Below are 121,896 nucleotides of genomic sequence, written 5' to 3'. Positions count from 1 at the left end.
CCGTTCGAAAGAGCCATATATATCTGATGTATTATAATTATAATTCTTGTCTCCATGAATAAATCCAACGAAATGGGTAACTGGCATAGAACAAACGCTGTGCAGCCACCTCGAAATTAAGCCAGTGCTGTCATGCGACTTGCGCATGCGCACTGCTCGCCGTAGCGTCGTTGTGTTTTTAAGCTTCGTCTTTGACTAACGACATTTTAAGCTACTCTGTCTAACACTGCCGTTTTCTTTGTCCAATTTTCTTTCAGTACCGTAAGTACGGACGCCTTTTTACGGAAAAAAAAGTGCAGTGCATCTTCCTGATGCTAAAGCGACTTGAGAGTACCTATGTCACTGAACGCCTGGACATTATACAATTGTTTTTACAATCCCCCCCCCCCCCTTACTCCCTCTCCATGTAATGCTCTTCGAGGCCCTTACAGAGTTCAAAACAAATAAACGATATCAAAATAAATGTAATGAGCTCACGCTAAAGATTACCGAGTATCGCACTTACGCCATTAGTTAAGTAAATGGCCGGTTCAATTACGTAAAGCGCCGTTAACTGGCTTATTTAGGCTGTTGTTTATTCCCGCCCGACAGTATTGTTGCAGCACCAAAAGCAACCCGACTGTTCTTGCTTCACTGCGGCAGTGTCATGAGTGCTATATGTCTGCAGAATCGTCTCGATAACTAATCACCACTCGGCCTGTATTTGACTCGCCAAGGAACCTGAGCGAATTTTCCGTCGTAACTTGGCAGCATAATGGCAGGCACCCAAGGTGTGTTTTTGGCGCATACGCTGGAAAGGTTTATTTGAGAGAAAGATAGAGAGGTCGACCTGAAGGGCCATCATCTGACCCTCTACCCTGAACTTAGAGTGGGAAAGAGAAGAAGAAAGGTGGTTATGTTTGGTTACGATGTGGTAGAAGAGGGATGGAAATACGTATTCAACCACGCCAGGAGAGCGGCTAATCACAGCCGCGATTCGAGGCCCTTGCTGCGCAAGAAACGATGGAAGCGCCCGCGTTGCCTGGACAACTTACCACCGCATGCACCGGCCAGGCTTTCACTGCAAGAGTTGCAGTTTAGGCTTATTGTTCTTGTTGCGTGGCTGGAGGCAGCAACGCGAAAAAACCAGGTCGTCTTGTTAGCTCCTGTGTTCGTCCTCGTCTTTTCGCTCTGCTCCCTCTATCTCAGTACAAGGTCATCCGAGAGTGACCTGCTCTCGAAACGCGCCAAGGAAACGCCGGTCTTTCGCGCGCATATACAGGGCGCTTACAGCAAGAACATGCTCCGCATTCTTAATGGCGCTACGAGAACATCATCATCATCATGAGCAGCAGCAGCCTGACAACGCCCACTGCAGGGCAGAGGCCTCTCCCATATCTCTTCAACTGATCCTGTCCTTTGCTAGCTGCTACCACCGTGTCCCTGCATACCTCTTAATCTCATCCACCCACCTAATTTTCTGCCGCCCCATGCTACGCTTGCCTTCTCTTGGAATCCACTCCGTTACCCTTAAGGACCAGCGACCAGGGAAGCTGGTCCTTAAAGGGCCACTGCCCAGGGTCCGGACATTTTTGAAAAAGAAGCCCACTGCATAGATGAGGCATCGAAGATAACCTCTGCAAAATACTAGAGCCATGCGCGCCCCGAAAAGCTGCGAAAATTCAAATCAAAGCCCGCTCGTTCTGTCCTTCCTTCAAAAACGGCCCGCCCCACTACTCTGAACCCCGTTGACGTCATGGGGGGTTACTTTCGCTAAAGGCACTCCATTGGTGCATCGTTCTGACTGACGGGAGAAGGTTGGGCGTAGCCTTGGCGTCGCGTCGTCTGCACAACGCTTTCCGCAGCGCCTTCTGTTCTGGCTCATGCCTAAAAACCCGCATGAAGGAACAAAAAAAAAAAAAAAACTGCGGAGGGAGCGTGCGGCGACAGCCTTGAACCCTAGTCATAAAAAGTAAAAAATAGTAAAACTGAGGGAGTTGGTTCGCGGGGTGGCGCTTGGCGCATCCTTTGCGCGTACGAAACCAACGAAATATCCCGCCCCCTGCTGGCGCAGCTACACCCAACGGGTGTCGTCAACGCGCGAGTACATGGCCCTGTGCGCCTTCACCTACTGCCTGCCCGTGGCCGCCCTCGGAGCCACAGTGATCATCATATACGTGTTCATCGGTGAGCCTTCATCGCCCACTGCCCAGTTATTCAAGCACGGTGCTGCAGGACGCGGAGCGCATTCTCTATGCAGCCATAAATGGGCAGCCCTATTATGAACATTTACCGTAGCATGATCCGCGTTCGCGGGGGAATCACTGCTCATGCGCAGGTCGTCCTGAGGACGCCAGATGGCGCTAGGTGCTGGAACCACTTACAGTTCCTGTATATGCTACCATTGGTAGCATATACAGTAACTCCAGAACCACTCAGAGTCTGCAGTGAAGCTCCGCCCACATTCAGCCTCCGCGCACAGGATTCCTCCACGACAAAGAAGTAGTCCGTTGCTTAAACGTTTCTTCTTGCGTAAACAAGAAGCTTAGCACAAGAAAAAAATTATGAACTCTAGAATTCTGATACGTCGATTGTTTGATATAGTGAAACATTTAAAAACTGGTTTCGTTTACAGTTGTGATTGGCCAGCAGAGTAATACAAGACTCCGCGGACCGCGGCCCAGTGTTAGCAACTGCTGTTTTTATAAGTTGTATCCTACTATAAATCTATTACCAGCGCACGGACCGCGTACGGACATTGAGGCTTGAGGTCGTAACATGATTAGCTCAGCTACTTATTTTGATTTCTCGGAATGTATCTGTTCGCTTCACCCACATTTTTTTACATCGAATTCGCGTTCACTGCTAATCGCTTCCTATCATCTAAATGTTCGACCGCGCCCTTGTCACTTTGACAAAGACAGCCAAGGCTTGAATTTACCTCTGCACGCATGGCAGTATGATACGACGCCCAAATCCTCATCCTATTTAAAGCTATTATAGTATACTAAAATTTGAATGCTTTACTTGTTTAGTGCAGCTGGACAATGCGGCCAGTAGTATATTGTTCGCTGTTTTGTCCCGCCGAAAGAGCCATTTTTAACGAACAAGCTGGCCACTGCGCAAACGAATTCACATTGACTTCCTGAGTGGTGGAACTCTTGACATCAGGCGTCATGTCACGAAACCGCATGCCAAGACTGGGCCGTCCACGCTTAACATCGTTATGTAGTTCATTAGGACTATATATATGACTCCTACAGCCATAAGACACAAATATTGTTGTTATTTAATAGAAACAATTCACGAGAGGTTTAGGAAAAAGTTGCTCGTCCTAAGTCGTCATTCGCACCGGGGAAAAATATTTGGTGGGGTACTTGACGTTTACGATATTTTCTTACTTAAAAAGCCCCTTTTTCTTGTTAGCTCTACATATTAGAAATTCCCAATAGGCACTATGCTTGCTTTACACAGAGGTCTGTTCCATTAATTCAAATAAAAAGAACGTATTTGACCACGTCGCCTAAATACACAAACTTCATAATCAACGTGAAGCGGTCTATTTTAGTAGTAGTTTAATTCGCGGTCTATTATCGATTGCAATTCTTTAACGTCAGCGTTGCATCACTAATGACTTATCAGCATATTCGCAGTTATCACTTTCTTTCGCTTCAAATTGTGACGCGCCCCGCCGTGGTGGCTCAGTGGTTACGGCGCTCGGCTGCTGATCCGAAAGACGCGGGTTCGGTCCCGACCGCGGCGGCCGAATTTCGATGGAGGCGAAATTCTAGAGGCCCGTGTACTGTGCGATGTCAGTGCACGTTAAAGTACCCCAGGTGATCGAAATTTCCGGAGTCCTTCACTACGGCGTCCCTCATAGCCTGAGTTGCTTCGGGACGATAAACCCCAATAAACCAAACCTAAACCATCAAATTGTGACGCCTTCCATGTATGTGTCTTAAATAACGCTGTGTGAAATAGTGAATAAAAGAAGGCATTTTAATTACTTTCTTTTTCATTTACAAGCTTAACTAGCTCAGTATTAAAACGTTAACCGCTGTATCCACTTCGTTGCAGAGGAGACACACCTCTTCACGCCTTTCAGGGACCGTAAGTGCATGCGCTTCACGCAGTTTGCGGACGTGGCGCTAACCGCGGACTTCTCAGACGTTGACCCCTTTCCGCTGTGCGTTTCAGGCAAAACGGCAACGGGTGAGTATATATTCCTTTCCTCACCTCAACGCTTCTTTCATCCCTTTCCTCTCGCGTCCGACCACTCAAAGCTTCCCTGCTTACTATATCATCTACTGCTACTAGTCACTGTTTGCAAAAGGGCAGAAAACTGAGCTAGTTGGTTAATGTTCATTATGAAAAATCCAGGCGCTAACAAACAACGACACACAGGGGACACAGCGCTTACTGGCAACTACAAGAATTTTTATTCAGAAGTTTCTATATATGCAACAAAAACCAAAACAAACCCAGAGTAGTCGCACGCCAAATGCCAGTTGGCTTGTCTAGCAGAGAGATAAGTTTTTTGAAAGAGCGATTGAGAACCGCGTGTTAATCTTTTCCTGCACATCGGTCGGCATGCGGCGTGCCATTACTCTGGGTTGTTTTGGTTTTTGTTGTATATATAGAAGCTTCTGAATAATAATTCTTGTAGTTGCGAGTAAGCGCTGTGTCCCCTAGCTCTGTGTCGTTGTTTGCTAGCGCCTGGATTTTCATAATGACTGTTTGCAAAGCCTGTCTCTCCAAACTCAGTGAACCTTTCTTTATCTTCTTGCTTTGTAGTGCTTTTTTTCGTTTTCACTCAAGAATGCTGCCATATAACACGCTCTGTTTCCGAGTCGGATATTACTTGCCTTGCAGATCAGTGTCCTTGATGGGCACGTATGCCAGTTATGTGCATAGAAGTGGTCAATTCGACGAGCTCAAGCTGTCCTGTCCTTTTTGCCGGTTGACAGTTACGCATGCTTGTACTCCCCAGGAACCTCTGATAAACTGAAAATGATGACAATACGACGAGGATTTAAAATAAAAACGTGTCGACCAGCTGTAAGGACAGAACTAAATAAAGGTGTTGTAGAGGGCACTCAGCTTTTGCCATACATTCTGCCACAAATGGCACCTGTTCCCTTCCGGCGTTCTCTTTCGGCGCAACACGTATGGGATCCAGTCTCTTAAAGGTATACACTGAAGACAAGGCTATAAATTTTATTTCTGCCAGTAAAATCCGATAGTTCGGCATTTCGTGGCTTTGTTAATTGCGGCTTGTCCCGCAGCGAAAGGTGCATTTATTGCTAAGAGATTTGGATTCGAAGTTGAAAAACTTTTTCCCGCCGCTACGATACGAACTCGGGTCTCTCTGATGATGAAATACCAGAAGAGTGACGGAAAGCGGCGGAAACGGAAACGAGGACTCCGTGATTGCTGGCAGGGAGCACTGCGCTCCCGCCTATAGCAGCAGCCGAGATGAAACTATACCGCCGGCCAGACGTTGAAGGCCTCTATCAGCCGACGTCGCTTCGTTTACGTTTGCACCAACGTTACGATCGATCCCGTTCCCGATTCCGACAAAGAAGTTCTCGCATAGAACTGCGGCCTACATTCAGCGACCTCAGCCCCACACTGCGTGCGATGCTTTTGAGGGCTGAGGTGGCGGGTCTGGGAAGTAAGTCCTAGCGCCAAGCAGCGGCACGATGTCACTGCCGAACCACCATCACGACTGATATGTAGCGACTGATAATTGCGGGCATATTCAAATTATGTAATAACAGTCCTCGTTGGGCTGGTTATGCAGCCCAGCGTCTTGGAACGTTGACGAAGCGAACACGCCGAGCGGTGAGTTTAGCTAACGTGGAGGCGCGTTGAACAGCTTTTTTTCCTTGTCGCAGTTGCGTGTCGTTGCACGAACTTCGTCCGAAGAGCACTTAAAGAGGCACTTGGAGGTCCTCTGCTGTTCTGCACTTGTAAATCGAGGCGCACAATCGAAACCATGCAGGCACGCAGAACGCATAGCGAAGCACCCGGAAACATATCGAAACTCAGCTGGCCGCCTGTTGCGCCGCCAATCGCAGGTTTTCTTTGACTTCCAACACTCAGGTTGCCTTTTTTTCCGTCTTCCTCGTGTGATAAAAGTGCATTGATGGTTTCAAAACAAAACTTATATACTTCAATATCCAACAAAGGCGAAACCTTCATGCACATTTGTCAGCCTCAGAGACTTGTGCTTCCTTTTCTCCTATTTCATCAACATGCTTTTATCGGCGAGATTGGCCTTTGGAGGCGGTACCTGTATTTTAGTTCTTTAGTTCTTATCAGTCCTTCATTTTATCTCTCTTTTTCAGTCCAGATAGCCACGGAAGGTAAGCACTAGGTTATCCGACTTTAGTTGTTTTTAGTTCGTGACATATCCTTGTTCAGATTTTGGTGACGCGCCTACTTGGAGACAGGTCTCGAAGGTGTACAGCCCCCTCACGACGGTCTCTTCCAGTTCCGCTGTCGAGACTTTGTGATACCACCGGGACGCGCCGGTATTGGTAGCGAGGTGCTGGAAGTGCTAAGGAAATAGGTCTATTTAGGGCAGGTAGTGGCCGCTGATCTGGATCATGAGAGAGAAATAACTAGAAGAATAAGAATGGGGTGCAGCGCATATTGCAGGTGCTCTTAGATCATGAATAGCAGTTTGCCAATATCGCTCAAGAGAAAAGTCTACAGCAGCTCTATCTTACCTGTACTTACCTATGGGGCAGAAACATGGAGGCTAAAGAAGAGAGATCAGTTCAAGTTAAGGACAACGCAGCAAGCTATAGAAAGAGAAATGATAGGTGTAACGTTAAGAGACCGGAAGCGATCTGAGAGGATGAGGGAACAAACGCTTTTTAATGACATCCTAGTTGGAATCAAGAGGAAGAAGTGGGCTGGGGCAGGGCATGCAGTGCGAAGGCAAAATAACCGCTGGTCCTTTAGAGTAACGGAGTGGATTCCAATAGCAGGTAAGCGTCGAAAGGAGCGGCAGAAAGTTAGGTGGGCGGATTAGACTAAGAAGTTTGCGGGGACATGGTGAGCGCAGCTGACAACGGATGGGGTTAATTGGAAAGACATGGGAAAGGCCTTTGCCCTGCTCTGGGCGTAGTCAGGTTGATGATGATGAAACCAGCCATAACCAACCACAGCTATAACCAGCGATTATGGTTACGATTATTACGATTAGCATTGGGCGTTCCACGGAGGTCGTGGCGTCTTTGTCGGTCGTACCAGTGCAGATGCAGAAGTGGGCTTGGGCAGTGCATGTAATGGGAAGGCAAGATAACCGATATAAGGGCAACGGACTGGATTCCAGGAGGAGACAAGCGTAGCAGGGGGCGTCAGAAAGTTAGGTGAGAGGATGAGATTAAGAAGTTTTCGGGGATAAGGTGGCCGCAGCTGGCTCAAGGTAGGGTCAATTGGAGAGACATGGGAGAGGCCTTTGCCCTGCAGTGGGCGTAGTCAGGCTTGTGATGACGATGACGACTTAAGAATGGAATTAGGGGCTTGTAGTCTTTCTCCCTTCGCGCTGCTTTGCTGCTCCGTTAAAGAGAGAAGTAATTTCGGTTACATCCCAAGTTCCCAACTATGCACTCTAAACACGAAATGGGTAAAGAGGGAGTAAGCTGCCCTCCAGAGCACTCCTTTTAAAGGGCAGGCATGGTGCCCAAGCACTGGGATAGATTTCCATCACTAGAAATACGGAATACTTACGTTTGGCAACGGAAACAAATTCTCTCCTCAAATTCATGTGATATGTTCTATCAGTTACGAAGCTTTCAACCGAGGTTTCAGTCTCCTCTACTTGGTAACCTCAAGACCTCCGGTACGGCTTCTAAATGCGTCCTTCCATTGCTAACTGCCATCAAGTTAGTCTGATTTGCAGTGGCTTTGTACCTCCGTTGCCAAGGGTAAGCATTCCTTATATTTAGTGATCGAAATCTAGTGAGGACCTTGGTAAGCTACCCTGCCCTAGAAAGAAGTGAGTTAGAGGACACCTTTCTTTTTACTCCCGTATAGGTGTATTTGTGTTACCTGTTAGCTAGTACGTTTAGGCAAACTGGCAGGTACTTGGACGACGAGTTACAGGTGAAAGCCGTGTCAGTGAGTCATATATTCCATCACTGTCGACAAGGAAATGGCAACGCCATCTTAAGACACGTGCATCTTAAGCAGATCTAAACTCGCAAGTGCTTTGTTAGAAGCGGTTTTCGCGAACTGCGACGCAACCTTTAATACATGTGCACCTTTGCTTGAGATGAACTCGCAAGGGCTCTGTTAGAAGTGGTTTTCGCGGCAATCGTGACACGGGCGCTCCGTCAGCGGTAATATCACACGAAGAAAGTATATAAAAAATGAATGTTGAGGCAGCCAATGTCTAAATCGTTTGGGTAGCTTTGTTATTTATTGACGCAACGCACGGCTGTTTACGCAGAAACTGAAACCATGTCGAAAAAATCGAACACGCTAGAGGAAAATAAAAATACAGCTGGGGCAGTGCTTTAATAAAGTATTACTGACAGGAATGTACGTGCGGATTGTCTTGTCCTCATCCTGGACGACAGCAATGCAGCCGCTTATACATCAGTTGTGAGGCAGTCGCGTTTGCGCGGACTTGGAATTTAAATCTCCGAATTCACACCGACGGTTTATCTACCGGTGTCCGTGCCGCAGCGTCCCCGTGCCTGGAGCAGCCCCTGTGGGCGCCGTGCCTTTCCTCCGTGGCGCCCTCGGTCCCTCACAGCCCCTTCTACTTCGACCGGCAGCGGCAGTCGTGCTCACCCCGGGAGTCGCTGCCCATCCCGTGCCTACACCAGACAGCCGCCTTGTTCGCCACACACGCAGACTGCTTCGGCGAATGCGGCAGATTCCCCACTAATCCCAATTGTGCGTATATGCTTGGCAGCGGGTGGGATGGCCATCTGATTTTAACGCAACTTGGCCGAACAATGCAATGGCTGAAATGTTCGGTCTGCTTAAGGTGGGGTCAGTTGCCGATTTTTACGAGCATTCCCAACTAGAGAAGCAAAGCACAAGCCGGGGGAATGCTCGTACCCACCTGAGCACCAACGCGTACCCAGCGGCACTGAGGTCGAACCCAGCAGCTTCCCCGTACGAGGCGGACGCTCAAGCTGCTGGGCCACCGCTGCGGTAATGTAATGTGTGTAAGCATTCAAGGCAAAGGCCTCTCTCATGTCTCTCCAATTAACCCTGTCCTTTGCCAGTTGCGGCCACTGTATCCCCGCAAACTTCTTAATCTCGTCCGCCCACCTAACTTTCTGTCTTCCCCTGCTACGCGTGCTTTCTCTTGGAATCCACTCCGTTACCCTTAAGGACAAGCGGTTATCTTGCCTTTGCATTATATGCCCTGACCAAACCCTGACTAGCATGTCATTTACCCGCGTTTGTCCCCTCACCCATTCTGCCCGCGGTCTCTTAACGTTACACCTATCATTTTTCTTTCATAACTCACTGCGTTGTCCTTAACTTAGTTGTGAACCCTCTTTGTTAGCCTCCACGTTTCTGCCCCATAGGTGAGTACGGTAAGATAGAGCTATTGTATACTTTTCTCCTGAGAGGTATTGGTAAACTGCCATTCGTGGTCTGAGAGAACCTGCTGCTATATGCGTTGCACCCCATTTTTATGCTCCTAGTTAATCCCATCTTATGATTCGGATCAGCGGTCACTATTGCCTTAAAAACAGGTATTCCCTTACCACTTAAATCACCTCGCTACCAATTGTGAACTGCTGTTCCCTTGCGAGTCCTCAACGTGGAGCCAGTTTTCCCGACAACATTTGTGCCAAAATTGTGACGGTGGTGTCATAAGGTTACTTGTTGCATATAGCTTACAGGTGCTCAATTTGGAGGCCAGCTTGCGACAGGGATTTGAACCCTCGACATACACCTCCAATTGTATGTCTTCACAGACTCTCTACCTCTTCCCTTAAGGCGCGGTTAAGGTGCCCATCGAGATGTGAGACAGTTACTGCCCCTTTTCGTTTCCTCGAAAACCAAATTTCTTACCAAAATTTTAATTTAACTGTTGTTCGTCGTACAGCGTTCCAAGTAGTGTCATACGCGCGCGCGTGTCTGTATGGTCTGTGTGGGTGGGTGTCATTGCACCCATGGACAGCAATGCTTTCGCACTCCCACACGTAAGCAGTGTTGTCTCTTCCGAATTGTTTCTACTGGCAACATTTAATATAACCATCAAGACTGGTGGGTCCCGGGCCACCCCCTAAATCGACCCCCCCCCCCCCCCTCCAAATTCCCTAGCAATGCTCTTGGTGGGCTTTCTTCCCCCCCCCCCCCCCTTTTTTTTTCGATAAGAAATTATCTAGGTTTCTCCGGAAAAAATCCTGGCTGTGAGCCTGCTACTATAATGATTAGATCGAGTGTCTGCAGCTGGCACACGACACGTCTAATTGGAGATAGTTGGGAGCGCACTTTCTCACACTGCGACGTAGGTCTGATGGCGGTAACGATGATTTGTGCGCACCAAAGCTACGGCTTGGCTGGCAGTATACGCCGTAGTGGTAGCAGCAGGAGTATTTTGTCAGTAGCTGGTTCCTTGGCGTATGCCAAAACATCGGGGCAGAGGATCGTTCGGTTCGCCTCCATCCAAATGTAGACACCGCTGCCGGGAAACGAATCCGCGATCTCGTGCCAATCACCCTAGCCGCCGAGACACGTCGCGGGAGGTGGAGGAAAGAACTAAGCGAGAACGTGTTCTGCCGCCCCCTCTCTATATACGGTAACTCTTCTTTCACTGCCTGGCTTCATCTGGCGTAGAAATATTAATAATCTGAGTTTACGTAACGAACCACGTCGTTACACGACTGCCCTAAATCGACGCGAGTCCAAGTATATCGTTATGGGGACAGCAGTGCGAAATAAGGAGAGGGAAGAGGAAACTACGCGGGCGCTTACTGGCATGAAAAGCGTTGCAACGCTCAGAACGAATACATGCCGTAGAAAACAAAGAAAATTTTATAATGTTTTTTCTTTCTCGATATGTTTTGAGCGTCGCAAAAAAAGAATAAATACCAAACGTTAGCAGGTACCATCCAGAAAGCAGACGCCTTCCTCCGAAAGCATGGATCCTTGGCTTACACAGTTGGCTTCTGACTTGAAGTATATTGACTCTATTGACTTGAATGTGTTACTAGGGTCCCTAGTGTTACAGTCCTCCGCTGTCTCACGAACACTCTAGTCACAGAAGGTATAGACGACAGAAGTATCGTCTAATAATACTTTGCACCTGTTATCTCTCACGCGGTGCGAGATTACACCGATAGTTCGCATGTGTAAGGGGCCCTCGAAACTTTCTCCTCTTCCTGCTTTTGGGTCCGCGATGGAAGTGAAATGCTCCTCGCACTCTTACAGAGTGGCGGCTGCGTGGTGCAGGGATCCTGCCGGAGGGATGCCGCAAGCTCCGACTGGCCCCGTGCACCGTCAACGACACCGTGGCCACGTACGTGCCGCTGGATCCGACTCGGTGCGGCGAGACGCGCGAGTGCAGGGGACCCCACCACGTGTTCCAGACGCTGGCGGATTGCGAGCTAGCATGCGTCAGTAAGTGCGCCCTCGCTCTCACCGAGGCGTAGTCCTCTCCTGGACTGCCAAAGACGGAAGCGCGCTTTACGGCTTCACCAGAGTTCATCAATATATTTTGATGCGACAGCGTTAGAACCTGCACGTTGGCAAGAGCGTCCTTTGATGTGATCCGTCTGAAGCCTCGGACGAGAGGAATCGGTGGGAGGAGTCACGTGGAGAGGAGTAGGCGTGGCGGCCAATCGAAGAAGGGGATGAGGTGGTATAGATGGGAGATGCTGGAGAGGGCAAAGGGGAAAAGCGCAGTCTTAGCGCGGCGGCCAATAAGGGGACGAGGAGAGGGTGTGGTGAAGAGAGGTGAAAAGCACAGTCGGAGCGCGGTGGCCTTCAGTTCTCGTTCACTCTTTGTAGCGGTCGAATAAGTACAGAGCATTCTGACACATTCTGCAGTCTAAATTTTTGCGTTAATCGAGCCGTATGTGTTGAGGCTATTGCAAGTAATTGCATGCTACTGCAAGTTTGATGGCTGCGCTTTTCAGTGCCCAAGAGCAGTTGTAGCCTCCACGCCAAGCGGCTGTTTCGGTCACTGGCTCTGTGTTCTGCGATGTCTCGAAGTCAGTGAGCGTGCACGTGTGCACGACTTCCGCTCTTCACCTTACCCGCACATGTGTGTGCCCTCAGTCGAAGGATGGTGCAGCGTATACTTTCGTTACTGGCATAGATGCCAATAAGCCACGCGGGAAGCACGGCTCCTGCACTTCGTCGCAGTATATAGTTGTTGATGTTGTTGAACCAGTTTTCCAGCTCGTTGACGAATGAATGCATGTATCTGATTACAGAAATGCAATGCGGATATATTTTCTTTGTGTTTCGCTAGCCATGGGCATACGATATCAGTTCCTGCGCGTATAGCGTCTTATGCATATTCATTTCATCGTGGTCATTCGAATCTGCAGAGGTTGAGTCTTGTGTCATACATGTGGCAAATAACTTGAGGCTCGGTTTTACTCCTGTGACGTTCTTCTTCATACAGGTTTTCTGTCGGCAACTTTTTGCTGCACGTTTTCCGCAACTGAAAAATTGACCGGCTTTGTCTCTACAGTCATTGCATCTACTATCGCGCCTGTTTGTCTTGCAACATTCTGATTGCTGAAGCAATGACGAAGCAATACGACTCCGCCGGTGCTACTAAAAACTTATCCACTCAGCTGGCCCCCAGTGTGCGCTGTGCACCGTGATGCGTTCATCTGCTGTCAACCGGAAACCGCGCTAAGGTCGCCTCCGGCGTGTTGCAGGTCATACTGAGCGCCGCGACTCTATATATGTTGTACGGAAGAGACGGAAGTGGAAATGAAGCCAATCTAATTATAAAAAAGACCACAGGAGTCTACCACGCGAAATTTACAATAGACGGCAGTACTGAAGGCAGAGCTCTCTCGCTGAGAAATGGCAGTTTAAGGCGAATAGCTACGTTCTAAGCACGAATTAGCCTATATTTGAGTAAAAAGGGCGCAACATGTACTCTAACACACTCCCTTTCAGGGACAAAGTGTGCTGTAAGTACCGGAGCAGATTTTGATCCCTAAATACTACGGACTGCTTACGATTGGCAACGCAGGTATATTCCCACCGCAAAACAGAGTAACTTGATGCAATTAGCAATGGAAGGAGGCTTTTCAATGCGGCATCTTAGACCTTGCTGTTAACAAATAGAGGCGATTGAAAACGTCGATTAAAATCTTCGTAACTGCTAGAACTTAGCATGTTTTGACGAGGGAATTTGTTTCCGTTGCCGACCATGCATATTCCACTAGAGGACAGCTTACTACCTATTTTACTCCCATATGGGCTAATTCGTCTTCACAGTGTACAGCTCGCTGTTGATGGAAATATCTGTGCTGTAGGAGGCTACAGTGGTCAGCCAGCTCCGGCCACGTTACACCTACGGGCCGACAGTATACGGTCATAGAACAAGAGGCGGTGCCTGATCCTATCGTGTTTCAATCGTGAACTGATACGTACGCATATGAACACTCACAAAACGATGACGGAAGCCTTCGCCGCTCAGTTAATCAGGTTTACGTTAACGAGGTTAACGTCCCAAAGCGACTCAGGCTACGAGGGACGCCGTAGTCGATGGCTCCAAAAATTTCGAACACCTGGGATTCTTGCACTGACATATCACAGTTCACGGGCCTCTAGCATTTCGTTTCCATCTAATTGGGACTGCCGCGGCAGGGATAGAGCTCGCGTATTTAGGGTCAGCAGCCGAGCGCCGTAACCACTGGGCCACCGCGGTGGCTTCTTAGTTAATTAGGCACCACACTCAACATTCGGACTTCACTGGTGTTGCTGGTCTTTCATGTGTTGATGCATGATTGCAGTTAGAGTGGAAGGACAAACACGGACAAGAAAGGAAACACCACAAAGCACTACTTGTCCGTGTTTGTCTTTGCCCTGTGTGATTGTAAGCATGATTTACCAACACGCCCAGCAAGTGGCGTTGATGCATGACCTGTGTCTACTCCGGCGGCTTGCCGGGCTGTGCTCGACCGTCCCCGTCGATTGACGGAATGACTTTTGCGTCGCATGCAGTGAACTACGCGCAGAACCAGTGCGTCCCACCTCCGGTGTCGGCGTCCTGCGGCAACCTGTCTCGCGCAGTGCGCTGGTTCTTCAACGCGTTTACCCGGATGTGCGAGCACTTCGAGAAGATGTGCCTGGCCGGCCGAAACCGGTTCGACACGTACGACGACTGCGCCAGAGCCTGCCTGGTCGCCTGACGCGACTGCAGGCTCGCTTGTCGACCTTGAGGGGCCTCCGTGTACGGTGTCGGTTGCTGGCCGTGGTGGATGACGCAACGCATATTTCTTCTTGGCGAGAAGTTGGTCGGAACTTGCTTCGGACACACCCTGGCGACGTGGACGGATAGTTATTGAAACCTTGTACTCAGCTTTTTGCATGATAAGTAAATATTTTGTATGGTATTATTTTTATAGTAAATGTTTTTCTTGTAAGTTTTGGCGGTGATTACTTTTGTGTGTGTTTTCTTGCTTCGCATGGGTATAGATATGGATGTATATAGTAGCATGGCTATACTATCATTATTTCAGCAGAAAATGATATAGTATGCATTAATCTTCCTGCTCTGGCGCGAAATGCTCTCGTAACTTCAGATTCTTGCGTTCCGTTTTGCAAGGCTGTCCGCGTGACCACCGGGTGAGGCAGAATACTCGATGGCGGGAATGAATGTGCCTGGAATGGTAGAACGCACCTACGATTCAATGGCCACCAAATGCGCCTGTCGCCGGCGAGGCCTTGCGCGTAAAAGTCCAAGCCGAAAGTTCTTGCTCAGAAGGATCCTGCGCCAAATAGTTTAAGGAACGTAACAAATCTGGGTTCCTCTTTCTCTGAGAGCGCACATATGCGAGGTGCTGTCTTCACGGCGGGAGGTCGAAGAGGGAACGAAGAATGAGGCGCCGGTAAGGACGCAGTGCCGTGCAAATCGCATTGCACTTTATTAGAACACAAAGTGCGAGGCAGACAGTGAAAAGACGCCAAGTGTCAATGCAACGAGGCACGTACAATGAATTTGCGAAAAAAACGCACTTGTAGACGTACTGATAGTGCAAAAGTGAGAACATGTGGAACCTGTTCCTTCATAGAATCGACACCACAGCATCTACCTCATCTCCGTTTCAGAGAAGAAATGTGTGCCCACATTCAGTGGATGAAGATCGTTCTAGCGGCAATGTGTGCGGCCCTGTTGCTGCGTAATCACTCCCTGGCTATGTTTCCTGCCTCTGGGACAATTTAGCAATTCCCTCGTCTAATACATTATTCCGTTCTCGACTACCAATCCTTTCAGACCGCCGTCGTTATCCGTACAGACTACCGCTCGGATGAATGAACGAGTGTTTATTTCAGGTTTTGTCGTATACGGCTTCCGCTGCATGACACTCACAGCATGACAATCAAATATATGGTGTCCTGTGTGAACGTTCATCATAAATGACAAAATTTCTGCCTAATTTGCAGAGCCAGCTTCAGCGACATCGTGAACGAACACTCAGAAGAAATTGGAAACAATGTTTTCAGTAACTCATTTAATCAACACCATGAGCACCTGTGCAGATCCTAGAGGAGAGCCCAGAGACTTTCGAAGGCCGTCGCTCTATGTAATTCCTGCAAAATGTTTGTGCTCGCTGTTTTGGCAATATTGGACCACAGCGGCCGGGTTCCTTCCATACCCGCGCTGGCGCGGGGAAAGGGACTGCGGTACTCTGAGAATGTTCCAGGGGCTTGCTGTCTCCGTGAGGCTGGAGGGCTCTGCACTGCAGCGAAGGAGCGTCACGTGAAGACGCCATCGGGTGCGGCACCGGGCCTTTGTCAGTGTGCCGAGGTGCAGAACAGAGCAGGACCGGGACAGGGACTACGCCAGCGACCGGTTGATGGTGGAGAGCAGCACCTTCCAGGCGGCCGCGTTGAAGGGGCACTTGCCGCCACGGTTGAAGGCGTCGCAGTCGCCGCCAGCCTCGCCCACCTGGCGGGCACTGCGCAGGCCACGGCTCAGCAGCACTTCATCCATTAAGGTCAGGCTGCGATTGGAAGGAGCCACATGGTCAACACAACTATACTATAACAACTCTCTGAATGCAGCAAGTCTAGGGCAGCTCTGAGTAGCACGAAAGTGTCCTCGCAGCGTCGGACGCAGCTGGTCAAACGGTTTCAGAGGATGCATATCTCCTGGCGGCTTTTTAAAGCTTCCTACAAAGGAAATGTGCTATATATATAGCACATGCTTTGCCGCTCGCAAAAGGCGCTCGTGTACTGTGCGATGTCAGTGCACGTTAAAGATAAGCAGTTGGTCTCAATACGTATTTTGGAAGCCCTCTACTCAGCTTTTTTTCTTCCTTCCTCTCCAGGTGTAGTTGAGGTGTCCATCAAGAAGTCTAGACAGTTACTGCGCCATTTCCTTTCCTCAGTGGCCAGCCTAAGAACCTTCAAGAGCGTTACGTAGTAACATTTGCCCCCAAAAGAGTACAGAACTGAACAGTCGACGTTTAAGGACAGCTGATGACAAATGCGGCTTCGTCGATCCCGCGCCATCACCTGAGCATGGAGTCGAGGAACTCGACGGGCCCCGCCTGGCGGCGCTGCTTGCCCTGCTGTCCTGCGGCGGGGGCATCTGCGGTGGCCCCCAGGCGCCCCACCGAACACATGGCCACCTTGAGGCAGGCGTCCGGGTCGACGTTGTATCGCCGCAGGACGGACTCGAAGCGCGCCGCCACGCTGTCTTCGCTGCGGTTGCCCGCCCAGCCTGCTGAGGGAGAGAGGGAAACAACGCACGCATGCAACCCTACTCAGCATTCACGAAGCAGCGGGGTGGAAAGGTATTGGTCCAATATGAAAGGGAACAGTAACTGCAATTTCTGGACTGTAACTTCTGTATTGTAATCAGCTTTTAAATATGTTTGACTATACCAAATAATCCGTGTATTAAAATTATTGAGCTCATAATTTTTTCCTTGCGATAAGCTGCTTGTTTAGGTAACAAGAAACGTTTAAGCAGGCGGACTACTTTTTCGTCGTGGAGGAATTCTGTGCGCGGAGGTTGAATGTGGGCGGTAAGTTGTATCCGACTATAGTGGGCATTATCTTTCGAGAGAAAAAATATTTCGAACAAAAGAAAGCTTGCTTTTTGTTGATACATAAGGAGTGATCATTAGAGAGTTTTAGAATAGGGTGACCTTATTGGTTAGGAAGATAGGGTGAACATGCGATGAACGCTAACCCAAAGGGTGTTAGCTTTCTGCGCCTGCGCACTTGTGCCCCGCTGTTACCTATTCCCTTAACCGACAAGGTCATCATCATCGTCTTCATCATCATCAGCCTGACTGCGCCCACTGCAGGACAAAGGCCTCGGTCGTATTCCTCCGATTAACCCTGTCCTTTGCCAGTTGCAGCCACCGTATCCCCGCAAACTTCTTAATCTCATCCGCCCACCTAACTTTCTGCCGCCCCCTGCTCCGTTTATCTTCTCTTGGGATCCACTCCGTTACCTTTGACGACCATCGGTAACCCTACTTTCACTCAAGTCGGAGCTAAAGACAAAAATGACACAAGCTAAACACTTTTACTTCAACACAACACTGCCAACATTCATGAAAGAGAACCCATCGAAATTTTGGAAAACAATATTACCCTCTTCCCATGACTCTGTATCTTTCATTATCAACGAGCAGCCTTGCACTGATCCCGTAACCATTTCTGAAGCCTTCAATAGCTACTTTCACTCTGTCTTTCATCTTGATGATGGTACCAATCCTCCCTTCATTCATAGCTCGCAACACCAGTTACCCAACCTCGAAGTAAGTTACCCTGGGGTTCACAATCTGTTAGTAAAAATTGACACAACTAAAAGTGCGGGACCAGACGCCATACCTAACATGTTTTTAAAGAGGTACTCGGAATGGAGTGCCCGTTACCTTACAGTGATTTTCAACAAATTACTGGACACATCCTCCGTTCCCCGGGCTTGAAAAATTGTCAATGTCATCCCGGTGTTTAAATCTGGCGATAAACAACGAATTAGTAATTACCGACCGATCTCCCTAATTTCCACTTGCTGCAAGCTTCTTGAGCACATTATTCACAAGCACCTTGTTCAGTTCTTAACTTGTCATAATCTACTGTCACACTGTCAGCACGGTTTTCGATCTGGTTTTTCCACTGTCACTCAGCTCATTGAATTTACTCACGACATCGCTTCCGCTTTAAATAACCGTGATCAAATCGATGCAATATTTATAGATTACTCCAAAGCATTTGACATGGTCTGCCATAATAAGCTTCTTCGTAAACTACGCACAATGTTTAACGGCAATAAGTTACTGGACTGGATAACCGACTACTTATACTTAAGATCCCAGTTCGTCACTTTTAACCATGCACAGTCATCGTCAGTCACTGTAACTTCAGGTGTGCCCCAAGGGTCGGTGCTTGGGCCTCTACTCTTTATAATTTTTATTAATGATGTAGCTAATGTTACTAACGACACCGCAGTGAAGTTACGCCTATATGCCGATGACTGTGTGCTTTACCGCAACGTTGCTAACGCCGATGATCAACAGGAACTAAACAAAGTGTTTTCATTGTTCTGTGAATGGAGTAATGCATGGCAAATGAAAATTAATTTCACTAAAACAGTTGCAATGACCTTTGGTAACAAAAAGAATCCGCTGCATTTCTCTTACAGTAACAACGGTAACTGCTTGACCCACGTCAGCGAGTTCAGATACCTGGGCGTTATATTTTCGCATAACTTAAAATGGAATGCTCACATAAATAACATGTCTGGGAAAGCACTTCGCAAACTTGGTTATCTCAAACGAACTTTAAAAAATGCCACAAAGGAATGTAAATTAACTGCTTACAAATCACTAATTCGACCCATCCTGGAGTACGCCTCAATTGTCTGGTCCCCTCATTACGCGCGCGACATTGACCGTTTAGAATCAGTTCAAAAAAAAAAAGCAATAAGATTCATCTTCAGCCGGTATGATCGCAAGTTTTCACCTTCTTCCCATATGCACAGTTTATCTTTACAAACTTTAGAACATAGGCGCACACGTGAACGCATCATTATGCTGCACACGATCGTTCACACATCATCTGGCATTCAGGCACCCTTCACATTTGTGTCATCAAGCGCACGTGCAACCCGACGGAACCACCCATTAAACATTGTTCCCTTCAAACCACATATAGATTGTTTTAAATTTTCTTTTTTCCCTCTAACCGTTGAAATTTGGAATGGATTGGACGGCTCACTTCGTTCATCATTGCCAATTGAAGAGTTTGTTGTTCAGTTGCCTGACAATTTGACCCGTTGATCTGTTTTTAATACTTCTGTGTTATCTATTTCTATGCTACCCATGTTATTTGTTTTTACTCATGTATTCACCCACTCCTGCTATGTCTCTCCTCAGAGACAGCAGTATTTATAAATAAATAAAATAAAAGCTGAAATTTGGGCGAGTTATTATGCATTCATTGCAGGGGAACAGCGCCATCCTGTTTTTAATATCTGATTGTTGGCTTTCGCTGCAGGCACGTAGCCAAAATTTTTTATCGGGAGGGGCCTGAGGCACTTGTATCAAGCGAAGCCGGGGTGAGGGGCACATGCCTAACAAGAGCTCTGCTAAAAACCTGGGGGCCAAAAAACTGTACTGCCTTGAATACGTGCCTGATACCTCTAGCTCCGTACTTTAACAAATTCAGCAAGCAGCGCTTGTCTCGTCTATGTCGCGCCGTTGTTGCGCTGTTCCCCTACAGTGTTCGCATTACATGCCCTGCCCAAGCCCATTTCTTCCTTTTGATTTCAACTAGGATGTCATTAACCCGTTTTTGTTCCCTCACCCACTCTTCCCGCTTCCAGCCTCTTAACGTTACTCCTATCATTGTTCTTTCCATAGCTCGCTGCGTGTTCCTCAATTTAAGTTGAACCCTTCTCATTAGCCTCCAGGTTTCTGCCCCATAGGTGAGTACTGGTAAGATGCAGCTGTTGTAGACTGATACCTTACTTTATAACCCCCTATTGGTCAAGCACGGACGGTGTGCTCCACTTCACATTGAAGCTATAGTTGTACGAAGCCTTGCCCAAGAAAGGATATATGTCAGACATGCCGCTGCTCGTACTTAATACCTTCAGCGCCAATTTGACAGGGCTACCTTCTGTATAGTTCACCTCTTTAGCGCTTTCATTGGTACCGACGTGCGTAAGTACACGTATATGCAGCTTTGCTGACTGAGAGGCATAGGCGGACGCAGTAGGAATTAAGAAGCGCGAAAAGGTGACGCATATAGCACAAACTTATGGTCCCCATCTTTACCGCTGGCCTCACCATGACTATCATCTAAACTCGCCGACCATCACAACACGTTATCGCGACGCTGCTCATGCACACAGCGGAACCGGCGTCTCCTTTTCGATTTCTCTCACGTCGCGGCCTTCGAGGAACAAGATATTTATGCGGCTGTGCCTTACCGAGGGACCTCCTAGTCACGTTCGTAACCTTCTATCGTAGCCACGGGAGCAAGAAAAAGTCCAATTCAGCGTGATGCACTTCAGAATTTTTCGTCATGCTTTCGTTTCTTTTATTAATGCGTTGCGATCGTACTCGTAGAAGCCCCATCGTGAAGAAAAGTCCCAGTCCGGCGCATATGTGCGTGGGCGGGTGTGTAGTGCTGAGACCCTGATTTTAATCTGTCAGCGAATGTGTTAGCGTTACAAGCTCCTTCGTGGAGAAAAGTCGGTGTCCTGGGTAGGTAGGTGGGTGGGTCTGTAGGTCTGACTCTAAAAATAGAATCAGAATAATAATAGAATAGTGGCTGATTGTGTAGAACTAGAATAGAATAAGAATTAGAATGCAATCAGAATTAGACGGGAATCTGAACAAGAATAGAATAGCTCGTGGAATAGGATCAGAATTACACCGAAATCCGAATAATGATACCGCATTGTCATAACTTGATATGTCATAACTTGGGGATAATTAAGCGATCTTCAAATTTTTGAACTAATCACAATCTCAACGAGCAGCAGTGCGGCGGTGAGATGGGAACTGCGTCAAAGACGCTGGAGAGCGTGTCTGACCGTGTCGGCGCGTGGCGGCCGAGGTATCGAGAAGCGGCGTTTCGGCGGGGGTTTCTTCCATGGCGACGACGGCCGGGGGCGAGGTCAGGAGGCTGACGTTGACCGCCAGTCGCACGTACGGCAGCGGCCGGAACGAACTACTCAGCATCACCGCCGGCCACACGACGCCCGCTACACAGGCAGAGACAAGGGGATTACGCTGTGAGGGGCGGGATTACGCTGTGAGGGGCGGGATGCACCGGACTAGTGATCATTAACGCTATACTGCAGCCATTCGTACGCAGCGGATAAGGATGTGGATAGCCACGCCTACCGCGTCGTTCACAGCGCGCATAGTCGCATCGAAGACTTGTCCTACTTTCGTTCTACGAGTCACCGTCACCGCAAACACGTACACTGCAGTACACAGGCACCTTGCACTAATAATGCTGTCCTGTGTCAGAAGGGGACACTGTATCCCCGCAAACTTCTTAATCTCATCCGCCCACCTAACTTTATGCCGCCCTCTGCTATGCTTGCCTTCTCTAATTATCCTGTCCGAAGGTTTATACAAGCGGACCGGATCTCGGACGATCCGCGCGGCCGCCTACCACGTGACTCAAACGTCACTCCTCTGAGTGACCGTGAGCGTACTGCGCACATCCGATTGCATTCGGCGCCACACGATCAATGTCACTCAGAGCAGTGACGTTTCGGATCGTCCGCGATCCGGTCCGCTCGGTCATCTGAACCCACCTTCAACGACCATCCACCATGCCCCGATCAATCCCATGTCTGCTTGGTTTCTACTAAAGAATGTCATTCTGCGAGTAGCAGGTTACAAGCAAGAGTAAGAAAATGCTTAGTGCAGCAACAGCTTACATTTGCAATCGGCCCGGATCGTTTTGCGGCGCTATTCCACATCTTGTGCATGCTTTCAGTGAAAACAAAATATAATGTTCAAAGCATCTTTACGGTGTGTACTGTGCGATGTCAGTGCACGTGAAAGAACCCCAGGTGGTCGAAATTTCCGGAGCCCTCCACTACGGCGTCTCTCATAGCCTTAGTCGCTTTGGGACGTTAAACCCCATAAACCAAACCAAACCATCAAAGCATCTTTAAAGCAAAAGCGAACTATTCATTCGTGAGGCAAAGTGCAAAACAAGGAAGGAAAGTCAACCTCTCGTTTGAATCTCAGAAACTGATCGACCAAAGCCGCGTCCTTGCATATCCTATACTGTACAGTTTCAGGATCGCCCTTGTCAGAAATTATCAGCGTAAGATTGTTGCAGCAAACGGACTGTGTACATCGTGGTCTGTTACCGCGCAGGAAGAACATTAAATACTTTTAGCATAGCGCGTACCACTACCTCCACCGCTTACCGACCGTGCCCCGTCAATGCGTACCCGCTGATTGGTCCCGACGTGGCACGTGGCGCCATCTGACGCCCTCAAGGCAATCTGCGCATGCTCACTGGCAGGGCGCGGTAAGCCTTAGCAGTAGCGGTACGCGCTATGCTACAAGTACGACGAGGGGTTCCCAGCGCAACGTTCTCGAACCTTTGAGGACATCACTCGCTTTTGCGCGTAGAGCTCAATGGAAGACGGCGGTAGCAGGGCCCAACCAGCAGAGTGGACAAACAAATTTAGTGTCCAAGGCTACGCTTTATTTTTGACGGCCTATTAATCCTGGGCGCACAGAGCACTGACTGTCGCAAGTACGCGTGACACGCTTCTATAAAGCTGGTTATGCGGTGACTCTTGTACCTCTACCTAATTGCTTCTGATACGGAAGTCTATCATGGCGGACGAGCCATACTTTCAACTGTGTATCGGGCAGAAAGGGGAAGCGGATAGAGGAGGATACTGAGAAAGGATTCATAAAGGCTGACAGCCAAGAGCCCATGGGAGAGGAAGATGAAGAAGCACGTAGGTAGATATGGGTGTGTGGAGTTTAACATTCTGTAAGATGCACGTGGACTACAAAGGACACAGGAGTTGAGGCCTAAGATTCATTGCGGCCACCTGGGGTTCTTTAACTTGCACTGACATCGCGCAGCACGAGAATGCCTTTGTATTTATTCTCCATTTAAATGCGACTGCATAGGCCGGGTTTCGATCCCGTCATCTCGGGCTGTGGAGCCGAACGCCGTAGCCAAGAACTGAACCACCGCGGGTCTTGGAGAAAGCACATTCAACAGAACTGAGCAAATGTCGGGGATTTTTGGTGTGTCCTGAAGCAGCATTGCAGACCACATACGACGAAGATAGTAAACATAAAATTGGTAGGGTTTTAACGCAGTTAAACCGGGTAGAAATGCGAAAGCATGTGCTTATCCTAGGTGGCTCATAGTTTTGCTCTGATGGCTCGTCGCCACGCGTGACGATGACATCAGACTCAGAATGACCTCTGATCGAGGTCGCTATTCTGATCTGTTCGCGCGTCAGATGGAAGTTAATTAAGACGACGCCGTGCAATGCACAGCGCGAGAGTATGTTGCAGTTTAACACTGCGAAGTTGATTTGTTGGCACCGCCACGGTTTCGACTCCCAGTCGTGGATGTATTTATCTAATTTCTTTTTACTTAACATGGCGGCGCTGTTGCTAGGGATCGGCACAAAAAAGATCGAGACAGGATTAATGGTCGGTGTTGGTGAGCGTATGAGCGCTTTCGCACTATAAACGGGCTTGATGCCCGCGCTTTCGCTGTCACCAGCGGACCAGCGCTGAAATTTTGTACGATGTTGATTGAGCATCCTGCGTTCCGAAACTGCACTGCACTTCGACAGGCGTCCTTGTAACCGCTGTTGATCATGCTCACTGCCTGACCGTATTCCAGAGATACCTACACCTGTTGCGGTCAGTCTGTGCGGTATCATAAGTGCCCCATGGAGAGCCGAGGCAAGTGTTTCACGCATAAATATCGCCGCCATGCCTCCATTGGCGGAGCGTCGGCCGTCCGAACCATGAGGTTCTCTCGCTCGACTGTACACAGTACAGCGCTGCGCGCACAAGAGGTTGAGGTATGCGCGTACCTGGCGTGAATCCCACGTAGCTGAGCGTGCCCGGGAACCAGAAGACGAGCGCTGCCACGCTGCTGAACAGCACAGCCAGGGCGCCCACCGTGTTGTAGCTGAGGTGCTTCCGCAGCAGAGCCAGCGCCGACTGCAGCGCCGGCCGAAGCATGCGGCCGAACACCGGCAGCGCCTGGCGGACCTGCGCGGACAAGAACTTGCTCAGGGCTCCATTCAGGGTGAGGACACTAACGTGTTTTTGCTGGACAGACGCGGCTGAACACCACACTGTGGAACGCAGCATTTATACCACCGTGGGCAGGACTCCGTGTATTCCCTCGCCAGACAGTGAATTTCCATTCCATGTTGGTGCACATAAACCTTGCGTCCGAACTGCGCAGTCTGCATTTGTGGTCGAAAATGGCGTCTCCCGAACAAACACTGAATGAACTCAAATGGATCCGTCGGCATCGAGGCACCCTATAATTATGATGCTCGGCGAAGTTGCAGAGTAATTAACGCAACACAACCGTTCCTTATAAAACTTATCGGTAACTACCTTCCCGCACAGTGTCATCTTTTCAGTAGTTCGAAAAATTTGCGCCCCTTTTACAAAATATATTGCGGGTGGGGCAAGGGCAATAGACACAATGCATCTGACTAGCCTCCCTCAATTTTTGTGCAGTCGCTTACGGTCCTTACTGAAGTGTAGTTAAGCGCTTTACATTAGCATATGTTAGACCCCAATGCTGTTTTCTATTACAGGGATAATCAAGCCTCTCCTTCAATTCATTCTGGAGTGGAATGCGACTACAGCGAAGGTGTATGCTCGCACTGTAGACGTCACTGTGCCATTGCCAAGGGGGCTGTATAAACGAGCAGTTGTAAACAATGACTCTTAAGATGCTTGGTGCAATAGCGTGCAACTTGGAAAATCGGCCTGTGCAGTATGTCAGCATGTGAGCATGGGTTTGAAAGCAGCTGAGAGAGGTTATGGGTCTACGCAAGCGATATTGAAAAACACGGAGAGAAACGAGACCGGCTCTACGCTCTACGAAATAGCCGGCCGATTCTACAAAAATGCTAGCTCTGTACAAAACAACACAAGCCTAATCAAAGGACCCCTTCCACAACTCCCGCTCGAGTTCTGGTGTTCCACCTGTATAAAAACGTGCATGTATACACTACCCGTCAATAAAGAATGATTTACTCAACAAGGATAGCTTCGCACACATGTACACCGGGAACCACACCTGAGCGCTTGGGCCGAGGGCTCTAGGGCTTCCATTTGGGTGCACGCTGACGGAGGTATCTAGCAAGAATACATACCAGGAACATTCGCCCTGTTGCAAAGAGATCGTCGCGCACCTGCCCCGAAAGCAGAGAAATACCAAAAATCGTTAAGCCCGCCAAGGCCCATCAGAACGACTGTCAGCACAAATGCCTTGGATGGCTCGCAGCTGGCGGCGAGGGGCGGCTTGCAGCTTTCTATACCCATACCCAGAGAACACTCACAGTTACGACAACTTGATGAGCTGCTCCGCGACTTCGGTAATAGCGGTCGTTACCGACTACGCCACGACCCTCCCGCATTTTTTTCTTTTATATGTACCATTAACAATAGTGGACATGTGATTAGGGCAGACGTGAGGCCTCGGACGCCAGCAACATCATTTATAAGCAGAAGTCATTCTACAGCTGTGATTGACCAGCTTCTTGCAGGCGTGGGAGAATGCTGTGCCAATGCGACTAGGACCTTGCGGGTGCATCAGAATGTCGAAAATACAGACGAAGAGCCGCCTTCTGTGGCGCGCATGGGTTCGAGCTAGTCGGCTTCCAGGAGTGGCAAAGGCCAGATGTCTGGTCTCGTCCCTCTCTGTGTTCTTCAGTAAGCGGCTCTATGACGATAATTATCTCAGTGGCGTTTGGCCTCAGCTATACACACACCATTGTCGACACAAATATGCAACTATACCTCAGCGGTGGTCTAGTGGTCCGAGCATTCGCCTCGCATGCGGGAGGTTTGGGGTTCGATCCCAAGTGGAGCCGGGTATACCCAACGGTAATTCAATGGGCAACAAGCTTTCCCCCGGCCTGGTGCTCGGCTTATTCAGGGTGAAATGCTTGGGTAATGGGTGTTTGACCCCGCTTTGAGTAGACAAAAATACCTTGTGCCATGGCGCTCTTTCGCTCCAGATGCCCTTGCGTGCACCGTACAAATTCATCATCAATGTCACCCTAATACATATTGATAGACAGATTTATTTGACCGTGCCCCAACAGCCAGTTTGCCTAAACGAGCGCACACTAAGTCGAATACAAACACCATTATATGAACACTGTACATTATAAAGACAATTTGAAAACATTAATTTAAAATGAACTATGAAAAATAGCAATTTAGGCAAATGTGTCCATACTAACAAATGTCAAATTATATGTGAAGAGTCATAGGGCAAATGCCATGCACCTCAGGATAAAATGTAACAAAACATTTGGCGGCTTTTGCATCAGGCACACGAAATCTCAGTGACATCAATAATTGTTCGCAGTCAATGGAGCCATGCACAACTTTTTGCAGAAACTGCATGTCATGTATGAGCCGCCTGACATACTAAGGTCTGCTAAGCGAGAATTATAGTCGCAGAAACGACGGCGACCAATATATATCTGCCATAAAGGATGCGTATGAGCTTACACTGCACATTTTCGGTTTCCTTGCAATAGCGAACAGGGACGCTATTACAGGCTACTGATGCGAACTCAAGACGTGGTCTCACGAGAGCACAGTAACATGGGCGTCCGGAGGGGGGGGCAAGGGGGGGGCGGCTGCACCCCCCTGGAAAATCACTCACTCGAACCGTGAGTGATGGCCGCACGTCAGGGGCGGCGGTGCGCTCAGTCAAAAGGGTAAAAGCAGCCCCGCATGGTCACATCTGCGAAATGCCGCGTCCGGGCGTGCGTCGTTCCGCCGTTTTCAAACCACGCCATCGTTAGCTCTACTGAAGGGCGACCTGTTCCAGACATACAGCGGCACCGGCGAGCATGTGTTTCGAGCCGCCTTGAGATGGGTGTCTGTTTCTTTGATCTCTAGAGAGATAGCGACACGGAGGCAGACAGTGCACGCGGCATCTTGTTTTCGCCTATCGTTACGCCGGTCACCGATGAATTCTTAAGGAGGGAAGGTAAAATCAGCCGTGTCCACCCCCGCTTTGTCGGGCTGCTCAGGGGCAAGCGGGCGATGAGTTGGCGCCGCCGCCGCTCGCTGTCTCCTCCGATCCACGGGTAGCGCAGTTCGGTAGAAGCACCGCTTTCAGAATCTCCGGCAAAGGGGATTAGCTGCTTTTGTTCACGGCGACGCAGTCTCCCGAGGCGCCCCCACACCAGCGTTCTTTGCGTCTTCTGCGAAAACCAGCGCCTTTGGTCAACGCAGCCCGATGGCGCCTGCCTGGCTCGCCTGTCACCTCTGGCTGGGCCTCAAATCACAACAGCGCCCATGTACTGTGCGTGTCAGTGCATGGTAAAGAGACCCAGGTGGTCGACATTACCCGGAACTCTGTACTACTCCATCCCTCATAGCCTGAGTCGTTTTGGGGCTCTGAACCCCATAAAAACACAAAAACAAATTTTCCGACTGGAGTGGCGAGTGTCCCTTCCCCTCGGAAGTTGCGCGGCGTTCCTTTCACCCCCAAAGTGCGCATTCGGGGATACTGCGGCAAGTAAGCCCTTGCACGTGTGCGCGCCTCTGTGTTTGTGCTTGGGTGTTTTTAGTGGCCGGTTGTCAGCGAAGCTGAGAACAACCAAGACAGCGGACGAGAAAACGACGAGCGGAGAGCAGTGTGTGTGCGGTTGCTCGACTGTGCGGATGCGCAAGCAAGATGGAGCGAGGTGTATGAAGCTGCGAGCGTGCATTTATCTTGTAAATAAGTTTTCGTTGTATATATAGTCATCTTTTGTTTTCAACGTACGCGTTCAACAGTTTTTCCAATCAATGTGTATGATGAGTGTGCACCGAGAGCGTGTAATGAAGCACAGAAGTGAATTTATCACACGTGTAATTACGCAATTCGCCCAGAAAAATCCGAGGCGCCTACAGTTGCTGTTCAAGGAAGACTGACTGAGTGACTGTAGTTGCGTGTTTGTGAACATATTGTGCTGTGTGCTGGTCATCAATCCGGGTGAGTCGAGAACCCGTATGCAGCAAGACTGAGCACTCTTCTCCACGAAGTGATATAGCATCTTTTTGCATTTTTATCAATTTTAGTTGTTTCTTCGTTGATAAACTCCAATGTACCTCTCCTAGCCGCGCTTTAATTTGCTGTTTGTAATTTTTCTTTCATGTGTGCATTTTGTTTAATTTTTATTTATATATAAATAAATAAATTTACTCCGCAAATAGCGCCTTTCTGCTACGAACATACCCCCCCCCCCCCCCCCCCCCGGGGCACCAACGGGGCCCCCCCCTGCAAAAAATTCTGCGGACGCCCTTGCACAGTAAGGAATGCGTAAACAGTCTTATCGACGAAATTTTCTTATTAATCTAGAAATAAGACCAAAATGTCTCAATGCGCGCAAGACAATTGAAGATACATGCAAACGGAAATCAAGCCTGGAGTCAACAGTAACACCAAGGTTTCGTACATGGGCAGCACGAGACACTTGTCCGGCAAGAAGTGTATATAATCAAACATAACTGTCGCGTTTTCTAGCCAGAGACAAAACGGAAGCTTTCTGAATATTCAATTTAAGGTGATTCAACCAGCGTCATTTTTCGATGTTGGCAATATGTTGTCATTATGCGATTAAAAATGTTCCGCTTCTGCCCTTTCATCCCAAAAGCCCCTTCACATCCCACCCTTCCATTTTAACGCGCGAGCACTCACCTCGTTCATTACGTCCTGTGCGGCAAGGTCGCTGGAAGAAGCACTCTCCTTGGCGGCGTCAGCGGCTGGGAGCGCTAGCGCGGCGCACAGCAGGCAGCAGCAGGCCAGTGTCCAACGCATGGCGCGGCAGTGTCTGGACGTCGGCAGCTGTGCAGTGTATTTCGGCAGTAGGGCAGAGGCTGTGGGGAAAGCGGCTGGGCAAGGATCTGTGAGCAGTGGAGATTAGCACACCAGAGATCTTCCGGCGTAAGAGTAGGCACAAAGCAGATATGGTAGAGCAAACGAAGAAGCCCCTCCATTTTAGATGCAAGCAGATGGAATGACTAGAAACCAAAAGCAATAAAACAGTAAGCTCGAGATCCAACTGCTTTTGCACAGTTCCTTTACATTGCAATCTTGATGCGTCAGGTTTCATTAAAATTCCTCGCAATCCAACAGAAATGCGACGATCTTCAAATGCTGCTTCACCTACCTATTACTCGTACGCTACCTAAAATACCGTAATCTCCCGAATGGCTATACACACAGCAGGAACGCTGGCCTAATGATTCACGTATCATATTATCTGCGGCAGCTGTTTCACGCCTTCCACTCGCTCTGCGCAACTTATAGCTGGACTGAACTGACGAGACGCACTTCATCTGATCACATGCAGGAGTCCTCATTGCCTGAGTCGCATTGACACGCAAGTATCCAGCAGCTGTCGTTTCAGACCACTATTTGCTACGCACAAATCGAGCAGGCTCTCATCCCCCCCCCCCCCCTTTTTTTCCCCGCAAGTATGCCGACAAGGTATGCGAAGCTCAGAAAGAGCGCAACAGTCCATGGGAATCACTAACGCCATCTAATGTCACGCACACTATTCGAACGTCCCGCTATCCTAACCGATCAAAATTAAGAACAAATTTTCATCGCCATTCCAGAAAGAGACACATGAACTCACCTTGGTTGAAAATCCAAAAATCAGAAGCACGTGGTGGGTTCGTTTCCGAGCTGCTCTCAACGACCTGTTATGGGGAAGCGTACCGACACTCTCTGCACGCCCGGGACACGGATGGAGGTCGCAAAGGGCAGCACAAATCCAGTAAAAGGCGCTGAAACCGAGTGCGACACCTTCGCACCTCCGTGTGAAAAGGAAAGCGATAGGCCACGTGACCAACGACGAGCTGTCTTCTATTGGTCACTCGGTAAATAACTCACTGTCGTGGGTGGTGCAGCGAATGAAAAACAAACACGGCGCCAAGTTCAGAGTTCCTTCGCATCCGTCTAAGTGACCCCCACACTGTGCGTGTACCAAAGGGCTGACGTCGGTGAAGTCGTCCATCTATCCAACGTCGTTCCCCTATCGCCCAACCAGCAGGAGTTCTGCCCAAATCGTCTCGTGTGAAGTCTATCTTCTTTACTTCCCAAAGACACCCCGGTGAGACACTTCCATCGCTATATCGAAGAAAGGAGGCCGGAGACCGCACCGACACCGTGTCGCCAAATGTCCGTCATGTGGGAAGATAACTGTCTCCAAGCCTGTCACGGCGGGCACCTGCGACCAATCTGTCACCGAGTGTTCAAAGAAGGCTTTCAGCAGACGGTCCTTCAGGCCCAGAGCAAGCGCCCAGTCCTTCAGGAGCCAGCCGTCCCAGTGGGGAAGACCTCCCGCGAGACAATTTCCATCAATCGGGCAGCTAAAGAACCCCAGTAGAAGATCCACGCGCCAGACAGCGCGCTGCGGGCAAGACGCGCTCTGACTCATCGAACACGCACAAAGGGAAGAAAGGAACGGCGGCACGAGCGCGAAAAACAGTTACGCGAGACGGGCAACCCCTCTGCGTGAAAAGACGCCATTGTTCGGCACTGACTCGTTGAAAGAGCCAGCGAGAGCCCGCTGCGGTGGGCGGAGAAGGGCGGAGGATACCCCGTGGTTCGCTTTCCGGGAACGCGAGGGCGGGATACGTGTTGACTGGAAAGAAGGGAACGTGAAGATGGCGCCCCGTTGTGTGGGAGGCTGCAGGGGGATGCTCTGCGGGGCGGCTTCTTGCACTCTGGTCATTTTTTTTGCTCTTTTTATATTTTTTTTGCGCGAACAGGTAAAAAGCAATGCTTTTTGAGATCACCATAGAGACACTTCCCAAGCCGCAAGCAGGAGGAGGTTCCTGTTGACACTTGAAACGGGAATGAAAGTTGAACCCAATCTTTTGCTATGACTATTTCTTCCCTAAAGGTCTTGCTGTTCATGCTTTCTTCAACACAATGGCGTCGCCGGCACGGCGCCTCCCCCCCCCCCCCTCTTGCTTTCCAGTGTCTCATATCCTCTTGTTCTGCACGAACGCGGAGTTTGTTTAGTGCCATACGACGGATAATGCAGGAAAACATCGCATCTAAAAGCTACTTAGGTCATACATTATTTCCACGTTAATTTCTGCGACAAAAAACAATGACACGATTTTGTTTTTCACAAAGAAACGAGATTATACAAATACAAAAAAAACCTTTCGTGACAAGGATCAACGTCTAGATTGGCAGTATGAAAATTAACAGGATGAATGAACTGCAAAGAAGTACAAATATTAATCACATATAAAAACGACTATAGTTAGGGTCAAAGAGGTTTATTTATTTCACATTTCATTTTTACATACTGCAGCCTCGGTGAAGCTATTGGAGGAGTGAGGTAAGGGAAAAGAAAAACAGTAAATCTTAAACAGAATAAGAGCACGGAAAACATAAAATGGCTTCTAGAAACTATAGTGTATGAGTGATGAGTGGATGCTTCCGTGAAGCGAAGTAAATCCAAAGTTCAATGACCAAAGGAAAGAAGCTGCATTCATGCATGTAAGTGCGACAATAAAAAAGGCGTAAGGTTAAGGCTCTGCGAACTTCTAGAGATGGAAAGCCCGTTAAATTTCAAGTGTCTATTTAGGGGTGCAAAGTTTCAGAATGAATCAGCGTGCGTAGCCATTTCAAGTGTTCTGACGGTAGGATAGTATTGTAAGACCTAAACATCTACAGTAAGGGGGAAATTCTTCTTTATTGTTGTGGAAGATGAAGCGCAGTGATATCTTCTAAACTGTTCCTAACTCTTTGATATTCGATTTCTTATTAGCGTTCCACATAACACAGTCGTAATTAATAATGGGGGTGACAAGCGTTTTGCACGTTAACGGCTGAGTTTCCTTTGGGGCCTCAAGCAATGGCCAATGCAAGTATCCTAGATGTTTAAAAACTTTCTGACATGTCATCGATTGTTTCGACCACGACATATCATGAGAAAAGTGGGGACCGCGATATTAATATTCAGATACTCTTTGTGTCTGCGAAATGAGTACGTGAAAAAGGAGGGAGATGCACGCTTAAAAAGGACTTGGGAGTAGTTTTAGAGAAGTTAATCCTCATTTGCCATTACTTCTACTATCTACAAAATTCAGAGAGTTACTCGTTAAGCAGTTCATGGTCCAGTGGTGAGCTAACAGAGTGATGCGAGACAATCATCAACATAAAGACGAATTTTGATGGATACAGAGCGCGGCAGGTCATTGGCATGTAACATGAAAAGAAGAAAAACTTTATTCTAAAAGGCTTCTCTGTGCAAGCAGTGTTGGATTTCGTTATTCAAATCCGGAGCCTCCACGGAGACAGCCGCCGCAGAGGCTTTGTCTGTAAAGGCGAAGTGGTCCTCAAGGACTGTGCTGTTCAACGCCGCTTCCCACTGCTGCAATCTAAGAGGCGGGTTTAGAACGGCCGTGTGGAACGCCGGATGAAGCACCGATAGCAGAGTAAATAGATGAATAAAATATACAAACTGGGAGCGCTGGGTTAGGATGCCGGATATCTAATTAACGAGGGAAGCGTTATTTTTGAACAGAGTTAAGCTTTGTTGAAGAAGTTAGCGCAAAAAACGGAGAAGGGACAGAAGAAGGAACACAAAAAAAAAAACATTCACGAGCGCTACTACCAACTGTTTATTCATGCTGTCGCACAGGGCGTATAAAAAGGAAAAAAAAAAAAACGGCGAGCATGCGCATAGAGAGGGCAGATAAGGCACAGCAGTCTAGCAACAAGTCACTAAAAAAAAAAACGAGTCTAAGAAGGCACATTCAGCGGAATACACGTGAAAAGATGTGTCACTCACACAACGCTCAGACAACTTATTGATGTAATAGGCCTCTAGAAGGAGCCTAGCCTTACCATTCCCGCTTTTGCCAAGAATCGTGGTCCTCTCAAATCTTGCCCTACACGTGCTGTCCCACGAAGCAAGGTGCCGCACGAGGTTCACATTTGTGTCGTTCATTAATGCAGCGGCCAGTGTGGCCAACGTATGAAGCCCCACAAGAGAGGGGGATGCGGTAAACCACACCTGTGGCACATTGCAGAGGCGCGTTCCCATGCTTATTGTTGCAGCCCCCGCCGGCACAACCAGTGATGCGAGGGCAAAGTTTTGACAGCTTGTTGGGTGCAGAGAACACCAAGGGCACATGGTGCCTGCCAGCCATTTTTTTCAGGTTGTGGGATAGTTGGTGGACATAAGGGACCACCACCGGCTTTGAGGAAGGGGGAGCTAAACTTGTGGAGGAGTTTCAGATATGGGACAGGGTCGAAAGGTTTAGATAAGTAAAAAAAATGACAACTTGTCCACGTGAATCCAATGACTGACATTGTCATGCGTGAATTCTAACTGTCAAGAAATTCCATGGAATGTGCGTATCAATAAGCCCAGGTATGTTCTGCTTGGAATTTACCGTCAAGTGGCACTACCTTTGTTCTTTTTTCTTCATCGTAATAAAGAGCGTTTATCTCGACCTCCTGTGCTAAAGCCAAAATGTAGGGGGCCTACGGCTTTGTGAAGCTTTTACTCCAGGTCTTCATGTTTATTACTATTAAATGATGGCCACCACCGTTCCCACTTGAAGTTGATCAGTTCCTCTCGCCCTACCGTATGCCAGCCGTCCTGGTCAGCTTAGTTGTAGGACGACTGGCCCGGACAGGTGGTGGTCCCAGGTTCTAACCCCAGGCCAGGACGAATTTTAATGCGATAGCATTAGAGTTGTCACACCAGAACCCCAGCTGCGGATGCTCGGCGTGACGAAATTTTCTGACTGGTCGAGAGAGGTCCCGTGATCACAACCTGCCCTGATATGGGACACCCTGATAGGTATAAAGTGGTCCCGTGACCTTGTGAAGTCATTACTGCCTGCCCACCGTGGCAGCTGCATGACAACTTGGCCATCAGATTTCATTTTTCATTTCATTTATTTTTTTCCCTTAAGGACCCGAAGGCATTAAATGGGGGAGCAAAATCAAGATTTTTGTGGCAAGAACATATCAAAACAGAGAAAGAATAATTGGATAAAAGAGAACAACAACAAAAAAACAGTATGTAACAGTTAAATGACCTTGTGATGCGTTTACATTGCTAAGTGGAATGTACGGGATGTAAACAAGAAAAAAAAATATATATGCAACACTCAATCAATACAAGAGAAAAATACAGTGCAAAGGCATGACATAAGAAAGAAAAGTTACAACAAACAGCTGTTCAAATTGTCGAGGTGAATACGGCGGAAACTTTTTGCTCTCGTGAACAATGGTCGTTTAGGTTCTCCCGGAATGATTTGCGGTTAGTGCATGATGCGATGGAATTTGGCAGGCCATTCCATAGTGCTATCGCGTCCGGAAAAAATGAAGACTTTATTGCTAAGGTGCGACAGTTGATGCGTGCAATGCTATGGTCATGGCTTAGGCGGCTAGACGTCCTGTGCGGGTGTTGTAGCTTTTCGTGTCTCGTGCGTGGGTGATAATAGAAATGATGAAGAAGGCAGAGGCGAGATAAGATACGGCGTAACTCGATTGATGGAATGGCAAGGGACTGTTTCAGCGTGGTGATACTGGCTTTCCTTGAATAGCAAGTTATAAATCGGATGGCACGATTCGGTACGGCTTCAAGGTCAGCGGCGAGGTATCCCAAGCAACCACCGACATCCTTCGGACGGCCGACAGAGGTCTGTTTCGGATATTCTGTACGTCCGCTGAACATCCGCAAACAGCCGATAGACGTCCGTCGGCCGTCCGAAAGGTGGCCAAAGGTATACGGTTCGCCCGCCGACGGACGTCCAGTTGAGTACGTCCATTGGCGGATCTTTCTCGAATATTCGCATATATGGTGCATGCGTGCTTTTTTCACTCCGCCCGATGCAATAAAACCAAAAACAATTTGATGCATAGCACGCATATTTTATTGTGGTTGATGATACATCAGCAGAGCAATGGGTTATATTCGGAAAATTTCTTAAATGTGACTCTTCAAATGTGGCAAGCTTGGGACACACATCCGTAATCTTCCCACCCACAGGATTTCTGAAATAAAAAGAACGCGGCAAACATCAGTCATGTGAAACAAATGGCACAATGCAGCACCCAAGTAAAAACATTGGAACCAATTAATAGAAGTGTTTAATGCTGCAAGTATAACAGACAATGCACTTTACCACCTCCATAAGTATGAGGCAATAACAGCTCTCACTTTTCCACACCATATTTGACAATGTATCTGTTCTTTATTTATTCTCATGGGCCTTAGGGCACTAACCTGCGCAGCACTGTACGCGACTGTGCACAGAAAGGCGCAAAGCTTCCGTTGCGAACCACTGCGAACTAGACGTGCTTCCTACGGTTTGCCTTTCGCGCGTTGTCACTCTTGATATAGGCACAGTGAACCTATCGATGCCTTAAAAATTAACAAGATGCGAAAATACTCCGTTCCGCAACTTTGAAGAGGAGTGGGAATTAGTCCCGCGAGTTGAGGGCTCCCGCAGCTGTATGATGTAGGCTCCCGAAAGTGTGAGAACAGCACACACTTGTGGAAGCCATCTCCTCGCGCTTACTGCTCCCACTGTCCTGTGAACGAATGTTATATGAGCATGCTGCATTGTCCTAGAAGCAAGTTCCAAGAATTGCACTGGATACATACCTTCGTAGGCAATCACATGTGCACTAAGCCTTCTTTAAACCAAGGTCGACGCAGTACGTGATTCCCGTGTTCCAGAAGAGCTTCAGGCGCTTCCCGTATCTTTCGAATTGCTTAAGTTACATACTACTTTCGTCCACAGACCGAACAAAGCCACACATTATAATAACAGAGCTATAAAGCTCTGCGCGACAACACTACGCGACAAATCAACAACAGCGCTACGGAGCCGCACTGATGGATTGGATTGGACTGACCGCGAAGTGACATCTATGATGATGGTGATAGCAGAATGCACGGGAGTTTTGATACTTACGAATGGTTTCAATGGGAAGTTTAGCTAGCAAAACGGTGGACATGTCGCAGAACTCCACTAATTTGGAGAAGTTATATAATTATAAAACTAGGCATTGAGTTCTTGCAAAATTCTGCAACACCTGCTTCTCCTCTTAGATAAATTTAGCTCGTTATTGGCGGCTCTTGCACTGCAGGTAGGAGCGGAATCGCACCAATTTACAAACATCTTCGCGTTAAACCCTCCAACTGATGCAAATAAAACAGTATACATACACGAAAGACGCGAATATTCTGTGAAATAAAAAACGTCCATACTCATGGCCTGGGAAAATACTCGGCCTTACATCCTTCGGACGTACACCTCGTCTCTCATGCGGACATACAAAAGTAGACACTGTCCGTACGTCCGGCGGATGTACGAATACGGATATCCGAAATCGGATTGTGTTCGTACGTCCGATGGACGTCCGATCTCGGCAAAGGACGTTCGGATCTAGCTCGTACGTCCGACGGATATCTGTGGTTGCTTGGGATGCTTGTGATGGGTGCCAAATGGATGTCGCATACTCTAGTTTTGGGCGAATGAATGTTATAATATTGCTAGGTTTTTTATGTCAGGGGATGCGGCCTTAAAGTTACGGCGCATGTATCCGAGTGTGCGTGAAGCTTCAGCGCAGATGTGTTGAACGTGAGTTACCCATGATAGCGATGGTGTTAGATGGAGGCCAATATATCCGTAAGATAGTGCGGGGTCAGTGGGAAATGAGGCAATACTGATGCTGACTGACGGCGCGTTTTCTGGTGAATGACATGGATTTGCGTTTGTTGATGTTTAAGGAGAGGAGGGATTTATCATACCAAGAGGAGAGTGCGTCAAGATCGGACTGAAGCAAAGATGAATCGTTGGTCGTCCTTATCACTCTGTATATGACGCAATCGTCGGCAAAAAGCCGTAATTCCGATTTTATGTTGCAGAGGAGGTCATTAATGTAAATTAGGAATAGTAGTGGTGACAGGCCAGTGCCCTGAGGGACTCCCGATGTTAAATTCAAACTCTTGCCACCATGGTACAGATGATGGCGGGGACCCGTAGTAAAAGCTGCCGTTTGACAGCTTGACAAGGCCACGGGCCCCCACTTTGACATCAATGCAGTGGTTTGGCTTTTTCACATACACGCAAAAAAGAAAATACAGAAAATAAAGATAACAAAGGAAAAAAAATACATATAGCAAAGCTCTTATCAGGCTACAGTGGTCAGCATAAAATCAACAGCATTGTCCTGGCTGGAAAGAAAACTTACAATGATGGTGAAATAAAGAAGAATTAGGTAAACAAATCACCAAAATAAAAGGTTAGGTGTAGTTTGTGGCGTAGTTCGAACAGTTTGTGGCGTGTTGTATTTTGGAGATCAATATCGTTTTGTGCGAGTTTGTTAAGAAGTCGCGGTAGTTTATTTTCTAATGTTTGATTACCATAGAAAGTTCTGTATGTTTTTACGTTCCATTGCGCTATATTTCTTGGAGAAAGGAGAGTGGCTATCATTTGTAGAAGTGCATTGCTTGCGCCCTGAAAGAAAATTTTCGATCCAACGGATCAGCTTGACGGGAATTCCTAGTGATGAAAGTTTTTGAAGTTATTTATTGTGGGGGGCCTGATCAAATGCTTAGGAGTAATCGAGGAATATAGCATCTATTTGAAGGCTGTCATCCATGGATTCAAGCATATCGTGTATGAACTCGGCAAGCTAGGTTTCACATGAAAGGTGTTTCCTAAAACCATCCTGGTGCGGATAAAAGAAGTCGTTAGATTCAAGATGTGTCATCATGTGCGTGAATATAATGTGTTCTAGCAGTTTTGACGGCTAACTGGTTAGAGAAATAGGACGGTAGTTAGAGCCTGATTTGCGGTCACCGGATTTAAAGACTGGATTTGGACAATTTTCCAATCATCCGGAAATTCCTCGGATTGTAAAGACTGGGTAAAGATTAATTGTAGTATCTGAGCCGAGGTCGCTAATGTGTTTTTTAGTAGTTTACTCTTGATATGGTCACATCCTGCTGACGAAGACAATTTTAGAGAAGCAATAAGGTTACTGATACCGTGAACCTGGATCATAGGCACCATAACTGGGGAACATTCTGGTGAAGTTATGGCGGTAGAGTTGTTTGCAGAAGAAAACACCTAGACGAAACAGCGGTTCAAAACGCTGGCACATTGATCTGGTTCGACTGGTTCTCCATCAGTTCCCATAAGCGCTATTTGGTTCGGGCGAGACCTAGGAGATAGGATGCGCCAGAATTTGTAGGGGTTCGACTGCAAGATTGTAAGTAGATCGATGGAAAAGAATTGTGAAAGATTGTGAGCAACTTGCTCACCTTGGCAGGTGGCAGTTATATTAATAATAATAATCGTCATCACCTGCCTGGCTGCACCAACTGCAGAACAAAGGACTCTCTCCCATACCTCTCCAATTAACCCTATCCTGTGCCAGCTGCGGCCACCCTATATCACGGCAAACTTCTTAATCTCATTCGCCCATACCTAACTTTCTGTGGCCCCTAGCAACGCTTCCCTTCCCTTGGAATCCAGTCTGTTAACCTTATAGGGTTATCTTGCCTTCGCATTACATGCCCTGCCCAAGCCCATTTCTTCCCCTTGATTTCGACTAGCATGTCACTAACCCGTGTTTGATCCCTGACCCACTCTGCCCTCTTCCTGTCTCTTAAAGTTACACCTATCATTTTTCTTTACATAGCTCGCTGCGCTGTTCTTAAGTTGAACCCTTTTCGTCAGCCTCCCCGTTTCTGGCATATAGGTGAGTACCGGTAAGATATACAGCTGTTGTATACTTTTCTCTTGAGGGATATAAGTAAACTGCCATTCATGATCTGAGAGAACCTGCCATTGCGCTCCTACCCATTTTTATTTTGTAGCGAAAGTTACACTAGGCTAGCAGAAGCGCAATTCGCGGTGCTTGCCAAAGGCCACTACTGCGCATGCGCCGTTACCATGGCAACCAGTACCAAGGCAACCATGGCGCCGCTGCACTGCGCATGCGCAGAGTCGCGTCGCGCAGCTGTGATATGCGCTCGCTCCTCAGGCGCGCACCACGGAAGAAGGAGAGCGGCCGTGCTCGTCACGGCAGCAGTACAGGCTGCGGGAAATTGAGTCTTCCAATCCAGAAGTCGTCGCATGGTACAAGGCCGGCCGACAACGTGAACACGAGGCGGGAAAGGCTAATCGGGAGGCCGAGACCCACGAAGAACGAGAGGAACGTCTCGCGTAGAGCTATAGGCAGGCAAGCTGATGAACGACAGCGACGGCGTGTCGCTACCGAAATGTCAGTAGACGAAACTGCTTTTGCTACGTATATCCTGGCGTAGCTGAGCTATGCCACTGCCATTTTTTCGTTATTTCGCTCTTAAGATCCGGTTCTGCGATCAATACCTGCTCTAAGTATACTTATTCATGCTACCTCGCTACCAATTGTAAACTGCTGTTCCCTTCCGAGACAGCTGAACATTACTTTAGCTTTCTGCATATTAATATTTAGACCCGCCGTTCGATCTGCTCAGCCTGTCTAACTCAGTGATCATGCATGCTCTACAGTTCACCTCCTCAGTGACTTAGTAAAGCAATGTCATCATTTAAATTAATTGTAAAGAGGTAGGTGATCAGCAGTCGCAGCAGCAGAACCGACGCGCGGCGCGAGACGAGAGGAAGGCGACCGGCAGCTGAAGCAGCAGAGCCGACGCGCGGCGCGAGACCGGACTGGACCTACCCTTGCCCGCTCTAACCGGCCTTCACAACCAGTCTTCTCCTGTCAGTAAAGGCCGTTACATAATGATTGATCAAGAGAGGTCACGTCACCTTGTGGCAATATCGCAACCTGCCAAACAGGTTGCGACCAACCCAGTTTCTAGACGGCAACCTTGATAGTCGAAATAAAAAATCCGAAAAAATGTGATACATGCCTTCATTCATAGTCATCTGAATGTATACCTTATACTGGGGGCAGCTCTTATACACGCATCCAGCACCCCTCACAAAGTTATAAAAAGAAGCTCTAAGCATCGTCACATCTTTGCCGAGCCAGTTTCCATCAGCGCCATTGTTCGATACATTCAAGTTGTTGCCACGGCCTCTGCTTCTACAACTTGTGCATCTTGTTCAACATACCAGGTGTTGTAACCAAGGTTAACGTGACGGCGTTAAGGAGCTCGTGTCGCAGAAAATCCGGCGTCGTCGGCGGCGGCTTCGCTGACAGCGAAAAATCCCCAGAGAAGCAACGTAGGAGGTATAGTGGGCCACTTAGGTCACGTGACCTTATGTTGTCACCAAAACCTGCCCACTGGATTGTGATCAAACTGCGCACGGTGGTACGCGAGAAGTTGCTGGGAAGAGGAACTTGGATCGCACTGGTTCCACTGGTGACAGCATCGCAGGGCAGTGAGACAAGCTTAACGGCTGCACCACTGCGCCAGGAGTGCTATGAGGACTCCCAGGGATCTATGAATGTTGAGTGGTGGAAGACTGCTTCTGCATATGTGGGTATTAACCTATTAGCTATCGTGTCGTACCCTAAGACGGAGCTTATAAGTATCCCCTTTAATTTTTTCGTTCTCCAAACTTTATTAATTAGCAAACATTAATTAGCTTACTCTTTAATTATTGGCTTCAGTAACAAAGTGTCAATACAAAAGTTGTAGACATGACGTCAGCGCACTTGTTTCTGGCCTGGTGGGCAAGCATGCGGTTTTCGACAGCAGGTGTAACGTGTACCAAGGCGCGTCGTCAGGAGAAGAAATGCACCGGAATGCGCTCGACACATGCAAAATCGATCCAGAGGCGAAAGAGAGCTGCTTTTCCCTTTGGTTTATTTTAGTAATAAACCGCTCAGAAGAAGAAGAAGGAACACGCCCCTGTGACGCCACGTTGTTTACACTAGCCAGGAGGCGGCTATACTCAAAGAATTTGCATAGGGTGCGAAGAGCTATCAGAGAACGAATTAATTTTGGACACGTTGCCTACCATCCCCGGCAACAAACAGCCGATGAATTGTCATTGCCTGCGCTGTGAAATGTACTAGAAAGATTTGGTTTGGTTTTACGGGGTCTAACGCCCCAAAGCGACTCAGGCTGTGAGGGACGCTGTAGTGGAGGGCTCCGGACAACTTCGACCATCTGGGGCCCGTTTACTGTGCTATGTCAGTGGACGTAAGAGACCTTCAGAAGGTAGAAATTATCCGGATCCCTCCACAACAGCGTCCCTCACAGCCCGAGTCGCTTTGGGGCGTTAGACCTTGTAAAACCAAACCAAATCTCTCTAGTACATTTCACAGCACCTGTCCACCACCGCAACTGCAAACGCGTTCTTGTCTTTATACTCTGCGACAATGCACCTCAAATAATGAACCATCTAGCCGAAATTGACGTTCTTCTAAATACTCTGCAACGTCTACATAGACTGACCGGTTGTAAAGCTCTAGCTCTTACCTTCCTGCGGTCCTCATGGTGTATGGGATGCATATTCTTGGGCCAAAGGCTCTATGCATAAGCGCTTGTGCATTTATGGCGTAACTATTTTTGATAAACACTCTTCATTTCACCGAATCATTAATCCAACCCCTGTTTGGAGAAACAGAAAACTACTTCGAGACCTACGCTATGATGACTGTGCTGAAACGCTCATATGACTGTGTTGCCCGTCAGAGATACGGTGCTGCCCGGCATGTGTGCCTGGACTTGGCTCGCCAACAGTGACAAGACAGACGCCCACTGGAAGGAACGAACAGGTGGTCACTTTAATGAATGGTGAAATGGTGCAAATCAGTACTGGAAGCTGCGCTGCGTCTGTATGTCGTCGAGTATCTGCCTGAGCTGGTCGTCCTCGAACCGTCCCTCGAGGCTGGGCACCAGGGCGCGGGCCTCCTCCGGGTTGTCAGGGCACAGGTTGGCCAGCTGGGCGAGTTCGAAGCGGTGCAGTTTCTTCTGCGCCAGCAGCTGCCGCACCGCGCTGATGGTCTCACGGTTCTTGAAACGGCTGAACCGCTGGCAGTAACCCAGCGTCTTCATGAACACCTGGGACAGAAGAACACGTACCCGAGCTTCAGTGGATACTACGTCCCTCACACAGGGGTTTGTTTAGATAAAACATTATGCTTCCTTTAAACACAGACACTTTGCAGCCACAAGCGTATGGCACATCACGCTTGGGCCATTTCAGTTTCAGATGGTGGCCGCAGTTATATTGCAGTGTTGAGATGATATTAAGGCGAAAGCCTTTTAATGCCTCATTGTTGTCGACAGAAAGCTGTCAGCAGCGGTGTCATGCTTTTCTAGTCAGACAGAAAAAAATCCCTGTGCATAATGGAATTTGAACCACCACCCTTCCGTTCCGCAGCCGAGCGTGCTAATGGCTTCATTACTTCCTGCCAACGCATACATAGTTCTTGTTTAGGACGCTGGAGAGTGTTTGCAGAAAGGCATTGAATCAGACGGATGCCTCTCAAACGCCCTCCAGTGTCTCCAGCATTTAAGATTCACAAACAATTGTGTACTCAATTAACATCTTCACCCCACATCAGTGACTTTCGCCTCACCGCACTTTAGGTCAACAAAGTGCCCCCCTGAATTTTTTTTGCTGTCAAACAAAAGGCAAAGTAGTGCTGTCAACCAGTTTCATCAGCACAGGTGTACTAAAGCTTGCTTTGTTTCATAGCCATCTAAGAAGCATTGCTACGGGTTCCTACAGAGAAAAACCTCCGCTTTTTTGCCCTCCGGAGGAAGAAGTGAAACCGACAATAGCCTCTTCCCAACACTAAAGTCTCTCCACAGCGTCTTCTGCTGACCAGGTTCAAGAACAATTGAGGGGCTTTGTCTAAAAATGATCAAGTGTATTACACCGAAGCACACGCAGGCCACATGACCAAAGACGTCACATTCTTGACAGCGTCTGCTTTATACCCTCCCATATTGTGGCTCAGTCGCACCTATGGACAATGCTGTCCGTCTTTGGAGAGCAGATGTACGCAGGTGCTTTAAGGTAAGACCATTTACTCTGAGCAGTCACTCACACAGCTACTGCCATAAAAGAAAACAGAACGAAACAGTGCTGATCAACGCCGCATTAGCGGTATCACACGCATCGCGGCAGGGGTTACAAGGTCGGCCGAAACAATGGGGACTTAAAGGCTCTTGCTACGCGGAGCTAGCAGACGATCTCCAGAGTAAATGCTGGCGCAAGGTGTCGTGCGAGCTTTTGAGCTCGTATTTATGCTGCAGTTTGTTGACTTTGTATTATGACCGGCTGCCAAAGCATCGACAGAGAATGTCTAAAAATGACGTTGCGCTTTGGTGTTTATGTTGCTAGCTGTCAGACACTGTGCCATGCCACGTGCGATCTTGGCGATGGTTCATCTGCCGCCTTCATCTCCGTGTTACAGTCGCTCGTCTGATACTTGCCAAAGTGCGCAGTGCACCTTAAACATTATGACCTGGGTGCGAAAGCAAATGATCCGCTTAGTCTACATGTAGTTATCGTGCTGGCGTAACTGATTTGTGACCTACCGAGAAAACTGAGGAAGCGGCCCGATGCTGAACACCTTACACAATGCCACGCCTTTTTTTGTTGTTGCTGGGGTGGGGGGGCTTGAAGAGCGAGGCAGCAGTCGTTTCACAAGTGTGTGCAAGACAGCTACTGCAGTTTATATCGTTTATATCGGCGCTTGCATGCATGACTCGCGCGTGCTCACTGGCGGCATGCGGTATGCGGTGGCGGTACGTGCTATTCTAAACGTATCAATATTTATTCGTAACTATGGCGCCAATGAGCACGCGCTGAACGGTCTCGACGCTGGAGTCGCGCGCACGCAGCTGGCCGGCGGCACCTAGTTCGCGCCCTCAGGACGATGTGTACATGGGCAGTGGTGGTACACGCTACGCTAAAAGCCTTCAGTAACTATTGAAGCTTGCCGAAAAAATAAAACTAGGCGAGCTGCTATGCAGCGCGCCACTGCACATAGGTAGAGTGGTCGACACATGCAAACGGAGTGGTGCACATGGGCGCCTCTGAATGCAAAGAAAAAAAAATGACCAGAAGAAAACAAACAAAACAAACAAAACAAGGAAACAAAACAGAACAGGGGAAAAAGTTTAAACTACAATGCTATCACCTTGCATGTAAATAATGAGCCCTTACAACATGTAACAAGTTTTAAATACCTAGGTGTGCATCTTGATTCTGACATGCACTGGAGAAATCACACAAAACAAGTTTGTTCAAAACTTGCATATGGTTGCCATATTCTCCTCAAAACGCGAGAATGTTTTGAATTCTCCATTCTCCGTATACTATATTTTGCTTTTATACACAGTCAGTTAAGTTACTGCATAGAATCTTGGGGCAACACGTACCCTACATATCTTGAACCCATAGTCAGATTACAAAAGAGAGCTCCAAGAATTATCACATATGATACTCAAACTACACTTGCCCCAGCAGGCCACTATTTCAGTCGGCACATATTTTATCTTTACATTCTATCTACACATTAAAAACAGCACAGACAATTCATAAAATACTGCAATTCAATGGCCCGTTTCATCACAGTATCTTTATAACTCATAAAAGGGACACTAGAGCTGCAAGTGCAAATCATTCTAACCTACCAATATGCCGCAATACTTACGGGAAAAGGTTGATTGAATTCAACGGTGCAGTAATATGATATGGCATCCCTAATGATGTTAAAATAAAAATTAATTTTTCACAATCTCTTAAAATATTTTTACTGAATCTGTAAGTTTCCGCCGGTTGAGCTGTAAATTCTGTACCCAAATGACTGCAAAATTGTTAATATTTAAGGTTACTGCGTACAAAGAATGTATGCATGATAACAAGTGTATATATTAGCTATGTATGTTGTGATTTTAATATTTTGAAATTATTTATGTGAGAAGTGTTCTCTCCACCTGCCGCATTTTTGCAATTTATCATTGTGTTGGACCCGACACTAGCCTTGGCTATGGGTCCAGTACCATTGCAGATAGTTTGCTGTATTCATTTCTGTTCTCAAATAATAAAAAAACAGGTGCAGTGGGCCACAGTCATGTAGCTTACAATTTGTTTACAGGCGGTGTCCACAGTGGTGAAAAAAGCCCAGGCTTCGCACTGGTGAAAACAAGGGCAGAAAGTGAAAGTGTAATTTTGTAACTGTGGCATCGTACACAGAGTTATGGTCTCAAAGCTGCCTACATGAGAGGCCTTAGTGGTGGCCCATGAATTAATTTCGACCGCCTGGGTGTGCTTGACAACTGGCGCCACCTGTCACATGTGCTTGTCACTAACACGAACTGTGCATGCTCAGTAGGAGCTGACGGTTTCGTTTGCAACAAGTGGAACTGGAGGAGAAGAGGCACGCATGCACAGAGCGGCTATGGGAAAAAGGTGGATTTTCAAGGGCAAACAGCGCTTATAAGCGTAAGTAAAAGACAAAGACACAGAAGAGAGACATATTTGCTAAGTTTACAAGTGCCAAGTTTACCAATGAGTCACCAACTCGTTCAACTTTCTGCATTACTTAAAAGTATATTGGAGGCTGGTGAAGGCTGATGCCGTATGGATATTCTGAATCATAACCTAAAAACCTAAAAAACCGTCCGAACCTCCAGGAATGTTATTACTTTATAGCGTCGGCTGTTAATATTCCTGAACAAAGTGCCCCTCATGTCAGTGCAAAACTGCGGACCGTGCCCTCACTTTCTGCCACATGCAATGAGTTAGAGTGCAGTGCTATATTTTGCAGCGCTGTATACGGCATATTTTTGCTGATGACATGTGGATGACCAAGTCGGCATGTGTTTGTAATCACCATAAAAAGAAAAGCTGGCCAATGCCACAATGAATTAGATCTGATTTACAGGGCCCAGTTATCATTAGTGATTCGTAGTGGATCGCATAGGTCTGAATATGTGACCAAAATTAAAAGATGCACAGTTGTGTGCCACCCGTTCTGTTCTGCAAGATATATGTGCACTTGTGTACACAGCTCCTGACCAGACGAAACCTACTGATCCTGACGTGTGACCACTGGGCTCAAAGAACATGTTAGCCCTGCAGATGCCATCCAGCTTCAACTGAAGCATGTCGACAGGATTTGTCTCCCATATGACGTTTGTGTTTCATGACAGATAATAGGTCCCTAAGACAATGTGCGTCTGCCCGAGAAACTCACAAAAGAGGCCTCTCACTCAGGTGAGACGGCCAGTTGCCACTCGCAAGGACCTGTAAATTAAAGGGACACTGAACACAGCTTGGTCCGATTTCTGTTCTTGCTTAAAATCAGTTGTAGCTCTTTCTAGCTATCTTTAGCTTTGCTTGGCAGCAAAAAAACACATCATCATCATCAGTCTTACTACGCCCACTGCAGGGCAAAGGCCTCTCCCACGTCTCTCCAATTAACCCTGTCCTTCGCCAGTTGCGGCTACCGTATTCCTGCAAATTTCTGAATCTCATCCGCCCACCTTACTTTCTGCCACCCCCTGATACGCTTGCCTTCTCTTGGAGTCCACTCCGTTACCCTTAAGGACCAGCGGTTATCTTGCCTTCGCATTACATGCCCTGCCCAAAGCCCATTTCTTCCTCTTGATTTCGAGTAGGATGTCATTAACCCGCGTTTCTTCCCTCACTCACTCCACCCTCTTCTGATCTCTTAACGTTACACCTATCGTTTTTAAGGCGGAAGCCTTTAATGTCTCATCGTTGTAAGCAGCAGTTGTCGACAGAAAATGTCACGCTTTTCAATTGGTGGAAACGGTCGTGACGTCACAGTGCGCGAATTTCAAACGGGGCCAATTGCACTTTGGCTAGTAACCATACAACCAATTGAAGGGATCGTATAGTGATGCTCCAAGTAAGTGGGACTGAGCTTAGTTAATTGCTTAATTGCCCAATTAGCTTTACTAGTCAGGCCATATAAATAAATAAAAGCGATTAAGAAATTGGTCGAGCTCAGGAATTGAACCCCGGTCTTCGGCGTGAGAGACGAGCACGCTATCCACTCCGCCATGCCAGCTCGTTGGTTTGGAATGAACAAAGGCGCGTCTAGTGAATACGGTGTCTTCGCTCACTCTCATCCTCCTCCATTCCCTTCCGGCGAGGTTTAGGCGTCCACCGACAAATGAGAGACAGATACATTTCCTTTCCTCAAAAACCAATTTACCGAGGAGCGAGGCGTAGAACCGAATGGTCGATGGCGTTCTGTAGACTCCTTGGCAGCGTTGCAAGACGTCGCGTTCCACTCTTAGGGGCGAAGCTTAACATCTTAACCACACATCAGTGACCACACTTTAGGTCAAAAAAGTGCCCCCCTGAATTTTGACGGGTGTCCACCGAGATATGTGAGACAGTTACTGCGTAATTTCCGTTCCTCAAATACAATTTTCATTTTCTTCATTACGGCTCCTCGTTATCTATCTTCTTTCACTCCCACCTCCCTTCCTCTACGGTGCGGTTCAAGTGTCCACAGAGGTGGCAGAGAATTACTGCGCCATTTCCTTTCCTCAAAAAGCGTTGCGTTCAAAGGGCAAGGCATCGCGCCGAACGGGTGGTGGCGTTCCGTGGACTCCCTGGCAGCGCTACAACGCGTTGTCGCGTTCCACTCCTAAAGGCAAAGCTTAAGCGTCATTAATTAGCAGTTAATTAGCATTCAGGCATTAATCAGTAATTAACAATTAATTAGTGATTTGCCATCACTTAGTAATTAGCACTCAAATATATGTGACGCCACCGGTGCCACAGAAACAGCGAAGGTGGTGCGGAAAACGCTTCCGCCTCTACCCACTTTAGACAGTCAAAGTGCCCCCTGAATTTTTCTTTCCATAGCTCGCTGCGTTGTCCTTAACTCAAGCTGAACCCTCTTTGTTAGCTTGCACGTTTCTGCCCCATAGGTGAATACTGGTAAGACGCAGCTGTTGTATACTTTTTCTCTTGAGGGATATTGGTAAAAACACTTAGGTTGTTCAGAAAATTGAATTTAAAAGAACAGCACCCCCATCATTTGGTTCCAACACGTAACACCAAGGCCAAAAGTACAGTGTCTAGAATATATTCTAGGTACTGTGCCAATTTCACACTATTTCACAAGCTATATCATCAGGTTGCGCTTCACGACTATTTCATATCACCCCCAGAATACATTTCATGTTGCATCGATCACCGCCACAAGGTTGGCATCCCAACATGCCACACCAAATCTTCTTTCCAGTCATATCTTCCTCGCACATCTGTGGAATGGAACCGCCTTCCCCCCGATATTGCAGCGATTGCAGACAACAAAACCTTCCACGACGCAATAGCTAACATTGTTTATTCAGAAGGAGGTTGATCATGTGTTATATCTGTTTCCACTGAGCTGTGTACATTGATTTTATGTTATTTACGCTGTGTGAATGTTTGTTTCATTCTGGAGGAAATTTATTTTGTACTACCTGTTTTCACTGTATTGTATTCATTGTTCTTTACCCTAATTAACCCACTCCCCTCTGTAATGCCTTTGGCCCTGAGGGTACAATAAATAAATAAATAAATAAATAAATAAATAAATAAATAAATAAAAGGGACTCGTGGCTACCACCATGGACTGAATAACAGTGTGGCAGCCCACTCACTAATATCTGTGCCCATGAAACTGTGGGCCTATGCAGCCAAGCATGGAAGCGGCATTCTGCCATAGGAGCGAGACAGTCACATTGTCCAGCAAATCTGAGGGGACTTTTGTCACGCACTTTCCACATACCCATAAGAGAAGCAGGCCGCACTGCCCCCTCTCCAGCCGCCTTTTGTGCAGTGGCTTTTGGGCCAGCAGCAGCCCTCAGCTCGAGCTTTTAGTTTTCAACCCCATAACAGTTTGGGGGCTCGGCGAGTACAGGGTTGCCATGCATGTGCTGCTGCTTACCATCTGAGAGTGAATGGAGTCTATAGGTCTTACACCTAAGCAATACAGACAAATTCAATGCCACTAAGTGCTTACTGCCTTAACCCTTTCAGACGCCATTTTTTGTTTTATTGAAATCAGTTATTTTTTTCACCTAAGTAGTATATTCAGGCCTCAAGAAAGGAAATTTGCTAGTTTTTGAGCGTGAAAGACCAGCAGGTAAGTTTTCACAACGATGTGCAGAATTCCGTACAAAGTGCCAGATTTGTTAGAAATAGTAACATCGAAATGTTCTCATGTGTCAGCTAAGCACCCTAGCAATCGTGGAATCATTTTACGTTTCGAAGATGCACATTACGCCCGAAATTGAGCAAAAACAATCAATTTTTTTCACTTGCAACAAAATCAGTCTGCACAAAAATGATGGACAAAGTGCTGCCTAGCCCACAGTTGAGTGAAATATTATTTACTGCGTTCGCTACATGGCACAAAAAACCAACTTATTTGCGACAACAAGGCTACTCAGTTCAACTGAAACAATGAAATCACTGCTAGGTGCACTAGTCTCTACGAAAAAGCTGTGAGTTTGCTGTCTACACAATTGTGTACAAAGCACCTTAAAGGGTTAAGTTTGAATGCCATTCGTGCGGTGCTACCCAATCAAACTTAATGACATTAGCCTAACTACCATTTGCTAACCTATTGAGTTCACCAAAACTCAGTCGCCCCAGCAATGCGTACTCTCGTCCCCATTCCACAGAGAGAAAAGCATGCAACCTTTTCAGCAACAACTTCCTGTCCAGTAGCAAACGGTTCATCCGTAGCGTTAAGTCAGATGAGGCACCTTTACTGCATTATCAACGTAAGAGGCACCATTTTTACAGCCTCGGTGTGTGTGCTTGCACATGAATTTATGACTACTTTTTCGACTTGTCAAGCAAGGACAGCGGCAGTTGGTGTGTTCTGGGACAGGATTGAATAACAACATCTTTTGTGGCCTGGTGCAGGTCATCTTTTAATATGAGAGCATTAACCCCTTAACCGTTTTGGACGAGCTGCGCTCGTCCTTGCCAAGCCGTCCCCAAACCGTTTTGGATGACTGTAGCTCGTCCTCTCTGAATAGGTTCTTCTCTTCCTCGTTTCGGACGAGCAGTGCTCGGGTGTGGCTTAGATGACATTTTGCTCGACAGATGGCAGCACTGACCTGTTAATTTCATTTTCTTCTACCGCATAAACGTTTTTTTTTCTCGTATGGCAACCTGGGTTTTAAAAATGGCCTCCGGCGGAGGCGACGCGTGTTTTGCTGGCCCGTCTTCTCGGAAAAGACGCTCTTCGTCGTAATCTTCTTCAGACTATGGTGACTGAGACACCGAAGTGTACATTGTTTCAGGGAGCGAGGACGACAGTGATGACGTTGTGCTTATCAGTTCTTCCGATGAAGAAGTGGACAGCTCAGAAGCGAACTTTGCGAGCTCGCGTCAGTGCATGAAGGTCGACGTCAGTAACATCCCTACATGACCCCCTCGGTTTCTTTTTCTTGCATTTCCCGGTGAGATGTTCATTATAAGCTTGCCTGATGACTTGCTTGAATATATTTATCGCTCATTACCAACAGGAAGTTAGTTTTCCGTAATGTCAGAAATAATAAACTTGAATATGCTAATTTGACTTCGTGTTTGCTTCAAATATTTTTTAAAGATCGAATTCATGCCTTTTATTGCAATAATATTCGAAATCGGGAATAAAAAAAATAAGCAGTTTTGTTAAGAAATTCGTTGATATAACAAAATGGTGAAGGGGTTAAGGCTCCTGTTCTGAAAAAAAAATCCGGCATCATCCTATGGCCAATCTGGGCCACAAGATTTTGCTTGGCCCTGCACAACCCATTATGCTCGAAAAGTGCGCTGATCGCATGACCTTGCGGTGTCAGCACAACCTGCCCTGCGGATCACAACCTGCTCTTCAGGTAAATTAATGATTGGTCATGAGAGATTGCTCGGGAAGAGCAACCTGGGTTTTACAAGCTCCACTGACGGCAAGCACCTGCCATCACAGGGCAGTGGCACATCGCTTAACCACTGCACCACTGCACCAGGAGTGGTATGAGGACTCCCAGAGATCTATGAATGTACTAAAGGAGAGAATGACCAAATCTACATATTTGGGCATTAACCCATTAATGCTTAAAGGTGCACTGAAGAGGAATCTGAACTCGCCTTTTTGCCGCTGCAACTCAATCTACACGTTCCGAGCATTCTTACAAACTTCGATTTATTGCCCTGTGTGGCCGATTTCCCTAATGAAATCGAATTAACGTCCGGCTCCCGCCTTTTTTTTTAATTCTGCCTCGTACGGTGGGCGGAGTCGACCAACGCGTGAAGTTCCTTTCAGCCAGCTCCATGGAGGCTTTGCTTTCGCTTTATTTTGTTTTTTAGGTTTCCGTGAATAAATAGTTTCGTTTGCAGATAATATAACCGCAAAATAAGCCCGCAGAAATAAAAATACGCACGGACTATTTGCTTCTACGGACTACTACGTATTACTCCGCCGATGGCAGAGCGGCAAGCCGCCACGGGACTGGGTGAAAGGCACTCCCCGCGTCGGTCGACTCCGCCCACCGTACGAGGCAGAATTAAAAAAATAAAGGCGGGAGCCGGACGTTAATCCGATTTAATTAGGAAAATCGGCCACACAGGGCAATAAGTCGAAGTTTCTAAGAATGCTCGGAACGTGTAGGTTGAGTTCCCACGGCAAAAAGACGAGTTCAGATTCCTCTTCAGTGCACCTTTAAGGTGAAAATTAAATGTCTCCTCCAATTTTTTGCAGGCACAATTCGTTTTGGTCATTCAGGTACTCACGTGAGAGTTTAGAAGGCACCCCCAAATAAAGCATTGCAATTCACCACACGTGTTTCATGGACACAGCAAGAATGCCACTGTCCGATGCAGGTATTTCCCAACTGAGAACTGTCTCGAGTCAACAAATGCAGCTGGAACCCAGTTTTACAAAGTCAAGGGGGAATCCCAAAGCACTCATAATACACGCAAACATGAAAAAATCAGGGGGCACTTTGTTGACCTAAAGTGCTTTGAGGCGAAAGCCTTAAGCGTGGTGTTGCTGCTTGTGTCACAGATGTGTGGTTAAGGTGTTAAGCTTCGCCTCTAAGAGCGGAACGCGACAGCGTTTTGCAACGCTGCCAGGGAGTCCATTGAACGCCACCGCCCGTTTGGCTCTATGCCTTGCTCGTCGGTAAATTGGTTTTTGTGGAAAGGAAATGTATCTGTCTCGCATATCTCGGTGGACACCTGAACCTTGTCATAACGGAAAGGGAGGAAGATGGGAATGAACGAAGACACCGTATTCACTAGACGTGCATTTGTTCATTCCAAACCATCGAGCTGGCATGGCGGAGTGGTAGCGTGCTCATCTCGCACTCCGGAGACCGGGGTTCGATTCCCGAGCTCGGCCAATTTCCTACTCAGTTTTATTTACTTATCTGGTCTGACTAGAAAGGTTAATTAGGCTAATTGGTTAAGTAAACAATTAACTAAACTCAGTCCCACTTACTTGGAGCATCACTATACGATCCCTTTAATTGGTTGCATGGTTACTTGAAATTCGCGCACTGTGACGCCACGACCGTTTCGACCAACTGAAAAGCGTGACATTTCTGTCGACAACTGCTGCTTACAACGATGAGGCATTAAAGGCTTCCGCCTTAAAATGTCTCGAGCAAACCTCCAATTCATTTTTGTAAGCAAAGGCATTTCACAGCCACTGCAGCATTTTCCTAGAGTAATGACAGACCCCTATGTTTCCATCTGAGACTTGGCATACTGCTCCAGGCTGTGACCATCACCCATAATTTTGTTTTGTTTGCAAAATCAAGGTCTGCATGCGTGAGCATTACGTACGTGGCCCTATGAGTCGCATAGGTGTCTGCCATGCAAATTAAACTATATTTCCAGTCCTAGGTCTCCTCGTTTCTTAAAGTTTCCTTCGGGAGAGCTTTGAAAAAGTTTAGTTTGGTGTCCAACCTTAAAAGTACACTAAAGAGGGATCTGAACTCATCATTTTATTGCGACAACTCGATCTGCACACTCCGAGCATTATTATAAACTGCGAATTATTGTCCTGTGCGACCAATATCCATATTAAATTGAATTAAACTTCTCAGCTCTCGCCTTTGTTTTTTTTTTTTTTTTTTTTGAACTCAACTTCGAAAATGAGACAGCCAATGTGTGGGAGGTTGCCGCTGTGCCATCGGCGGAGTGATAAGCAGCGGTTAAAAAAAAAAGTGGGAGCCGGAACGTTTGATCTGATTTAACAGGGAAACTGGCCGCACAAGACAATAATTTGGTGTTTCTAAGAATGCTCAGTGTGTGCAGATCGAGTTCCCGCAATGAAAAGACGAGCTCAGATTCCTATATAGTGCACCTTTAATTTGTAAAACTGAGATTGCAGGTACACTCACTGAAGGGGAATGGGAATATGCTGGTAAGATCAGCAAATTCACGACTCGGCCTTAAATGCACACACACGACTTGGGATACATTCATATCTACAGTACAAAGGGGACGAGGGCAACAGAGAGGCGAGGAACACTGGTATTACTCAGTGCTCTTCCACATAATTTCCTTCAGGCAATGTTTCACTACCTACGTACGAGATCACCTGGGTGACCACTTACCACAGACCTCTTAAGAATGATCAATCCCATTGCTTTCAGCGTCTGAAGCGTGCTTGACCATTCTCGGTTTACACATTCGTATTGAGTCGATCCCTTGATTTTTGGCTGTTCACCCTAAATCAGCTGTGGCTACATTTTCAGTTGTGAAAACGATGGTTTGCTCCCTTTTCTATTCGCTGTGTGCGAGCTTTGTATTTTTGTCCGAGCATTCCCTTTCGCGACGCGTTCCTCCTTAACAAACAGCTTCTCCATTTCGCGTGACACGATATTCTAATCGTTCCCTGGCTTCTGCAACTGCGCCATTCACGTTGCTTCTACTCTCCTCACAACAAACATTGAGCTTCGAACTCCGCGCCAGTGCTTCTGCGGTTTCAAATGATCCGGCACGTCACCTTTGGCTTAGTTTATTTGCCCGGTCCCCTTCCTGAAAGAGTCACACACGTGCAACAGACTGCGCAAGTGATCGAAAACAGCCAACTATCATCGGCGCTGTGCAAACTAGGTAGATTTAGGTAAGCCAACTCGGCTTACAGCGGCTGTTCGGTTACATCGGGAACGGAGCAGCCAGTTATCCCCACGGAAAACCTGGCAGACACCACTGAAAACGTCACGGGGCAACATACGCGCTGCGGCCGAACACTACGCAGCGTTTCCCCGCCACCGGCAACTGCGCCGATGACAAAAACGAAAACCAGCGCGCGCGCGCGCGCGCACGGCCTGACCTCGGAGAGTTCCTGCTCTTCTTCGGCGCTCTCGTTCTGTTGCTTGCGGTGCTCGAGCAGCATGTGCACCTCACTGATGAGCAGCGTCTCGGCGTTCTCGAACTCCTTGGGGAACTGGAGCTCCGACGCGTCCTCCTCCACCTGGTCGAGCACGGGAGCCGCTGCCGCGGGGACGTTAGCCATCGCTGCACGCACGGCCCGCACTGATCAAGTGATCACGCACAGATACAGGCAGCACGACACGTCAGTTCACGATGGTGAACACTTGACGAAGGCGGTAAACGATCGCTTGTCGACAGCTCCGCAGTCAGGCAGCGGCCATCTTCCTCGACTGCTTGCTACACAAGTGGAGATATGAAGCCGAAACTTTGAATCCAGAAGTAGGGTGTTGTCCAGTGTTAGGACAGTTGCGTCGTAGTAGTGAATGTAAACCTGTAGATGGTGTAAACGTCGGGTTTAAAACATTATGTAAGTTTACTGGTTTACTTCATTTACTGATGTCGCTGTTCTGTTCAACCGAGCGCACAAAATGCAGGCGTTTGTCTCTTGTGCTTAACTTTAAATTTTTTTATTAAATGCAAATATGCTCTACCGGCTTTTCCCAAGACGAAAGCAAGCAGAAAAAAAATGCACAAATGAGTACTCATGCATCTTTTTTGTAACCTGATAATACAAAAGAAGTAAGGTTGAGACTAGAGGAGGCGCTGGTTGAGAAGTAGCCTCAGGTCTCAGTAGCCCAAGCGCGCTTGGGCGTGTCACGTGACAGTTGCGGCACTTATCTCTCTTGAGGTACTGGGAAAAAAAACGCGATTTGGCGCGAGAGTGCATGGCGTGACATGCTGCGTAAAAGTTTTTGTTCCCCCATTGCACTATTTATAGCTTGTGTCATGCACTAATACTACCGCATTTAGTTCGGAACAAAGTCGGTCTTCATAGGTCTGCATCGGACGCACCGTTTTCTTTCTGCCTATTGTCAGGTTAGCGAGCGCTTGTTGTAACGGGAGGACATTTCACTTCGTGTCTGTGCGTCCGAGTCCAGTCTTCAAGCCCGCTCTTCCAACTGTCAAGCCTCGTCTTTCCGAGGTAAGTATGCAGTCAATTGCAGCGACCTGGTTAATCCTGCGGGCTTCTTTGTGTCTTGTGAAATAGTCATTTCGAACGGCCGCCAACTCCACGAGTTGGTGCACCTCGTGCTCTCGCGTCTGCCTGACGTGAGCGCAGCCGAGATACGACATGGCCGCATCCCGGCTCCTGCTCGCTGAATTGGTGCTTAATTCCACCCAGCAAAAGTAGCTGGCGTTCCGCGAGTCCTACCCGATGCGGGGAGTGGAGCTCTACACATTGACAGCGCAGTGCTGTGGTGTATTGCCACGCGCCATTTCGCGCAAACTTCGTCCGTGGGCATGTCTTTGTTTAGGCGGCGCGGTACAGGAATGCGGTATCACATTCAGCCGCTTTGTTGATACTTTTTTCAGACCGCAAATTGTTAAGAAAGGCCTATGCCTTTCGAATGAAGCCTGACGGGTTGTGGCTTTCAGCTACTCGACAGTGAAATCTTTGTCCTTGGTTTGGCGCAAGTTAACGCAGTAAACATTTTTTTTTTTTCCAGTTCTGAGAGGACGCATTCTCGCGCTCAAGCGCTTCCGGTTACATATGGGAATGATATAGCCTTGAGCATCAGACCCCCAACATTGCAGGTGTATTTGCTTTATTTCATCCGCGGCACAGTCCTCTAGTAGGCTAGACAAGTGTTGCAGCCATCAGATGTCTCATCATGAGTGGTAATTGAAGGTGTATATGCTTCAAGGCATTGTTTAGTTATCGGACCGGATTTTAACAGTCGCATTTATGCAGCAGCGTCTACAAGAAGCATGCAAAATAATTTTTTGTTCTTATCCAAAGTAGTAATCAAAGGAGCGTTAAAGTTGTTCCTCGTGTAACATAAATTCTATTCTTGTCCTCTGTGACAAGCGTCAAGCATAACTGGGGCATGCTAGTTATTTCACAACAGTTTATGCAACATTTATTAATCAGAATTGGTACAGTGAATATTTGAAGAGAAAAACTGATTTATTACACAATATTCATGCACATACTTCACACAATTCCTTTTAACAAATCAATAATGATGCAGCATTCATTTTAAAAAAAGTACCCAGAAGCCTAACAAAAAAACTAAGTCAGCTGCAGTGCTTCATTATAGAACAAGAATGCTAGATTTTTCCATCCCCAAAGCAATGGAATTCTTGTGCAGGAATTTCGGTCATTTACTCTCAATAAGTGAAAATGAAGTCAAAATAAAGTGCAAGTTTCAGATCAAGGGAAGCATATTAATAGGCTTTTAGGGTGATGGAAGCTGACCGGAAGTTGCAGTTCAGTGAGTTTGACTTGACGAGAGTCCACTACAGTGATGTTTACTCGTGTCTGAATAAAATCAGTTTGGACTGTCGCTTGTGGATGCTGTGACCAATGAGCTTTGCAGTCTTGCAGCATAATGCATTCTGATCTTTACATGCCACCTAATTACTCGCTTCAGAAGGCAGACAAGATGGTCAGATTCAACAGCTGACTCAAACATATTGGTGTTGTAGCACAGAGTACAACTCACGAGGGTGTCCAGACAGCTCTCATAATCCTGAGTGTCAGGTAATTGACATTGTCTTCTTTCAGGTTACCACCGTGCATCTCCCCTTGCTGCCCATTCACCTTTTCGGTCAGCCGGCAGACGTAAGTTGTGGACGAAGACAGCTGGTTACGGTAAGACCACCACGATTTTTACCTGCGCAGTAGTGGCATGTTTCTGCAATGGCAGCTGCATGCAAGGAATTTTCCGCTGTGCCATTCGGTAAACAAACCCTGCAATGTAGTCAGTGACATTGTTCACATAAGTGGAAAGCAGAGGGACGCTTTCAAGTTCATATAATGCACACTATCTTCGATCATACCTGTGTCTGGTAGGACATCGCCAGTGCAATTCTGTTTTGCTGTTGTCATGTCCAGTTCATCATCTGCACACGAGTCGCGGGTTTCATCTAACGACGCCCGGTTTCCTTGAACGCCTTTTACCTCATTGTGGATGACAAGCCGTTTGTAAGCAGTAACAAACTGCGGCACTGTAGGGTTGTTATTCCACCCCCCTTTGAAATGCATAGCACCAAAAAACAACTCGATGCGGTCTTGTGACAACTTGCGTGTCGGCAGGTAACAGAGTCGCGGTGCTTCACCCAAGAACAGAGAACATGCCAGGCCTTGGAAACTTTTAAGTGGTCACGCAAAAGCCAAGGAAAGCCGTTCTCCTGGCTGTCAAAATGGTTGATTTCCCTGACACGTCGGGAAGACCTTTAATGTATTCTTTGGCTTCCTGTAAAAAATTCCAGGTGCCTTTACCGCTGGGTGTGAGTGGTGCCTTGAAGCCTTTGGCCAGAGGGCTACCTGAGTTAAGGCAGTCAAATAGTCGATCGAAGACATCAATGAGTCTAGTTGTTGGCTCCGGATATTTGCACCGCAGCATTTGCAAGTACTCCTGGCAGAAATCTATAGCATCTGCTGCATCACTACTTAAAGTTTGGGCTGCAAGGTTTTTCTTCACTGCTTCCTTCTCCCAGTGAATGTGTGCAGCACGCAACTTTGTTGCTGTGTGGAGTCCTTCTTTTTCCTGCAGGTCATGAAGTTGTACTGCGTAATTTCATTCTTCTAATGACCCGGAAGAATCTTTGAACCACTTCAATGAAGCAAAGGCATTTCGCACCAGCTTCAGCATGCGACATGGATCTAAGTAACAGTAAATCCTATCTTGTGTGACAAGGTGGGCAACCACGTTGCCAACATGGACATCAGTAACGTCTCCCAGTTCCTTAAACATAGTGAAGTCGCATTGAAGTCTACCACATATCAAATATGTCAGTCACGCCTGCATCATGCAGTTTCATATGACGCAGCACTATGTTTGCTTGTTCCTTGCCAAAAAGGCCATTGTTTAGGAAATAGCCACAAGGGACCTTTGAGTGTGAATCAATCTAGAGAGGCTAACATGAAAACAAAAGCTTCAGATGCAATTTTGTTACTATTGTCATCCATTTCATTGGCAGTGTCAACATACCGACGGAACTTCTTCCTGTTCCATTCCACGTTTTCGTATAGCCATTTCGTCAACCACGAAGTTGCAAAGAAGCTGTTTGTTCTTCTGCCATGCTCCAGTCGATTTTGTTCGGACAGCATTCATGGGCTCGCCTGTAAAGCCTGTTTCTCCGTTTATGGAACTTCACCGTTTTGTTATGGTTGATGCGTGTGGCAAAGCACACTGAAATGTGTCCTTTACTTAGTCGTATGTCTTTGCTGAGTGAAATTTCAGCATGGGTGCAAACATACGCAACAGTGGTGAGTACTTTTGACTCAGCTTAGCAAACTCATGGTCTTCATGCGACCTTTGCCCCAGTAGACGTGTCATCACTTCCAAGGGGACACCTGTAAAGCACCTTTCCAACATTTGTGAGACATCAGAAATTAGCTGCTCCTTTCAGAGGTTGCAGATGATGTCATTGAAAGTTTCTACTTTTCGCTGAAGTCGCCGCTCCTTTTGTTTACTCCGTTTCATCTTAGCACTTGTTGCAGCAGTTGAGTGGGCTTCAAGCTTCCTTTTCAACATCTTTGGGGTGTCGAACACAGCATAGTTGTGCTCAGTTGCCTGAAGAAAAAAAGCAGTTGGTTGAGTAAGCAACCCCATGTGTAAGCAAGAAAGTAACTTCTAATAGTATCCTCCTCATTTGACAATTTGACATTTGCAGCCATACAGTTTGGCTAGGATGAGACGATTTAGGAAGTAAATACAGAGCATTTAAACCTTTTTTCTTTGGAACACACTTCAGACCCTGACGGCACAAAGATATCTTTATATGTCTACATGACGCCGAAGGAACATCTCTTGCTTGAAATTACAAGGAAAGATAATGATTCTGGGTGGACTGTATAAAATTCCTGTAGTTTGCTGGACGGACTGCCAGACGCTCATGTCCATTAGGCCTATAGCATAACCCGGCTTTTCAGGGAGGCCTGCCACCAGTTTTTAAACACTTTTTTTGAGATGATGCTTACCAGCTTTCGTCTTTTTGGAGTGCGCTCAGTGTGTTTGCCAGTGCAATGGCTGTTGAAGGTACGCTTATGTACGAGCGTGCGACGATATGCATTGAGGCCTATTGCAGAACAAATGTGCTTATAGCAGTGACTTCAGAGCCGTGGGAAGTTTGTTTTATAGTCATTGAAAGCCGTGCGGCTCATTAAGCTCATCACTGCTGCGTAGGGTGGTGGACTTGACTGCGTTAGCTTTCTTTCCTATCACCTTTAAAGTTCCGCTCTTGTGGCTGGTGGTGCGCCTCAGATGGTTATTTATAAACGCGGCGCTTGTTATGTCCATTCCCGCTTACCTGAAGAAATGCGCAGCAAGAATTTCATACTCACACCGAGCACCATTTGCCTTCGTTTGCACCGACTGCAAGTGTGCGGCCTCAAGGCACTCAAGGCGAGGTAGGTATAAGTTGGCGGATTGGAACGCTTTGCAGCTGATGCGCTCAGCAGACCACCTTTGTTCTGTGGTCTTAATGAAAATCACTTTTTATCATAGTTACAGAAAAGAACAGCCTTTGAGCATTTTCAGACTAACGTTTCCTTCTTCCTTTCTTTTTGTGCCTTTGCTGCAGTCATTGTCTTGGCACTTTGCTCTAGCAAAGATGTGCATATGAGTGACTAAATAAAATGAATCACTTGAGCAGTAAATTCATCACAGTGCTGTGAGCAGCCAACAGTGTTGGTGCCATTTTCATTGAGGCCTTCCAAAAAAGGTCGCCAAATGCAGCTAGTTTGCTGGCTTTGCTTATAGTCTTCTCCACAGTGCTTGCACACACAAACAATTTTTTAGATGGGCACACCAGACAACCTGACAAGCGTGCACGCTCAGTTACCAGGAGTGCCTCGGGAGGAAGGGAATCCTGTGAGCCCACTGCATCGTTCTTGCAGTCCGTACAACACGCTGTTTTGTTCACCTTGAATGAAATGTAACGAGCTAAGTACAGTGCGGCCGTTTATAGTGCTGGCACATTATAGATATGGTCATTGGAAGTTCTCGAACAATATGGATGAAAGTCGCTTCCACATCTCTTCTTTGACCATGTTTTTTTTTTTTGAGTAAGTGCCTCACGACGCTTTGCTCCAAAGCCTGTAAATGAACTTAGAAAAACGCGATCATTGCTTCCATCACAGTTACCCTTGGCGGCTAACTTCACCGGTGTCTATGAATAAGTCAAGCGCAACAGTTGACCAAAGTTAGTTGCTGTTTGGTGATCCTCATCTCCCCCAGATGACCTCACAAGCTCAGAGACAAAACGAAAAAAACAAAAAACAGGTTTCAACACTGCCCAGAATGAACACGAAAAATTGCTCAGTTACCTCAAGTGGATCTTGATTTTAGCTTGCTGCAAGGACATGGCTGACACCATGGCTGTGCAAGATGTCAATCAAGGATGGAAGTGACATCAACGGGACACGCAAAGACTCCGTTGTCTGGTAGGATGCAAAAAGCTTCAAATTTGGGATTGATTCTGACCCATTCATCATTTGCCGGAAGTCTTCCAAGGCATGCAAGCTTACAAAATATCATGGCGGAGCAGTTCATGAGACAACTTGCAATAGTATACTTGCAGTGCATAAAAAGAAAAAAAGCATTTTTTTCATGCCTTACTCCACACACAAGTAATCGCAAGCACACAAATGTTCAGAAAGCTTACCTTAATTTTGGGAGGGTCGCGTCTGATTCCAGCTGCAGGAAATTTAGCGTTCAAGATGTCAAAAATGTCATTCAGAAGTTTTGTAAAGGTCTCTGTTCCAGCACTGTCACCGAAGCCAGGAACTTTCAGTTGCCTGTATACCTTGAGGCCAATAGCGACACTTCGGCTGAAAAGCTTTGAAAAGAAGTCGAACCAAGAAATGAATAACTCAATGAAACAACTGAACTTAAAACTGATGGATCAAGCTGGAAACAATGGAACATCTTTCACTGTCAGAGTTGTCGAGCCTGATAACTTCGCTAAAGTAACTGCAGAAAAATGCTTTGGGCAGAACTTTCAATGGAAAGTCAGTGACATGGAGATAACATTATGTTTGCCATGTTGGTCAAGGGAGATAGGCAACTGATAGAAAAATTTCTAAATGATCTATATGCAGGTGGATAACTTAAAAGTGAAAAAAGTTATGCTTTGCAGAAAATTAGTTCATGCAAGAAACATAAACGCTGCTCAAAACTCAGTACCTGAGTGGCTAGCCTAACGTTCATCTTCTGAAGTGCCTGTGGGTTCACGTGGTATGCAGTCAGTTGTGGAACTGCTTTTATGGGGACTTTCTTTTCAGCTTCAAACAGCCACACGTAGTGTTCATAATTTACTTTGCAGTCTCCTATCTGAAATGAAATAATTGCATAGTGCCTTAGAAAACAAGGTACGGCAACACAGTACAGTTTTGAGAAAACATCGCAATGCTGAGCGGAAAGCTTTGTTGTGATATGACATACCTGAGTATACTTTCATTTCATCAGATGATTCCTAATGCGCTTCATTATGTGAGAAACAACACATATGAAGTGATGCATCTGGAAGGCAGGGATGCTCCATCTTGCAGTTGGCACTCTTCAGTTTGCCGCTAACTCCAAGATTTGTCCACATGGATTTGTTGCTTCCTGCACCATCACTGATAACTGCCAACACATTGGCACCATAATGAAATAGCTGTAAAACTGAGCTCGACACTGTCTTCGCCAGAATCCATCCTGGCGCAACCTCTTTCGTTGCATATGTTGCCATTGGTTGAATCCAGGGCGCAAACATAGGGTTAAACACCACTACAAGTGCATGGTCTGCTAGCAAGTTGGTGTCTTCATTGCAAATGTCCCCATAGTTGATGAAGCCATCAAATGTGCAGGAAGCTCTGTTGAACTCTGTTGTTTCTCTTAACTTGATTTTGTCGATATAATTGAGCCATACATATGATGCTCCGCCTTTCCATTCATATGCAGCTTAATGCTTTCCAATGCAAATTTATTCATGCCATACTCGCATGGTGGGCCCCTGAGTAGCTGTGCGGGCGATTAGTGCTGGGAAGGGGTAGAATCTTCATATCAGAGGGTGTCCTATAACATTTCGGGCTTGTCAGCCTCAGGGGCAGGCACACGCATGAGCCACCCTGTCTTGTATCTGTGTCCACGAGGGGACTTGGCTGCTTGCTGCATGACAGCGGCACGAATGGCCATCTTCTGTGGCCCAGGCAAATCTTTTACAATGTTGTCTTTGGCTGTCGTGAAAGGGTTTTTTAGCTTAGCACTCAGCCGACTTACTTCTGCTTTTTTGCACTTTCTTGCAGCAGTGGCATGAATCGGACGCTTCCTAAGCACACTGGCTGCTACAGGCACTTTTTTCGTGGGCAGTTTAGATGCAGCCTTTCTCTTCAACATTGCTGTCATGCTGACACACATGACACACACTCCTCTGTCAGCATCTGTCAGAACTGTACAGTCCTTGTGGTACACAGTTCCAGTTTTGTTTGAAGAGCTTTCAGAACCACTCGCAGCACTGTGGCTACATCCAAGGCAGAATTTCATGCTGTGCATAATTTGCTCTATCGCTTCCACGTCTTTTAGCGAGCGCATCAGCACATCGACAAGCGATCTTTTGCAGTAGTTTTCCATTCCCTGAAATGTATGTGAGGTCCTCTCTTACCACAGCGCGCTTTTGAGGATGGAGAGCACTCCTGTTTTCATTCCTGCTTCGTAGAAAACTGCTTGCCGACAGTCACCAGGCTCCTCCACAACTGCTGAAAATTGCCAGTTTCGATGCAGTCGCAGCGACACACCATTCTTGATGATGTTTGCAATGTCAGTGCTAGCAGTTCCGCCTCTCTTCTTTGGTGATCGCTGTCTTTTGGTTGTAAATTGGTTTATTAATTTACGGGGGTTTAATGCCCTGAGGCAACTCAGACTTTGATGGACGCCGTAGTGAAGGGCTGCAAAAATTTCGACCACCTGGGGTTCTTTAACGTGCATGACATCGCACAGCACACGGGCCTCTAGAATTTCGCCTTGATTGAAATCCGGCCGCCGCGGCCGGGTTCGAACCCGCGTCTTTCGGGTCAGCAGCCGAGCGCCGTAACCACTGAGCCACCGCGGCGGGGCCTTTTGGATGTAGAAGACAGGTAACTGGGCAAATTGGGAAACGTGGGAATGGCACCATTTTTCAGTGCCCGCGAACCCCGTTCTATCTCCACAACCTCACCATTGATGTTGTGCTTGAATGTTTTGACGATGTCTGACGGCTGGAAATGAACGTCGCACACTTTGCATGTTTTGCCGAGTAGCTTGTGAGTGCGAGGGATCGCTCTAGCCCACCTCTCGTGAAAAAGCAGGTTCTATGGTGAAGCAAAAAAGTGCCTCATTTCTGGGCTACTTCGGTACCCGCTCGTAGAACCGGGCATGAAGCAGGTCGGTATGCTGGCTGAATTTCAACGGGTTTGAAGTTAAAAAGGCAAAACTGGTCGATGAGCGCAGCTCTTGTGGGCAAAAGATGGCCGACGTGCAGCAGCTGGCCGTGGAAATCGACGACTTCTTGCAGCGTCCAAATCACACGCTTCTCACTCTGTTAAAGAAAAGGCCGACTTTTTAACGAAAGTCACGGAGCAGTTGCATGTTCACAAACACGAGAAAACACCGAAAGCAGCAAAAGCAGACGCCTACTCGAGGAAACCGTGCCAGCGGGAAATGCACAGCCACTTGCTCACACGACGCAATCCAAACGATGGCCCAACCGTAAACCGCAGCGCCCTCACACTCCCTAGGAGCAAGTTGTACCCGGCTCCAGTGGGGGAGTTTCGAAACTGAAGTACATCTGTAAGCGTTGGCCGGCGCGGCACCCCTTCAGCAACGAGGTGAAGGCATCATTCACAGCTCACACTCGTTTTGCAGAACAGGCATTCACATACTTCGACACTGCACCTGATAAAATGTTGGAACAGGTGCCGGAACAAGCAAACGACACACTCACAACGTGGCTTTGTACGCAGTTAGGTGGCTGCTACCTCCGCCCTTTGCCAAAACATGATCCTCGGTTGATGCCAGCGCCGCTGCACAGCTGTTTTGGGCAGCGAACTAACCTCTCCCATAGAGTTACGGTGAAGTTTCATGACCATGAAGCTGTTGAAGGACTCTGCCCACGGGATGCCACATACAATCATGCCGCGATCAGATTTGCGGGACTAACGGTTCAGACTCGCGATGTGGTTCATTCTTGTGGTGGGATGTACAGTCTTTGTCAAAGGTAACCAGGCTGCACGTTTTTCTTCTCAGTCGTATACTAAAGCTATTATGCCAGCCTTCCAGCTCTAAATGTCTCTATGGTAAGAAGAACCCCTGTTCTCACCTTCAAAGAACTTTTCGATCTTTAGGGAAGCCGTGAGGGCCCTGTTATACGAATGAGAAGCGAACCATGGAGCCTGGTTACTTTTGACAAATACTGTACCTAGGCCCTATATGGCCTATGAGGTGTAAGTCTGGGCGACATGGCAGGGCTCAGCAAATCCTGCCTTGATCCCCGATTACAGAGGACATGACTCATAAGTAGTTGTCAGCTGTCTCAAGACCTGCGGTGTATCTTTAGTTTATTCTCTTTCATCATCAATACCAAAAAGCCATTTTCTTATGCGTATGATTTGATGGTCAAAGAGTTAAAGGGACACTGAGGGCAACTGTGCCATTTTTTTTTTTGTTAAGATCCAATAGTTCGGCATTTTGTGGCTTTGTTGCCACTTGTGTAGTGGCGCAAGATGCATTTATTTCCAAGAGATTTTGATTTGAAGTTGAAAACTTTTTCCCGCCACTCTGATTCAGACTCAGGACTCTCTGATGACGAAATAACCAAAAAGTGGCGTAAACTGACAAAGACGTGGACTGCATGATTGCTGTCAGAGAGCGGTGCAGCCTAGCAGCAGCCGAAATGAAAACTACTGCCGGCGAGATGTCGCAGGCCTCTATCGGATGTTGCTGCCATCGCTTCGCTTACATTTGCGCCAGCGTTACAGTGGATCCCATTGTTGATTCTGACAGCGCAGTTTTCGCGAAGAACTGCGGCCTGCACTTCAGTGAACTCAACCCCACATGGCGTGCAATGCTTTTGAGTGCTGAGGTGGTGAATCTGGCAGGATAGTCCGAGCGCCGAGGAGTCGGCAGCAAGCCAGTCTACTGGTGCGGCAACTGTTACCGCTCGGCCACCATCACGACTGTTGAGTAGACGTACATATGGACATAATGAAATTGCATAATACTAGTCCTCTTAGCACTGGTTATGCAGCCTAGTGTCTTGGTGCGTTGACGACGCAAACATGCAGAGCGATGCATTTGCTGACGTGGAGGCCTGTGGGACATTAGCTAGCCACGGGTGTTTTCGTCATCGCAGGTGCGTGTCGCAGCATGAACTTTGTCCAAGGAGCTCTTAGAGGGGCACTGGGAGTTCCTCTGCGGCTCTGCACTTGTAAATGAACGCTTGTCAAAAACAAAACCATATGGGCACGCAAAGCGCATAGCTGCAAAGCACCAATACATACTGAAACTCAGCTGGCCCTCTGTTGCACTGTCAAGTAAAGGTCTTTTTTTGGCTTGCAACGATCAAGTTGTCTTTCTCCAGTCTTCCTCTTGTGATAAAAGTGCGTCAGCAATTTCAAAACAAAACTTGTATACTTCAGTTCCCAAATGTGTAGATTTAAGAGACAGGAAGAGAATCATCATCATCATCAGCCTGACTACACTCACTGCAGGGCAAAGGCCTCTCCCCCATGTCTCTCCAGTTAACCCTGTCCTGTGCCATCTGCGGCCACCCTATCCCCCACAAACTTCCTAATCTGCCCGCCTAACTTTCGCCCCCTGCTATCTGTTTGCCTTCTCTTGGAATCCACTCCGTTACCCTTAAGGACCAGCGGTTACGTTGTCTTCGCATCACATGACCTGCCCAAGGGTCAAGGAATAAACGCAAGCTAATCATATTCCAGTTGAAGTTAAGAGGAGTAGGGTATGGGCAGAGTATTTTGTGTGAAGCAAGATAACTGGCAGTTTGTTACGCCAGCAGAATGGATTCCATGAGAAGGAAAGCACAGCAGTGGGCAGTGTCTTTGAACAATATGCATTTCACGGCAGTGTGTATCGCGCTGTACAAGAAGCAGGGGACAGGAAAAGGAAGAATACACAAGACAATGTACACAAAGAAAACAGTATGCAAGACTCTAGAGTAAGACATTAGGACACTACAGTATGTTCAGATGTCATGGTCCTAAGTGATGGATGGAAGTAAAGGTCATGAGGTGTATAGAAAACATCCTTGCAAGCAGTTATTTGCACCACGGAGCTTTATGTGGTATATACCGTATTTACTCGCATAATACGGGCATTTAAAAAAAAAAAAAGCCCCGACATTTGAGGGTTGCAGTCGTGACTATGCAGTAAATACGCTACATGTTCACTCTTACAATATATGCAGGAATTCAGGCAACTACAAGTCACGAAAAGCAAGCCAGCCAGAGTCAAGTTGTGTGCAGTGCATCTGGTTCATCTGGTTCTAGCACAGCATTCCAGGCCAGTGCAATGCCTGTGCCCATCGATGCGTCCCGGGCCAACGCAGTGCCTGAGCTTAGCAGTCAAACTGTTGACAGTGGCGAACTTGCACAGTTCCAGGAGTGCAGGCTAGATGATCCCTGCTTGCAGGCGTCGGTGGGTGATGCATCTTCGGCTCGCCAAGGCTTGCTGGTGTCCGATGCTTCACACCCACAAGGAGGGGGGCCCACACGGGGCAGAGGGCGTAAAAGAAAGGCAGACCGGGCAGACGAAGCACTTCTAGCCCTCATCGACAAGCTTAACGAGGCCCTGAACCCATGGGAAGAATACGACGAGCTTGATCTTTTCGGATTGTTGTTGGCTGAAATGATGAGAAGAGTACCGCAGCGATATCAGATGGAGCTGCGGATTAAGCTTCTGCAAACAGTTGAGCAATACACTGTTCAATAAAGGTGTGCTGTCCAGATTTTTTTTTCCAACAGGGGTAATGTTGAATCATTTTGGCCATTTGCCGCCGCGGTGACTCAGTGGTTATGGTGCTCGGCTGCTGACCCGAAAGACGCGGGTTCGAACCCGGCCGCGGCGGTGGAATTTCTTTGGAGGAGAAATTCTAGAGGCTCGTGTACTGTGCGATGTCAGTGCACGGTAAAGAACCCCAGGTGGTCGAAATTTCCGGAGCCCTCCACTACGGCGTCTCTCATAGCCTTAGTCGCTTTGGGACGTTAAACCCCACAAAACGAAAACGAAACATTTTGGCCATTTGGCCACCATTTCCATGATGTGTTAATTGGGGTGTAGGGCCTTGTCAGGAGGCATGCTTGGTCTTCCTCCTTTAGCCTCACCTCGAGGGCATATTGTGCATAATATGGCCAAATAAACCTACTACTACTACTACTACTACTACTACTACTAGGCTACTAGTAGACTTCTTCGCCCCGAGAAAAGTGTTATCATTATTGCATGCAGCACAAAAAGATGGCACTTATCCTGCGTGAAGAACATTGTGCGTAAAAAGGCATGAATGTATTCGACAATCCGCACACAGTCTTGCAGGAACTCTGAGGTTGACTCAGGGCAGCTACCCACGCAAGCAGTGCATTAAAGGTGCACACATGCATTCAAGGCATTCGAGATCATTGGTGTTCTGAATTGGTCACCATAACCATACTTTTTAAATACAATGTTAATATCCTTTCTTTCATAACATATTCGATACAGGCACAAATATGTTACTTTTCACAAGAGGAAGCATGTTGGATGGTACTTGTAAACCAGCGCAACAGCTCGAAGCCAAACAAGAAACGGACAAAACAAAACAAAGAAAACTTTGTAGTAAACGGATATTTTGCTATAGGAAACGGTGCCAGGGCTGTTTACTGTTATAAGTGGGCTTGACTGTACTGCTTTAAAGTGGTTCTTGAATAGCAGACAGCAAATGGGTATAACACACTGTACAGCAGCAAACAGCTTTTTGCTTGGCCAAAACTAATGCAGTATGTATGCATTTTTCTTGTGTGCCAAAGCATCCTACCTTAAAGGGCAACTGAAGCGGTTTTAGAATTTCATAAGTTTAAGGTTGCCAAATGTGCGAAATGTGCTGTTAAAGCCTGCGAAATCGTTTTGCTCTAGCATTTGAAATGGTGGCGTAATCGCCGAATAAAGTCATCGTCGGCGTTCAGGCTTCTCTGAAGTGTACAGCGACGGGCAGAGGCCCGATAATGACGTCACGTTTGACGGCACTGCGTTTCCAGTGAAGAAAGGGTTATTTCATGGAAGCAAACCGACGCCATCGAAGGTGAAGCTCACAATGCATTGTTTGGCGCCATCTAACGACGCATAGCAGCATGAAGGCATAAGCAGCGTACATCTGAAGTTTCGGCGATAATGACGTCACTGCCGAGTTTCCTCGCACTCCTCCAACGTAGTGAGGAGAAGCCTGAACATCGTCGCGGTTTTAATTTACGATTATGTCACCATTTTAAATGCTAGTGCAAAAATACTTTGCATGGTTTACCTAGAAGCTTGATATATACGAATTCTTGAAAAACCTCGAATTCTCAAAAACCGTTTCAGCTTCCCTTTAAGGAGCATAGGTAGAGCTGTACTGCTCTGCCACTCGTCTCAAGGATTCCTCCTTTGCAATCCCTGCTGTTGCCATTGCCAGGAGACTTCACCAGCTGTGCTACAGATGTAAGCAGCAAACAAGTCCCTGCCTGCAGAGGTATCAGCGTGGTAGTTTCTGGCACGGGTTGGAGCAAGCGGAAAATGCCGGGGCTCCGAACTGCCCCTTTCCCCAACCGCCCCTTGGATGCCTTGCCACCAGTATCCGTCCACAACATTCCCAAACACGTCCTCTCTGTCTGTACATTCGCGCTCGAGGATTTCTGAGCATCGGGAAAATGTGCAGGACGCAGGCAGTTTTGACTACATGGATGACATTCTCGGGGCACATGGGGATCGTTCGCAACAGTATGCATCACCTCGCCGCAGTAATACCAAAGGCATTCTCAGGACATCGTCTGAAAAAGAAATGCAGTCATATCCATAAGGATCTGGAAAACATGCTTATGGCATGTTCAACAAGTGTATTTAGAAATACATGCAGATGGAGGGATACAGATATTGCAACAGAAATGTTAATATGATATCATGTTGATGTATTTAAAAGTTCTGTCTCTGAACTTTTACTTTTTTGTAACGATGCCTTGGTCCTTAGACTATGAAGACTACTGAAGAAGCTTCAGTTCTAACTCTGGATAAAGCTAACAGATTTACAAAATAGGCATTTTTTCTACCACCTTCTTTCAATTATGTTTATTGTAATTTCAATTTATACTGTGCTCTGCTCAATCAGTAATTGAGGACTCTCTTGTTATCGAGGTGCCTTGATCAGTAAAGGTGCGTGAAGTCTCTCAGTTGGAAGGCTTCATCGCCCACAAAAGTATATGGCGCTATAACTGCTGACCCAGGAAGTCTCCCAAGGTTGGGAATCTCGAGACTTCTACTGTTGAGGTCACGTCGCAGCTTTTGAATGTTCCACCGTAGATAGGTTAGAGCGATGTTGTTCGTACCTCGGGATGGTCTCCGAAGTTGTTCTTTTCTCCAGCAAAATGCAGAATAAGATGCAGCCGGTTACTGCCAGAAAAGATAGACGATTTTATTTACATATTAGGTTATAAGGAGTCCCACCCCACAAGCACACTGAAGCCACATTTTATACATTCTCAATTCCCCAGGTACCTATCTGGGGAAACTTGGTTGTTTGAAGATCACCAGTCACATTCCTTGACGAAAACATCACAAAAGGGCGGAACATCACCCTCTCGCCGATCCTCCCACCGCGACAAAAAGGCGGGACATTCAAACTCTCGCTGGTCCTCCCACGCACAGATGGTTGATTTGTGTATTTTGTTCACCCATCGTTCCGTGGAATTAGGAGTCCTTTCGCGGCAACTAAGGTGATATATACATTCTCGCTGTCACGTCGGAGCCGTTCCGCACCTTGATGGACTCCCTTTCGTTGTCGGTCCGCTGTTGGTTTTGAGCGAACTTGAGAATCCAAACAGACGCGTTTCCGCCGACAGCCGATTTAGGGGCCTCCGTCCCCTGGTTGCGCCGCCACGCTTCCCCCCGCAGCAGCCGCCGATAACAGCTGCCGCAAAGGTTAGCCAGCAGTGTCTCTCGGCCGTGAAGGAGGGGACGACGGCCGTTTCTCGACCTCGAAGGAGAGGGTAAGGAGCCACCGGCGGGCGCACGTGTGCGCGACCACAACACTTCCCAGAACGGGACACCGCAAGCAAATGCGTACACAAATACACACACACTCAGCGTGCCGAAACCGGCCGTTATTCACGTAACCCAGTCCCGCTGGCGCCAACTGTCGTCGCTGCAGACGGCGCGTCGAGCCCAACAACAGTCATTGAACTAGCCTTCATTGCCTTCGTCTACCAATACATATTTGTAGTGGCTATCAACAGTAGCCATCAGCACTACTGAGTACGTGCCCGGTAACAAAGCATAGTGCATACTGAACCAAAAGTGTAACACATAACACTACATGAATTTGAAATGCTCAATGTTGCAATGACCAAGGTGCGCTTGCACGTTATACGTCATGGTAGCTTAATTCGCCCACTTATACCTCATAGTAATAAGGGAAAGTTTTGCTCATGCAAATTTAAAAACTAGTGGGAGATGGTGATTGGTACATCATTGCAGCTACAGTCTGTGCCTTGTACAGCTAGCTGCAAGTAATATAGTCTTCAAATCTACAAAGTGCCGGTGCAGAGAGAGGGCCAAGAAACACAAGGTGCTATGACCAGGAAATGACAGACGATCCAGGCAAGAACAAAACTAGGATATCAAAAGTCACCGTATGTACTTGGGCCAAGCTGCGGTTGTGACAGCACCATATGGTTAGAATAATAGAGGAACAATGCAGAAATCAATACGAAATAACATATTTTTTAACTGCCTGCAAGGCGACAATTATTCAGCATCCATAAAACAGAAGCGCATTCCTTTCGTTCAAAGAAACAGTAAAAGCAGGTAGCTAAAAAGGAAAGAGAACGACAAACGAAAGCCACGAATGATGCCGCAAGTTGAAATAACCAATATCAGAGTGTATATGCTGGGAAACGCCGTGTGGACAGGGCTTTCAGTAAGCAAGGTCGATCAAAATCGGTTATTGATGTCCTTGAAATTTTCGTATTTGCATGGTAATTTTGATCATGATGCTGTTACAATAAACGGCACAAATTGCACCGGTATGAACAGTTGTACATTTTCGTAGTTGCCCGTTTATGGGCCAGAAGGATCAGAGCTAAAGGAACAGGACAAATGGGGAAGTTTAGCGAAGCGGTCAATGACTAATCCACGTTGATGTCGATGTCTCTGTGGGTGTGTAGAAGCGCCAGCCCAACCATGCGTCCAGCACACATTGTTGAGCGCAAGTAGTGTTTTGGTAATTTCATGCTCGAAAATGTTCTCTCTGCGCTGGCAGTGGTCACTGGCAGGGGACTATAATTGGCAGCAGCTTGTACACAGTTGGGTAGAACCTGCTGTTTTAATGAGGAAGGGCATCTATTCCTGTGTTGGGTCGCTGGCTTGCTGCTTCTTTTGCCCACTTTGTCCACCATAGTCGCAGTTCTCCCAAAGCGGCCGTCGCATCCACGTCCTGCACAAAAACGACCAGGTGATTTTCTGCTCCTTTCTCTCGATCGCCTTGCATTGATGTTATTGCAGATGGTACAGTTACAGAAAACTCCTTTGGTATTGTTCTGTGCTTTTCGAACCATTGGTGTAACTGTGCTAATACTCGGTTCATGAAAGGAATGAACGCGGTTCTCCGGAAATATTCTTCGCCATTTTCTGATGCAACGCTTCCATGATCCTGCTGTCAGACACCGGCTCGTGGGCTGGTGATTTCCACACCCAGGTTTTTCTTGCCAGTTCCTGTACATGAGCAAAGATTTTTGAGAATGAAGCATTAGCATTCTTGCAGTCATTTTCGATGGCCTGCTGTGCAACATCTATGTCATCAACGGTGGCGCTCATGTCAATGTTCCTGGTCTGCAGCTTCTCTGACAGAGGCAGAGTCATCGCTAACACATGTTCCGCCACATGCAGGCTCACAAGGAATGCCGGTGACAAAAGTGCCAACGCTAGGCTATTTGCCTGAACAGGACTTCCGCCATTGCCGTTTAATTTTATCTCCTCTAGTGCCGCAATCAGCGGTTCAAACATTGTTATGAAAAAAACTGTATCATGCTTTGTGAGGATGTGGAAGATTGCAGGTTGTATTTAACACAAACACAAAAACGCTTTTCCACCCAGCGCGTTTCAAACAATCCCAAAAGTCGCTGCCTTGTGGACTCGGTACACGTCAAACTTATCATTTCTCGTAAAATGCGTGAGCGGATAGGTGATTTGCGGAAAGCATCCGACTTTGCCTTTATCGTTCCAGAGCAGTTTCGGATATCGGTGATGGAGCACGCCGCTCAGATAACTAGGTTGAGGGAGTGGCTGGCGCAAGTGTGTACAGTGCGGATGGATATTTCTCACGAACGTCAGCTTGCACACCATTCGTTTTACCAGCCATGGAGCTGGCAACATCATAACCAACCTTCACCATGAAGATGAAAGAAGCCAACAGCCACAGAAACCACAGATGATGCATGTTAATTCCAAGGTGTAGCAGAAATTTTATAATGGTGTCGGCGAGGGCACCGCCCCGCCCCTTAGGTCCTGAATTGGCACAAAACGTAAGAGCACTTCTTCGATGTCGTTGTCATCCTTGTTTTTAGGTACCTTGCACAAACTGGGAGCTGTTCGATTCCAGCAATACCCGTTGTTTCGTCAGCAAGTACGGAGAAGCAGCCTGCAGCGTTTACTTTTGCAACTAGGCTTTCTTTGATAATTTCACTGCAAATTTCTATAATTTTGTTTTGTGCATCTGGGCTTAAATACGAGGCATTACTGGGGCAGCTTTCCAAATGGTTCTTCAGATCTGTATCTCCACAGTCAGCTCGCATGCGAAGAAGAGCTCTGAAAACACCAGTATTTTTAGTTGAGGCTTTGGTTAAATCCATGGGACTAATGTCCCTATGGCCACGGAGAGCCAGACCTTGTCGCCCGCAAAAGACAACTGTCTCAATTAGAGGCCGTTACTTTCTTCTGTTTTTGCTTATTTGGCTTTGCCTGCACTGATCCAGCGGATCGAGCACATTGGGTGCGCTTCCTGAGAAGTTTTGGAGAAAATTATCAGCTGCCAGCTTGGACTCGCAGGTATATTTAGTTTATAAGAATAATAAATTCATTGAAGTTCCCTGTTTGAAAATGTAAAACACGACTTTTGAAATGTCCCTTCAGCTTTCGCGTCAACAGTTCACGGGAACTTCATGCCCATTAAGTTTCCGAATTGGAATGCATGACTGTAGACTCCGCGGCCGCTGTGAGATGCCGTGGCGGGCCCGCTTGCCGTTGATAGGCCCTTGACAGTTTGTGCTAGGATGGGGCTCCTTGCGTTACGTGACTCCAGGTGCGTGGGCGTCGCTACGAAATCCAACCCGAGTTAGCAATGTTCGCTCCAAAATGTCTTTTTTAGTCTGAAAAAGACATTGTAGGTGACAAAATTCAGAATGACTTCTGGCTCCGGTGGTTGTTTTGGTCAGCGGTGCGTGACAGTCTGAAGAAATTTAGTAGAGGGGGGGGGGGGGGGGGCTAGGGGGCTGAAGCTCCATAAGCCCCCCCCCCTTCCCTTGCTACTATGCCCCTGCAGCATGGCACAATGTGGGCGGACCCTCAGTCCCCCCAGGCAGAGGAGTAAGTTTCACACGGCGGACGGACAACTCCGCCCTCTGTGTAACATGCGCATTCGCAGAAAAGTCACAAGCAAAGGTAACAGTGAACGCTCTTCCTCATTCTCTTTTTTTTTTTTCATGGCTGGGTTACAAAAAAAAATGATCACAGCAGTTCGTTGGATTATGCTGGATTCCAAAATTTATTACAAAGATTATATGCAATTATGGAGGATATATAGGCGGCCCACGGCTTCTTAGGGCTTAGTCATGGGCTGGCAGAGGTATGCTCAAAGTGAGTTTCATTTTGGTTGCCAAGCTCAAACAATACCTCTGGTGGGATGCTCTGCAAGCCATTTTTGGGGACATCGATCGGTGGAGACTCGGAATTCACCGTCAGGCCTGGTCGCACCAGACTTCCTAGCGCACTGGAGGAGGCCTCAGCACCTCTGGCATGACACAGCCCATTAACACGGACTATCTTCTCATTTGCAGATTGTGTGTGGCGGATGTGAGTGGTCACGTTGGACAGGCTCTCCACTATTCGATATGGGCCGACCCACTATGGCGACAGCTTTCTCGCAAACCCTTTAGATTGGACCTCAGCGTGTAGTAACGGAGTGATCCGTTTGGCGTTTCAATCACTTGCCACCACACACATTCTTTTTCTACAACACAACAACCAACATTTATTTACATGGATGAGAAAAGGTGGCACATTCCATCATCGACCACGGCAAGTCCACCACACAGCACACACTCTTAGCACACACTGCCAACTCACCCGTCTCCCGTCCCCACCGTGACCGCCCCGACCCCTTTCCCAGAAAGGGCATATAATCCCCTCCGAGGTCGTCGTGCGGGGAGGTTCGGCGCATTCGGCGCCCACTGGTCTCAAGGTAAGGGGGTAATGCCCTGTGCGGCTACCACCGTCCGTTCTAACACCCCCCCAGAATGCGTGGAGCGCATTCTACAATTCTGTCAACTGCGCCAAAACGAACCAAGCATCTCAGGGGTCGAAGCGGGCGGCTCCCCATCCGCCGTCGGCAGAGTCGTTAGCCCTCTCCCTAGGAGAAAGTTTGAGGTGGCTAGGCTGGGCTAGGGGGTCGCCCTCTCCGACCTTGTTGTACACATGAGTCAATGGCCGAGGATTTACAATGGCTTCAACTTCGCCAAGGATGGTGGCTAAGTGTTCAGCTTCTAGGCATTTCTTTCTGATCACTTTTCTTAATACCATCTGCACTGAGTGCACCATCCTTTCATAGAAATGACCCCACCGTGGCGCCCGGTCAACAATAAAGCGCCCCACGACATCTGGGTGGCGCAGTGTATTCCACAGTTCGGTCAGTTCGTTTGCTGCTCGCTTGAAGGTCTTCGCGTTTGGTAACGGTCCCGTCGGGCACCTTGCGGTGGAGAACTGAACCGTTGACAAGTGACACAAGCACGCACCACCATTTTCACGAAATCTCTGCCGAGGGCGACCCAACACCTCTCGTGCAGTTGCACGAGTCTGTCCCTTGCTCCGGCGTGCAGCATTTTTCGGTGTGCGTTGATTGACAGGAGAGAGGAATGCCGATGGTCTTTCTGCAGGACGATGGGGCTCTTTCCGTAGGTTATCTAACCTTTGTCCTACTTCGTTCTCGCTTGGGTTTTCTGCTGGTGTGTCGTTTTCCTCTAATGTGGCTCGCAGAACGATCGCCTGGGCGCTACTCAGTACTGGGAAAGACTAACTGCTCTTTCCGTGCACTGCCCATTTGAACATCGTCTCCAACGCGGTCAGGCTGCCTTTTAGACGACGAATTTGACCTGTCACCGCTCCCCAGTAATGGTCCGATCCGATCAGAATATCAATTGAGCGGTGTTCTAGCTCGTTCAGGTCATCGCCTAAACTGCAGCCAAGGTTGTGCAATTCTTGTATGATACTTTCGTCTGGGCTTGGGAGATCCTGCTGACAGATGGTGTTTCAAGAGCGTCGATCTCGTACCTTCGGTTATGTGCTGGCTTCGCAAAGTCAGCTGAACCCTTCGAAAGGTGCGTTCTTGTTTACCGCCTCCAAACGCCGACTGTTAAGATTTCGGTACCGAGCAGCTTGCAGTTGAGCTCCTTTGATAGCTGTTTGGTAATAAAGGAGTGTGGCTACCCGTGTCGAGCATAATTCTAGCCAGTTTTGCTGCACTCTTCAGTTCATGCGCATGATTGCGGGACATGGACTTACCAGTTGTGTCATTGGGTTGCTCCCTGCCTGCCCGCCCTTTCTCGGCACTCAACTTCGATCCGAAGGAATTCCAGAAGTGCGCGCAGCTCTTTCTTATGCACAGACTCTGTTCCTGTTTCGGAGCTGGTGTCGGTGGTTGAGGCGTTGCCGTTGCTGGAGCCCTCTGCGTCCTTCGAGGCCATCATCCTGTTGTACAGCAGGCTCAGGTCGGTCGGAAGCGCCCGGAGCACAAGAGGGTAGAGCATTGCGCAGTAAGATTCTTCGCCCACACCCAACGCCTTGAGGCCTCGCATGTGAGCCTGAAGGCTGTCATACCAGCGCCGCAGACTGTGGGCACTGCCGGTCGATGACACCTGTGTGGCAGCCCTCAGGCCCTCCATCTGGTCCTGGATGAGGATGGCTTGATTAGCGAATCGCTGCTTCAGGATGTCAATGGCGTGGTTGTAGCACTCCGCCGTCAGCTGCAACCCCTCGATGGCAGATGCTCCGTCTCCTGTCAGTGCAGATCGCAAATACTGAAATTTCTATGCTGGTGATAGGTCCGAATTCTTGTGTATCGATGCTTCAAATAGCTCCCAAAATGGCTGCCAATTCCTTCTTTCGCCATTAAATTTCAGGAGTTCCAATTTGGGGAGTCTTGTTTTGGCAGTCGTTCCTGTCGTTGTGCTTCAACCTTCGTTCGAGTTAGTGCTTCCCACGTTCGTTCCTTCTGCGGTGCGTTTCGCTGCAGACTTCAGCTTGGTTAGGGAAGTCACAATCTTGTCGCCGTATTCAATGACGGTAGCAAACTCTGCGTCGGCTTCCTGTTTGCTGATCAGAGGCTCGATGGCGGCGTCTACCTCGTTCAGTTGACGTTAAGTCAATTGCAGACGCTCGATAATAACCTCTAGATCCTCGGCGTTCGGTGCGGTAGACTTCAGCAGTGCTTCTGCCTCTCCAACCAGACGCGTTGCTTGAGTTCGCAGGGCCTTCCTCTTTCTCTTCGAGATCTCCATGTCTTCAGAGGAGTCGATCTTGGTGGTCCGTTGATGTTGCAGAATCGTTCTCCCGGGTTTTGGCACCAGATATTAGTGTAGTAACGGAGTGATCCGTTCGGCGTTTTAATCACTCACCACCACACACATTCTTTTTCTACAACACAACAACCACCATTTATTTACATGGATGAGAAAAGGCAGCACATTCCATCATTGACCACAGCAAGTCCACCACACCACACACTCCTAACACACACTGCCGACTCACCCGTCTCCCGTCCCCACCGCGACCGTCCCAACCCCTTTCCCAGAAAGGGCATATAATCTCCTCCGAGGTCGTCGTGCGGGGAGGTTCGGCGCGTTCGGCGCCCACTGGTCTCAAGGTAAGGGGGTAATGCCCTGTGCGGCTACCACCGTCCGTTCTAACACAGCGTGCAGATACACTCTGTCGCCTGCCATGAAATCTGCCTCCCTGCTAGCATTTTCTAGACGCCTTACTCGTGACTCTGCGGCCGACCAGTGAGCCTCTCTTGCTGTCTTGTGTGTGTCACTTGACCTTTGTGCGAGCTCAGCCTGGTAGTCGTCTAGGATGTCGTAGTGGTCCTTCAGTTCCTCATATGCTGGCTTGGGGAGCACTGGTTGCCTCCTGTTAAGTAGAAAGAAGGGGCTTTCCTGAGTACCTTTGTGGACAGCAGAATTGTACGCTGATGTTGCGAACGGCAGCCAAAGATCCCAATCACGCTGATCTCTGTGCACATAGTGTGAAAGCATCTTAATCGGTGTTTGGTTCAACCTCTCCACGGCCCCGTTGCATTCAGGGTGGTAGCTTGTCATCTGGAGTTTTTTGACACCCAGCAAGTGGTAAACATTCTGCATCAGCTTTCCGCTGAAATTAGTTCTTTGCTTGGTGAGTAGTTGTGAAAGAGCACCACCACGCTATACCACCCCTTTGACAAATGCCCTTGCAACAGTCTCAGCCTTTTGATTTTAAAAAGCAAATGTTTCGGCATCTCAGCCTTTTGATTTTAAAAAGCAAATGTTGCGGCATACCGTGTCAGGTGATCCACAAATACGAGAATGTGGCGCTTGCCGGAAGTCGTACTCGGCAAAGGTCCTACGATATCCATGGCAGTCCTTTTGAACGGTCTTTGTACGCCCTGAAGAGCCTGCAGTGGTGCGGGTTTCCTTCCTTTCGGGGTTTTTTGAAGCATGCTGGATTCGCAGTTCCTACAACACTGAGCAATGTCCTTCCTCGTGCCAAGCCAGAAGTACCCTTTGCTGACCCTCTGACAGGTATTTCGGAAGCCTGGGTGGCCCGCGCTCGGTATGGCGTGATGCAGCCACAGGATTTCTTCTCTCATAGACGATGGAACAGCACTCCGACCCATGTCATGTGCCTTGTCCTTGAATTTTAGAATAACTTGCTGATCCAGACAATATCGGCCAGCTTCCTTTCCCTCCGAGTTCTCACATTTGCTTACAATTTTCCTAACTGACGAGTCTCTCCTCTGCTTGTCGTGTAGATGGGCCCACTCCACAGAGGGGGAAAACTCGGTTACGGCAGAGCGGCTCAGGCCATCAGCGTTCTGATTTGTCTTCCCCGGGTTATGAAGGACCTCAAAGCTATATTCCTGGAGAAGCAGGTTCCAGCGAGCCAGTCTAGAGTTCTGGTCCTTGACATTCATTGGCCACTTCAGCGGTTGATAGTCGGTAACAATTTTGAAAGGGCGCCCGAAGAGGTAGCAACGAAAGTGGCGTACCCCTCACACTACTGCTAGGCATTCTTGTTCGGTTGCCCTGTAATTATGCTCAGTCGCGTAAAGCTATCTACTTGCGTAAGCTACCAGATGTTCCACGCCGTCGTGCATCTGTGACAGTACTGTGCCTAGGGCACGCTTAGATGCATCAGTCGCCAGTATGGAAGCAGAGAACAGGTGCTGGGAACAGAGCCTGGGAAGCGAAGAACAGGGGCTTCCACAAGTTTGTTCTTTAGTTCCTGAAAAGCTCCCTCAGCCTGAGAAGACCAAAAAGGTTGTTTGCTCATTAGTGTGGTCATTGGCTTGGCTGCTGCAGCAAAATTAGGACGCCTATTATAGGTGGCAAGACCAAGAAACTGGCACACTTCGGTTTTGATCGTCGGTCGCAGAAAACTTTTCACGCACTCTAATTTTTCTGGATCAGGCCGGACACCTGTGGCCGAAACATGTTCCAGGTACTTAACCTATGGTTTCAAGAACTGGCACTTGGCCGGTTTCAGCTTAAGGCCTGCCTCTCTAATACGACTGAATACACGTTCCACATCCTGCAAATGACTCTCAAAGGACTCTAAATACTGATGTCATCGAGGTACACATGACAAAGCTTGCCCAGCAGGCCTGCAAGTATGACGTTGGCCGTTCTCTGCCCTACTGCTCGCTGTTTACGAGTCCCATCGGCATACGGTTCTACTCGTAGTGCCAGAAAGGAGTGTTGAAAGCTGTTTTTTCATTGTCTCGGGGATCCATCTCTGTCTGCCAGTACTACCCACTCTTCATATCCACAAAAGTGAAATACTTTGCTTTCCCAAACTTCGACAGGGTATCGTGAATGTTTGGCAACAGATAGAGGTCCACCCTAGTGACCTTATCAAGGTCTCCATAGTCCACTCCACACTCCATGAGCACACTCCATGAGCACACTCCATGAGCACACTCCATGAGCACACTCCATGAGCACACTCCATGAGCACCGTCAGGCAATCTGTAGAGTGGGGATTTGGCAACATTATCTCGTCGTTCGCGTTTCTGGACTTTAAGAAGAACAACAAAATGCAACTGCAGGCAGTTCCAAGGATGTACCGAGTGGCCGTCCTGCTCAGCAACTGCCAAGCGTGCATGTACGGCAACCAGATCTCAGTATATTTTGGATTGGAGCCACCATGCCTTTTTGATAATTTGAGATGTAATGTGCAATAAGTGACAACACATGCTGTATTTATTTTATTCATTTAGAGCCTTTCTAAAACACTGTCTGTGCCTTGCAAGTAACAAATATTCGGCACTAAGCTGCAACCTCAGCTTAACAACTGGAGGCAGCAAGCTGAACCTGGATAGAGCAATTTTTTTTTCTTTTCTTTTTCTATCTCCTCTACCCGCTTATTTTTTCTGTGAGCGCCTTTAAAAGGCTTAACATTGCTTGGTTGGTTTGCGTGGAAAGTTGGCTCTGTTCGTGCCTATGTTCTTCTTCTTTTGCTTTTATTTCGAGCTCCAGTTTCCGGAGCTGGAATTCCTTTTCCAATTTTTCTTTCTTGCTCATGTTTTTGCTCCGAATGTTCTAGTTCTAGATCTAGGTGCATCTTTTCAAGCGCGAGGCGGCTGTGTTCCAGTTCAGCGTCTTTGTCATGCGTATCTCTCTCATGACACCACCTTTTCTCCAGGAATTCGCGGTCGGCCGTGGTTTCAGCATCCTGGTTCCTTTTCCGTTCTGCGCAAGTAGTCCAATATATGTGCGGTTCGTATGACATTGCACCGCAATGAGGGATTAAGCTTGCAAACAAGACACCTACAAGTGGGATGCTAAGTTAGTTAACACACAACTCATTTGCATTATATTCTCATTCATTCAGTTTTGTTGTGTTGTTGCTCATTTGAATTACATTGAATGCTCAGTAAAGCGTAACATTCTAGTATTGTGTTATGGTGACAGGGATACACCATCACAAGATAAGCTAGGCAAATTAGCATGTGACGTGTTACAGTGTAAGGGACTTACAAAATCTAGGCTACTGCTGTGGACGGCTGTGTTGGTTGCTGACTTGGTGCACTTGCATTGTTGAGTGGTGTGGCACTTGTGCTTAGTTCATCCTGTGGTAAGGCTACTGGGCTGCATACTCCACTACGCCAGCAGCAATTTCTTCCATTATTCCTGCAGCAGTCTCCGATGGATCGTTCTCGTTGGAAGAACTTTGCGCTGCATATAGCGAATGAGAAGACAAGGTTCTAATTTCACAATATAGCAATGCAAGAAAGAAAGGCCGAAATGTATTAGCTCTGCCTGCCCTCATGATCGTGTGTGTTGTTGGCAAGTGCCAGTTTTCTTGCAATAAAGTGCATATTACTGGTGACTCAGACCTACTGCACTGTTCCACAGTGATCACTGACATTCAGTGATCCTTTGGACCTTTTCAGCGGAGCCTGCCTTAGCTTGAATAATATAGAATGCTTGTTATAGACTGCCCAGTATTTCGTTTTCTGTGTATCGAAGAACACCTGCTACCGACAGGAAAACGATCGCTAGCGTGATGTTAAACGCTCAACGCCCTGAATTGACGTGCCAAAATGCACAGCTTTAAATTCCAGGCTACGTACAAGAGTCTTGGCAAGGTGCTAGTGTTGATGCTGCCGCGAACACTGCAGTAGCTTTGTCCCGGGCGGCAGCGGCAGCCTGTCTGGGAGCCGGCACAGCCGCCGGCTGGCGCCGCTTGATGGTGTAGCCATACACCCGCGCGAGGTCAGCGAGGTCAGCGAGGTCAGCGAGGTCAGCGAGGTCAGCGAGGTCAGCGAGGTCAGCGAGGTCAGCGAGGTCAGCGAGGTCAGCGAGGTCAGCGAGGTCAGCGAGGTCAGCGAGGTCAGCGAGGTCAGCGAGGTCAGCGAGGTCAGCGAGGTCAGCGAGGTCAGCGAGGTCAGCGAGGTCAGCGAGGTCAGCGAGGTCAGCGAGGTCAGCGAGGTCAGCGAGGTCAGCGAGGTCAGCGAGGTCAGCGAGGTCAGCGAGGTCAGCGAGGTCAGCGAGGTCAGCGAGGTCAGCGAGGTCAGCGAGGTCAGCGAGGTCAGCGAGGTCTTGCAGTAGTTTTTCTTTTTCGTCGTACTCTTCCTCGGTGCCGGATCTAGAGAGTAAAGAACGCGTAAACTTTCCGAAACAAACAGTCTGTATAGAGCTCACCACTGACTCGCATGTTGTTGTGCGCTCTTCTGGTAAAGGAGAGAAAAACGCTTCCCACAGTAACCGGGCACGTCCTTTACATGCATAACATTGAAGGCAAATCTATTACAGTAATTGTAGCCTCAAGATATGAGAAACTTGGTACTTACTTCCTGAGGTTTGCGCGATCCTGGGCAACGAAGTACGCCAGCAACAAGTCGCAACGTTCGCGCAATGTGCGCACGGAGAAAACCTTGTGCGTCGCGTACTGCACATTAGTTGCGATTCGCGTCCACTTTGACAGATCGGCAATCTGCAAATGGATTGCACGCGCACACTTCTCGCAGCAACGCCAAATTGTCGGCAATTAAAAAGCGCGCGCGAGGCATGTTTGTAGAGTGTACTAGAATAGGTTGAGTGGCCCGACCACAGCCGCGTCCGTGAGCACGTGCCGCGTCCGTGAACGCGTGCCGCGTCCGTGAGCGCGTGCCGCGTCCGTGAGCGCGTGCCGCGTCCGTGAGCGCGTGCCGCGTCCGTGAGCGCGTGCCGCGTCCGTGAGGCGCGCCGCCCGGAAAGGGCAGAGGGCGCTGCGAGCGACCTGGCTTGGTCGGCTTGTTGTCGCCTGCTTGCGGCGTTGCGGATCGCCGCACGCTTTGGTGGTACTCCGGCGGCTGGTTGCGCTGTTCATTCAGTACGGACACAGATTTGCATGATCATCCTTTAAATAACAGACTGCTTGTGCGCGAAGACAATTTAAGTGCCTCCCAATTGTAACGAAATACTGCCGAGAGAATTGCTTGCTCGGAGCGTCTGCTGCCGTGACGGATTACGCGCTGCGCAATCGCTGCTCTGAACTTGTTTCGACCGCGGCGATCACCTAGACAAGTCTGAATCGATGCCGGCGTCATGTTGCGAATGCAAGTTTTTATTTGCTTTGTGTAAGCTTTGGAAACTCTAGCAAGAACAAGCGTTCCGTCGAACCTAGCAGCCGACACGACGGTCGCATTAACAGTTTCGACACACTGCATGGCCAGTTTCTCCCTCAGTACATCTTCTTCCATAGTGGCATTCTTAGATCTCATTCTTTCAATTTGCCCCTTTAGGCTGAACACCTTCTTGGACAGCCGCCGGTGCTTTTCTAAAGTGGACCTTAGCTTCTGCGCAGCGGTCTTGGTCTTTTTGACACGTTGATTCTTCAGCCAGGAGATTCTTGTAAGAAGAGCTTTTCGCAGCGACAGGACATGCAGGGCATTCCTAGAAAGAATGTGCAGTCACAATCTTGTTAGTCAACAAATATGCTGCAAGCAAGGAATAGGTAATGAAATGACTGAACTAGTGCTTCTATCCCTGGGCAGTAAAGGCACTGTAAAAGAATGATTCGAGCTCTTTGACAACAGGGAATGTTTGCAGCTTTTAGATTTTTAGCCTGTAGCGAGCCCCCTGTTTAGCATTACATGAAAATAATGCCCAAATCCATGCAACTGACAATAAAGGTGATGAAGCAATATTTACCCTCTGTTGTTGTCACCATGCACTTTTTGCTGTATAAACTTCCCTGCTTGACATCTGTTTTTTGCAGGAGTGATTTTGTAAGATCCTCTGTCAAAATTGTTGACGCACAAATGGCACCAGAACATGTAATTAAACTTGAGGCATGAAGGAGGGCTTCTTCTGCTTCAGGCACAGTTCTTACAGTTCCTTCGGAAACCTGTTTCCCTCTGAGAAATGCCTTGAAGGAGACATCCTTCTTTTGACTGAGGCTGAAAAGAACCGCTCTGTCCGAGCGCACTGTTCCAGTGCACGCCTCCAGGTGTGTGAGCGCATATACGGTGCCTTCGAAGTTTTCGAAATGGTGTAATGACCACTTGGCTGACGGAGTCTTAAGATGATTCGAATTATCCGCATCAATGCTTGGCGAGCCACAATCGTTGCTTTCTAGTTCATCTTGTAAAGCTGTTGTCGAGCATGGGCTCTCTTCCCTCCTTTTTTTTCGCCTTGCACCCTGCAGCTTTGTAGACGCTTTACTTTTGCGAGGCGCACGTTCGACCGGGGCCGCCTTGCTTAGATATTTAGGGGCATTTGGCAGTATTGCAGGCACTGCATCACTTGCGAGCGTCGGCACTCCACACTTCTTTCCCGCCCACAATGTGCACGTACTCACGGAGAATATAGCGGTCCTCGAAATGCAGTTCACATACAGCACACTTGCTATCCAACGGCTTGTCGGCGCAATGTAGATTCTTTTCCCACAGCTTCTTACGGGCTTCGTCCTTTGGCACGCTGAACAAGGAGAGTTGGCTTCCACACCAGGCGCGTAGCAGTGCTGATGCCGGTCCTTCGGCATATTAAACACCTCACAATCTCAGCCACGCTCAGTGAATCTCAGCCAATCTCAGTGAAGAATTTCATTACAAAACACAACAAACAACGTTTTGCACTCATGCCACCATCAGCACATCTCTCCGAGTGGGACCCGGCGCGGCCGGCGCTTCCCAATCCACCTCGACCGCAGCGCCCCCGCATAGCTTTCCGCGCGCGGAGCGTCATTCGAAAGCATGCGCGTTGGCGCGGGTCGCGGCACTCAACCTATTGTAGTACACTCTAACGTTTGCGGCCCGGTTCGCTGCCATGTTTGAAAACGTGTCTCGCGCTCTCTCGTTTCCAACGAGAGCAACACGCAGATGTCTTAAAGTTACGTACGCAGAGGACAGGATGTCTGCGTACGTACGCGGCGGATACGCAATACGTAAGACTCGAGCTGCGTACGACGCATGCGCAGTGGAGGGCCCGCAATCCGGCTACGTACGTAAGGTTCTTGCGTATGGTTACGTACGCAGAATTAAAACTCTGTTAAAAATTCACAGTCCTTCGTTTGCAGCTTTTTTTACCTTGCTTTAGTTGCAGGTGCATTTCTTGCCAGACTTATTGCATGTGCTGTGCATTTCATGTTATTGCAGATGCGTGTACTTAAGGGTATGCTCTTCTTTGGCTTCTTTACCCAAACTTGTCAGACACATTGCCCCAACGAGGGCCATCTTTCGCGTCCATAATGTTCATCTCGGAGTCTGTGGATTCCTTTCACATCAAATGCACATTGTGCTAGGCTTTGTTGCAGGATGCAGCAAAGGGAGCAGTTTAAATCAAAATCGTTAGCGTGGTTTAAGTACTGACTTCGGTCACCCGAGGGGCTTGGAGCACTCACTGATTGGTTAAGGCCGTGGAATCAGTTGTGGCTTTCAGTTGCGACAAAAATTGTTGTGGTGGAGTCTTTGGGTTAAAAAAAAATGCCTGCACAGCACTGCAGCTTTGTGAACTGGCTTTCCGAGTAAATGCTCAGTGCATCGGGACCAAAATCTATCTGCTAATAAAATCAACCTTATAGAGTTCATCTGGATGTATAATTTTGCTCATTAGCTAAAAGAATCAACTTTTATTGGCTGTTGCTTTTGATCGCAGCTGCTGTGCAGCTGTGGTCTCAATATAAGTTGCCTTGACGTGGTCGGTAATTGATTTATAATGGATGTGCCACCGCGGTGGCTCAGTGGTTATGGTGCTCGGCTGCTGACCCGAAATACGCGGGTTCGATCCCGGCCACGGCGGCTGAATTTCTTTGGAGGAGAAATTCTAGAGGCCCGTGTACTGTGCGATGTCAGTGCACGTTAAAGAACCCCAGATTGGTCGAAATTCCCGGAGCCCTCCACTACGGCGTCTCTGATAGCCTTAGTCGCTTTGGGACGTTAAACCCCCAATAAACTAATAAACTAAACATGCCTGATGCTATGTTTCTGTCATGCCCATGTTTCTGTCAAACCCCATAAACCAACCAACCAACCAACCAACCAACCAACCATTTATAATGGATGTGCCTTTGAGACCATCAGTGCTGTCATTGCGTCTGTGGCATCAGGCGCTATGCAGCAAGAAATAGGGTCGCTGATTCAAGCGTGTTTTGGTAACAACATCCACCTAACTATTTTCATGTCTGGTCCAACGGTACTTTGCGGTGCCACATTGTTCTTTTCTGCTTCAGCCAGTCAGTGAGCGCCTCCAGGGATCTGTGCCTCGAGAGATCAAAGTGAGGGTATGGGCCCACGTTGTCTTCTTAACTTGCAAGGTCGGGTCGTACATTGCTTCTCTATGAGTGAGGCTTTCTAGTGTGGTTGGACCTCGGCTTGTGGAGCCTTCCTGGCTGTGGTTGTTGTTCACGGGGTTCAGGCAGGACCCCGGCCTGCTTTGAGGCGTGTGGAAGCTTGGCTTCGGTACAAACTTGCAGTGACTTTAGGACCCAAACTCCACGGCCCTGATGTGCAAGGAGGATGCTCTGGCTCTACTCATTGAATGCATCAAGTATGTCTAGGCACTCTTTAAATTGCATTGTAGCTGCATAGCCTCGAAAAATTATGTCCACATTGTTGCCCTTGGTTTGTGATGCTCCTGGTGTGCAGCTAAAGACATTAGTTAGACATTTTAGAGCGCAGCTCTTTGGCGTCCGTTCCTGGGTTTCGCGTCGTCGTCGGCGTTGTCGTCGGCCTCGTAACCAGCTCCGCCCCCCTTTCATCCCCCCAGCGCTAGCAGCGACCGACTGATACCGCTGGATGCCGCTGACGCCGCTAGAGAGTCAAGATAACGTGACTGCATAGAACACCGTCGCCGCCATGCAGAAAGAGGAGGAAAGGGTCCCCCCCCCCCTGTTCTTGTGTGGCGGATAGGGTGCTCTTCAGTTGCCGACGCGCCGGTTATTTCACGTAGGCCCCGGCACGTCGACGAATACGTGACCACCTTCCCACGGCTAGACCTGGTTCTTAGCGCTGCGGAAGCGAGGGTATCATATTGTTTGTGTCGGCATCGGCGGCGTTATCCCTGAAACCAACTCCGCAGCTGGGGTTGACTCACTATCGGCGTCAGCGGCATCAGTCAGTCGCTGCTATCTCTTCCCTCCTCCCTTTATCGTGTTGTCCGCTTGCTGCGCGCGCTTCTGCCCCCATCGTTTGCCGCTGGGTGTACACGCCGCCCCCCTCCCCCCTCTTCCTGCGAGTCTCCGGTTGTCAAAGCGCCGGCTCGAACTTAATTCCTTTCTTCGCTCCTCCTCCAATGCAACCCCTGTGCGGTGGCAATCAGAGAGCCAGATCGGTGGCGGCGGATCTGTATATGTGCACCGCCCGAGCCGAAATTGCAAACAGCTTATTTGCTGCGCTCAAATTTCGCATTAGGAAGTAATGTAATCGTCGGTAATTTTTTTTTTTCTTAATCTAATTTCATTTCCCCTTGTCCCCATGAATTCTGTTGACGTGTGCGTCTATGTGTACAGGCGTTTTATGTGAGAAAATTGCTAGAACTGATGCAAATTTGTTTCGCTGTTGCGAGTTGAAGCTTGGGCAGTCAGCAATACTTGTTACTAGGCACCTTGCCTTGGGGAAACGGCAATAAAGGTAGTGGACCTTCCTCTTGCGAGAACAGCAGCATGGACTGGCTACAAGCTGAACTATAAACCAGGATTCTTCTGCACTTAAACGGGTCTTAACTCACCCTCGCAACTTGCCTATGCTGTTCACTAGGATAAATGTTCAGGCTAATTGGTTTGTCGTGACTGTAGTGGGATGCCAGAAGGAGGCAGGGACAAAAAAAAGATGGGCACGCAGCAAATCTATTGTCACCTTTATAATCCTAATCTACGCATCAAATGAACTGTCATGAAATGAACAGATAATTTGACTGTGATGATATTGTCCTCTGGCTCAGTTTCTGGGTTGAAGCTGAGTGGCCCTTGTGTCTTTATTGCAATGTCAGCTTTGAAAGAGATGGCAACAGTGCATCTGTTTTCCAAGTTTTCAGCGTATGTCAAACAACTGCGGATGATTTTGAAATTTATCTGGAGTCTCTAGCTATGGTGTTTCCAGCAACACTGAGAGCTGTGGCCTGTTGCTTGACTGATTTGTTCGAAATGCAGGTGGTACTCTACCTGTCGTGCCACTTCTGTGGGAGTGGAAACAGGAACTGCCAGCATCACCCACAGTGTGGACAGGGACTGTCCGCTTCCAGGGTAAGTGGGGAGGTGCTTCGCGGATGCTTTCAAAGAAGGTATGGCCTCTTTCTGTGTTTTATTCTCAGAATAGACTAGGCAAAGGCGCTTCCCTAATCCTTCTGGATGCTATCTACACAGCTGCGCACATAACAAACTTGCTTTTTCTGACAGCGTGTTACACCTGGTGATGGTTTCTGGCTGTCCTCTGGTAGGGGGTGGCACATCCTACACCGTTTTTGCGCAAACATATTTAGCCACCAGAAAAAAAGTCAATTCTTTCTTTTCTTTCCCGACTCTCAAGTGTGATGTGCACCTTCGGAATGGAGTGATTGATAATCCCTGCAGGGTTTGTTTGACAAGCTCTGAAAAGTTGGCTTGGGGGTTAGGGCGCTCAGCTACTGAGCTTGTGGGGCGCACTCGCCCCCTGTGGTTAGCTCCCCCACAAGGCACCCGCAGTTGTGTTACTTTAACTAACGGGAGGGCGCTTGCGTCGCAGCGACACCAGCGCCACGGATGGCGTTTTGCTGCGCGCGCGTGGGTGAGAGACGGGTCTCTTCTCCTTGGGACCGGGGAAGCACGCGGACATGTCGCATGCCGCTCCGCTCTTCGCCGCGGGCGCCTCGTAGTCGGAACATGCTCCCGCCACCCCGTCCCGCCCAGCCTCGGAGCTTCCCCTTTGCCCTAGCATGGGCGAACATTCGCTCGTAACCGTGCTGGTGAGTTGGACGTCCTCGATTCCTCAGCGTATTCTGTTGCTAGCTGGCGTTATTGTTGGTGTAGCAATAAATGGCTTGTTTGTGTCGGCCAATGTGTCGTTCCTTTGTTACCGCAGAGCAAGGCTGGTCGGCGAGTGCTCGGTAGCGCTCGCGACCACGAGGTGGGGTTCGCGCGGTTTTGAACTGGGTCAGCCGCGGTTGAACGGGGAGAACGGGTTTATCTCCCCAATTAAACCCACAAGCTGGAAGTCCCGCGTTCAGTCCCACCCATAGCAGCCGTGTTTTCAGTGATGGCAAAACTCAAAAGTTGCCTGTGTGCTCCACGATGTCAGCGCATGTTGAAAATCCTCATGTGGTTTAAATGAATCTACGGCGTCCCTTGTAGTCCATGTGTCGTTTCAGGATGTTAAGGGGAGGCGCTGTTCGAAAAATTTTTCTTTATACTTTTTCTTCTTTAAGCCTAAGATCATGCTAGCAGGTGTGGGCACTTAGTAACCAGGCCCTGTGGGTTGCGTTTTCGTGATGACAGGGAACTTCAGACTGCGGAAAAGAACTAATAAATTGGTGCGCCATCTTCTGACTCTGAGTCATCATCGTTTGGCGGAGCAGCAGAAACCTGACGAACGATCTTGTCAAAAGTCGAGTTCTGCGCATGTCATCACAGCACTGCCAGCATCTGAGAAGGTGTCAAATGAAACGGTGTCCGGAACCGCAATGCCACCACTTCGCGGGTCCCGAAGAACATCTTCGGCGTCAGTAGGGAGCACATCGGACGGCGACAGATCCCGGGGCGCCACTGCATCCGCTTCATCAGGTGTGACAAATCCAGCGTGCCGAAAGCAGTTCTGCAGAGTGACAGGGGTCACCGCCTTCCAGGCATCCGCAAGCATGTCTATGCCGACAGAAGGCTAACCGCATACTGCTTGCCGACGTCAATGCAGAGGATCATGCGGCTAAGAGGCGTGTCCTGTACAGGACCTTCAAATTTTTTATGACACCCTGGTCCATGGGCTGTAAACTCATGGTGTTGGGCAGCAGGAATTCCAAGTTGATGGAATCGAGATCGTGGATGTGCCCACGTGCATCGCAATTGTCTACAAAGAGTAGTACTTTCTGGTTTTGTGACTTCCTGTCGAGTTTGCAGATGTAATTGCTGAAAAGCTGCTGCATGATCCATGCTTTTGCGTTGGCTTCATACCACACGGGCAGCGACTTCACGCCCTTGAAACACCTCGGGGGAAGCTTCCCCGTCCCCGACATGTTGCTGCCTACCATTACGGTGACGCGCTCTTTACTGTACTTCCCGCCGTGGCAAGGATTGTCAGAAACAGAAAGGGTCTTTTCGGGTAGCATCTTTTAGAAGAGAGCTGACTCGTCGCGTTGAAAACATCGTCCGGCGAAAACTGGCGCAACAGCAACTCCAGAGTCTCAGAGCGATAATTTGCTACAGGGGTCCGGTCGACGGCACCGCTCTTGCCACACATCCTCTTGAAAGTGAGGTGGTACCGTTTTTTGAAATTGCGGAGCCACCCATAACTGTGCATGAAGCCCTCGATGTTTATTTATTTATTTATTTATTTATTTCAGTACCCTCAGGGCCCGAGGGCATTACAGAGGGGAGTGGGGTACAATAGACAAAATGACAAAAGAACAGCAGTTACAAGTAACACAAAATGAACAAAAATATGGCTCGCGCAAATCAGTAGGTTACAGCAAATACAATCAAACAAATTAACAGTCATTTAACACGAAATTATGAGCAAAGGATAAAAGTAAGCATACCACGCAAACAAAAAAAAAACACGAGGAAATTGTTGAAAATGGCAGATGTTCATCTTGAGAGCGAATGTTTCTGCCTAAGCGAGGGGAATGCACATGGTCGTCGTAACAGCGAGACTGCTTCTAAAAAGAAAAATGATATGATGAGCAACGCACCACTTGAGGCTGCCGAAAGCCACGCGCAGCTGGGTCGGGACGGTCGGCGAATGCCTAGGCCGACAGCTGCCGTCGTCGCTGGCCAGCGGCGGAGCTCAGAAACCGAAACTACGCAGCCAGACTATTTATTATTTGGCCTGGCAACAGGTGCCCTCCTATTGTCACGCCCGTGGTAGCCGCTTATAATGTACCATGCAGTAGGTTGGATTTTTACAGGATTCCTTGCCATGCTGTGGCACCCCAATGCGCCTCTTTGGGAGCCTCATGCAAAGTTCCACAAGTGGGCTTTCCCGCACATCATGGTTGACCTAAACGTGATGCCGGAGCTCACGCTCGGAGAGTTATGAAGGTGACAGGATGAGTGCCATGGGTATGGGCGTTACATATCCCCCATATTATGAAAGAATGGAACTAGCGCGCTTTCTCGCTGCGATTGCTCAGAGCGGGTGGCTGGCCATCTTGTTCACATGAGGTGTCGCACGTAAGGAAGCCCACCTGGGGAATTTCGCATGAGCTCACAGCAGCCGAATGAGATCGGTCCACGCGATAACACGCTGGAGAAGTAAGCGGAAAGGGCTCATTTACATTGTTTTCCTGGCACCTCAAAACTCTCTTGTCGGATAATTTGTCCAGGTATTGGGGCTTTTGCCATGGTCATATTTATGAGTTAGTGCGGTACATGTTTGCTGGGGAATATTCAGAAATTCTCTATTATCAATATGAACTGTACATAAAAGATATTTGATTTGTATTTGAAATTTCGAATATTCCTACACCCCTAGAAGAAACAACTTTTCGGTGGTTGTAGTAAGTCCACCATATTGTAGCTTTGCCATGGTCGAAATTATAAAAGGCTGCGCGGTACACAATTGCTGGCGAATATTCAGATGTTCTTGAGTATGATTGAGCTGTATATGAAGCATATTTGATTCGTATTCGAAATTTCGAATATTCGCACGCCCCTTGAAAAAACAACTCGGCGGTTGCTATAGCGAGTCTGCCTGATTGTCAAAGGGTCAAGAATTGTTGCCTCTGCTGGCCGCACTAGCTTTAAAGGTGGCGGTGAACTTTTGAGATGAGGCAGCTGTAGTGCCTGCCTTGTTCTTGGCGGAATCGCCATGCCACTTCAGCTGGGGGCTGTAAACCTTCATGTCACCGTGTGGCCCCCCTCATGGTGAAATTCCGTACTAGTCAAAAGCAAAAATGTCTATGGTGTCCATGGCCATCGGTCTGTGGAGCTTTTGCTTATGTGTTGGGGAAAGAAGAACCGGCACAAATTGTTAAAGACGGCGTAGCATTTATGACACGTTGGTCATTAGACGGTTAAGTACTCTTCCCTGGCATTATGAGGACCCTTTCTTTAGGCAAGAGGAACTGTGCTCATTAGAGCCATTGAGAAGAATTTGGTTCAAATCGAAGGAGCCACTGGCGCACACTGGTGCCCACAAGGTTGTTCACTTGCGAGCACCGCGCGCATTCCGCAAAGCCATAAATTACCTTATTTGCTTGCGTATAGGTCGACCCCTATACATTGGGCTCACTGAGGAATAAAAAAAAATCATTCGAATATTTCTATCCTTATCTTTTGAAAAACGGAAAAAACTTGTTTTTTGAAGAACGACCATAAAATGTTCTTGGCGGAATCGCCACGCCATTTGAGCTGGGTGCTGCAATCTTTGATGTCACCGTGTGGCCCCCTCATGGTGAAATTCCGTACTAGTCAAAAGCGAAAATGTCTATGGTGTCCATGGCCATCGGTCTGTGCTGCTTTTGCTTATGTGTTGGGGAAAGAAGAACCGGCACAAATTGTTAAAGGCCGCGTAGCATATATGATATGCTGGTCGTTCGAGGGTTAAGTACTCTTCCCCGACATTATGAGGACCCTTTCTTTAGCCAAGAGGAACTGTGCTCATTAGAGCCAATGAGAAGAGTTTGGTTTAAATCGAAGGAGCCACTGGTGCACACCGGTGCCCACATTCCACAAAGCCGTAAAGTACCTTATTTGCTTGCGTATAGGTCAACCCCTATACATTGGGCTCACTGAGAAATAAAAAAAAATCATTTGAATATGTCTACCCTTATCTTTTGAAAAACGGAAAAACATGTTTTTTGAAGAACGACCATAAAATGTTCTTGGCGGAATCGCCACGCCACTTGAGCTGGGTGCTGCAATCTTTGATGTCACCGTGTGGCCCCCTCATGGTGAAATTCCGTACTAGTCAAAAGCAAAAATGTCTATGGTGTCCATGGCCATCGGTCTGTGGAGCTTTTGCTTATGTGTTGGGGAAAGAAGAACTGCCAGAAAATGTTAAAGCTGGCGTAGCATACGTATATGATACGTATAGCATATATGAATTCCATGTGCCATTCCTCGTACTCTGCTGGCAAATGCTGGCAGATGGTTGTTCTACGATGGAAGGAGAGTCTGTTGCGCCGCACAAACTTTTGCACCCAACCCCGACTCGCTTTAAACGTTGACCGACCCATCCCATCTCGGTGTGCCAATTGCCGAGCCTTCATTTGTATGTCCTCTCATGACACCTGGAGACCCTTTGCACGCTCCTCTTCCACATGAAGCCTCACTTCCTTTTTGAGAGCTTCATACCTCCTGGTTGCTGGCCCGTGAAGAGCGCAGCGCTGCCCGTTGCAAGCAAACAGTCGGTCCCGCTGATTCCGCCAACCCCTAATCAACTTTTCATTTACGTCGAACTCTCGCGGAGAGGCACAGTTGTTCGAGTTCTCCGCAAAAAGAATCACTTATCTTATCTATTCACATAAGGTCAAAGAAGTCTTATCTATTCACATAAGGTGTTCATGATAACACGCTGCAACAGTCCTGGCTGCTGAAACGAAAAGTACTGTGATTAGTGTCGATGACAAACAATGTAATCTTTTAGTGTATTGCAAAGTTCATAACTTGGGTCGGTTGTGTGAAATTGCTTAGTGCACATCAGTATTTTATTGCAGTTTTAATTACAAACTGTTGAATGCATTCTGGCTGTTTGTGAAACTCGCTTGCTTGACATATTGTGCATTGAAATGCAAAAGCAGTGCAGTACTTGAAAAAGCTTTTTTTTTTTAGTGTTATACATCGAGCATCCATAGAGATCATTGTGCCTTGCATCCAGCAAAGAATTGCTATCGTCACTGTCTTCAGCATTCAGTGCTGTTCCCCACACAACAAAGCTATTTTGTCTGATGGCAGTGCATTACGAATGGCGCGTTATCTTGTTTGTTTTTTTAGTTGCTTTGGATAAAAGTTCTCTCCAACTTCTCATTTTCTCAACCACTGTGCATTTAGTGCATAGACATGACGTTGCCAACGCTCATTCTCGTCATGATCGATGAGCAACCTTTCATGTGAATTTTAAATGAATAACGCCCGTTCTTCTCTGCTGTACATTGCACAGTCCTTCTCATCACTGCTTTTATGTATAGTAACTCATGAAGCCTCAATTTTTTTTCGAGACCTTTGTATCTCCTGGTTGCTGGCCCGTGAATAGCGCATCGCTGCCTATTGCAAGCACACAGTCGGTCCCGCTGTTTCTGCCAACCTCTTGTCAACTTTTCATTTATGTCGAATTCGCGCTGAGAGCCACAGTTGTTCGAGTTGTCCGCAAAAAGAATCACTTGTTGCTTGAAGTCGGTGGCGTAGCTCTGTCGACGTGACATTGTTGCTCAAGCGTACAACTACAAATGCGATCGCAAAACGACGACGGAGAGGAAGACAACAAAGACACAAGAACAGGCGTTCCGAGTGACTGATATACAGTGGAATCCCGCTACAACGAAATCTGCGGGGCATATAAATAATTTTGCTGTCGCGGAATTTCGTTGTCGAGAAATTACAGGCGACTTCAGCATAAAAAAAAAATTGTTTCCAGAAGTCCGTAAGCTTTCTCTGCTTGCGTTTTGCTGCCAGCAGTGGTGTCACGTGACTCTCACACTCTGTTATGAGAGCCATCGCAACGTCGTCATCGTGAGAGCCCAGGAACTTCCTAATAACATCAAAAGCATCCATCAGCTGTGACGAGGTTGTCAAAGTGGGTGAATCCTGGGCGGAGTCGTCTTCAGCAGCAGACGGCGGCTCTTCCGGCTCTCGAACATTTTTAATGATGTCCTCATCACTCAGCTCCTCGTAGACAAGCACATTCGCGTCAACGTTGAGGAAATCGTCCAGCTCTATATCGCCAGGGATGTTTCCTGCATCCTGGAGGGATTTCCAGGCTGTACGATCCCCGGAGTCGGCGATGATCGCGCGTCATCTTCCGCGGCTGCAGCTGTGCTGGTCGCCTCCTGGTCAACAAACCCGGCGTGCTGGAAGCAGTCGTAGATCAAGGTGGACCGCGTCACGTTCCACGCAGCAGCCATCATCTGAAGACCCATGCATAGGTCCACCTTCGTCTCTCCGCCGGTCTCGATGTTTTAGAGAATACGTTGGTACAGCCTCTGGCGATAAGCGCACTTCACGCTTCCAATGGTGGCTTGATCCAGCGGCTGAATGATCGAAGTGCAGTTCGGCGGGAAAAATCTCACTTCGACGCTTGACAGCTTTACGTCGTCGGTGCGGTAGGCAGAACAATTGTCCAAGAGCAAACAAACCTTTCGATTCTGCCTGCTCATGTCACGGTCAAGTGCCGTAAGCCAGTCCGCAAATATGGCACGGGTCATCCACGACCGCCTGTTAGCAACATGCTTGACGGGAAGGCTCCCCTTGAAGGTTCCCCTCGAAGCAGCGCGGTTTGGCACTTTTCCCAATAACTAATGGGGGACGCCTGCCCGATCCATCCATATTCGTGCACAGCAGCACAGTCACCCTTTTCTTGCTGTGTTTGCCACCCTGGCAATGCTGCCCTTTAAAGTCTGGCGTCCTCGCTGGCAGCATCTCATAAAAGAGGCCAGCCTCGTCCATGTTATAATTATCGGGCGGCACGTAGCCGCTCATAATATCAGCCACGTTGTCCACCACCCATTCTGATTGCGCCGCCAGTGTCTGCGGAACTTGCTTCCCCGCACAAAACTTTTCCCACGCTGTTGTGCCTCGCTTTGAAGCGATTGAGCCAACCTGCGCTGGTCTTAAAATGATCCAGGCCTAGCAAACAGGCATAATTGAGGGCCTTCTGCTGAACAACACTGCCGCTAAGCGGAATGTTCTTGGCTCGCGTTTCGGCGAGCCAGGTGTAGACAGCCTTGTCGAGCTCCTCGTATGTTGGCTGCGTCACCTTCGTGTGTTGAGCTGAAGTGCCCGACGCAAGTGCCTTGCCAATGTTTTCTTTACTGTCCAGTATCGTTGACAACGAACTCTGCGCGATGCCGAAATCTGCGGCAATATTCGCCTTCTTCCTGCTTTCTGCTTCTGCGATAATACGCGTTTTTTTTTTTTAGCGAAAGAAACTTCCGCTTCTACGCTAGCGGTGACATCCTAGGAAGCTACCAGCGACTAGCAGAGACGCGACGAGACCACGCTAAACGATGCACTGTCTCATTGACATGTCTCATTGAATAAACGCTTCTGAAGAAATTATCAGAGAACAACTGATGCAAGCAACGGATGGATTCAGGACAGTCTGACAGCAAACGCACTTTATGTAGTTACTGACCGCAGAGGTCAAAACAAGTCGCCTCTAAGCTGGTGGTACCTGTGAATTATGCTCAGTGTATGGTGTCACTGCCTCACAAGACCTGATGCAGTGGATGTAAATGGTGGAGCATTGGCGAGTGAAATAAGCTAAGAAGTCTGCCATTCTACTTTTGCATTCATGTAAGGCAGCTCATGTCATCTGCTGCTAGCTAAGCAATGATCGTCAACATTTTCCTGTTGATTTTCAGTGGAAATTCAATACACAAGTTCAACAATTTGTGTGGCACTGATTCATAGCAAGGTCAACACAGAGTCAACATGCTTACTTTCAACATTTTCTATAGAAGTTCGACACGCAGTTAACACAATTTGCATGACGCATTTAGCACCTGCTGAGAAAAAACACATGGGCAGCTCTTCAACAGGCACTCAACATGTGTTCAACACTGCTCAAGTAGAAATTTTCCCCGATTAGAACTGAATTTCAACGCCTTACATTGCCCCAACTGGTTGAAACTTCAAAAGAAAATCAACACTCATTTTTGTGAGGGCATGTCCCCGAGCTTCGCTTGTATTACCCGTTTGTTGAAAATAGCTTGTGTTGTCGTAGTGAGTTGAGAACGGGGAAACGTCTACGTGCACCCTTCATCCAGCCTGCTCCTTTGTCCTCATCCGATGACAGTGAGAGGGCAGTTAGTGTTTGCAATGTGTGGAAAACACGAGCTCCACCAGCTGCTTCAAACGTCCCACTGACGTGATGCGTAGAAATTTGGAGCTCGGTAGCTCAATGCTAAAGCCATTATAGGAGTTGCCCCGCATACATTTGGTGCAAAATCACCTCCAGATAGTTTTTTCGCGGTAATAAAGGACTCAAAAAACACCTATAAAAAAAATAATGTTTTTTTTTCAAGAAGTCCTTTTCCGTGCTTGCTTGGGCATCCCATGAACCTACTCACTCCATTTAGCAGCATGTCTTTAGCGATATGTCTAAAGAGGATCAAAGCTGTCCGGTGTCCCGCACAAAGGATATTCAGCGTGAGAATACCACGTCTTCATCACGACGTGAGAAGTTCCCATAAGGGCAAAAAGCGCTACCAATGTGACTTGTGCCAAAAGACATTCAGTCAGAGGCAAAACGTACCCACAAGAAGGCTTTTCACTAAACATAGCAGTTGTTCGATAATGCCCCTGGTATAAGTTTTTCTAACTAACAATTTGTGCACAAGCTAACAAGATTCTAGCTGAATACCCTTTGAAAGGTGCCTGAGCCAGCCTGCATCATTCACTTCATTCGTATGTTTTGTCCGTTTTGGCAAACTTGTCAGAAAAGGGCAGTCGCTCTGAGTCTTTCCTGATCACGGAGAGTGAGCTTGCTATGCTCTTAAACTTGCATAGGTTGAAATAAAATCATGTTCATATATGAATGGCATCCCTTCGTTCTCGGGGAGTTACATTTAAAAACCTTGTAACGTGCTCACTTGGACATCCCATAAACCTACTCACTCCATTTGGCAGCATGTCTTGAGCGATACGTCTGAAGAGGATCAAAGCTGTCCAGCGTCCCGCACAAAGGATATTCAACGTCAGAATACCACATCTTCATCACAACGTGAGAAGTTCCCATAAGGGCAAACAGCGCTACCAATGTGACTTGTGCCAAAAGACATTCAGTCAGAGGCAAAACGTACCCACCACAAAAAGGCTTTTCACTAAACATAGCAGTTCTTCGATAATGCCCCTGGTATAAGTTTTTCTAACTAACAATTTGTGCACAAGCTAACAAGATTCTAGCTGAATACCCTTTGAAAGGTGCCTGAGCCAGCCTGCATCATTCACTTCATTCGTATGTTTTGTCAGTTTTGGCAAACTTGTCAGAAAAGGACAGTCGCTCTGAGTCTTTCCTGATCACGGAGAGTGAGCTTGCTATGCTCTTAAACTTGCATAGGTTGAAATAAAATCATGTTCATATATGAATGGCATCCCTTCGTTCTCAGAGTTACATTTAAAAACCTTGTAACGTGCTCACTTGGACATCCCATAAACCTACTCACTCCATTTGGTAGCATGTCTTGAGCGATACGTCTGAAGAGGATCAAAGCTGTCCAGCGTCCCGCACAAAGGATATTCAACGTCAGAATACCACATCTTCATCACAACGTGAGAAGTTCCCATAAGGGCAAAAAGCGCTACCAATGTGACTTGTGCCAAAAGACATTGAGTAAGAGGCGAAATGTACCCACCACAGGAAGGCTTTTCACTAAACATAGCAGTTGTTCGATAATGCCCCTGGTATAAGTTTTTCTAACTAACAATTTGTGCACAGGCTAACAAGATTCTAGCTGACTACCCTTTGAAAGGTGCCTGAGCCAGCCTGCATCATTCACTTCATTTGTATGTTTTGTCCGTTTTGGCAAACTTGTCAGAAAAGGACAGTCGCTCTGAGTCTTTCCTGATCACGGAGAGTGAGCTTGCTATGCTCTTAAACTTGCATAGGTTGAAATAAAATCATGTTCATATATGAATGGCATCCCTTCGTTCTCGGGGAGTTACATTTAAAAACCTTGTAACGTGCTCACTTGGACATCCCCATAAACCTACTCACTCCATTTGGGAGCATGTCCTGAGCGATACGTCTGAAGAGGATCAAAGCTGTCCGGCGTCCCGCACAAAGAATATTGAACGTGAGAATGCCACGTTTTCATCACGACGTGAGAAGTTCCCATAAGGGCAAAAAGCCCTACCAATGTGACTTGTGCCAAAAGACATTTAGTAAGAGGCAAAATGTAAACACCACAAGAAGGCTTTTCACTAAACATAGCAGCTGTTCGATAATGCCCCTGGAATAAGTTTTTCTAACTAACAATTTGTGCAAAAGCTAACAAGATTCTAGCTGAATACCCTTTGAAAGGTGCCTGAGCCAGCCTGCATCATTCATTTCATTCGTATGTTTTGTCCGTTTTGGCAAACTTGTCAGAAAAGGACAGTCGCTCTGAGTCTTTCCTGATCACGGAGAGTGAGCTTGCTATGCTCTTAAACTTGCATAGGTTGAAATAAAATCTTGTTCATATATGAATGGCATCCCTTCGTTCCCGGAGAGTTATTTTCAAAAACCTTGCAACGTGCTCACTTGGACATCCCATAAACCTACTCACTCCATTTGGCAGCATGTCTTGACCGATACGTCTGAAGAGGATCAAAGCTGTCCGGCGTCCCGCACAAAGGATATTCAACGTGAGAATGCCACGTTTTCATCACGACGTGAGAAGTTCCCATAAGGGCAAAAAGCCCTACCAATGTGACTTGTGCCAAAAGACATTTAGTAAGAGGCAAAATGTAAACACCACAAGAAGGCTTTTCACTAAACATAGCAGTTGTTCGATAATGCCCCTGGTATAAGTTTTTCTAACTAACAATTTGTGCACAAGCTAACAAGATTCTAGCTGACTACCCTTTGAAAGGTGCCTGAGCCAGCCTGCATCATTCACTTCATTTGTATGTTTTGTCCGTTTTGGCAAACTTGTCAGAAAAGGACAGTCGCTCAGAGTCTTTCCTGATCACGGAAAGTGAGCTTGCTATGCTCTTAAACTTGCATAGGTTGAAATAAAATCTTGTGCATATATGAATGGCATTTCTTCGTTCTTGAAGAGTTATATTCAAAAACCTTGTAACGTGCTCACTTGGATATCCCATAAATCTACTCACTCCATTTGGCAGCATGTCTTGAGCGATATGTCTGAAGAGGATCAAAGCTGTCCGGCGTCCCGCACAAAGGATATTCAACTTGAGAATGCCACGTTTCAATCATGATGTGAGAAGTTCCCATAAGGGCAAAAAGCCCTACCAATGTGACTTGTGCCAAAAGACATTCAGTAAGAGGCAAAATTTGAGCCATCACAAGAAGGCTTTTCACTAAACAGAGCAGTTGTTCAATAATGCCCCTGGTATAAGTTTTTCTAACGACTAATTTGTGCACAAGCTAAAAAGTTTCTAGCTGAGTACCCTATGGAAGGTGCTTGAGCCAGCCTGCATCAATCACTTCATTTGTATGTTTTGTTCGTTTTGGCAAACTTGTCAGAAAAGGACATTTATTGTTCCCTTAGAATACACAGACAGTCGCTCTGAGTCTTTCCTGATCACAAAGGGTGAGCTTGCTATGCTCTTAAACTTGCATAGGTTGAAATAAAATCTTGTTCATATATGAATGGCATCCCTTCGTTCCCGGAGAGTTATTTTCAAAAACCTTGCAACGTGCTCACTTGGACATCCCATAAACCTACTCACTCCATTTGGCAGCATGTCTTGACCGATACGTCTGAAGAGGATCAAAGCTGTCCGGCGTCCCGCACAAAGGATATTCAACGTGAGAATACCATGTCTTCGTCACGACGTGAGAAGTTCCCATAAGGGCAAAAAGCCGTACCAATGTGACTTGTGCCAAAAGACATTTAGTAAGAGGCAAAATGTAACACCACAAGAAGGCTTTTCACTAAACATAGCAGTTGTTCAATAATGCCCCTGGTATAAGTTTTTCTAACTAACAATTTGTGCACAAGCTAACAATATTCTAGCTGACTACCCTTTGAAAGGTGCCTGAGCCAGCCTGCATCATTCACTTCATTTGTATGTTTTGTCCGTTTTGGCAAACTTGTCAGAAAAGGACAGTCGCTCTGAGTCTTTCCTGATCACGGAGAGTGAGCTTGCTATGCTCTTAAACTTGCATAGGTTGAAATAAAATCATGTTCATATATGAGTTGCATCCCTTCGTTCTTGGGGAGTTACATTTAAAAACCTTGTAACGTGCTCACTTGGACATCCCATAAACCTACTCACTCCATTTGGCAGCATGTCTTGAGTGATACGTCTGAAGAGGATCAAAGCTGTCCGGCGGCCCGCACAAAGGATATTCAACGTGAGAATGCCACGTCTTGATCACAACGTGAGGAGTTCCCATAAGGGAAAAAGCCCTACCAATGTGACTTGTGCCAAAAGACATTTAGTAAGAGGCAAAATGTAACACCACAAGAAGGCTTTTCACTAAACATAGCAGTTGTTCAATAATGCCCCTGGTATAAGTTTTTCTAACTAACAATTTGTGCACAAGCTAACAATATTCTAGCTGACTACCCTTTGAAAGGTGCCTGAGCCAGCCTGCATCATTCACTTCATTCGTATGTTTTTTCTGTTTTGGCAAACTTGTCAGAAAAGGACAGACATTCTGAGTCTTTCCTGATCACGGAGAGTGAGCTTGCTATGCTCTTAAACTTGCGTGGGTTGAAATAAAATCATGTTCATATATGAATGGCATCCCTTCGTTCTTGAAGAGTTATATTCAAAAACCTTGTAACGTGCTCACTTGGACATCCCATAAACCTACTCGCTCCATTTGGCAGCATGTTTTAAGCGATATGTCTGAAGAGGATCAAAGCTGTCCGGTGTCCCGCACAAAGGATATTCAACGTGAGAATACCACGTCTTCGTCACGACGTGAGAAGTTCCCATAAGGGAAAAAGCCCTACCAATGTGACTTGTGCCAAAAGACATTTAGTAAGAGGCAAAAATGTAAACACCACAAGAAGGCTTTTCACTGAACATAGCAGTTGTTCATAATGCCCCTGGTATAAGTTTTTCAAACTAACAATTTGTGCACAAGCTAACAAGATTCTAGCTGACTACCCTTTGATAGGTGCCTGAGCCAGCCTGCATCATTCACTTCATTTGTATGTTTTGTCCGTTTTGGCGAACTTGTCAGAAAAGGACAGTCGCTTTGAGTCTTTCCTGATCACGGAGAGTGAGCTTGCTATGCTCTTAAACTTGCATAGGTTGAAATAAAATCATGTTCATATATGAGTGGCATCCCTTCGTTCTCGGGGAGTTACATTTAAAAACCTTGTAACGTGCTCACTTGGACATCCCATAAACCTACTCACTCCATTTGGCAGCATGTCTTGAGCGATACATCTGAAGAGGATCAAAGCTGTCCGGCGGCCCGCACAAAGGATATTCAACGTGAGAATGCCACGTCTTGATCACAACGTGAGGAGTTCCCATAAGGGAAAAAGCCCTACCAATGTGACTTGTGCCAAAAGACATTTAGTAAGAGGCAAAAATGTAAACACCACAAGAAGGCTTTTCACTGAACATAGCAGTTGTTCGATAATGCCCCTGGTATAAGTTTTTCTAACTAACAATTTGTGCACAAGCTAACTAGATTCTAGCTGACTACCCTTTGAAAGGTGCCTGAGCCAGCCTGCATCATTCACTTCATTTGTATGTTTTGTCCGTTTTGGCAAACTTGTCAGAAAAGGACAGTCGCTCTGAGTCTTTCCTGATCACGGAGAGTGAGCTTGCTATGCTCTTAAACTTGCATAGGTTGAAATAAAATCTTGTTCATATATGAATGGCATTTCTTCGTTCTTGAAGAGTTATATTCAAAAACCTTGTAACGTGCTCACTTGGACATCCCATAAACCTACTCACTCCATTTGGCAGCATGTCTTGAGCGATACGTCTGAAGAGGGTCAAAGCTGTCCGGCGTCCCGCACAAAGGATATTCAACGTGAGAATGCCACGTTTTCATCACGACGTGAGAAGTTCCCATAAGGGCAAAAAGCCCTACCAATGTGACTTGTGCCAAAAGACATTCAGTAAGAGGCAAAATGTACCCACCACAAGAAGGCTTTTCACTAAACGTAGCAGTTGTTCGATAATGCTCCTGGTATAAGTTTTTGTAACTAACAATTTGTGCAGAAGCTAACAAGATTCTAGCTGAATACCCTTTAAAAGGTGCCTGAGCCAGCCTTCATTATTCACTTCAGGCGTATGTTTTGTCCGTTTTGGCAAACTTGTCAGAAAAGGACAGTCGCTCTGAGTCTTTCCTGATCACGGAGAGTGAGCTTGCTATGCTCTTAAACTTGCATAGGTTGAAATAAAATCATGTTCATATATGAATGGCATCCCTTCGTTCTCGGGGAGTTACATTTCAAAACCTTGTAACGTGCTCACTTGGACATCCCATAAACCTACTCACTCCATTTGGGAGCATGTCTTGAGCGATACGTCTGAAGAGGATCAAAGCTGTCCGGCGTCCCGCACAAAGGATATTGAACGTCAGAATTCCACATCTTCATCACAACGTGAGAAGTTCCCATAAGGGCAAAAAGCGCTACCAATGTGACTTGTGCCAAAAGACATTCAGTAAGAGGCAAAATGTACCCACCACAATAAGGCTTTTCACTAAACATTGCAGTTGTTCGATAATGCCCCTGGTATAAGTTTTTCTAACTAACAATTTGTGCATAAGCTAACAAGATTCTAGCTGAATACCCTTTGAAAGGTGCCTGAGCCAGCCTGCATCATTCACTTCATTCGTATGTTTTGTCCGTTTTGGCAAACTTGTCAGAAAAGGACAGTCGCTCTGAGTCTTTCCTGATCACGGAGAGTGAGCTTGCTATGCTCTTAAACTGGCATAGGTTGAAATAAAATTATGTTCATATATGAATGGCATCCCTTCGTTCTCGGGGAGTTACATTTAAAAACCTTGTAACGTGCTCACTTGGACATCCCATAAACCTACTAACTCCATTTGGCAGCATGTCTTGAGTGATACGTCTGAAGAGGATCAAAGCTGTCCGGCGTCCCGCACAAAGGATATTGAACGTCAGAATACCACATCTTCATCACAACGTGAGAAGTTCCCATAAGGGCAAAAAGCGCAACCAATGTGACTTGTGCCAAAAGACATTCAGTAAGAGGCAAAATGTACCCACCACAAGAAGGCTTTTCACTAAACATAGCAGTTCGATAATGCCCCTGGTATAAGTGTTTTTCTAACGACCAATTTGTGCACAAGCTAACAAGTTTCTAGCTGACTACCGTATGGAAGGTGCTTGAGCCAGCCTGCATCAATCACTTCATTTGTATGTTTTGTCCGTTTTGGCAAACTTGTCAGAAAAGGACAGTCGCTGTGAGTCTTTCCTGATCACGGAGAGTGAGCTTGCTATGCTCTTAAACTTGCATAGGTTGAAACAAAATCATGTTCATATATGAATGGCATTCCTTCGTTCTCGGAGAGTTACATTTAAAAACCTTGTAACGTGCTCACTTGGACATCCCATAAACCTACTCACTCCATTTGGCAGCATGTCTTGAGTGATACGTCTGAAGAGGATCAAAGCTTTCCGGCGTCCCGCACAAAGGATATTCAACGTCAGAATGCCACATCTTCATCACAACGTGAGAAGTTCCCATAAGGGCAAAAAGCGCTACCAATGTGACTTGTGCCAAAAGACGTTCAGTAAGAGGCAAAATGTACCCACCACAAGAAGGCTTTTCACTGAACATAGCAGTTGTTCAGTAATGCCCCTGGTATAAGTTTTTCTTACTAACAATTTGTGCTCAAGCTAACAAGATTCTAGGTGACTACTTTTTGAAAGGTGCCTGAGCCAGCCTGCATCATTCACTTCATTTGTATGTTTTGTCCGTTTTGGCAAACTTGTCAGAAAAGGACAGGCGCTCGGAGTCTTTCCTGATCACGGAGAGTGAGCTTGCTATGCTCTTAAACTTGCATAGGTTGAAATAAAATCATGTTCATATATGAATGGCATCCCTTCGTTCTTGAAGAGTTATATTCAAAAACCTGGTAACATGCTCACTTGGACATCCCATAAACCTACTCACTCCATTTGGCAGCATGTCTTGAGCGATACGTCTGAAGAGGATCAAAGCTGTCCGGCGTCCCGCACAAAGGATATTCAACTTGAGAATACCACGTCTTCATCACAACGTGAGGAGTTCCCATAAGGGAAAAAGCCCTACCAATGTGACTTGTGCCAAAAGACATTTAGTAAGAGGCAAAATGTAAACACCACAAGAAGGCTTTTCACTAAACATAGCAGTTGTTCAATAATGTCCCTGGTATAAGTTTTTCTGACTAACAATTTGTGCACAAGCTAACAAGATTCTAGCTGACTACCCTTTGAAAGGTGCCTGAGCCAGCCTGCATCATTCACTTCATTTGTATGTTTTGTCCGTTTTGGCAAACTTGTCAGAAAAGGACAGTCGCTCTGAGTCTTTCCTGATCACGGAAAGTGAGCTTGCTATGCTCTTAAACTTGCATAGGTTGAAATAAAATCTTGTTCATATATGAATGGCATTTCTTCGTTCTTGAAGAGTTATATTCAAAAACCTTGTAACGTGCTCACTTGGACATCCCATAAACCTACTCACTCCATTTGGCAGCATGTCTTGAGCGATATGTCTGAAGAGGATCAAAGCTGTCCGGCGTCCCGCACAAAGGATATTCAACTTGAGAATGCCACGTTTTCATCACGATGTGAGAAGTTCCCATAAGCGCAAAAAGCCCTACCAATGTGACTTGTGCCAAAAGACATTCAGTAAGAGGCAAAATTTGAGCCATCACAAGAAGGCTTTTCACTAAACAGAGCAGTTGTTCAATAATGCCCCTGGTATAAGTTTTTCTAACGACTAATTTGTGCACAAGCTAAAAAGTTTCTAGCTGAGTACCGTATGGAAGGTGCTTGAGCTAGCCTGCATCAATCACTTCATTTGTATGTTTTGTTCGTTTTGGCAAACTTGTCAGAAAAGGACATTTATTGTTCCCTTAGAATACACAGACAGTCGCTGTGAGTCTTTCCTGATCACGGAGGGTGAGCCTGCTATGCTCGTAAACTTGCATTGATTGAAATAAAATCATGTTCAGATATGAATGGTGTCGTGTCCGGTCGCTGTGTAGAATGCAGCGAAAGACGCACACGGTACTTTAAGACTTCGTTTATTTAAAGCTGAAGAGGGTGCGACCAGCGTAGACCGAGGCAGGAGCCGAACTGGCCGCCCGAAGAAAGGAGGGAGCGGAGGCGTCCACGGGAGGGAGTGGCTTCTCAGAACAGGAGGAGGGTGTGGGGGGCGCACCGTGGGGGGGCATCTGGTGACAGCGTGCGACGAGGGGCAAGTGTCGTTAGGAGGAGGATTGAGTGGTCGTTAGGAGGAGGATGCGAGTGGTCGTTAGGAGGGGAATGCGAGTGGTCGTTAGGAGGGGGCGCACACACACAAAAGCAATATGGGGACACAACACTTCCTTCCCCCTTAGAAAGTTGCCTGGTATCGTGCAGGGGGTCGGCGCTCACGCGTGGAGGCGCGCTGGCTTTGTGCGCTCGGGGGAGAAACACTTGTAGGCTGGCTGTTGTTCGCTGTGTCTCCTAGGTCTGTCCTGGGCAAAGTCTCTTCTTCCGGGAAGAGGTGCCAGGCTATGTGGGAAAATGGTGCACGTGTTCTCTCCGCTGGCGGACAGCTCTCAGACGGCGTCGTAAATCTACGCAGCTGGTTGAGATGTCGGCGTGCTACTGTGCCATGTATGTTGACGAGCCAAGAGCGCAGGCCTATGCGTCTGACAATTGTAGCTTCCTCCCAGCGTGGCTTTTTCAGAAACTGTCGGGCGAGGACGCGCTGCCCCTCATTAAGCGTGCCGCAGCGCGGAATTGCTTTTTCTTCCCGGAACGTCTCTGCCTTTGGCTCGGGGAGGATGGCTGTGAGCTGGGTTCGCATTTCACGCTCGAACATCATTTTCGAGGGGGTCTCGCCTGTTGTGCTCTGAACCGTCGTGTGCTGCTTGAAGAGAAAGCGCGCAAGGCGGCGCTGCAGCGAGCCTGTCTGATCTCTTTCAAGGGCGCGTTTTAGCTCGGCTACGTAGCGCTCGGCTTGTCCGTTTGTCGCTGGGTGGTAGGGGGCCGATGTAACTGATGAGATCCCGTTGTCACGATAAAACTTGAGGATCTCCGCAGACACAAACGGTGTTCCGTTGTCCGACACTACCTTGCGCGGCAGGCCGAACGTTGCAAATAGTGATCGGAGGTTGTCAATGACTGCTGCCGAAGTCGTCTGTCCCATTTGCCTTATCTCAAGCCACTTTGTGTAGGCATCTACGACCACAAGGAAAGTGCAGCCCTCAATTGGTCCTGCAAAATCAATGTGCAGTGTGTGCCATGGTGTGTCTGGCTTTTCCCATTCTGGGACAGGAGCTTTCGGCGGGGCGCTCCGGCTGCTCTGGCAAGGCTTGCATTCTCGCACCACTGTTTCGATGTCGTTGTCAATGCCAGGCCACCACATGTAGCTTCTGGCACACTTTTTCATTGCAACGATGCCCCGATGTCCGGCGTGGATGAGAGACATAGCTTGTGCGCGTAGTTCTCTCGGCATCACAACTCGGGACCCAAACATGATGCAGCCGCGATGGGTGCTCAACTCTGTAGCTCGCCTGCGGTAAGCGTCGAAGTTGTCCCCTTTGAGTTTATGCACGTTGCCTTGTTGAACAGCTGTGTAAACTAGCCGGAGAGCTGCGCACTTCTGCGTAGATGCTGCAACTGTGCCTGCTGTAAGCGGAGGTTCTGGCAGTGCTTCGAACATCAGAACGTCTCCTGGTGGAAATGGTTCGTCAACAGTTGCGTCTAGTGGCAGACGGCTTAGCGCATCGGCGTTTTGATGTTTACTCCCATTGCGGTAGACCAGAGCGTAGTCGTACGCTGAGAGTTTGATGGAATGCTGCGTCGGCTCGATGACACCTTGCTGCTCCAGTTTGTCCAACTCTTTTTCAACTGAATCTCGGAGAGCAAACGGCACCGGCCTGGCCTTCAGAAATTTGGGTTGCGCGTTGTCCAACAACTCCAGTGTGACCGGGGGCCCTTCGTTTCCTGGAATCTCTTCCGAGAATACTCTTTCGTATTTCTCTTGCAGTTGCTCAACCATGTTCTGGCTCGGCGTCTGGTGTATGCCGCATATCATCACGCCTAGTGGAGAAAACCAATTTCTCCCTAGAAGGCTTGATCCTGTGCCCTTCACAACAAGCAGAGGTAGCGTATGGGTCTGGCCGTTGTAGTTAACCTGCACGTTGGCAGAGCCCAATAGTGGCAGATTCTGTCCTGACCACGTTCGCAGGTGCGTGTCGTCTTGTTGCAGGGCGGGTGCGTCAGATGGCCATGAAGTTCGGAACGTGTCCTCACTGATCAGAGTACAGGCTGCGCCGGAGTCCACCTCGAACTTAATCAGCTGGTGATGTACGCTTACTTTTGTAAAAATCTTCGGTCGCGTGCCGAGATTCATGGTGTTCAGGTCGTACAACACAGATGGTGTTGCTGATGTTGTTCCATGGAGATCAGATAGCGGCGTATTCTCTGAGGCGTTGACGCTGTGATTAGGCTGGGAAGGTGACTTTATCTTGGCAAGTCTCCGTTTCGTAATGCATGCTCTTTCGATATGCCCTCGCTTGTGGCAAAAATTACACGTGGCTGACTGGAATCGACATCCCTGGGGGTTGTGTTGGTCGTCACACCGCCAGCAGCGTTGTGCCTTTTTGACCGATTTTACAACAACAGAAGGCTTGCGCACCTGGTTGCTTGTCTGGTGTACCGGCTCGGTGTTCCGGCGAATCCCTCTCTGCTGGTGACCGGCGCTCTCCGCTCGAACGGCGATGTCGTAAGCTTTGCTGAATGTGAGGTCCTTCTCAGCGAACAGGCGCTGCTGCAGTGACTCGTCACTCAGTCCGCACACAAATCTGTCGCGTAACATCACGTCCAAGGGAAGCATGGTGGTGTTAGCAGAAGAAGCTGCGTCTCCCTCCTGCCCGGTAGCTGTTGTCGACAGCGTTCCAAAATTGCAGTCGGCAGCGAGCTTCTTGAGCGCGGCTACGTAGGCGCTCACAGTTTCTCCTTCCAGTTGATCTCGTCGTTGGAAGCGAGCCCGGCTGTAGACCTCTGATGGCCTTGGGTCGTAGTGCTTTTGCAGCGCTTTTACGATGTCGTCGTAAGACACTGCCGCTGGAGTGCTTGGCTGAATAAGGGCGCAGACAGTATCGTAGGTCTGCTCCCCGCACAGCGTCAGCAGGTTGGCCCTCTTCAAGGCTGGGTCTGTGATGTTGTTAGCTTCAAAGTAGAACTGAAGGCGTCCAACCCACGATGACCACGATGAGCCGTTGAACTCTGGTATCTGATTGGGAAACCCTCGCGTAGCCATGGCTTGTCAATAGCGTTGCGTAGCGCGGGTCGAATCCACTTTCTCGTCGCCACTGTCGTGTCCGGTCGCTGTGTTGAATGCAGCGAAAGACGCACACGGTACTTTAAGACTTCGTTTATTTAAAGCTGAAGAGGGTGCGACCAGCGTCGACCGAGGCAGGAGCCGAACTGGCCGCCCGAAGAAAGGAGGGAGCGGAGGCGTCCACGGGAGGGAGTGGCTTCCCAGAACAGGAGGAGGGTGTGGGGGGCGCACCGTGGGGGGGCATCTGGTGACAGCGTGCGACGAGGGGCAAGTGTCGTTAGGAGGAGGATTGAGTGGTCGTTAGGAGGAGGATGCGAGTGGTCGTTAGGAGGGGAATGCGAGTGGTCGTTAGGAGGGGGCGCACACACACAAAAGCAATATGGGGACACAACAAATGGCATCCCTTCGTTCTTGAAGAGTTAAATTCAAAAACCTTGTAACGTGCTCACTTGGACATCCCATAAACCTACTCACTCCATTTGGCAGCATGTCTTGAGCGATATGTCTGAAGAGGATCAAAGCTGTCCAGCGTCCCGCACAAAGGATATTCAACGTGAGAATACCACGTCTTCGTCACGACGTGAGAAGTTCCCATAAGGGCAAAAAGCCGTACCAATGTGACTTGTGCCAAAAGACATTTAGTAAGAGGCAAAATGTAACACCACAAGAAGGCTTTTCACTAAACATTGCAGTTGTTCAATAATGCCCCTGGTATAAGTTTTTCTAACTAACAATTTGTGCACAAGCTAACAATATTCTAGCTGACTACCCTTTGAAAGGTGCCTGAGCCAGCCTGCATCATTCACTTCATTTGTATGTTTTGTCCGTTTTGGCAAACTTGTCAGAAAAGGACAGTCGCTCTGAGTCTTTCCTGATCACGGAAAGTGAGCTTGCTATGCTCTTAAACTTGCATAGGTTGAAATAAAATCTTGTTCATATATGAATGGCATTTCTTCGTTCTTGAAGAGTTATATTCAAAAACCTTGTAACGTGCTCACTTGGACATCCCATAAACCTACTCACTCCATTTGGCAGCATGTCTTGAGCGATATGTCCGAAGAGGATCAAAGCTGTCCAGCGTCCCGCACAAAGGATATGCAACGTGAGAATACCACGTCTTCGTCACGACGTGAGAAGTTCCCATAAGGGAAAAAGCCCTACCAATGTGACTTGTGCCAAAAGACATTCAGTAAGAGGCAAAATTTGAGCCATCACAAGAAGGCTTTTCACTAAACATAAAAGTTGTTCAATAATGCCCCTGGTATAAGTTTTTCTAGCCTGCATCATTCACTTCATTCGTATGTTTTTTCTGTTTTGGCAAACTTGTCAGAAAAGGACAGACATTCTAAGTCTTTCCTGATCACGGAGAGTGAGCTTGCTATGCTCTTAAACTTGCGTAGGTTGAAATAAAATCATGTTCATATATGAATGGCATCCCTTCGTTCTTGAAGAGTTATATTCAAAAACCTTGTAACGTGCTCACTTGGACATCCCATAAACCTACTCACTCCATTTGGCAGCATGTTTTAAGCGATATGTCTGAAGAGGATCAAAGCTGTCCGGTGTCCCGCACAAAGGATATTCAACGTGAGAATACCACGTCTTCGTCACGTCGTGAGAAGTTCCCATAAGGGAAAAAGCCCTACCAATGTGACTTGTGCCAAAAGACATTTAGTAAGAGGCAAAAATGTAAACACCACAAGAAGGCTTTTCACTGAACATAGCAGTTGTTCAGTAATGCCCCTGGTATAAGTTTTTCTAACTAACAATTTGTGCACAAGCTAACAAGATTCTAGCTGACTACCCTTTGAAAGGTGCCTGAGCCAGCCTGCATCATTCACTTCATTTGTATGTTTTGTCCGTTTTGGCAAACTTGTCAGAAAAGGACAGTCACTCCGAGTCTTTCCTGATCACGGAGAGTGAGCTTGCTATGCTCTTAAACTTGCATAGGTTGAAATAAAATCATGTTCATATATGAGTGGCATCCCTTCGTTCTCGGGGAGTTACATTTAAAAACCTTGTAACGTGCTCACTTGGACATCCCATAAACCTACTCACTCCATTTGGCAGCATGTCTTGAGCGATACGTCTGAAGAGGATCAAAGCTGTCCGGCGGCCCGCACAAAGGATATTCAACGTCGGAATACCACATCTTCATCACAACGTGAGAAGTTCCCATATGGGCAAAAAGCGCTACCAATGTGACTTGTGCCAAAAGACGTTCAGTAAGAGGCAAAATGTACCCACCACAAGAAGGCTTTTCACTGAACATAGCAGTTGTTCGATAATGCCCCTGGTATAAGTTTTTCTAACTAACAATTTGTGCATAAGCTAACAAGATTCTAGCTGAATACCCTTTGAAAGGTGCCTGAGCCAGCCTGCATCATTCTCTTCATTCGTATGTTTTGTCCGTTTTGGCAAACTTGTCAGAAAAGGACAGTCGCTCTGAGTCTTTCCTGATCACGGAGAGTGAGCTTGCTATGCTCTTAAACTTGCATAGGTTGAAATAAAATCATGTTCATATATGAATGGCATCCCTTCGTTCTCGGGGAGTTACATTTAAAAACCTTGTAACGTGCTCACTTGGACATCCCATAAACCTACTAACTCCATACGTCTGAAGAGGATCAAAGCTTTCCGGCGTCCCGCACAAAGGATATTCAACGTCAGAATGCCACATCTTCATCACAACGTGAGAAGTTCCCATAAGGGAAAAAGCCCTACCAATGTGACTTGTGCCAAAAGACATTTAGTAAGAGGCAAAAATGTAAACACCACAAGAAGGCTTTTCACTGAACATAGCAGTTGTTCGATAATGCCCCTGGTATAAGTTTTTCTAACTAACAATTTGTGCACAAGCTAACAAGATTCTAGCTGACTACACTTTGAAAGGTGATTGAGCCAGCCTGCATCATTCACTTCATTTGTATGTTTTGTCCGTTTTGGCAAACTTGTCAGAAAAGGACAGTCGCTCTGAGTCTTTCCTGATCACGGAGAGTGAGCTTGCTATGCTCTTAAACTTGCATAGGTTGAAATAAAATCTTGTTCATATATGAATGGCATTTCTTCGTTCTTGAAGAGTTATATTCAAAAACCTTGTAACGTGCTCACTTGGACATCCCATAAACCTACTCACTCCATTTGGCAGCATGTGTTGAGCGATACGTCTGAAGAGGGTCAAAGCTGTCCGGCGTCCCGCACAAAGGATATTCAACGTGAGAATACCACGTCTTCATCACGACGTGAGGAGTTCCCATAAGGGAAAAAGCCCTACCAATGTGACTTGTGCCAAAAGACATTCAGTAAAAGGCAAAATTTGACCCACCACAAGAAGGCTGTTCACTAAACAGAGCAGTTGTTCAATAATGCCCCTGGTATAAGTTTTTCTAACGACTAATTTGTGCACAAGCTAAAATGTTTCTAGCTGAGTACCGTATGGAAGGTGCTTGAGCCAGCCTGCATCAATCACTTCATTTGTATGTTTTGTTCGTTTTGGCAAACTTGTCAGAAAAGGACATTTATTGTTCCCTTAGAATACACAGACAGTCGCTGTGAGTCTTTCCTGATCACGGAGGGTGAGCCTGCTATGCTCGTAAACTTGCATTGATTGAAATAAAATCATGTTCAGATATGAATGGCATCCCTTCGTTCTTGAAGAGTTAAATTCAAAAACCTTGTAACGTGCTCACTTGGACATCCCATAAACCTACTCACTCCATTTGGCAGCATGTCTTGAGCGATATGTCTGAAGAGGATCAAAGCTGTCCAGTGTCCCGCACAAAGGATATTCAACGTGAGAATACCACGTCTTCGTCACGACGTGAGAAGTTCCCATAAGGGCAAAAAGCCGTACCAATGTGACTTGTGCCAAAAGACATTTAGTAAGAGGCAAAATGTAACACCACAAGAAGGCTTTTCACTAAACATAGCAGTTGTTCAATAATGCCCCTGGTATAAGTTTTTCTAACTAACAATTTGTGCACAAGCTAACAATATTCTAGCTGACTACCCTTTGAAAGGTGCCTGAGCCAGCCTGCATCATTCACTTCATTTGTATGTTTTGTCCGTTTTGGCAAACTTGTCAGAAAAGGACAGTCGCTCTGAGTCTTTCCTGATCACGGAGAGTGAGCTTGCTATGCTCTTAAACTTGCATAGGTTGAAATAAAATCATGTTCATATATGAATGGCATCCCTTCGTTCTCGGGGAGTTACATTTAAAAACCTTGTAACGTGCTCACTTGGACATCCCATAAACCTACTAACTCCATTTGGCAGCATGTCTGGAGCGATACGTCTGAAGAGGATCAAAGCTGTCCAGTGTCCCGCACAAAGGATATTCAACGTGAGAATACCACGTCTTCGTCACGACGTGAGAAGTTCCCATAAGGGAAAAAGCCCTACCAATGTGACTTGTGCCAAAAGACATTCAGTAAGAGGCAAAATTTGAGCCATCACAAGAAGGCTTTTCACTGAACAGAGCAGTTGTTCAATAATGCCCCTGGTATAAGTGTTTTTCTAACGACCAATTTGTGCACAAGCTAACAAGTTTCTAGCTGACTACCGTGTATGGAAGGTGCTTGAGCCAGCCTGCATCAATCACTTCATTTGTATGTTTTGTCCGTTTTGGCAAACTTGTCAGAAAAGGACAGTCGCTCCGAGTCTTTCCTGATCACGGAGAGTGAGCTTGCTATGCTCTTAAACTTGCATAGGTTGAAATAAAATTATGTTCATATATGAATGGCATCCCTTCGTTCTCGGGGAGTTACATTTAAAAACCTTGTAACGTGCTCACTTGGACATCCCATAAACCTACTCACTCCATTTGGGAGCATGTCTTGAGTGATACGTCTGAAGAGGATCAAAGCTGTCCGGCGTCCCGCACAAAGGATATTGAACGTCAGAATACCACATCTTCATCACAACGTGAGAAGTTCCCATAAGGGCAAAAAGCGCTACCAATGTGACTTGTGCCAAAAGACATTCAGTAAGAGGCAAAATGTACCCACCACAAGAAGGCTTTTCACTAAACATAGCAGTTGTTCGATAATGCCCCTGGTATAAGTTTTTCTAACTAACAATTTGTGCACAAGCTAACAAGATTCTAGCTGAATACCCTTTGAAAGGTGCCTAAGCCAGCCTGCATCATTCACTTCATTCGTATGTTTTGTCCGTTTTGGCAAACTTGTCAGAAAAGGACAGTCGTTGTGAGTCTTTCCTGATCACGGAGAGTGAGCTTGCTATGCTCTTAAACTTGCATAGGTTGTAATAAAATCATGTTCATATATGAATGGCATCCCTTCGTTCTCGGGGAGTTATATTCAAAAACCTTATAATGTGCTCACTTGGACATCCCATAAACCTACTCACTCCATTTGGCAGCATGTCTTGAGCGATAGGTCTGAAGAGGATGAAAGCTGTCTGACGTCCCGCACTAAGGATATTCAACGTCGGAATACCACACCTTCATCACAATGTGAGGAGTTCCCATAAGGGCAAAAAGCGCTACCAATGTGACTTGTGCCGAAAGGCATTCAGTAAGAGGCAAAATGTACCCACCACAAGAAGGCTTTTCACTAAACATAGCAGTTGTTCGATAATGCCCCTGGTATAAGTTTTTCTAACTAACAATTTGTGCACAAGCTAACAAGATTCTAGCTGAATACCCTTTGAAAGGTGCCTGAGCCAGCCTGCATCATTCACTTCATTTGTATGTTTTGTCCGTTTTGGCAAACTTGTCAGAAAAGGACAGTCGCTGTGAGTCTTTCCTGATCACGGAGAGTGAGCTTGCTATGCTCTTAAACTTGCATAGGTTGAAACAAAATCATGTTCATATATGAACGGCATTCCTTCGTTCTCGGAGAGTTACATTTAAAAACCTTGTAACGTGCTCACTTGGACATCCCATAAACCTACTCACTCCATTTGGCAGCATGTCTTGAGTGATACGTCTGAAGAGGATCAAAGCTTTCCGGCGTCCCGCACAAAGGATATTCAACGTCAGAATACCACATCTTCATCACAACGTGAGAAGTTCCCATAAGGGCAAAAAGCGCTGCCAATGTGACTTGTGCCAAAAGACGTTCAGTAAGAGGCAAAATGTACCCACCACAAGAAGGCTTTTCACTGAACATAGCAGTTGTTCAGTAATGCCCCTGGTATAAGTTTATCTTACTAACAATTTGTGCTCAAGCTAACAAGATTCTAGGTGACTACTTTTTGAAAGGTGCCTGAGCCAGCCTGCATCATTCACTTCATTTGTATGTTTTGTCCGTTTTGGCAAACTTGTCAGAAAAGGACAGGCGCTCTGAGTCTTTCCTGATCACGGAGAGTGAGCTTGCTATGCTCTTAAACTTGCATAGGTTGAAATAAAATCATGTTCATATATGAATGGCATCCCTTCGTTCTTGAAGAGTTATATTCAAAAACCTGGTAACGTGCTCACTTGGACATCCCATAAACCTACTCACTCCATTTGGCAGCAGCATGTCTTGAGCGATACGTCTGAAGAGGATCAAAGCTGTCCGGCGTCCCGCACAAAGGATATTCAACTTGAGAATACCACATCTTCATCACAACATAAGGAGTTCCCATAAGGGAAAAAGCCCTACCAATGTGACTTGTGCCAAAAGACATTTAGTAAGAGGCAAAATGTAAACACCACAAGAAGGCTTTTCACTAAACATAGCAGTTGTTCAATAATGCCCCTGGTATAAGTTTTTCTGACTAACAATTTGTGCACAAGCTAACAAGATTCTAGCTGACTACCCTTTGAAAGGTGCCTGAGCCAGCCTGCATCATTCACTTCATTTGTATGTTTTGTCCGTTTTGGCAAACTTGTCAGAAAAGGACAGTCGCTCTGAGTCTTTCCTGATCACGGAAAGTGAGCTTGCTATGCTCTTAAACTTGCATAGGTTGAAATAAAATCTTGTTCATATATGAATGGCATTTCTTCGTTCTTGAAGAGTTATATTCAAAAACCTTGTAACGTGCTCACTTGGACATCCCATAAACCTACTCACTCCATTTGGCAGCATGTCTTGAGCGATATGTCTGAAGAGGATCAAAGCTGTCCGGCGTCCCGCACAAAGGATATTCAACTTGAGAATGCCACGTTTTCATCACGATGTGAGAAGTTCCCATAAGGGCAAAAAGCCCTACCAATGCGACTTGTGCCAAAAGACATTCAGTAAGAGGCAAACTTTGAGCCATCACAAGAAGGCTTTTCACTAAACAGAGCAGTTGTTCAATAATGCCCCTGGTATAAGTTTTTCTAACGACTAATTTGTGCACAAGCTAAAAAGTTTCTAGCTGAGTACCGTATGGAAGGTGCTTGAGCCAGCCTGCATCAATCACTTCATTTGTATGTTTTGTTCGTTTTGGCAAACTTGTCAGAAAAGGACATTTATTGTTCCCTTAGAATACACAGTCGCTCTGAGTCTTTCCTGATCACGGAGGGTGAGCCTGCTATGCTCGTAAACTTGCATTGATTGAAATAAAATCATGTTCAGATATGAATGGCATCCCTTCGTTCTTGAAGAGTTAAATTCAAAAACCTTGTAACGTGCTCACTTGGACATCCCATAAACCTACTCACTCCATTTGGCAGCATGTCATGAGCGATATGTCTGAAGAGGATCAAGGCTGTCCAGCGTCCCGCACAAAGGATATTCAACGTGAGAATACCACGTCTTCGTCACGACGTGAGAAGTTCCCATAAGGGCAAAAAGCCGTACCAATGTGACTTGTGCCAAAAGACATTTAGTAAGAGGCAAAATGTAACACCACAAGAAGGCTTTTCACTAAACATAGCAGTTGTTCAATAATGCCCCTGGTATAAGTTTTTCTAACTAACAATTTGTGCACAAGCTAACAATATTCTAGCTGACTACCCTTTGAAAGGTGCCTGAGCCAGCCTGCATCATTCACTTCATTTGTATGTTTTGTCCGTTTTGGCAAACTTGTCAGAAAAGGACAGTCGCTTTGAGTCTTTCCTGATCACGGAGAGTGAGCTTGCTATGCTCTTAAACTTGCATAGGTTGAAATAAAATCATGTTCATATATGAGTTGCATCCCTTCGTTCTTGGGGAGTTACATTTAAAAACCTTGTAACGTGCTCACTTGGACATCCCATAAACCTACTCACTCCATTTGGCAGCATGTCTTGAGCGATACGTCTGAAGAGGATCAAAGCTGTCCGGCGGCCCGCACAAAGGATATTCAACGTGAGAATGCCACGTCTTGATCACAACGTGAGGAGTTCCCATAAGGGAAAAAGCCCTACCAATGTGACTTGTGCCAAAAGACATTTATTAAGAGGCAAAAATGTAAACACCACAAGAAGGCTTTTCACTGAACATAGCAGTTGTTCGATAATGCCCCTGGTATAAGTTTTTCTAACTAACAATTTGTGCACAAGCTAACAAGATTCTAGCTGACTACCCTTTGAAAGGTGCCTGAGCCAGCCTGCATCATTCACTTCATTTGTATGTTTTGTCCGTTTTGGCAAACTTGTCAGAAATGGACAGTCGGTCTGAGTCTTTCCTGATCACGGAGAGTGAGCTTGCTATGCTCTTAAACTTGCATAGGTTGAAATAAAATCTTGTTCATATATGAATGGCATTTCTTCATTCTTGAAGAGTTATATTCAAAAACCTTGTAACGTGCTCACTTGGACATCCCATAAACCTACTCACTCCATTTGGCAGCATGTCTTGAGCGATACGTCTGAAGAGGGTCAAAGCTGTCCGGCGTCCCGCACAAAGGATATTCAACGTGAGAATGCCACGTTTTCATCACGACGTGAGAAGTTCCCATAAGGGCAAAAAGCCCTACCAATGTGACTTGTGCCAAAAGACATTCAGTAAGAGGCAAAATGTACCCACCACAAGAAGGCTTTTCACTAAACATAGCAGTTGTTCGATAATGCTCCTGGTATAAGTTTTTCTAACTAACAATTTGTGCAGAAGCTAACAAGATTCTAGCTGAATACCCTTTAAAAGGTGCCTGAGCCAGCCTTCATTATTCACTTCAGGCGTATGTTTTGTCCGTTTTGGCAAACTTGTCAGAAAAGGACAGTCGCTCTGAGTCTTTCCTGATCACGGAGAGTGAGCTTGCTATGCTCTTAAACTTGCATAGGTTGAAATAAAATCATGTTCATATATGAATGGCATCCCTTCGTTCTCGGGGAGTTACATTTCAAAACCTTGTAACGTGCTCACTTGGACATCCCATAAACCTACTCACTCCATTTGGGAGCATGTCTTGAGCGATACGTCTGAAGAGGATCAAAGCTGTCCGGCGTCCCGCACAAAGGATATTGAACGTCAGAATTCCACATCTTCATCACAACGTGAGAAGTTCCCATAAGGGCAAAAAGCGCTACCAATGTGACTTGTGCCAAAAGACATTCAGTAAGAGGCAAAATGTACCCACCACAATAAGGCTTTTCACTAAACATTGCAGTTGTTCGATAATGCCCCTGGTATAAGTTTTTCTAACTAACAATTTGTGCATAAGCTAACAAGATTCTAGCTGAATACCCTTTGAAAGGTGCCTGAGCCAGCCTGCATCATTCACTTCATTCGTATGTTTTGTCCGTTTTGGCAAACTTGTCAGAAAAGGACAGTCGCTCTGAGTCTTTCCTGATCACGGAGAGTGAGCTTGCTATGCTCTTAAACTGGCATAGGTTGAAATAAAATTATGTTCATATATGAATGGCATCCCTTCGTTCTCGGGGAGTTACATTTAAAAACCTTGTAACGTGCTCACTTGGACATCCCATAAACCTACTAACTCCATTTGGCAGCATGTCTTGAGTGATACGTCTGAAGAGGATCAAAGCTGTCCGGCGTCCCGCACAAAGGATATTGAACGTCAGAATACCACATCTTCATCACAACGTGAGAAGTTCCCATAAGGGCAAAAAGCGCAACCAATGTGACTTGTGCCAAAAGACATTCAGTAAGAGGCAAAATGTACCCACCACAAGAAGGCTTTTCACTAAACATAGCAGTTCGATAATGCCCCTGGTATAAGTGTTTTTCTAACGACCAATTTGTGCACAAGCTAACAAGTTTCTAGCTGACTACCGTATGGAAGGTGCTTGAGCCAGCCTGCATCAATCACTTCATTTGTATGTTTTGTCCGTTTTGGCAAACTTGTCAGAAAAGGACAGTCGCTGTGAGTCTTTCCTGATCACGGAGAGTGAGCTTGCTATGCTCTTAAACTTGCATAGGTTGAAACAAAATCATGTTCATATATGAATGGCATTCCTTCGTTCTCGGAGAGTTACATTTAAAAACCTTGTAACGTGCTCACTTGGACATCCCATAAACCTACTCACTCCATTTGGCAGCATGTCTTGAGTGATACGTCTGAAGAGGATCAAAGCTTTCCGGCGTCCCGCACAAAGGATATTCAACGTCAGAATGCCACATCTTCATCACAACGTGAGAAGTTCCCATAAGGGCAAAAAGCGCTACCAATGTGACTTGTGCCAAAAGACGTTCAGTAAGAGGCAAAATGTACCCACCACAAGAAGGCTTTTCACTGAACATAGCAGTTGTTCAGTAATGCCCCTGGTATAAGTTTTTCTTACTAACAATTTGTGCTCAAGCTAACAAGATTCTAGGTGACTACTTTTTGAAAGGTGCCTGAGCCAGCCTGCATCATTCACTTCATTTGTATGTTTTGTCCGTTTTGGCAAACTTGTCAGAAAAGGACAGGCGCTCGGAGTCTTTCCTGATCACGGAGAGTGAGCTTGCTATGCTCTTAAACTTGCATAGGTTGAAATAAAATCATGTTCATATATGAATGGCATCCCTTCGTTCTTGAAGAGTTATATTCAAAAACCTGGTAACATGCTCACTTGGACATCCCATAAACCTACTCACTCCATTTGGCAGCATGTCTTGAGCGATACGTCTGAAGAGGATCAAAGCTGTCCGGCGTCCCGCACAAAGGATATTCAACTTGAGAATACCACGTCTTCATCACAACGTGAGGAGTTCCCATAAGGGAAAAAGCCCTACCAATGTGACTTGTGCCAAAAGACATTTAGTAAGAGGCAAAATGTAAACACCACAAGAAGGCTTTTCACTAAACATAGCAGTTGTTCAATAATGTCCCTGGTATAAGTTTTTCTGACTAACAATTTGTGCACAAGCTAACAAGATTCTAGCTGACTACCCTTTGAAAGGTGCCTGAGCCAGCCTGCATCATTCACTTCATTTGTATGTTTTGTCCGTTTTGGCAAACTTGTCAGAAAAGGACAGTCGCTCTGAGTCTTTCCTGATCACGGAAAGTGAGCTTGCTATGCTCTTAAACTTGCATAGGTTGAAATAAAATCTTGTTCATATATGAATGGCATTTCTTCGTTCTTGAAGAGTTATATTCAAAAACCTTGTAACGTGCTCACTTGGACATCCCATAAACCTACTCACTCCATTTGGCAGCATGTCTTGAGCGATATGTCTGAAGAGGATCAAAGCTGTCCGGCGTCCCGCACAAAGGATATTCAACTTGAGAATGCCACGTTTTCATCACGATGTGAGAAGTTCCCATAAGCGCAAAAAGCCCTACCAATGTGACTTGTGCCAAAAGACATTCAGTAAGAGGCAAAATTTGAGCCATCACAAGAAGGCTTTTCACTAAACAGAGCAGTTGTTCAATAATGCCCCTGGTATAAGTTTTTCTAACGACTAATTTGTGCACAAGCTAAAAAGTTTCTAGCTGAGTACCGTATGGAAGGTGCTTGAGCTAGCCTGCATCAATCACTTCATTTGTATGTTTTGTTCGTTTTGGCAAACTTGTCAGAAAAGGACATTTATTGTTCCCTTAGAATACACAGACAGTCGCTGTGAGTCTTTCCTGATCACGGAGGGTGAGCC

The 121,896-nt window shown here is 47.2% G+C and overlaps 3 protein-coding genes, 1 long non-coding RNA gene and 2 pseudogenes across 4 annotated transcripts; 1 reads left to right on the top strand and 5 right to left on the bottom strand.

The window, feature by feature from the left end:
* Positions 1-15,851: 15,851 nt before the first annotated feature.
* Positions 15,852-29,833, bottom strand: LOC149334020 (uncharacterized). The gene is made up of 4 exons (XM_089556172.1): positions 29,101-29,833; positions 24,239-24,419; positions 16,678-16,885; positions 15,852-16,163 (listed from the first exon to the last, which is right to left on the bottom strand). The coding sequence occupies exons 1-4, from the start codon at positions 29,218-29,220 to the stop codon at positions 15,998-16,000; spliced, it is 675 nt and encodes a 224-aa protein (XP_089412298.1). The 5' UTR covers positions 29,221-29,833; the 3' UTR covers positions 15,852-15,997.
* A 5,465-nt stretch (positions 29,834-35,298) lies between these two features.
* LOC149334019 (uncharacterized) lies at positions 35,299-37,221 on the bottom strand. The gene is made up of 2 exons (XR_016284982.1): positions 36,059-37,221; positions 35,299-35,445 (listed from the first exon to the last, which is right to left on the bottom strand). It is a non-coding gene; the product is annotated as an uncharacterized LOC149334019 (long non-coding RNA).
* Positions 37,222-42,131: 4,910 nt separating this feature from the next.
* On the bottom strand, positions 42,132-55,047 carry Polr2D (RNA polymerase II subunit D). The gene is made up of 2 exons (XM_089554990.1): positions 54,700-55,047; positions 42,132-42,433 (listed from the first exon to the last, which is right to left on the bottom strand). Exons 1-2 carry the CDS (start codon positions 54,880-54,882, stop codon positions 42,182-42,184), a joined length of 435 nt encoding a protein of 144 aa, XP_089411116.1. The 5' UTR covers positions 54,883-55,047; the 3' UTR covers positions 42,132-42,181.
* A 661-nt stretch (positions 55,048-55,708) lies between these two features.
* On the top strand, positions 55,709-67,806 carry LOC149334016 (uncharacterized). Its single transcript, XM_089554989.1, has 3 exons — positions 55,709-55,782; positions 57,370-57,426; positions 67,254-67,806. Exon 3 carries the CDS (start codon positions 67,358-67,360, stop codon positions 67,775-67,777), a length of 420 nt encoding a protein of 139 aa, XP_089411115.1. The 5' UTR covers positions 55,709-55,782; positions 57,370-57,426; positions 67,254-67,357; the 3' UTR covers positions 67,778-67,806.
* LOC149334017 (uncharacterized) lies at positions 60,755-64,215 on the bottom strand (annotated as a pseudogene).
* Positions 67,807-84,072: 16,266 nt separating the features above from the next.
* On the bottom strand, positions 84,073-90,341 carry LOC149334015 (uncharacterized; annotated as a pseudogene).
* Positions 90,342-121,896: the final 31,555 nt, after the last annotated feature.

This window comes from Amblyomma mixtum, chromosome 8 (genome assembly GCF_055824585.1).
Source record: "Amblyomma mixtum isolate Tamu chromosome 8, ASM5582458v1, whole genome shotgun sequence".
Taxonomy (NCBI): Eukaryota; Metazoa; Arthropoda; class Arachnida; order Ixodida; family Ixodidae; genus Amblyomma; species Amblyomma mixtum.
The sequence above is the reverse complement of the archived record's forward strand: the minus strand, read 5'-3'. Positions and strand labels throughout refer to the sequence as shown.

Bases quoted from the DNA above. Each gene is read 5' to 3' on its own strand.
- LOC149334016 (XM_089554989.1), top strand. From the start codon at position 67,358: ATGCCTGTGCCCATCGATGCGTCCCGGGCCAACGCAGTGCCTGAGCTT.
- Polr2D (XM_089554990.1), bottom strand. From the start codon at position 54,882: ATGGCTAACGTCCCCGCGGCAGCGGCTCCCGTGCTCGACCAGGTGGAG. The intron at 42,434-54,699 runs GTCAGGCCGTGC...CTTCTGTCCCAG, and splicing joins AAGAGCAGGAACTCTCCGAG to GTGTTCATGAAGACGCTGGG.
- LOC149334020 (XM_089556172.1), bottom strand. From the start codon at position 29,220: ATGCGTTGGACACTGGCCTGCTGCTGCCTGCTGTGCGCCGCGCTAGCG. The intron at 16,886-24,238 runs GTACGCGCATAC...CTCCCTCAGCAG, and splicing joins CTACGTGGGATTCACGCCAG to GCTGGGCGGGCAACCGCAGC. The intron at 16,164-16,677 runs GTGATGGCGCGG...TTCCAATCGCAG, and splicing joins TTCCTCGACTCCATGCTCAG to CCTGACCTTAATGGATGAAG.